The sequence below is a fragment of the Eublepharis macularius genome, chromosome 9, assembly GCF_028583425.1.
Source record: "Eublepharis macularius isolate TG4126 chromosome 9, MPM_Emac_v1.0, whole genome shotgun sequence".
NCBI lineage: Eukaryota > Metazoa > Chordata > Lepidosauria > Squamata > Eublepharidae > Eublepharis > Eublepharis macularius.
Genome location: NC_072798.1, coordinates 23,398,589 through 23,526,145, shown reverse-complemented (window position 1 = coordinate 23,526,145; position 127,557 = coordinate 23,398,589). Strand labels below are relative to the sequence as shown.

Below are 127,557 nucleotides of genomic sequence, written 5' to 3'. Positions count from 1 at the left end.
AAACAGGGACAACATTCAAAAACCTGTGAAAGAACATTTCAGTCTTCCAGGACACTCTGTTGCTGACATGAAAGTCAGCATTCTTCAACAAAGGAACTTCAAAGGCAGATTCCACTGGAAAAATGCTGCATTGGAGTTCTTTAGATGTCATATTATTTAGTGAGGAGCCCAATAGATCTGACAGTTTTCTCAACTTAATTAAATAGCCTGCGTTATCATAGGTCTCAAGGGCGATCACTATTCTTGTGAATGATCACTGTGTTTTGCTCAGGAATGTCATAAACTACACATTTTAATCCCATTTATTACAACTTTTCTTTCTTTCTTTGTGAACAAAAACCATGCTAAGTCACTTCATTTTATCAACGTATTTAGAATATCTCTACCTCAATCCTCAACCAAAATCTGGTTGTCAAGAGTGGCTAACAACGTAATTAAAACAGAACCTTAAAATCATCAGCAAAGCAATAGCACTAAAAACAAGGGAATGCAATCAAAACCACTAAATTGCAAGCAGGATGAAAAAGCACTCACCTGAAGGCTTGGGCAAACCAAGACGTCTATACCCGGTGATGGGTACCAACTCTGGCTCCAGGTGAACATCCAAGGGAAGGGTTCCAAAATGGAAGTACAACAACTGAAAAGCCCTGTTCCTAATAGTTACTTGCCTCACTTCTGAAACAGAAAGGAGGCAGAGGAGAATCTCAGAAGATGATCTCAAAGGATGGACAGAAACATATGAGAGAAGATGATCCTTTAGTATTCTTTGGTATTCTGTACCAGCTGTAGTTTCCAAACAGTCTTCAGAGGCAATCCCATGAGAAGCATATTATAATAATCTAACCTTTATGTGATAAGTGCATAGGTATCTGTAGCCAAATCCTGACTGTCCAAGAAGGGCTGCAGTTGGCATCTCCCTCTGAATATCTGGCTCCAAGGCAATAACCTGCTCCTTCAGAGGAAGAGTGACTCCCTCCACTCCTGAACATCACCTTCTGTAACTGGTCAGCCAAACAGGAACAGAACTGACAGGGTGTGATGCTCCCAACTCCCATATTAGTTAGCTGACCCAGAAAGGCACCACAGTAGATTATATCAAAAGCTGCTGAGAGACTCAGAAGAATTTCCAGGGCCATTGTTCCTCTGTCTCTTCTGGTACACATCATCCATTAGGAGGACCAAGGCAGTTTCTGAACTTAAACTGGATCTGTAGCCAGACTGAAATGGGTCAGTCTCATCCAAAACTGCCTAAAAGGTATCTAGCCAACACTATGTCAAGCACCTTGCCCATCCAAAGGAGACAGCCACCCCAGGATTACAGTTATTCAATTCTTTTGGGTCCAGCAATGGCTTTTTCAAGAGAGGTTCACAAGCACCTCCTTCAAGGAAGTTGGCTCTAATCCCTCCTTTAAATACACATTTATTAATTCCAGTCCCCACATGGTAAGTTCCACTCTGCTTGTTTTAATCAGTGAAGAAGGCTAAGGGTCAAGCTTTGAAAAACTCCTTCAAGCAATTTGTCCACATCCTTGGGCCCTGCTAACTGAAACTCATTAGAGAGTACTCTGATGGCTTTGTACACATACAAAGGTGGCAGAGAAATAGAAATTCTTTGCTGCTATCACTGTCCTGAGTATGCTCTATAATGGGCTTTAACTCCTGCTCAGTCATAATCATGAAGAATTTTCTCCCACCCATGCTCGTCTACGGCCAAAAAGACAAATAAGTGGGTACTAGATCAAATAAAGCCTGAATTCTCCCTAGAAGCTAAAATGACTGAACTGAGGCTATCATACTTTGGTCACATTATGAGAAGACAAGACTCTGGGTCTGGAAAAGTCAATAATGCTAGGAAAGGTGGAAGACGGTAAGAAAAGAGGAAGACCTAAAACAAAATGACTTTAAAAGAAGTCACATCCTCCAGTTTGCAGGTTCTGAGCAAATCTGTTAATGATAGGACATTCTGGAGGTCTTTCATTCATAGGGTCTCCATAGGTCAGAGGCAACTTGACAGCACATAGAACACACATACTCCTCCTGGCTTACTCTAGCTCTTCAGCAATCATGGAGTCAAATTGTCTCAACAGGACCAAACATGGTGCTTGATGCAATAATATCATTGGCCCGGGCCATCTTCTGATTCCAGAGATTCATCAAGGAATCAGCAAGAGTGCTAGCCATCTCAGTAGGAATTCCAAGAGGGCTATCATGGATCCATCAGGATCAACCAGCCAACAGGGTGGAGTGGACCATTTTAATAGGCCCCCACCCCTATGGAGGTTAAAGGGATCATCAGTTTAAACCTCACCAGGTAATGATCAGTCCATGACAGGGGACGAAATATTTTCCCTGTTAGACCATTTTATAGAACTCAAACTAGATTGAGGCTATGACCTGTACTGCACCAGAGTTAAATATATTGGGGCAGCCCCATGGAAATGCTGGGCTACACAGGTGCTTCATGCATCTGAGGAAGTGGGTTCAAGCCGACAAAAGTATGAGCATAGTAAATGTGTTAGTTTTTAAGATGCCACAAAACTGTTTTCTTTTAATTAATTAATGTGATACCTTACCCTCCTCACCTACCCATACCTGGTGTGGTCCATGTATAATAGTGGTTCTCCCCCTCCTCTTCAGCAAAAATGAAGTTCAGAGCACATTGATTGATGGGTAACCTAGTGGAATCCAAAAACAAAAACCATGAGGGGGATAGACAAATCTCATGGGGGAGGGAATGCTACAATTTTGGTGCCACAATGACAAAGGTCCTGTCTGGAGTTGCCACCCATCTAGCCTCAGATGGTGGAGGTACCTAGGATTGCCATGCTGAGCAGGAGAATTGGGAGTGACGTGTGTATGTGTGTGATGTTACTGACATCACTATGGCATTTTTATGTACAACCTGTGAGTGACAATGGGTAGCTCTAGGAATTGCCAGAAACTCTATGGTTGTACCTGGAAGTGACATGCTTTCACAGAGGCTGGCAGTGTTTTTATTTTTCTCCTGCCACAGCTCAGAGCAGCAGCAGGCAATAGCAGTATTCAGCAGGAAGCCCCCTACCATTGCAGGAGGCATGGCAAACCTGGGGCATCTGAAGCAGGGGCTTCAAGGATGACCATAATGGTTGGGTAGGTTTGTATGAGAGTAGATGGTCCTTAGGCAGGTCTCAAGCCTGATAGGGCTATAAAGGTCAACACCAGCACCTTGAATTGAGCCTGGAAGCAGATTGGATGCCAGTGAAGATGGAACAAGACTAGAGCGATATGGCCCCATGACCCACTCCGGACATCAGTATCACTGCAGCATTCTGTACCAACTGCAGTTTCTGGACCCTCTTTAAGGGCATCTCCGCTTGGAACACATTGCAGTAATCTAATCTAGATTTTACCAAGGAAAATACCACAGTGGCAAGATCTTTCTTACTCGGGAAAGGCTGCAGTTGGCACTCTTGGCCACTGCTGCTACCAGTTTATCCATCAGGAAGTCCGGGCCCAGAAGCACTCCCAAATGTGCTCTTTTAAGGGAAATGCAGCTTCATCCAGAACAGGAGAGACCTCAAATCCCAGGCTAGTCCATTAATAGCACCTCCACCTTGTCAGAGTCAAACTTCCCTTTTTTGGCCTTCATTAATCTCAAAACTGCCTCCAGATAAGTTTGCCACCCCACTGGCAGTTCCCTTGAAAGCTGAGATTCAGAGGAAACACCTGGTAGTCTTTATATTACCAATGGTTAAGATAATTTTAATGCGACGTACACAAGGTATGCAATCAATTGAAGTCAAATTGGGTTGCACCCTTGTGTTATGTACAGCCCCTTCACAGGGTTGCTTTCATTCTCTTTCTTGGCTGAATTTTTTGTAACATCCAACCGGAAGAGGAATTTTGGTGAATTTAACAGCTTGCTCAATGTTCCATGTAAACGGAGTTCATCCTAATAAAAAGTATTTCGTGGATTTTGTTATTGTTTTTGGATTTTGTACCTACTAATATGGCCGTTTACAACTTTAACCTATTGGAATATCCAGAATAATTTTTGCAGTCGCTGTGCTAAATTCATTCTTTCCTGTGTTCATGAAGAAGTATACCAAAAGAAATACCAATTTACAACTGCAGGGTTTCAGCTAGTGGGACAACTGGAGATGTTGGTAGGGCCATGAATACAGTAGGAACTTTGATAAGACAAAGGCAAAGATTAGTGAGGGGGACACTCACAGTTGCATTTTCTAATTCCTCTTGGAGAGCCCTATGATGATGCTAGAGCTATTCTTTGTGCTCCTGACAATGCAGGCCTCTGTCACTTTTGTTTCTAGCCAGTGGCTGCAGGACATTTTTGCAAATACAGCAGCATTCCATTTTGGCAGGCCTCCACTATACAGCAAAATAGGAAATGGTCACAAAAGCACCTACCAAGGGTCATCATGCATGGAGGACAACTTTCTTACTCTCTGACATCTGTATGTCAGCCACTATTTTCTGTTGCCAAATCTGCTTCCCTGTCATTTCATTCATCAAGAAGGGCTAGTATCCACTACTACTTGTTTCTGTGGACTTTACAAACAGTTTTTATAAAACTAGATTTGTATCGCATTTTCAGCCTGACTTTGATTCCAAGAAAAATAGGTCATTTTTGGTTAGTTTCAAAAAAACATTTTGGGGATAAATAAGAGTAACAACTAGCAATGTATTGTATGTAAAATATATCACACTCATTATACAAAAACTCTGACACCAAGCTAGTGAAAAATAAGAATTAAGTTAAGCAGGTCACTTAAATGGAAAACAGGCTTGTAGCTCTGGAAAGTCACGAAAATCCATTTGTGGTTGTATAAAGAGTATATGACCAGCAGGACAGAACCTTCTACAGAAACCAACTTCCATGTAAAACACCAGCAATGGATATCAAGAGCTGAATGCCATATAAAGCTGTTAAACCTGTACCACAGATCCTGTAAGCTGATATGTTAATGGTCACATGGTGGCTGCAAACTTGATACACTTTTTAAAAATTGGGAAAAACAGAACATGGCTTCCAGCCTGGGAACATGGCACAGTCTAGTATTGGCTTACCATAAGTTCTAGTCTACACATTAAGCATTAGAAGGTGTGGGGTGGAACAGACCCGCTGATCCATGAGCACTGCCCCGTCTTACCCTCTGGGGGTAACCTGTGACTGTCTAAGTCTCCACCTAGCAGATACCATCCACCTGGTGACCCCCCAACCAATGTTCCCTCTAAGCTTTGCAATGTTGTGAGCTAAAAATCTACTTTGTGAGCCGAAACAACAACTTTTATTTAAGTTTTGAGTGCACCTCTTTTAAAAAAAAATTACAATCAAATTGTTTTGATTACAATCAAAACAATTTAACAATAAAAGCCACTAGGTGAAAGGGACACAAAAATCACAGTATACTTCTGTATAAAAATGGATATGTCCATGCTGATTACAAAGGGGTAGTTGTATTAGTCTGTTGCTACAAAATAAAACAGACATGCAATGGCACCTTAAAGACTAGCACGTTTATTTCAAGATGAACTTTTGTGAGTCAGTGCTTACTTCTTCAGCCTCCTTCTGCGTCAAGGCCAAGTTAAATGATGCCTCCACCATGGTGGCGGCTGAGACGCTACCTCCTCTCCTCCGCTCTCTGGGGCTGAGGGGATCCTAGCAATTTCAGGCTGCATGGGTCAGGCCAGACCTGATCACTCAGCTCTGCTCTGTTCCCCAGTTAGAGAGCCAGCAGTGGCTGGAGGCGCTCTCTGGCATCACCCTGGGGGCCAAACCAGCCACAGCCAGGAAGAGAGGAGAGAAGTGGGATGAGGCTCCATCCCTACTCCATCCCTATAGGGCCCACCTGCAGATGCTGGCTGACTGGGAGGGTGGGGCCGCCTGAGAGTTAGTATCTGTGAGCTACATCTGAGAAGCTGTGAGCAGAGGAGTCAGAATCTGTGAGCGATTGCTCACGTGCTCACATTAGTGGGAATACTGCCCCCAACCCTCAGAGGGACTTCCACTCCTTCTCTCTTGTACCCACTGCCATCACTTGGCTTTTGTGGGAACTGGACCAGGGGAGGGCCAAGGCTTTCTGCTCCACCGTACAGGTTTGCCACTCTGAGTCCTGCCTTGTGCCCAGCCCCTGCTAACCATACTAGGGGTAAGGAAGGATAGGGATGTCAATTTTCATATTGTCTGCTTTACTTGTATTTTCAATGACTAGTTAATCTAAATTAACTGGGAATCAGATTAATTAAAAGTACATATTACTTTTGTAATAATTCCAGAGATGTGATTGTGTTAGTCTGTTGCAGCTAATAAATTTATGCTAGAATAAAAAAACAACAACACAAGAATATTATCTTGAACATACTGCCACACTTTTTTTTTTTACAACTGGTGAGGAAATAAGAGAGCTAAAGGATGTAATTCAAAGAAAAGTAAATGTGTCTAAACTGCAAACCTATATATACAGACCAAGTAGCTAGTTCCATTGAACTCAGTGTGTCTTACTTCTGAGTAAACATGCATAGGCTTTAGCCGCTTGATATGCAGATACTAGCAAGTTATAATGTGTTGTGAAAACCATCTCCTATGGATTTTCCACAGCCACCTATTGTTAAAGGCACAAGAGCGGTCAGACTGTTTTTTACCTTCCTGATCAAACAGCAATCCTAATAGGGTAATTTGTTGTGACTTATGGTCAAGACAGAGTCTCAAGACAGATAAACTTGAACTGAAAAAAGAGTATCAGGATGCATATACCACTGAAATCAAAGAGATCTGAGGTGCACTGTTTTAGAAAGTTCAATTTCTTTCAATGGGCCTTTGGTGGAAAGTTATCTGACTCATTCCCAGTATCCGCATTTAGCTTACGGCAAGTGTAAGAGGCAGGAAAGAACACGAAGACTACTGTAAATCATAGCTGTAGTAATTTCTCACCAAACACGCTTATCAATGGGACATTTCTGCATTTGAAATAATAGATCCAGCACGGTGAGAATTCTGTCACCTCTGTGGACAAGGTTTGCCAGAGCCCCCATAGACTCATGGGGTGATATCACATTAAATAACAGTACCTGTTATTAGTGACAAGGAAATTAATTATGTGCTGAACATAAAATGTAGCCGAGTTGTTAGTGCCACGTTACTGTATCCAATCTCCAGTTTACATGTGTAGCAGGCACAAGCAGGCATAATAGAATTCTCACACCAAGCCAGTACAGATATTTACACTTTTGAAGTAAATAGGCATAGAAGGGTTTAACTCTGTTTAGGCTGACACTGTAAGCGTGTGGGCTAGCTGATGGCCCTCCAACCTGAGATCCTGAGAATGAATTCCAAAACGTAAGTCTCAAGGTGACAGGTAGGGTTACCAACTCCAGCCTGGGAAATCCCTGAAGATTTGGGGGTGATGCCTATGAAGGAGGGATTTGGAGAAGGATTTCACCTAGAATCTATAGTATACCATAAAGTCTACCCTCTGAAGATGCCATAAGTGGTCTCTGTAGTTTGAATTGGAGTTCAGTTCCTGGAGGCCTCACTGGGAGGTTGGCAACTGTAGCCGTATCCCAAGACCCGGCAAGAGGAGAGTGATATAAGCTGCTTTGGCTCCTCATTTGGGAGAAAAGCAACATATAAACAAACAAACAAACTCACATGTTGATAATACATCTGAATAAAATTCCCATTTAATATATGGTCTCAAGACGACACAGAGTTTTAAAAAAACATTTCTTTCCAGAATATTCAAATAATGATGGTAAATATGCAGAGGTCAAACAGTTCCTGGAATTGTTTAATTGTATCCAGGGTAGGCAAAGTTGCTTTGCATCTAAATTAGTCATTTGCCTACTGCTTCTAAAGATGGTGAATATGCAAATTTGCACAGGACTCTCCATTATCAGTCCAAATATCTGTAATATTATTCATATCTGATGGCAAAAGCAAGCATATGTTTTAGTACACTGTACTGCATGCAAGCTCAAGATTTCTTATGGAAAATTGTAAAAGGCTGAATGTTCTAATTTTGTAAAACAGACTTTTTTTTTTATACCTCCCTCCAAATAACAGTTTCTAACATTGTTAACCACCCCTCCATTTCCCCCTCGCAATGACAACACTGTATGTGATGCATGCTAGGGTAAGACTGACCCAAGATCACCCACCAAATTTCCACAGAGCACTGGGGATTCAAACCTGGATCTTCCAGATCATCGTCTGACGCATTAATCACTGCATCATGTTGGCTCTCTACTGTGTTTTGCCCATTAGCATGAGAAATAGTGAACTGTCACATACTTCTAAGGACAATAACTTCAAATGCTTATAACATTTCATGGCAGCAGGCAATCTGCATGCTGCTGACAGTGTAACTGCTGTCTAGTCAAGATAGAAAGAGGAAATCCTACGCAATAAGAATTGTCAATTGTTTTTTAAAAAGTCAAAGAGCAAACGAAGGTCCATGAGACTCAACAGCTCCCAGAAGACCATGTAGGCTGGTTGATAGGCTAGTCTAGGGTTGCGAGTTTATCAGAAAAAAACAGACTTCCCTTTTCTGGTGCCTTTAACAGGTACCTGGGCTACTGAAATCAGCAGGTGAAACATTGCATAATAAGGAGGTAAGCAAAGCATAATCACCAGTTAATTCCAATAGATTTAATAAATGTGCCTTTAAGAGGATAGCAGGGATTGTTACACATTTGGCAAGCCCACTGACTACTAAAATATGTTCTAATGATCTTTTGAGGCTATAAGAAACTACAGCTGGAGCAAAATTAAGCTGAAAACATATTCTTTTTTGAGAAAATTGCACCGCCTCTCATATTTTAAGCATGCTTGGTTCTGGCCTTGACCTGAAAAGCTTCAATAGCCCAGGCTGCTCAAAGCTAATGGGAACTAAGCAGGGTTGGTCATGATCAGTATGTGGATGGGAGACCACCAAGGCAAAAGGGGGTTGCTATGCAGAGAAAGGCAATGGCAAACCACCTCTGCTCATCTTCTGCATGGAATGCCTTCTGGATGGGGTTGTCATGAATTGGTTGTGAATCTGTGGCATGTTCTTCTTCTTATGGTGTTGGTTTTGACCTACCAGCCCAAAGGTCTTAGGACCAACATATGAGAACTGGCATGGCACAGTGGTTAGAGAGACAGACTTAAGACATGAGACAACTGAGTTAAAATCCCTGCCCTGCCACAGAAGCTTGCTGGGTAACCTTGGGCCTATAAATCCAGAGGAGTTAGCCGTGTTAGTCTGTAGTAGCAAAATAGAAAAGAGTCCAGTAGCACCTTTAAGACTAACCAATTTTACTGTAGCATAAGCTTTCGAGAATCACAGTTCTCTTCGTCAGATGCATCTGACAAAGAGAACTGTGATTCTCGAAAGCTTATGCTACAGTAAAGTTGGTTAGTCTTAAAGGTGCTATTGGACTCTTTTCTGTCTTGGGCCTATAACAATCTCTCAGCTTAAGTTCTCTTACAGGGTAGTTGCTGTGAGGATGTGATGAAGAAAGGAAGAACAATGCTTTCAGTCCCCACTAAGGAGAAGAGCTAGATGCTAATTTAAAAAAAAATCATCTTAAGGCACACTTCTGCCTCATATGAGCACACAAGCACTAAGTTATCCGAAGTCAGCTAACCAGAAAGCAACAGCCTGTTTTGTTCTTTTGCCCTTCCAGGGAAATTGTCAGGTGAGCCTTTTCATGGCATGGAAATCAGCACCATCACTTACAAATCCCTATGGCTCAAACTGCTGTTAAAAGCACAGCTGCAGAGACTGCTCAAAGTACCATGTAAGTTTGGAGATAAGGGACCAGAAACTCTACAGCAGTCATTTCAGGGAAGTTTGCTAGCAATGTGAAGGGGAAAAATTGGGGCATGAATATTTTTAATAAATAGATTTTCTGAGGTCCCACAGGTCTCTGACTGATGCACTATTAAAAAGAGTCCATCTGACGAAGAGAACTGTGATTCTCGAAAGCTTATGCTACAATAAAATTGGTTAGTCTTAAAGGTGCTACTGGACTCTTTGTGATTTTGCTACTACGGACTAACACGGCTAACTCCTCTGGATCTGTGACCATGATGCACTATTGTATCTCCTTTGCCAACTCAAAGTTCAGTGGTCTGCTGTGCAAAGCAAAATGGCAAAAGCATTATGTTCAAATCTGTCACAAATCAATTCAGCACTGCAAAAGCACAAAATCACAGTGTTGTATAAATAAAGCAAAGTGCATGGGTTTGTGCAGACAGAATTGTGGACATGTGTAGCTACAATTGACAATCCAATCTTGTGTGTATCAGAAAAAAGCCTCTTTTGAGTTCCATTAGATTTACTGCAAGGTAGATGTAGGTAGGATTGCACTTTAAGCTGTGCAATATGTTGAATGAGTCAGATGCGGGATGAGAAAGGAGTGCTCAGTAGTGACATAAAGAACAAAAACATCTCTGTCAACAGACTCATTTGGCTACATTTAGAGTATAATATGAATGGTCTTCTTGAATATTAAGGACATAAACTGTGCTATTGTATAGCTAAAAGTAAATGAAACAGATCTTATGTGCATTATAACATGGTATGTACGTAAATACTTTCTGGATAATGCAGGATTAAAAAGCGGTGGGGCTTGTGACCGTGCCAGTGAGGGTCTGATGGGGAATAAAGAGGGGCTGTGGCTCAGTGGCAGGACATCTGCTTGACATGCAGAGCGTCCCAGGTTCAGTTATCCCACATCTCCTGTTGAAAGGGTCAAGTAACAGGTGAAAGACTTCTCCCTAAGATGTTGCTAGTCAGAGTAGACAAAGCTGCCTTTGATTAACCAGTGAGACTGTTTGGTATAAAGCAGCTTCGTGCGCTCAAGGAACTATACAACTATAGAGGAATCCAGATAGCTAATATTTAAAATAAGACTTCATGCTTTGATTGGCTGTGAGAAAGACAATAATGATGGCAATTCCAGGGCAAAGTTTGGACATATAACTGTGAACATCATGCAGCCAGAAGGACATGTAGAAGCTCTGAGTAATGATTGTAAACAACAATCACCAAGGGTTCAGATATTCTTGAAGAGCATGGCATATTTTTCATCAAAAGATTTAAGTTTGTGATTCTTAATAAATGTTCTACACATCTCATTGCCCCACAGAATTAGACATCCAAAAGTGAGATTAATCATCTAACAGAGGTAATGAAGGATGCAATTAAAAAGAAATACGAGGAAGAAAAACTCCACAAAAGCGGAAGTTCTATATCCTTCTTTGCTCCCACATGTCCAGTGCATGATCAGGCACGGCCAGAGAACTTCTCCACTAATCTCCCCATAGGGTATGAGAGAAAAGACAGTGTGTGAGAAGGGCTTGGAACAAAAGACCTAGACCACCATCCCAAGCAGGCCTCTCTAGCCCTTCTTGCTTCACATGGTATGCTGCCTAATTGGTACGGATGCAGGTGCTGCAGCAATAGATAGCGCCTTGGTGTCAGTCCCCCATAGGACCGAATGCTATGCAATAAGCCTCAAGCATTTCAGACTTTATTTCAGTGGCACATACTGCTAAGCAAGTAGCACAGGTCATATTATGCAGCTCTTCTAGGGTTACTAACCTCCAGATGGGACATGGGTATCTCCCAGAATTACGTGTGATCCCCACACAACAGAAAAAAGTTGCTCTGGAGAAAATGGCTGCTTTGGAGGGTAGATTTTATGGCATTCCACCTTGCTGAAGCTCCTTCCCTCCCCAAACCTCACCAGTCCCCCAAATATGCCAGAATTTTCCAACCTGCAATCGGCCATCCTTAACTCTTCAAATGCTGAAAAGTTCTCCACTACAGCAGCAAATCCTTTACACTGGAGGACAGTAATGTCAAATGGCCCACCTTCCATCTGACTTTCAAATGTTTGCCCCACGCTTCCTCTGAAGGAGCTCTCAGTGGCACACCTGATTATCATTTCCTTCATTTTATTCTCACAACATTCTCATGAGGTAGGCTAGATGGAGTGGGGTGTACAATTCCAAGAACACTATCCTGGGCATTAGCTCCATTTGTCAACTTGACTAAGATTTTGAATAACCCTGCTTAGGATTGCTCTCTAACTGGCCCAAGGCCACCCACTGAGCCTTGTGGCAGAGTGGGCATTTGAAACTGGGTCTCTTAAATTCTAATGCAACATTTACCACACCACTAGACCGCTCTGGCTCTCTTCAGGGAGGCCTTTCGGCATCAACTTGTACATTGTGCATTGCAAAGGATTCTGGGGCATATTTGAGGGTATCATTCATATGGGGACACTGGCCAGGCCTGCTGTGCCTCATTGTTGCTACTGTGTGAAATAAGACTATGTCTAGCATGCATCCAACACTCTGTGTTGTTGCATACTGCAGGCAAAGATCAGGATGGGACACTTGCCCACCATTACTATGAGTTCTTATTGAGAAACCTGTTACACTTCTGAGAAACATCAGCGTATCTCTTGGAACACAGCACTGTGGGAGAGGTTGCCGCTCCTCCTTTGTTTGTGCAGGGTCCTGGATTAATTTCCAGTGTCTCCTGTTAGGGTCCTATGCTGTCATCCTAAACAGATTTACACCCTTCTGAATCCATCGACTTCAATTGGAAGGGTGTAACTCTGCTTAGTGGGAAAGCCTGTTCTCTGCATGAGACCCTGGAAACTCTGGGTTGGAAAATTCCTGGTGATTTGGGGAGCAGAGCCCAGGGAAGGCAAAATTTGGGAAGGGAGCACTGCAGGTTCTGGAAGAACTCTGGTCCCACTTGGAGGTTGGCAATCCTACTGCCTCCTGTCAGTGGAGACAATACTGAGGTAGATGGACATCATGTTTGTATTGCCCAGTGTAAATGGGCCAGTCCAGATCACTTTAATACCAAAGACCCGTAAGACCCCTCTGCTAGTGGTCCAGCATCCTGTTTCATAAAGAGGCCAACCACTTGCCCTGGTTGGTTATCCAGCTGCCAAGCAGGGTTGCCAGTTTCCAAGTTGGGAAATTCCTGGAGATTTGAGGGTAGAGCCTGAGGAGGGCAGGAGTTGAGGAGAGACAGGGTATAAATGCCAGAGTCCACCCTCCGAAGCAGCCATTTTCTCCAGGGTAATCAATCACTGCCATCTGGAGATCTCCAGGCTGGAAGTTGGCAACTCTACCACCAAGCGTATGTTTTGCCTGAGGAGAATCCACCACCCAATGGACATGAAACAACCACCCCTTAATAGTGCCCCAAACCTGCTCTCCAAGTAGGTTTGCCAACCCCCAAGTGCTGGCTGGAGATCTTGAACTACAATTGATCCCCAGATGACAGAGATCAGTTCTCCTAGGGAGAAAAATGGGTTTTGGACAGTGGACTGACTGTGTGTGTGTGGGTGTGTATGTGGCTATCTCTCAGAATTACAGAAATCAGTCCCTCTGGAGAAAATGGCTGTTTTGGAAGGCAGACGCTGTGGCATTATACCCCACTGGGGTCCCGTCCCTCCCCTCCCCAAGCTCCTTCCTCCCTCCAAATCTCCAGGGATTTCCCAGCCTGGAGCTAGCAACGCTATTTTGTGAGGCATGTACTTGTCTGAGAGGGATCATCATCAATACCACCATCTAGGGCTGCCAATTTTGTGCTGGGAAATTCCTGGAGCTTTAGAGGCGGAACCTGGGGAGGGTGAGGTTCAGGGAGGGAAGGGACTTCAGCTGGGTATAATGCAACAAAGTCCATCCCAAAGAAGCCATTTTCTCCAGGCGAACTGATCTCTGTGGTCTGGAGATCAGTTGTAATTCCTGGAGATCTCCTGGCCCCACCTGGAGGCTGGCAACATCATCATCATCATCTGCGCTTGCTCCTTCTCCCGCTCCACTCAAAGGCTGCCAATAGTTTTGCATTCAAAGCAAAGCGTTCAGCCGGTGCCCCTCCCTCGCAATGCTTCCCCCTCCCCCGTTAACGGTCTGGCGGTCACGTGGGCGGGACCAGAACGCCGGAGAAAAGAAGGCCATGAGGTTGCCGGGAGAAGGATGGGCGGCGGAGTCCGGCAGCCGATTGGAGAGCCGGAGGGCGACCTTGCGCCGTAGCTCCGCCCACCTCCCCTTCTACGGCAGGGGTGGGAGGCTTTATAAAGGGTGAGGCCGCCGCTCGGGCGGGCTCAAGCTTGCTGGGCTGCCGAGGTGAGCGGTGGGCGTGGAGGAGCACTGAGGGGGCGGCGGGCATCCCAGAGCGGCTGTTGGCGCTTTGCCGGCGGGGATGAGGAGGGGAGTGAAGCGGCAGAGGGAGGCAGAGAGAACTCCCGCTAGGTGAAGGATGAATGGGAAGCCGCTTCACTGCTTATTATTGATATATATTATTTATTCTCCTTATAGTTCTGCGCGGATAAGCTCTAACGTTGCCCTTGCCTTGCAGTTCGGGTGATAGTTACGTCGCGGCTTCTTTACTGCGAACTGCAGTGGGTGGGATTATTAAGCGCCCCCCCCCAACATTTCCAGTGATGCAAATTGCCAGTTTTCCCTGGCAAGGGTTTGCCTGGCTTGAGGCAGCAATAATTCTGTCTCTGGATGAGTTCGATTCTATTTGTTTATTTACTTCGTTTATAACAAGAGTGACCACTTGTATACTGCTTGTGTAGGCAGTTTAATGCCCACTCAGAATGGTGAACAAAAGTCGGTGTTAGGATTATTCTCACAGAGGAGTGGCTTACCCAAGGCCTTCTGCTGAGCTCATGACAGTAGTGGGATTTGAACCAGCAGAGTACTGGTCGTTTAATCAGTATGCTGGAGCATACCCTGTCTTTCTCCCCAGTGGGGACTCAAGGTGGCTTACATCAGTCTCCTTCATTTTGTCCTCATGACAACCCTGTGAGGTGAGTTAGGCTGAGAGAGTGTGACTGAGCCAAGGTTACCCAGCTTCCATAGTAGAGTGGGGATTTGAACCCAGGTATCCCATATCCTAGTCTAATGCTCTAACCACTGCACATACTGGTTCTATTCTCTACCCTGTTGTTTCCCTGCAGTTGGGAAAGGAAACGTTTTGCTTAATATTTGGCTGCTTTCTCTGACTGTTCTCCATCATCTTTGAGAGGGTAGATACATATTGAAGGATTATTGGCTGTGGAGCTTGTTCCCTCTTGTGGATTGGTGGTGTGCTAATTCTGTTCTATCTCTGGCTGTTAAAATAAATGCTGATGACATATGCTGCTTCCAGAGGCCCCCTCTATTTTGGATAGCTGCTGATTGTGGTCTTGTCTCTGCTGAATTTGTATATTGGCAGATGCTGAAATTGAGTTTATTGCAAATTCAGAACAATGGACCCCCCTGGGCTTAATAGGGACATTGGGTCCTTCTCTCACTACAGATGCCAATTTTCTGCTTTTCTCACCCCAACTCTATCAAGCTAATTACAGTATTATTACACCTTACACACTTACTTTAAATACCCCTACCACCTTCTGAATGGATAAAACCCTATGTGTATCCATTTTTACATGCTTCCGAAGAAGAGAGCTTTGATTCTTGGAGCTCATACCATGGACATATAGTAAGAAATGGTGTATTGTGCAGAGTTTGTTCTTAAGACTCCTAATTTTGCTTTTTTGAAAGTCTTGGTTGCTGCCTGGCTTGCAGCTGCATAAAACTTAGATGGTAGATCGAGCTTTTTGTTTACTGTGATGCACTACCTGGATGATGTCTGTGAAATGCTTTCATCTGTCTGAAGGGCTATGTAAATGTTAACAAGGATGTGTGCATGCCAGTAGTGTAGTTCTAAAAACTTCTGGTTTTCTTGCTGGCTCCTGCATTGCAGTTGAACCCTGCACAGGACTGTATTTCATATAGGGGCAGAAGTTTGGTGTTTCTTGTTTAGATCTTGGCTTCAAAAGTATCCTTATCTGAAGAATCGAGCTTTGACTCTCCAAGTTTATACTTCAAAAAGTTTATAATTTTAAATTTATAATTCAAAAAGGCTTTTTACTCAGAGAGGAGGGTGGTATTGTAGGGAGGGGGGGTCTCAGATGTTTCGCTAATGAGTTAGGAACCATAGATTTCACCATTAGGTTGCCTTACATATTATCTGTTGCTTTAAATATGTACTCCTATATACTACTCGTGCTTCATGTTGTCTAATGTCAGTCCTGGAATTGGTTATGTTCTGTTTCAGCAATTCTTCAACCCCGTAATGCTATATAGCTATAGCTAATGCTATATCTTTGTAAACTTGTATTCATTTACCCTATGACATTATAACATAATAACATTCGATTTATATACCGCCCTTCAGGACAACTTAATGCCCACTCAGAGCGGTTTACAAAGTGTTATTATTATTGTATATGGAAATGTCCTTGACACTATATGGAAATGCATGCCCTTTTCTTTGCTACTGATTATACTAATCTCACACTGTGTAATCCGCTTTGAGTCCCAGTGAGAAAGGCGGACTATAAATGACATAAATAAATACTCTGAAATCCTTGTTGGTCTCTAATATGCCATGGGATTCAGATTCTGCTGTTCTGTGGAAAGACTAACACAGCTACCTTCCTGAAATTATTCCTATAGAATCATAGAGTTGGAAGGGTCCATACAGACCATCTAGTCCAACCCCCTGCCCAGTGCAGGATCAGCCTAAAGCATCTCTGACAAATATTCTTGTTCTCGAATGTGAAAGCAGTCCTAAAATGTATGCCACAATCATTGTGGTGAGAAGATAGCTAAACCATACACCTGTTTCTTTGCAGCCTTATCCGCTTCAATGGTGCAGCTTTCACAGTCCCCGCTCCGTGGCCCTTCCTCTTGCCATTCTGAGGAACGGGAGGAGAAGAGCATGAAGCCAGCCAAGCAGCAGGTGACCCAGGACTCACCTGGTGATAATAACCCATCTCCTCTGAGCCCCCTGCAGGCAACTTTGAATTCTGCAACTACAGCATCACAAGCTTATGAGACCTACATCGATAATGGGCTTATCTGCCTAAAACACAAGATCAGGAACATTGAAAAAAAGAAGGTATGTTTGTCCTTCTGATATAGCAGAAGTGGCACTTGAGGTATTAATAGATTTACGAAGATGTTCACTTCCTCACCTTCATCCCTCCGTCTGTCCATTTTTTCTTTAAAAATTCTGTAACGTGCTGTGTGCGCTGCTAAATTTAGGATACTTGCTAGTGTTTAAAGTCATTCATATGATAAGCAGTTAGAAATGATAAAGTTTGCATCTATCAAGAGCTTTCTCCATTGTGTCTCCTCAGCTTGGTTTACAATTTTTGTTTGATGTAAAGTGTGGGTCATTTTAAGCTGTGATGCTGAATTTCCATGCAGCGTTACTGTCAGTATGAAGAACTGTGCATACAAGCAAGTAGCTTCATGCTTGGTTAGCCAGTTTCATTTTAATTCTGCAGTCGGTGCCTTTGCAGTCTGGTTGCAGTGGTTACCAGAACTAGGAAGCACAGCTCTTCATGAAAAGCTAACCCTTGATTTGTCTCATAATAGTACCTATATCAGTTTTTAAAAATCTTCAAATTCTTAACAGTGGCTAGCTATTGGTTTTGTGAATTTATTATAGGAAGTTCTGCCATCAAAAAACTTATGTTCTCCTTACATATAAGATGATGTCTGGTCATGTCTCTCTATTGCCCTTTATGCAACTTGGACTGTAGCAGTGCTTGCAGTCTTAAACAATACTCTTTAACTCTTGCTTGAGCTATATTTGAAAATCTTACGTTTGCCTGCCTAAATTAGGCTTGGCACTTTCTCAGAACAGTTTAACTTCAGATTACTAGATTTAATAAATAAAGTGCTTTCCCTCTGCCTAGCAATATCTACACTAGGGGAGCTACATAGCAACAGTTGGTAGTTTCAGAGAAGGTTGGTTATTAATGGCATTCATGTAAGTTAAGTTTGAGCTGCACTTGGAATGTTCTCTTCTGCTACCCGAATCCCTCCCCAACCACTTATAAGAGAAAAGGCCATTCTTACATGAAGCCTAATTCTGTCTTGGCTTAATATATATCCTCAGCTCAAACTAGAAGACTACAAAGATCGCTTGAAAAGGGGGGAGTCTCTCAATCAGGATCAGTTGGTAAGGTTTTTTTTGTATGTGTGTGTTCTTGTACAATGTTGTATCTGACTTAATGTTGCCATTTATATCTCCCCTTTCACGGAGGAGTTCATTGACACAGTTGACCCCTTTTAACTGCAGCATCTGGCCTCATTTTGGGACTGAAGCTGCCTGGGTTGGCTTGCTTGATAACCTTCACAGGGCAGGATTTGTGTCCAGTGGCACATTTGAGACGGACAAGCTTTTTCAGAGTGTAAGGTTTTGAGTCAGAGTTCCCTTCTTCAGACACAAAGAGCTCTGACTTCCGAAAGCTTACCTTCTGAAAATCTTGTTGGTTTCTAAGGTGCCACTGGCCTCGAATCCTGTTGTTCTACTGCTGACCTACATGGCCACCTAAACTATCTTCACAGGGCAGCAGATGGGTGAAGTGCATCCCCATAGGTACTTTCCATACTATCAACTATGGTATCTCTTTGGGCTGTTTGGCCATGATGGTCCTTGGGACACAGTGGCTTCTGCCCTGTGAGACAGACAGGTTTCAGAAGGTAGTGCTGGGAGACTATGAGTCTACAGCAGTAAGCTTTTCATTCCTGCCTCAGTGTCGCAGGAACATCCTGTCTTGCAGGTCAGACTTAGCTCAGGCCCACTTGGGTCTTCATGTCTCTGTCCTCCACACTTAAACACTGAAAAGCAGGATGGAGATTTGTGCTCCCTATCTGGCATAAGTTCCTGTGGTCCTGTGTGAAGCTGGCTTCAGCAGTGAATATTGAAACCAAGTTTAGTGTTGGTTGTGGCTAAAGTTTCTGTAGGTGTAATTAAGTGCAGCGTAAGGTGGGAAACAGTGGGAACATGCAGTATTATAACTCCTTCACTAATCATAGTATGTTTCATGTACCCTGGCCTCTGTTATGAGTTTCCTGCATAATCCAAGAGAGGGGGCTGCTTTATTATATGTTGCATGCAGTTATGGCCTAGTTGGTACTATGCCCTATATGCCACTCCTGGACTTACCAAGCAGGTTAATTACCGTTTCAGTGAGAACAGTAAATGTAATGTGCCTTACTTCATCCTGACTCAGGCTTTTAGCCGTAATGGTGCTTATTTAGGAATAATACTTCACTTCCAGTAACGTTTGTGTTGAGATCACACTTGATTGTCCTCCTCCTATACTGAATTGTTTGATTGTACAAAAATGGATTAAAGCAGCAGGATAGCTAACCATTTTGGCATGTAATATGTGTGAATGGCAGGCTTGAGTAGCTGCACTCATTAACAAAATATTCAGTGCTATGTACAGTAATAGCCGTGGATGAGTTAGTATAAGTCTGTATTTTAGAAAGGTTTCCCCTTGGTCTTTGCTTGTTCTACCTCTGTTTATTTATTTATTAATGTATGTATGCCATTTATAGTTTGCCTTTCTCACTGAGACCCAAGGCGGATTATGTAGTGTGAGATTAGTACAATCAGTAGCAAGGACAAGGGCAGGCATTTCCATACAGTGTCAAGGACATTTCCATATACAATGTCATAGGGCAGATGAATACAAGTTTACAAAGACATAGCATTAGCAAGGATCCAATATGAGGTTGAAGAATTGCTGAAACAGAACATAATCAATTCTAGGACTGACATTAGACAACATGAAGCACAAGTAGTATATAGGAGTACATATTTAAAGCAACAGATAATATGTAAGGCAACCTAACAGTGAAATCTATGGTTCCTAACTCATTAGCGAAACATCCGAGACCCCCTCCGTACAATACCGCCCTCCTATCTGAGTAAAAAGCCTTTTTGAATAATTTGGTTTTGAATTGTTTGCAGAAAGCCAAGAGCGTGGGGGCTCTCCTGACCTCCTCAAACAGTCCATAGGCTTTTCTGTAGGGTAGGAACCTCTGTCATTATATGATCTACACTGAAACAACAGGGTCTAACCGGTCTATAGTTCAAGGAGCAAAGTGCTCATGGCTACTTGGAGGACTTCAAAATTAAAATTCCAAAGTCCAAGAGCAAACTTAAAAACACGGTATGCCTATATGGCCATGGCCTTTCTGATTGACCCCTTCTGGTGCAAATTGTCAGTGGAGACAAGCAACACTTGCAGCTGATAGCATAGATGCATCAACTGAAGTAACTGTGCTAGCAGTGTGGTTTGAAAGTAGTTTTCCCAACTTCCATAGATGTCTCTATGGGCAAGGCTTATTACATACAAACTGACAATGAGAATGTCAGGGTGTTCACTTTCAGCCTTATAGGTGTAGCTTTGGCTGATCCGTTTTCCTTGATGCAGTGCTAAATCAAGAAATTGCTGTGAAGGAAGCAAAATAATTTTAAAACCATATTTAACCAAGGACTTTAAGCTAAGAATTTGCAGACTAATGGGAGCTTCCCTGGCAGGGTAGGATGACATTCTGGTTTTAAGCAAGATGACAGTCTTTGGTATGGCTATACATAGGCCTGTTGGAAACAAGTTGAGATGGGCTACATAAGCCATATCCAGCTTGAGGTGCCTGGGGAAGAGAAGTTAGAGGAACAAGCTGTGTAAAACAAATTGTTCCACCAAATCTTGTATCAATACAATGCTCATATATTAGCTAGGCTTGGGGTGCAGGGTGTACACTGCCCCCACACTTCTGTTCCTTCCCAGACAGCACAATAAGCAAGCAAAGAGCAACATATTAGACATGGATGACCTATTCCATTTTATTCTATAATTGTTTAGGTAGGAATCTTACAATGGGAATGTTGCAGTCAACTTACAGCGTTCTGATTTTTATAAGAACGTTCCATCTGTTAGTTAACTTGGTGGTGAAAACTGCTGTCAAGTCGCAGCCTACTTAGGGCGACCCAGTAAGGTTTTCGAGGCAAGAGATGGACAGAGGTGGTTTGCCATTGTCTATATCTGCATAGCAATCATGAACTTCCTTGATGGTTTCCCATCCAGAGTTGACCCTGCTTAGCTTCTGAAATATGATATCTATAGCGTTCTGATTTTTATAACACTCCCATCTGTCAGAACAGCTAGATTTGAGTCCAGTGGCAACTTAGAAACAACAAGATAAGCTTCTGAGAGTCAAAGCTTCCTTCGTCATCTCTTAACTTATGCAGTGTTAAAACTTTCTGCTAGGACAGTTTTTAATTGTGCTGTCTTTTGCATGCACCTTCTCATAGTTAGCTGTAAGTGTCAGAAACTTTATAGCACTAACTAACTATATCCTGCTTAAGTGGCCTTAACTCACTTAGTAGCTGTTCCTTGGTTTTTAGTGTCTTATGATTATCAGAAGCTGGAAGCAAATGAAAATGTTATGCTGAACGACTTGTGTAACTCCTTGGCTTTTCTTTTTTCTCCTCTGCCTTAAAATGGTGCTGAACAGCCTGCTGGAGGTAGTCTGGGTGCTCAAATCAATATATGTAAACAAACCTTTAATGATATTTGGAACACAGCAAATTTCTTTAGCCTAGTTGGATAGCGAGTAAAAAAGTCTTGACCAAACACAATATCTGTGTCTGTTTACAGGAAGCAGTGGAAAAATATGATGAAGTGATTCATAACTTGGAGTTCGCTAAAGAACTTCAGAAGACATTTTCCGGGCTTAGTCAAGATGTGAGTAAACCTCATTGCTGATCTTGAAATGGGTCAGTGTTGGCTAAAGTGCCACAGTGTGTGAGAGTGGGCGCGGGAGTGATGGGCCGCCTGCTGTTGTCATGACAACTGCTGATACGAGGAGGTCTAGACTTCCCAGGCATGTGGGCAGGGGAAGCTGGTTTTGGATTTGGTCTTCTCTGTAGGATATCCTCTCCTGTGGGAAGTGCTAGGACTTCTGGTGTGGAATTGCTTTACTTCTCTTAAACACATTCTCTTCCATCCCGGCTTGGTGCAACGTACTGTTACTTCTCAGATAGCTGTTGCCTCTGAAAATTATTATGATTAGCTGATCAAAAAGAGGGTGGCTCCAAAAAATTGAGAAAAATATATCATACTACTCTTCCATATAGGAGGAAGTGTTCTTTGAAATCCCCACGTCTCTCTTCCAGAGCTACCTTCCCACTTTTGTCATGTAGTACAGTTCTCCTGTTGATCAAATGTGTGTCCTGAACTTGACTAGTTTGGGCAACTTATTCTTGTGTTGCTGCAGCTGCTGAAAGCACAGAGGAAGGCTCAGAGAAGGGAGAATATAATGAAGCTTGAAGCAGAGAAGAAGAAGCTCCGCACAGTGCTGCAGGTCCAGTACGTGCTGCAGAATTTCACTCAAGAACATGTGCAGAAAGACTTCAGAACTGGCTTGAATGGTGCGATCTACTTGCCTTCTAAAGAACTAGACTACCTCATTAAGTTTGCAAAACTGACATGTCCAGAAAGAAGTGAGACCCTTAGGTAAGTCAAAGGAACCTTGGCTGAACTTTGAAGATGTGTTGTAGCACTTAGGCGTATGGCGGATTGCAAGTAGGGTTTCAGATTACTGAGAGTTATTCTGCTGGCTTCAGACTCAGTGGCTGATTCCGCACATGTTGGATAATGCACTTTCAATGCACTTTATCAATCGTTTGAGGTGGATTTTTTGTTCCACACACAGAAAAATCCGTTCCAAATGATCTATAAAGAGAATTGGAAGTGCATTATCCAACGTGTGCAGAATCAACGTGTGCGGTGGGATATTTTGAATAAGAAGTGCTTGCTGTTGGGACATCCTCCTCACTCCGCGCCGCCGCTGCTGCTGCTTCTCCCTTGTTAATGGTCACTTGCCAGAACGAACAAGCAAGCTCAGACGTTGCTGCTCACCTGCGGACTGAGCAAGCACCAGTAGTGTGGAGGAGCAGGTGCTGTCTGCCTACTTATGCTGTTCCCTTTGCAGAGCGCAGGTGGCAAGGAGGAGCCTGCTTCTCCCCCCACTCCTCAGCAGCCATTTTAGATAAACCAGCCTGATTAGAATTCTGAAAGGTACAAAAAGTATCATAAGCTCAGCCAATGCAATAAAATTTGCTAGAATAATAAACCTGCATCAGTATGCTTAACTAGTGTTCACAGAAACATTAGCATATCAACCTTTCCTTCTGAAAATACTTACCTGTGATAATCATTCCCCTAAAAACATTTTTCACTATTTCTTGTTTTCTAAAGTGTCTGTCCAGCTTGGAATTAGTCTTGCAAATGAACACATTTTATAGTTACAGGCGGTCTGAACTGTTAAACTTTTCAAGATTGGATTTCCAGTCCTCTCTTGTGAATTAAGGGTTGATGTGGTGATAAGAATAGTTACATTGGAGAAGGTGGATCTCTAATAAGTCTGAAAATCTAGAAGTTGACATGCATGTCTGAAATGTAAGTTGATACAGGATGTTATTATTCACTGCTGGAATGCTTCTAGACATTTTTTAGGAGCAAAAATGTTGATGGTACTTTGCCACTGCTGTAACATCAAACCAGCTGCCTAAAATATCTTCTTGACTTGGTCTGAAGTGTTTCAAGAGGCATTGTTTTTGGCTTTTAAGTGTTGAAGACCAAATGGAACAATCATCCCTCTACTTCTGGGACCTACTGGAAGGCAGTGAAAAGATAGTGGTTGGGACAACTTGTAAGTATCTGTCTGCATAAAAGAAACCTTCGTATTTTCTATGGTTTTGTTAATTTGGCATCTATCCTAACCACTCAAACTGCTATATCACATGTTTGTGATGACTACTCTTATTCCATTTAAGAAACTGTTAGCCCTTGGAAGATATATTTCAAGTGTAGTCTTTGCTGTTGTTGACCAATTAAGGCACACCCCGCCTTACTAATTATAGATTTCTCTTCAGGACTAGAAAAGCAATTCCTCTAACAGGTCAAGGAATTTACTCACCTGTGGCTGTAATAGCAAACCATAGGGATGTATTATGTTTGCATACACGTTCCAGCCATAAATGTGCTATAAATATGTAAGTATAAGTAAGTTGCCAGAGCTTTAGGAATAATTTCTTTTCCAATTTTAGCATGTGGTTGAAGTAGTCATTTAATGGTAGGGAGAAAATTGTGGATGTATGGCCTTTGAGCATGAATTGTGTAAGAAACTTGGCCCTCAAATCTATCTGAATTTGGCTTAAAATTTTTTCTTATGAGCACATTGGGCAAAATATCTTCCATAGTCATCTCTTTTTCTCTGTCACATCTGAAAGTATAAATCTCGTCAGGCAGGGATGATGTGGTTACTTCTTCTGTGGGTGTTTGACACACCATTGCCAGTTGCCTTTACTTTTTAAAATTCTGTAAACTCTTTCATGCCCTTCATACTAGTGTATCTTCACATGTATAGCTATTTTTTTAATCTTTATGGCTCTAGCCAAAACATCTAAATTATTTATATCTCAAATCTCTTAGAAAGAGTGTTTGCTTAAACTTTAAGCGTATTAATTTGGATGGCCTTTTCTGTATGCCCTGTGTCAACACGGCATGCCAATTTATTGTTGGTTGCAACCTATTTTAGGGCTTTTCAGACAAATTGTTTCCTAAGTAGCTCTCAGCAATTAAAATTTAATACATACTGGGTTCAGTACATTAAGGAAAATAAGTCATGGATTTCATTCTGAAAGCTAGGTTTAAAAGACGAGATATAAGAGGGAGGACAAAGAGGGAGATCAATTTTTTGGAACAAGAAGATGACTTTGACAGGTGTTTCTATCCACCTGGGGTCACTCTGGTCTTTTCATGCTTGGTAAGGACAATGAAAAGAGGAGAAAAACAACGACGCTGCAAAGCTTTTAATTCATATTTTTATTTAGACACTTTTAATAATTTAATTTATTTTCTTCCAACTTCCTTGGTCCCCCTTTTCTTGTTTGGGTCAAGGTGGAATAACTCCTTAGTGCCACACCTCTGGCTGGCAACACTGTCCTCTTCTCGCCTCTGCTACTGCAGAGCAGCTGGAGTATTCCTGTTTGGGAGATCATCAGTTATGATTGCTTTAACAGCCATTTGAACAAATCTTTACATTCTCCTTAACCACTTAACGTACATAACATTAAATTTTGTTTTCATTTACTTTAGATAAGCACCTGAAGGATCTGTTATCAAAGCTGCTAGAGTCTGGTTACTTTGAAAACATTCCTGTTCCTTGTAATGTACCGGAAAAAGAAGAATTGAAAGAAGAAATGCCTAGAAGACCTGAAAAAATAAGACAGCTGTCAAAACCAGAGTCTGTCAAAGAACTAGGTAGCTTCTAATATTAAGTGATCAGTAGTTGGCCTCATAGTTTTGGAATCTCGCTTGCCTATCACTTTGAGTACCCTGCAACCCACTCCCCACTATTGGTCTTGAATAAATTCCAGACATTCTTCAGTGAATGCTTAGATCTGGTCTAGCTTTCTGTTGGATATACTTGCTTTGCTCAAGACTTTATGGCATGTCTCGACTTCGTAAATACTTAAACTGAAATTACTTTTTTTTTTTAGAACCTCAAATGAATTGTGCTCAGTCCGAGATACAGTCCCAAGAGGTAAGTTACTAAAGGACATGGTTCAAAACTTCTAATGTAAATAGTGTTAGTTAACGCAGGGCAGCTTGTCATCTTGCTGTAGTGACTCAGAAAAAGTGACTTTTCCCCACAAAATTTAGCATTTAGCAATTGCTGATGCAAAGACAATTACTAAATCTGATTTCAAATATTTACAACTTTCAGAGTGGATGCTTTGCTCTTGGTTTTGAGGAAAATGTAGGTTTTTTATGGTTCTTAAACCAAGTAGTCAACCTTTTGCAGGCATAACCATGTTTAATGTTTCCTTGGAAGTAATTATTCCTGGTTGTACCATATGAGCTAGCTAAGAAGTGAAAACCTACATGAGATCAAAGCTCTATAGGAAGTGAGAATGAAACTGTAGCATAAATATAAAACTACGAGTTCTGTAGATCTAACACATCAGACTGGTAAATGGCAAAGTGACATCTGGACTAACTTCCATGTATCAGTGGACAGATTGAATACATGTTGTGAAATGCTTAAATAGTAAGGTTTCTTGTAACATGTGAAAGCGAGTGTTGGATTAAAGCAAGTGTGGGATTAAACTGAAAAAAGGGATTTACCCAGGGAACTTTCACTGAAGCATGGAGAAATGTAAAGGTCTGGACACTTCTGAAGCCATGGAAAACTTTTCTAGTTTTGGTGGGAAAAAAAGAACTTAAGCAATGCGTGTTAAAAACATGAGGTTACTTTACTACGTAATACATGTAATGCTAAGTTTTTGATACATGCAATTGATTTCAATATATGAAACTTAAAAGTGTAAGTGTCTTTATTATACCCCGCTGTTGAATGTAGCAGCTTGCAAGCTCTGCTTAACTTATGGTTGTTGTGGATTTTTGCTTAACTTAATTTTTAGTTTCTATTTTCAGTTTATTCCTGGTTTTCTAACTTACTATCAGTATTATAATGAACAAGGAATGCTTTACTATTGGAATTAAACAATATGTGGATTTCAGCATTGTTGTATAGATAGATTTGTTTAAAGCTTAGAAAATCTCTTAACATTAAATACCTGAACGTAATGCTACTTCTTACATGAAAGTGTCACTGTTCAATAATATGTCACATAGCATAGGTACAGTATCATACAGTATTCAATGGACAGGTATATAAAAAAATATGTATTTCCCTAAACTCTAGCATAATTGGTTCTAGAATCTGTATCTGAAAGATCTGTAGATTCAGATTCTGAACTTCTTTACTTTGAGCATTGTGGATTGCAGAAAATGAAAAATGTTTGTGAAATTGAAAAAAGCCCAGCAGGCATATATACTTGCAAACCTGATGTAGAAAATGGAAGAAACTGAGTCAAAGCTGCTTGGTAAGGTGGGATGTCTTTGAGTATGAGAAAGATCAAGCCTCTGCTCTGCTTCAGATTTCAGCCTCCTAAGGCTGCTTTGGATATATAAAACAAACCTCTGAATGTTGCACACCTCTTAGTTTAGATGCTGCACTCTCCTAATGGTTAATGGATAGGTTTGGACAGTTGCTTCTCATGTGAGCTAAGAAGGAGGAAACTTCCATACATCCATCTGCCTGCTTCTCAAACGCCTAGACAAACTAGATATGTCAATGGGGCGATCCTCAGACAAATCTCCCACTGGCATTTTAAAGATAAAATTTGGATCAGGCACAGGGCTGGTTCAAGGCTGTGGGGAGCCCTGGGCAGAGACTGCCCAGCCCCTGTTTGCCACTGTACCCCCTTCTAGCCTGAGTGGTCCTTCCCACCCATGGACCCGTTACCACCAGCTTTGGAGCCCCTTCCATTTTCTACAGTTCACATCATGTGCACCACAGGCATGCATTGCTCGGTAGGGATGACCAGTGCATGTGGCTGGGAGCACCACCTTTGCCTGGGGTACTGGACACCATGTGCAGCTAGGAGTACTGGTGTTGAGAGGGTTTACAAGCAGGTGAGTAGGGGCAGAAAAGGTGGACCCCACCCAGAAGCCCTGGATCCCAGCAGCTGCCCCACCTCAGGGTATGCTGCCATTGTCCCTGCTTGCCACTTCAGTCTTATCCCCTGGGACTCCAAGAAAAACTCATAATCAGGAAGAAAATTATTTAATCATTACTTTCATGCACTGATCTTGCCCTTGCCCTGGTGGTTTTTGCGAATGCATGGTGGGAAATGTGTTTCGCAGTGGGAGGGGAGTTCTGTTGACGCCTGGACTTCAGAATATGTCTCAGCATTTATACTCATTCATTGTCCAGTGAACAAAGAGGAGAGTGTTAAAATATTGGAATGTTTTAGAAATCAAAATTTATATTCTGTGTTACTATCCAAATAAACTCCACAGCAACTAGCAGCCTTAAATATGCTGATGTATATAGAGGAATAGAGAAGAGCCTTTTCTGACTAATTAAAGCTCAGGCAGAGTACAGTGATGCTAATACTTGAGGTTATAGAGCTTCAGTTGCCCAGTAAACTCTCATTAGTTGTGGCCAGTAATGCTCCTAATTCTATTACAGCCAGCCCTTCCAGCAACAGTAAGTGTGATCTAAAGTGGGGCTGAAATGCATAAATATGACAGCAGAGGGCAGGTAGTGGTAAATCCGTCTGCAAACAAATGAGTGATTCTGGGAGCAAGTTGTATTTTGAAGTGTTACATTAAAATGGCTAGCTGCACATGTATGACTCCTTATTGATGGGTTGCACTTGGCTTCCCAGGGAACTTCTGACATTAAATGCTGCTCTGGCTAGTCTGACTGTAAATTTAGCTCAAATTGTACTAATAATGGGATTTTTGCTAGTGAGCAATTAAGTGTCTCTGGTGTGTATAGTTTCTTAATAGGCGCTACTTGCCTGAAGCTGACTACTCCATCAAGAAGGCTGAAGAACCAAAACCTTGGGAAGTGGAACTCAGTAAAAAGAAAAACCCTTCCCCGTCCTGGGAAACTCTTGTTGATATGGAAGAACAGGAGCAGAAGAAGCAAAACCAAGAATCTCTAAAGCCTCTGGAATCCATAAGGCAGCAGGGGAAGAAGCCAGAACTTTTAAGGCCTTGGGAAATTAAAGAAGATGATCCCAAGCGAGAAGTTCCAAAGCCTTGGTTAGCACTGATTAGGGATCAGCAGGATTCTCCCAAATCTTGGACAAGCAAACTTAAAGAGGAGCCAGAGGAAAAGCAGGAGCTGGGGAAAACTTGGGTTACTCAAACAAGGGAGGAAACTGTACCGAAGTTGGAACCTGTGAAACCTTGGGGTGCATGTGTTAAAGAAGAGGTGGAGCAACAGAAACAGAACCCTCGAAAGCCTTGGGTAGCGCACATCGGAGATGAGATGGAACCAAAAACACAATCCCCAAAGACCTGGGTCACTCCTGAGGGGCCTCAGCAGACACAGCCCCTCAAGGTCTGGGGAGCCACAAATCTTGTGCTAAAGGAGCCGTCCGGGCCCAAACTTGACTTGGAACCCAAAGATGTGAGTGCGTATAAAACCAATAGTATCCTATACAGTGTTGTACATATAGTGGCCTACATAATCAGGTGACTTTCCCAACTGTCCAGCTTTGAACGAGGGGAGATAGTGGCGGCTCCCCTACACAGCCCTCCCTGAAGCATTATCTAGAGAGTGAAGGGCATGCACCTTCAGAATGAAAGTAAGGCTGCAAAGTTAACTGGTTGACTCTGCACGAATAAACCCCAGGACTTCTAGTTATGAGAACCTAGTTCAGGGCCTTATTACCAACTCCATATTTTTAAGAGCTAGCATGGTAGAGTGGCTAAACCTTGCTCGTGGTTTCATTCAGTAGCAGCTCATCAGGGTTTTTTTTCCCTCAGAAGTCCGCTCTGAGGCTAGCTTGGTCATACGGGAAGTGCATTTTGAACAAGAGGACTGTAACCCTTGTAGTCTGATTCATGTAATGTGATGTAGTGGTTAGAGTGTCAAACTAGGATCTGGGAGTCACAGGCTCAGATCCCCACTCAGCCATGAAAGCCTGCTGGGTGGCCTTGGGCCCAGTCACACAGTCTCAGTCTAACCTCCCTCACAGAGTTTCTGTGAGGATAAAATAGAGAGGAGAATGATGGAAGCTGCTTTGTAAGTAAAGTAAGGTTTTGGGATGGATGAGGAGAGTTCAGTGTCACTGGCTAGTCTCCGAAGAGATTTTAGATTTTGAAAAACAAATTGGGGAGCTTCCTGTTAGAAGGTATATCCCCCCCCCCATTCAACCAGGTGCTGCTGTAGTCAAACTGTTTTATGGAGCCACAGCGGAGAAGAGATGAGAAAATGGAGAGGCATTAGACTGCCACAGTACAGAATTGAGAAGTGAGGGGCATTAGCCACTTCTTTAACTAACGTCTTCCAACACCGACTTCTTGCTGATAAACAATACTCAGCTACTTTTGGGGCAATTCTAGTTTCATACACTTGAATGAAAACCTCATCAATAATAGTCAGTTCTCCAAGTCCCAAACATTACATCCCCCACCCACCGGGAAACCTTGATGATTCCCTTGCCATCTAGGACTGGGCAGGCAAGCTGCAGATGTAGTGATATAAAATGGTAGAGGCCAGATCCCTCGGTATGCCTAGTCTCTACATGTTGTCAGTCTCTACATGTAAAACATTTTTTTTTCAATATTTCCCTTAGAGACGAGAACGCAAACAGAAGCCTGAATGCGACATGAACCAAGTGGGTAAAGTAAAATTTCACTGGGTGGTGATGAGGTTGCCCAGAGGAAGCTAATTTGGTGGCACTTCTGCAATTCTCCTTTGGTATATTTGCCTGAAAATTAGTATAGTTTTTTCTCACCGGTGATGGTCTTATCTAGCCAGTAAGCAACGCAAGGGCACAACAGAGTACAAATTCTTGTATTAGCACTTTGGGTAACGTTTGGCTTCCAAGGCTTGCTGGAATCATGTTCTAATGAATGGAATTCTTGTTTTACGTAGGATGGAAAAACAGATGGAGTAAGTGGACAAGGCATTGAAGCTGTAAGGAAAAAAAAGAGCCTTCAGTCAGTTGGGGAATCCTGTAAACTGCCTAGGAGCCTTCCAAGCATCATGCAGGTGTGCTAGTCAGATTCTATCGATGCAATCAATGAATGTTTTAGAACATTCAGTCTAAATTGAAGCCTCTAGAATAGTTTCTGTATGAAAAGTATTCTTGATCCCCCCCCCTCTTTAGAGAGGGCAAGCACTGTTGCAAAAGAGTGTTAATTTCAACTGCCTTTTTGAAGGCTGTAGCACTGTAATGACTAGGACCTAGACATTCATTTCAAATTTTGTTTCCATTTGTTTTCTGGTGGTTTGAACTGTGTTTAAGTTGCTTCCTGTCAAGATGATGGCAGCCTCTTGCCATACCTATACTTGGGAGTGGGGGGGGGGGGGAGCTGGGAGTTGTAATGTTACGTTTATCTGTTGCAGCTGGGACTCTCAACTCTCCCAGGATGTGGCTTCTGTCTGAAGTTATTTGTCCTAAAACTATGCTGGTTCCCAGCAGCTGGGAAAGAACCTTGAACTCGGATGTTTAACGAAGGGGGGGGGGAAGGGTTAGCTTGTGATTGTTACATGCTTATGAAATCTCACTGCGGAGGACGGATTACAGCACCTGGACGGCAGGCACCCCACAAGGATGGACCCCTGAAGTGACATTGGCCAGGAGGGGGAGGGACTTGGAGGAGCGCTGTAGGAGCCTGGTTTTCAGACTGGGTTTGATCACAGGAGTAATGTTTCCAGAATGTGGAGGAAGAAGCGGAGGACATGGAGAGGGGAACGTCAAGAGAGAATGCTGTGGGCGAAGAACAACTCCAGTCTAAGATGGGGGAGCTGAGATGTGATATACACATGTTCATGAGGAATGTACAAGATTTATTACAGGCAGCCTTACAACCAGAGCAGCCGGGGGACCTAGCTGGTCAGCAACTGCCCATCCTTCCCCCCCCCCACAAACAAGCAGCCCCAGTGCTTCCAGATGGACTAGGACCCCCAGGCCAGCAGATTAATTTGCTGGACAGGCAGGTGCCAGTGAGACTGCCTACACAACCCACTCGCCTGAGCCTGGCACCTCTGCCCCAGCAGCTGTGGGGCCAGAGGAAATTAGAACCCCCCTTTGAAGGAGACCAAGAGGAGTTAGGGTACTTCCTCGTGCAAGCGGCCGAGTTCCTGTGAGAGTGGGGAGACACTTTCCCCGATGAAGATTACAGGCTGAGAGGGAGAGGACTGTGCCACTTGACTGAGAAGGAGAGGAGGAGAGGCTGGAACAAGGGTGCTGTTTAAAATGTGGTGGATCTGTCCACTTTGCAGCTGAATGCCCTAGTGGAAAAAAGGTGCCAATGGAAACAGACCCGATGCCCAGGGGCTGGAGTAGGGTTGGACCAAGCCATTCCAAGAGGAGAGGGGCAGCGCAGCCAAGCAGCAAGAAAACAATGGCAGCAGGAGTGAGCACCGAGCCGAAGAACTCTGGGGATGACCTCTCTCCTCCAGCAGTGGAGGAGAGGACGTGAACTGGTAGGAAAAGCCAGGGGCCTGCTGTGAACGGCATCCGCCAGCAGGTCTAGGAGACACAGTGCCGCCTATGGTGAGACCAAAAGGAGCTTTGTTTTTTTATCCCTATCACCAAGACAGAACTCCTATCAGAGTTTGAGCCCTGATTGAGCCCAGAACAGGTTTGGGACTGGATCTGATTAAGCTGTCAGAGCCGCTCCAGTTTGAGCAAATGGATGGGTCCCCAGCTAAAGGAACCCCGTGTACATATGAGACTGAGTTAACTCTGGTGAGGATGGGTGGCCATTGAGAGGAAAAAACTTTTATCCTTAGTCCTACTGCCAAGTTCCCAGTGGTATTGGGCGTCAGATGGTTGTATGACGGCGAACTGCACTCCTGTGCTTTTGTATAAAAAAATTCTGACACTGAAATGCATTGGTCGGTCTGGGATAAAGAGGCAGCTGCTGTAAAACCAGCCCTCTCTACTTAGAGGCATTGATTAGAAAGTGCAAAAGTTCCATGTGTGGTGTGGACAGATCATAGAAACTTGGAGGCTCTATGTACGCCAAGGAAACTAGGGGCGAAACAACTCTGATGGGCTGAGTGTTTCTCTTTAAGTTTCGATTCACCCTCAAACAACTTCCTGGGAAATCAGCTTTCCTTGCAGATGCTCTGTCCCGCCAGCAAGAGGAGGTCATTGACACAATGTTCACCCCCAGCCAGCTGGAAGGAATGGTTGTAACCCACTTTCAGTCTTGCAGGCCTCTCCCGCCCCCTTCTGACTCGTTGGACAGAATGAAAGCAGAGGCTGAAAAGGAGGGGGAGCCAGCTTTACAGGGACTGCTAGTGAAGGGGGAGAATGGCTGCTGGTACCATCAAGGACGTTTATATATTCCTGAAGCACTGTGAGGAGAAATATTAAAAGATATTTTTAAAATGCCATGACGACAAGCTAGCAGGCCATTTCGGGTTTGTCAAAATCCTACACCTAGTGCTACGTCAGTTTTGGTGGAGGGGAATAAGGAAAAACATTTCTCAATATGTATCCACTTGTCAAGTGTGTGTGATGGGGAAAAACCAGGGAGGGGGGCAAACCTCCAGGCTTACTGCAACCTTTGGACACTCCCCCCAGACCCTGGGCTACCATCTCCATGGATTTCATCACCGATCTCCCCCCCTGCCTCCCCCAGCAAAGGGAAGACTGTGATTTGAGTTGAGTGAATTTATTTTCTAAGCAAGCTCATTTTGTTCCTTGCTCTAAAATCCCCACAGCAAAGAAACTAGCCAGCTTGTTTATGCAACATGTTGTGCGTTTTCATTCTTTTCCAACCAAGGTGATATCTGATGGGGCTTTGTTGCCAACTTCTGGTGGGAGCTTCTAAAAGTAACTGGGACTAAATAACAAGGACGTCGAAAAGTAGCAAGGACTAAGCTCCTCCCATCATCCTACTTTGTCTGATGGACAAAGTGAACACACAAATCAGATGTTAGAACAATTTCTGAGATGCTGTATCAACTATCAACAAGACAACTGGGTCAGTTTTCTTCCTTATGCAGAATACTGCTATAACAGTATACATGGTTCTGTTAGAGCCACCGCCTTTAAAGTAACCCAGGGATTTGAAGGAAAACTCATGCCCCTATTGGAATCGAATTCAGAAGGGAAGGGAGGCGAATTACAACAGAGGTGGACTGATATAAAACAATGGGATATTATAAAGCAGATTTTGGAACAGGCTAAAATGGACTATAAAAAGCAAGCAGACAAGAAGATATTACGCCCCCCCCCCTTGGGAGTTGAAGGTGGGATACACTGTATATGTATCTATGAAGAACCTCAAAGGAACCCAGCCAAGTAAAAAGTTGGGGTGGAAATATTTGGGGCCATTCAAAGTAATTCATCTAATTAACAATGGAACTGTAGAACTGGATGTACCTAAAAGCCTGAGGCAGGTACATCCAGTATTCCATTTCAGCCTTGTAAAAAAAGATCCAGGACCTGATCAATGGTACCCTGAAGCAGCAGCCCCACCTCCTATCATGGTGGGAGGACAGCTCCACTTTGAAATTGAACTGATCTTAGACTCTAAATTGAAAAGTGGGATACTGTATATTATCTGTTCCAATGGAAGGATTTTCTCAGAAGCCAAGCTGAGTTGGTTAAATCAACAGACGTTCAAGCCCCTAGACTGCTAAAGAACTTTCACAAGAAATACCCCGAGAAACCAGGAGGGAGCTGATTTTTGAGGGCAGAATGTCAAGGTGATGGCAGCATCTTGCCGTACCTGTACTGGGCAGGAAGCTGGGAGTTGTAATGTTTGTTGCAGCTGGGACTCTCAACTCTCCCAGGATGTGGCTTCTGTCTGAAGTTACTGAAGCTGGGAAAGACCTTTGAATTCAGATGTTTAAGGAAGGCGGGGAAAGGGTGAGCTTGTGAATGTTATATGCTTATGAAATCTGACTGTGCCTCATTCCTGACAATTTTTTGCTCTTGGTAATATCATGATACTAGAAATTTCCAATAAAGCTTTTCTAAACCAGAGAAAACTTTTGGGAAGAGTCTTGTCAGATTCTTACACTACCTTCCTCAGGCTGCATGGATCTAAGAATTCAGTTAAAAATACTATAGAGACATTTTTATTGTCTGGAATAATTTTAAGCAACTTTATGGTGGTTGTTTAGCATTTTGATATTTAGGGAAAGAAAACGAAGTTGTAGACCAAGCATTTACAAAAGTTGATGGTAAAAATACTAGCTTTAAAACTTTGATTGCACTTTGAGTAACCTATCATGCCAGACTTGGCATACTTTGAAAGGGTAGGTAACTTGTATATGTGCTGCTACTGCTGCTAACTGGGGAGGGGCCACAGTTCGGTGGCAGACCGTCTTCTTTGCACGGATTAGGTGGTAGGTGACGCAAAAGACGTTCACTGGAGACCCTATGAAGTTGACCTTCATAGGTTAGTGGACTGATTCTGTGTAAAGCAAATTTATGTGTTATGATTAATATCTTGCAGTTAAAAGCTGTCTGCCACAATCTTATATTTCTATGTCTTAATTGTTGTTTTATGTGTGTTGTAGCAAGATGAACTTTGAGCTTAAGTGGAGGTACTTGAAATTTTAACCGTAAGTGCCAAGTGATCACATCGAATTAGTGTGGGATCTTGGAACTACTTTTGTAAAATACAGGAATTAAAATAGTACTACTAAGACATTCTGGCTTGCAGCTTAAAACAGAGCCTCTGTCTAAGAATCAAAAGAACAATCTGATGTGAGTTGTTCAGTTGAGTTCCATGTGACTTCTGGATTATTATTTATTAATTATTAATATTATTTCTAATCCGCTCTCCCCACGAACAGGATGATTTTTGTCTAGACAAACTAAATCCATGGGGGGTGGGAATCAAGTCCCTCTAGTCTGCTACATAAAACCCTGATGGCAGTTGTTTATGTGTGACTTGGTATTTGTTGCTCCTCTGGCTGAAATTCATCTGGTTGCAGTGATGTGCCTGACGTATCTCGGTGTGTTCACACACGCACCACATGGCTCACCTTGAGCTGTCCCCTTGATTAGTGATCGATTGTACTGCCTGCTGCTGTAAGTAGGGGACCTACTGTGTAATTTTTGCATCATTTAATGTGTCATGTTAAGATGCTTTTCTTCAGTTCTGTTGGCATATTCTTCAATGGCGTCAAATTCTGCTATACAAGTACTATTGCATTGTTCACTGGATGTTCCAGTTGAGATTCTACTAATGTACTCTGTGTAATCTGCCTTGAGTCCTAGTGTGAAAGGCAGGCTGTAAATAATGTAAATAAATGAATTGTGAAGCTGTGGAATTTGTTTGATCCTCTTTTTCAACTGAAACATTGCAAGTCCATCTTTCCTGACGCCCAGGCTGTCTCCTGTATGTTATTGCTTGACCAGCAGGTGAACTTCTTAAATATTAGTGGGGGTATATATGATCAATTGCTGTCAACTAGACTAGACTTAGTGATGAAAAGTATTTAATAGTGTTTGACCCATTGCATCCTATATTTCTTGACATTTTGCATCAATATTCAGTATTCACCGTTAAACTTTTTGTACTGTTACACTCTTATTTTATCTGGGCTTTACTGAAATTGGTCAAAGTGTCCCCTCCCCCATCTAAATAATAAAGAAAGTATTTATCAGCTACACCTGAAACTATGGGTCTAGAAAAGGCATATGGGGGCAATGCCCCCTTAGAACTGTGCCATGCCCCATCTCTGAATGTCTGGCTTTATTTTTTTTTAAGTGGCAAGGGAAGGGAAGCTGCAAGATGGCTGGAGTTTACAGTGCAATCCTAAAAAGAGTTAATTCTGCTTAGGATTGCTCTGTCAGTTAATCATCTGATCTGTTCAGTCACTTCTCCCCCCCCCCCCCGGTCTAATGTCCACATTGACAAGTGAGTACTAGGCAGAAAATTGGAGTACATTTTCTGAAGCTGTCTCCTGAAGTGAATTTGCTCTGGAAATAAATGGGACCATGAAAGGGTGGGCACAAGCAGAATGTTCAGTTTTACTTGGCCTGTTTTTCATCATCAGTTGCAAGCCATCTTGATGCAACTTGCCTGTGTGAAAGAATGTGTGCCCTCTGAGCATATGCAAGATACTACTTACTCATCAGTGAATAACTGTTGTCCATATCCTGTCTTCATCTACCCTGAATATGAGATTAGCTAAAGAGGAGGTGTGATGCTCAGGCAGTCTTAAGCCTTATGATCTCTCATTACAGAAAAGCACCTCACTGCAGGAGGTTGAGGGGGGAGTAGTATCCAGGCCATCTTAAGCACCCCTGCCTCTCAGTACAGAAAAATGAGGTCTGTATCTAAAAATCACTTAGGCAATGTCTGCTCAGATTACCAAGACTACAAATACTTTAGGCATGTGCAGAATGCTTGTCCCTAAGCATGTTATTAAGGGATGAATTTCTAGGTGAGTACGAGTGATTTTCAGGGAGGTAAATCTGAAGTCTTCCATGTTAGTAATGAAAAATGGTATATTGTCGAAGGCTTTCACGGCCGGAGAACGTTAGTTGTTGTAGATTTTCTGGGCTGTATGGCTGTGGTCTTGGCATTGTAGTTCCTGACGTTTCGCCAGCAGTTGTGACTGGCATCTTCAGAGGTGTAGCACCAAAAGACAGAGATCTCTCAATGTCAAGGTGTGGAGAAGATGTTAGCAGGTAATTTATATCTACTCAGGAAGGTTGGTTTGGGCTGATACAGCCCAGAAAATCTACAACTAATGAAGAATGGGTTTGCCATTCTTCAACCTCCCGTTATATAACCCAGGGTTAGGTTAATATGGCATGCTCTTGGGTATATTATATGTTTAAATCAACATGTAGCCATTATTTCAAATTGGTGAGGAAGACCTATAAAAGAGAAGTGGGGTGGTATGGTGACTCCGCAGATTTAAAAGATGGCTCATTGCTGTGCTATGACTTGTTCTCGGTTACTAAATAAACTTAGTTGGGCCTAAAGTGCACATAAATGGGAGAGTCCTCTGTATAAAGGGGGGAGGTGAAATTGAAAGAGTTTAAGAGCCGTGCAGTTGGGAAATGACACGTCCTCCCCGCTCAGTTACCATTCCTGTGTTTTTCGTAGGGTCAGGCACACTTCTGGAATCTGTGTGGGAGTAGCTATACTAGATCAGGTCTATGGACCATCTCATCAGCACCCAGTTCCAGCAATGGCTGGTTGGGTACTGCAGGAAACCCACAAGCAAGGCTTGCCTGCAGACCACACTGCTGCTTTAAAAGCCAAGTGCCTCCTGGTGACCTGAGGTGGCAGGAGTGTGTATTAGTGTTGCTTGGAAAGTAGGTCTTAAATTTCCAGAAATCTTGAAGCCACAGAGAAAATGGATATTTCCAGGTTTTGAGGAATTGCAGTTTTTGTTTTGTTTCTAGATAATGCTCATAATAAAAACTTCTCCTTATTTAACAATTTCTAATTAATGCCTCCTTCTGTTTTCCCAACATACACAAATCAATGTATGTTTAAGCATCTGACCTATAAAGTACTGGGTGAAGACTTTATAGCAGCACATTCTAAAAAGAAGAATGGAATTGTTTTGTTTATCAAACCACACTTAAAGCCTAAATAGATACTGAGTGATGAGCATGAAAGATACATGGTGGTAGAAATTGCCTTACAGGGGACAAAAATGGTGGTGGGTCTACACTCTGAATGAGAATAAAGTTGAATTTTACAAAAAAAATTGGGGAATGTTTAACAGATTTAGCGTATGAAAATTGTTGCCTGATGGGGGACTGGAATGGAGCGATTGACCCAAAGATAGACAGGTCTTCTGAGAAACACATTAAGACTCTCCAGGGTAAATTGCCCAAAGCTTTTTGATTTAATGGACAAAATGGGTTTGATTGATTTGTGCGACAGACAAATGGTAATGCAAGAGTGTATACTTTTCCCCCCAGAATTTTATAAAATGGACCAAGTCGATTTATATATCCCAGTCAGTATGGGTAGTCGTTAATGGGGAATTAACTAAACCATGTGGCATACAAAGAGGTACAAGACAAGGTTGCCCGTTGTCACCCTTGTTATTTATACTGGTGCTTTTAAGTCCTGAACAGGAACATAAGATGAGAGAACTGGAGGTTTAAAGGTGGAACAGGAGATCTACAAGTTAAGTGCCTTTGCAGATGATCTGGTGCTGGTTTTGGAGGACCCCTTAAAGGGACTTAAAACCTTAATGTCAAAACTGAAAGAATTTTGTGTAGTGGCTGGTTTTAAGGTTAATAAGCAGAAGACTAAAGTGTTAACTAAAAATATGAAAATACAGGATCAAAGGAAATTGGAGAGCAAAACAGGGTTTAAAATTGAGAAAAAGGCCAAATACTTGGGTGTTACTCTGTCAAATATGAACTGTATGTTATTCCAAAATAATTATATTAAGACTTGGAACAAAATTAAAAGGGATATGTTAAGATGAGATAACATTCAATTATCGTTGTTGGGAAGAATCGCTACTATTAAAATGAATGTTTTACCAAGAATGTTATTTTATTTCAGACAATTGAAGTATAGACAAATGAGGCACCATTTAAGCAATGGTAGAAGGATATATTGAGATTTATATGGCAAGGCAAAAAACCAAGGGTTAAATGTAAGGTTCTACAGGATGCAAAGGCAAGAGGAGGTTTGGGTCTACCAAATTTGATATTGTGTTTTGCGGCTAGCTGTCTGGTTTGGATGAAGGAATGGATTTTGCTAAAAAAATAGAAAACTGTTGGACCTTGAAGGTCACAACTTAAGATTTGGGTGGCATGGGTATCTATGGTATGACAAGATAAGGTCAATGCAGAGTTTAATCAACATTATGTAAGGTGTGCCATTTTTAGAGTATGGAATAAATACAAACTTCGGTTTTGTTCGAAAATACCTCTCTGGTTATCATTGCAAGAAGCTCATTTTAGAAGGGAAATGGTGAGTCCAACTCAATGGTTAACTTATCATGACCTGTTGGAATTTTCTCAAGGTCAAGTTAAAATTAAATCAAGAGAGGATTTAGCAGCAGAAGGGCATGTTTGCCAATGATTTTATTATATGCAAATCTCGGGTAGATTTAAACTAGACATGACTTTGAGCAATCCAAGACTGAATTTGAAACTGCCCTCTGTACAAATGATGAACAAGTTATTTCTAAAACGTACAAACTTTTGTTGACGTTTGAGATGGAAGAAGAGCAAGTAAAAGAATGTGTGATTAAATGGGTAAACAATAGTGGATATGACATATTAATGGAGCAATAGGAAAATATGTGGACAAGGGGGTTGAAATTTACATTAAGCTCTAGTATTAAGGAAAAATTTTATAAGATAATGTATCATTGGTATATGACTCCTGAAAAATTGGCTAGAATGTACAAGGATGCTTCACATCTATGTTGGAAATGTGCTAAACAAGAAGGGACATTTTATCATATGCAGTGGACATGTAAGAAAACAGAGTTTCTGGTTGCCGATACAATCATAAATCCAGAAGATTTTGAAGATTAAAATCCAGTTGAAACCAGAGACTTTTTTGTTGGGAATGATGGAAAGCCAGTTGAAAAGAAGTTTTGGAACTTTGTTTTTATATTTGATCACAGCAGCAAGAGTACTCTGTGCACAAAAATGGAAAATTCCAACATTGCTTGCGATGGAGGAATGCTGGATAAAAGTTTTGGAGTTTGCGTTAATGGTAAAACTTACTTCACTGATTAGAGAAAAGACATTAGTTACATTTTTGACTGAATAGAAACCATTTTATAGACTTTTTACATGAAATAAATAATGATGACTTGATGACATCTGGATTTATGGATTAAGAATCATGAACAATAGAAAAAAGAGGGCTCTTATATTTAACATAGAATAAGTGAGACTTTGAAAATGATGCTTGCTTGTTGTGTAGAAAATTGGAACTCGTAGTTTAGGTTTTTTTTTTCTTGTTTGGTATTTTATGTTTATATGTATTGATAGTGTGTGTGTGTTTTTAGAATGTTGTTTCTTTATCTTTTATATTTAGTGTTTATAGCTTTTATGTTACTGTTTATAGCTTAAATAAAGAAAAAAAATTCTCCAAAAAAAAGCATCTTGCTGTTGCCACTCAACATTGGCTACTTTCGTAAATATTTTTTAAAAGAAACTAAACTGAACCATTGCTTCGAGTTAAGATGATTCTTAAAGTAGTAATGTTTGGCTATTGTAAGAAAATTTACCGCGAGTATTTTCTTTTCCCTTAAAAAGTGGAAATACCAAATTTCTTCATGGCTTCAAAAGTTGTGGAAATTTTATCTACCTATTTAAGGCCAACTTTGCAAGCACACTCCAAATTCAAACATTAATACACACTTATGAGGAGTTCATAGAGTGAGCATGATCTAGAAACAAAGCAAGAACTGCAACACTTGCTTAGCAGAGGCCACTGTTAGCAGGCACTCCACAAAGAATTGCTTTTTCAAACCATTTCTGACTCTCTGCAAGAGCTAGTATCTGTTCAGAGTCTAACAGATCATAGTATTAAAGATGCAGTCAATAAATCTGGGTATTGACAAACTTTAAATGAATGTCCAAAATTACACGCACAACCAGTTTTAAACAAAATCCTTTCATCAGGTTTCTTTCTAATTGCTTCTGAAAAATCAGTAGCATTTGGATACTTACTTTTGAATGCCCTAAAAGAGTATATGATTTGCAGTCTTTGGCCTCTCCAGTTCAAGAATCTTGGGTAGCAGCTGCAGGACAGAGCTTTTTCTCTCCCCAGGGCCCTGGACAGAACAAAGGTATAGGATCCAATGATCTATAAAAGGCAGCTTCAAGTTGTCATTGCAAGTTTTTCATGGATTGAAGAAAAGTTTGCTTTATTTGCAATATGATTTTCCAAAGAGAGACCAACGTTTTTCACATGCTGTGGAAGAAGAAAGAAGCTGTAGCAAGGGAAGATGATTTGGGGATGGTTCGTGACTGCAGTAAAGAAAAATTGGAAATTTTCGTAACAGGGATGGAGGTTCATTGGTCTCCTAGCTGTCTGCACGTAAGGGAGGCTTTCTGAAGGAATGTTTGGAATGTAGGAAAACAAAGGACTGTATCTCGAGTCTCGATTACTTGTTAGCTCTGTACTTCGGTGCTGATGTGAAAAATAGTATATTGTAGTGGTCTTCTGTGCACTCGAGTAGCTCAAGGAGACTAAAAGTTATACTTGACTTTTCTATGCTGAAATAGTATTTCAGTTTTTCTATTTTGCAAGGAATGCTCTACTCCCCGAGGGTGGTCACAACTAAATCAGCTGTTTGCATTCTAGCTATCAGCAGTGTATATAAACTCTGTGGTGAGATCTGTTAAGAATCTTGCAGTTTTGTAAAGTAGTATTTCCAAAGTATGCTTCTAAGTGTCTGCATTTTTCTAGTTTAAAGCAGTCACTTCAACAGAAGGTTATCTAGTGGAGAGGTTCATGTAGAAAATTGAGTGTTTCAAGGTCTTGACAATAAAATCTGACAGTATTTCACTTGTAGCAGATATTCTGTACCTCCGCCTCAGAATGCTTTGTATTTTACCTGTTCAGATATACAGGTTGATCCATCCGAGTACTATCTGTGGAACATGATCTTGGTAAACGTATCCTGCTGGAAGGCTTGGCCTCCTTAAGTAGTTTGTTCAGTCTTTTCCCTTATTATTTCACTTTTCATTCCATTAGGTGCCAAAGCCTGTACCTCAGCCAGCTACAGAATTCTGCTCTACTTCTAGTCTTCCAAAGGATCCAGTACTAAGAAGGGAAAAACTAAAGGATCTTATGACTCAAATACAAGGGACCTACAACTTCATGCAAGTAAGTTTCCTTTGCTTAACACTGGAAGTGTTTATGAGTTTGGATCTGAACCCTAACTGACCCAAGTGTGAGGCCGAAACTTAGGCCAGTTCCAGCACTTGAAAGGACTATTACGGCTTGCTGAAATTTGCAGTGCACTATCGTTTAGTTTTTCCTTTACTTCTCACATCTGAATAAGTTGTTTATTTTTGTGAGTCTGGAACTTTTTTTGTCTTCAAGGAGTCTCTCTTGGATTTTGATAAACCCTCACAAAGTGCCATTTGTTCATCACAAGCACCTCCAATTGATTCTGCAGCCAATTCTAGTGGTAGGTAATAAGTGGTAACAGGTTCATTCTAGTGTGTGTTTTTGAGTGTGTGTGTTACTCTACAAATCTCTTGTCTGCTGTTCTTGAGGGTAAAATGGCTTAGAGGCACTATACAGAGATTAATTTTAATTGACCAAAAAATTAAGACTACTCTAGCAGTCTTTCACAGGGTAGCTTAGCAATGTTGAATGTAATATAACTTTGATTTTCATAAAGCTTCTAGTTAGTACTATTAGGTTTAAGTAGTATAATTTGAAAAAAACGAATTCTTGATTAATCTGGCTTTGTACTAGAGTAGAACTTAACGACTATGCATAAAAGCTTTTGGAAGTGCCTTTCTCTTTGAATTGTTAGCATTCATTTTAATATTTTGGAACTTAGTTCTGATTTTGGTAGCTAGCTGCATCGAAAGCAAGGACCAATACTGCAATCCTAAGAATGCTTTACTAGGAGTAAGTAACATTAAATAAACTCCAGTAGGATTCTGGTTAGGCCTTCTTAGGATCGGACTGTTCTAAATGCGATGCCTTCTTGTCTGCATGCTTTAATTCATTATTTAAAGACAAACCTTCAATGTTACAGCTTATCAAACAACTCTTAAATTACTTGCAAAATATGATACAGCTCTCTCTGTCTCTCCCCCCTATATTGTAGCTTGTAAAGATCAAAAGCCTTCAAGTCAGAATAACTTCCCTGAGCAATCAGTGCAGGTAAGAGTAAAGCAATTTTGTTTGTCAAGGGCAGTTAACATTTCTTAAGATAGCAAGTAGCAGTATACCTTTAAACTGCTACGAGGCAAGATAGTGATCAGGATCTGAAGAACCACACAGTTATATCCATTTATTTATTGGGTCTTGATTTGCATGTAGCCTGAGTGAGGCTATGAAGCTGACAAAGAGTCTCAAAAGCAGTTTGCTTATAACCAGGGCATGGTCAGTTGAGATTAAGGAAGTAAAATCTTACCAAGGGGCACAAACATTGAGGCTTGTCTAAAGTAAACACAGGCTTTTAGACTTCTGGTCAACATTAACTGTGTAAGAAGACACGAGAGAGAAACTTCAGTTCCCAAGCTGTCTACCAATGCTGAGTCTTAAACCTATATTCTTTACTTTTAGGATGTGATTATGCTTTTTGTCCAGCATGGAAACTCCTCTAGTAAGGAATGCCTTTGGACTGATGCCACATTAACATACAGCTGAAAGCTCAATGTTTTTGTTGTGATTTTTCTGAATTTTTTTAATCAGGAAAAAGTTGTTAAAGTCAGAGTTTATTGCTATGAACAAGTAGGAAAGGGACTCTAAATGTTCATAGTAGCTGCAAATATTTTTAATGCCTTGATACAAGGAACTCTGTATTCTGTGTTTAAGTTGGCGATAAATTTAATCGTCAGGTCCAAACTGAAGCTAGTCCTTCAATCCTTGTAATAGGCCGTCTGAAGGTCAAATGGCAGTAAAGGAAACATAACAATTACATTGTCCCTATAATGTTAAAAAGCAGCTGTATTTACTTGAGTTTCTTTAAGAGGGGTGGACATTTCTACCAATTCATCCTTCAAGAGCTGCCCCCACCCATTTTGCCTCTAAGCTGTTCCTGAGTATCTGTTGACACCTCCAGAAAAAAATTGTGGGGACTCAGTTAGAGGGGGGAATTAACGTAACTTGCCACCATCTCTTCAAGAAAGTGTAGTAATTGCATGATTTTGATTGGATATAGGACAAAACGTAGTTTGGCCCAGAGTTTAAGTCCAGGACTTCTGAAGTGACCTTAACTCAAGTTCCTTCAACTTTATGCTACAGGAACACCCTCTTTAACATCTACCACTCCTGCCTATAGATAAGTTGTGCTGAGAGTACCTGGTCACAAAAAGTGACATTAAGCTGAGAAGCAAACGTTCATATTGTAACCTTTTCAGGACTTAATGCTAGCAGACTTCTCATATCAGCTTTTCAAATTGTCAGGCTGCTGCTTCTCCTGTGACTGTGCATGAATCAAGCACTTCCTTAGCTTCTGACCATACAGTGTCTGGGTCTGGATCGGAAACTGAACTCAGAACACCAGAGGGACCACAGGTAAAGCAAAGCTGTGCCGAGCCTTCCCTTGAGGCTGAATAGATGAAGCTGCCTTCAGATATCAGAGCACTGATTCGTCTTAGCTCAGTGTTGTCTGCTGTGACTGGCAGAGTCTCATAAAAGAGGCCTTTCCCAACAGCTGCTCTTTGATCTCCTTGAACTGGAGATGTGCTCTGCCTGGCCTACAGCTGAGTCCCTTTACCTGCATTACCACTGCAGAAAAAGCATGTTGGTTAGGTCAAGAACATCCTTGTGGTTGGCAGCTTAACTTCTTATTTTTTAACTGCAACATGGTGATACTGATAGCCTTGTGTTTTAAAGGCTTGGGATTTTTCTGCCAACCTGGATGTATTTACATACCCCATGTTTGTAGAAATATCTCCCTTCTCTCTTCATGGCCCTGGTCTGTGGTTTTAAGGAGCTGCAGCTAGGACCATGTTGAGAATTAGATATAATGGTTATGAAGGAATTACAGCCTTCTGCGTGACCATCTTGTTATGGTAAGTTACTTTTTCCATCTCTTTGATGGGGTGGATCATACTCCTATCCTACCGCTCCACTGAACAAAGTTTGAAATCTTCTTCCAACTTAAGTGTTTCTTCATTGTCTTCTGTGCATTCCCACATGAGACTGTGCTTGTGCGGACCTGCTGACACAGCAAGTTTTTAAAGCTAAAATCAGCTAGGGGGACACTCACCTACGCAGTGCGCATGTGCAGTGTTTTCTGCCCAACACGCCACTGGGAGGCAGTGCCCCCTCCATCTTCAGTTCGTTCTTCACCACCAGCTAGGAAGGTTTACGCTTTTTCATCCGCTTCATTCTGAAAGTGAAAGGAGAAAAAGATAAAGTGCGTAAAATGGCTGATAAAGCTTTATTTAAATATTATTCTACTTGCGCTACTAAAATGACCAGAACAGATGGCCATTCTGTCTGTCTGGAGTGCTTAGGGGAAGTGCCTAACATTCAGACTTGCAAACATTGCTGCAAATTCATCCCGAAGGCTTGGGCCAAGAGGGCCACTAGGCTGAAGGCACTCCTCTGGGAGAAAGCGATGAGAGCCTCTGATATTCCGAAGAACTAGTCTAGAGAAGGCTCCTTGGAGGATCACATATCGTATGTGATCAGATTTTAAATGTGTTTATATAAAACGAATTTATCAGCTCAATGGCTCTTTTAAGCATATCTTTTATAATTGGGTTGATCTTAGAGTGTTCTTCCTCTAGTGTTGAGCGTCATGGAATGTAACTGTTGAAACAATTTCAAGAGTTAAATTTTCAACTGGGTATTTTTAACACCTGAGCTGCCAGCTGACAGCCCTCGCTGTACAGTTTGGAAAATTGATATCCATGCTTTCCATTAAATTATGATGTGAGGAAATTGATAGTTTTGGAATAAGAACAAAATGTGTAGTTTTGGATATAGTTGGCAGAGCTGCTATTATAGCTTTTCATGTATCGTGCAGATAATAATTTTTCTGTGGCTGCACTTGCAGATTTGTTTGGGCTGGCTTCATTCATTTAGTTTTTCTTTCAGTGAGATTTTCCAACATACCCCAAAGAAGTGAAAGTAATGGTGGAATATATAGCAATTGCAGTCTCTGCTTACTCGCATTAATAGGTTATAAAGCTGGCGATTTTGGCCTGTTGTCTTTAAGTCATGATATGATTTATGAGTAGATTTTCTCTTAAGTTACTATAGTTCACTTATTCATTAACAAGTTTTTCATCCTGAGATACAGAAACAGTTGATGCAGCGCAACATTAAATCTTGAGATTAAGCTTTACCATGACACCGAAACTGAGCTCCATATGGAAATCTGCTCATGTTAGCTTTTGCACATAAAGATTTAAAGAATAATTTGGATCCAACAAAAACAGGCTAGACATAATCAGCAGCAAATGGTGGAAATAACGAATGCATAGCAAGGTTCAAACTGTACGGAGCAGCTGTTCTGTTCTTTTCTATGTCCAGCTGCAGAAACTGCTGGCATTTGCCAGTAGAGGGTTTAACAACTTAAATTGCTTCCCACCAGAACTCATTGTTTTGTTTCTTCAAGGCACCTATTCCTCTTTCAAGTGAATCACAGATACCACTGACACAGTCGCCAGTACCTCAAGTGGAAGTTTTACAGTCTCCTCCAGCAAGCGGCAGTTCTGTTACCGTCAAAGCTGCTCCCTTTCAGGCTGTGCAGACAGTGAGTAAATCATCTCTCCAAGTAAGCAAATAAAAATTAGGTCGGAGGGCAAAATCTGTCAATTGATGGTTGCTCTCCATGGGCATGTGGTCTATATGACAGGCATCTCTCTCTAGATAGTGTTTTGAAAAAAATGTTGCTGTTGTAAATATACATACTAGAAGTTCTCCGGAGACTAAATCTGTGAATAACCCTTCATGTTTCTGTAAGTGTACAGTAGCTCTACTTTTCTCTGGATCATGTCACTGACGTAGATCTTTATTCTGCAGCTATGACTAAATGCTCAATGAATGGGGAGTTCCACCTTTTTTTTTAAGCCATGCCTGACGTTGATTATGTGTTGCTGGGAGAGTGATGCTATGTACTTAGGCAGTGGGCTTACTGGGAAGGCACAGTTTGTTCTATAGTGTAAGTGGACCCAAGTCAAGGAGAAATCATATTTTTGCTCTGTAAGAAAATTCACTGGCATGACACACTGCAGCCAAAACCTTGTGATCCACAGTAGCTGTGCCTACTTTCTTCACGGTACATTTCTCTACGCTATTACAGGTGTTCAAAGTGAATGCACCTTTACCTCCTCGTAGAGAGCAGGATACGAAAGAGAACTCTCCACATCCTGAAGGATATGTCCAGAACTTCTCTACAGCAAGTACACAGACTCCACTCCAATGTAAATTACAGTCTACTCAAAATACTGAACAAACCACTTTTTCTCAAGAATCCTTGCCAAATGGTAAGGGGATTGTGCATGAATGTTTGCAGATTGGGGGAGTTGGTGATATATAGATCATCTCCATACGGCTTCTCCCTCCTGGGTTCAGTGCTGTTGGGAAGCAGGTTCTCCCCCCCCCCCCCTACACACACACACAACATCATGGTGCATGTGTGCACCTCCTTGAGTTTCCCTGGCTTTTCTCCAATGTTTCTTAAAACTGCTATGTTTTGATGTTTGGGGAAATAGTGCAGTAATGCATGAATGGCTGCTGTGTGGGAGGAAATTTTTTCGTGAGCTTTGTGCTGTCCTTCCAGGCATTTTATTTGTAACTTTTGTTTGATTGGCCAGGTTGGATGGAATCCTCACATTAGTTGGGGGGGAAAACTCCACTTCCACTATTAGGCTAGGCCCACTACCCTGCCTTCTCTTCGCCCTTTCAGCTCTTCCTTTCTCAGCCTACATCTAACATGGCTGAAACCATGAATTTCACTTCTCCAGCCTAGAACCTACCAAGCTTTGCCTGTTGAATCCTGGGAAACTATGTTATCGGAGGGCTGATCTAGATGTGACATTATCCTCGTGGCTGCCCCAAGGACTCTGCTGCCATTCTGAAACAATTTAAAAATGCCGCAAGAGACTGATTGGGCCTGCAGTGTGGCAGGCTGAGGCGCTCTTGTGCTCCCCTGTGCTGTATCAAAGTGCTGAAACCGTCACACCTGCTCCCTTGTGGCTGTTTGAGGATTTGAAAAGGTTTGTGTGTTTGGGAGAACACGAGTGCTACACTGCAGGCCTGATCAAGATCAGCCCTGAGGATGTTGTTATATCTAGTTTGGCCCTCAGCTTCTTCATCACTTCACTATTTGAGGAAAAACTTTCCTTTCTGGAGATTATTTACCTTTGGAAAATTTATACGCTGCCATCTCTAGGGACCTATTTGAGGCACCTCACAAGTAAAAGCAACTTATTTTTCATCAAATTTAGAACAAGCCATTAAAAGCAGCATAAAACCTAAAAGAAGCAGGGATAGACCGTAATGCTGGTCATTTGCATCCCACGTCTGCAGATGGGGAAGGGGGATCATTCCCATCAGATGGCTTCTAGCTGTAGGGGGTTTCAATCTAACCGCAACTGTTTGTCAAAGTATTCTGTGTTACCTCGCATGAACCATCGTACACAAAACAAGCTGCGGTAGTCTCTGTATTTTTCTCTTGGGAGTGCAAAGGAAGACGGGGAGCTGAGAGAAACCACTCCAGCTATTGAAGGGCTTTCCTGTAGGCCTGAAGATTGACGCTAGTTCATTTGTGCTCGTTTAAGCATTGGCTCACTTACTCTTGAATAAACTGTTTTGGCCATCATGTAGACATGGCCTTACTATATCTTAAGTGCAGTTGGAATTGCCTTTACATACAAGCAGCTTGTGTGTGCAGTCAAGGGAAATACCGATGGCTTCCCTGTGTCTTGTAGAATACTGTTTTGGTTATTGAGGGGCGGGGACCTAATCTGTTAATGCAGCAACATATGAAGCAACCCTCTGACTGTCACAGCAGCATTAATGTACAAGTGAGATAATATTTCAGAGAGATGATCTGAATCCTGATGGTCAAAACTGAGGAAGTAACATGGAGAAAATAACTCTCTGCTTCTTTCTGTGGACGGCGAAGTAGACGCCTGTGGTTCTGATACATGTTTGGCATAGCCAAAGTCTGTATTCAGGATAACTGTGTTAAGTGTAACCACTGTTTACATATCTTTCCTCTGCCACTTTCCCTTAAAGAGTACAAGTGTGTGTGGTGGGGGGAGGTAGAGATTCTCTTACGGTGTTTGGGAGAAAATTCTTGGCGTGCAACTCCTTGCAAAACCTTAATAAGAACCTTAAGATGAATTTGATATGATGTGGTAAATCAGGGGAGATATATTTTAAAATGTACTTCTCACATTAAGCAGCTATTTACCATGCTGAAGGAACAGTTCCTGTAAGCAACGGTAGCCTCACCTTTTATGCAGCGCAGACAACAGCTTTCCCCAGACCACCTCAACCATTTGTTACAACGCGTGGGTCAGTCAGAGGCACCCTCCGAGGTACAAGATCAATTTCCAACACTTACCGCTCTCCTAGTGGCTATAAAGGTATGTCCAGCTGCTTTGGGAATTCCTACCTCCTTATAACATCTGTGCTTTAGAAGCTGCAAAACTTAGCAGCAGGAACTTCAGGTGAAGCATGTAGAGTGGCAGCCTCATTGCTTGCATGCTGAAGGATACTTACTAGGTCAGAACGAAATGGATCTTGGGGGAAAAAATCAAAAGTTGCACAGACTTTCCATGCCAGATTCAAATTGGCAACTCTTGGGAACACTTTCAAGTCATGGGTGGAACTTAGTGACGAAACATATAGGAAGGGCATACTGAATGGGGAGGATGTATCAGCACTCCACTGGTTCGAATCACACTGCTGCCATGAGCTCAGAAAGGTGGCCTTGGGTAAGCCTCTCAGCCCCAGCTGCATTGTGGGGATAATAACACTAACTTGTTCACTGCTCTGGGTGGGGCACTAATCTGTCTAGAAGAGCAGTATATAAGCGTTGTTGTTGCTGCTGTTATTGTTAATGAAGAGCAATCTTAAAAGATGCCTGGAGTTAAGGGAGAGTCTTGTTACTGTGTGGGTCTGAAACACTGTCATTTCAGTCATGACATTACTTGTACTAGCTAAATCTCCTCTAGCTATCAAATTTTTGTTACATCCTGGTCATAAATTCACATATCCTAATTACCATGTTTATAGCCTGCCTTTCTCACTGAGACTTAGAACAGATTATGCAACGCAAGCTGGTAACCGTCCACATGAGGAGACGCTTAATAAGCACAGTGTAGGTCAATATGAGAAGATGTAGTGAGTGATGGACTAGGACTAAGATTGCCGAAATCAGAACAGCATAGCGTATTAGGCATGATAAAGAGTGTGGCTATAATGAAGAAAAATTATATAACATCAGTATAGTATCAGCCAGAAGGAAATTCCTGCAGTTTGCCAGCAGACCCCTAAGTGACCAGGGCAAATGATGCCAATATTAAGTCCATGGCTTAAGTTCTTGAAGTTGAAAAGAGTCCAGTAGCACCTTTAAGACTAACCAACTTTACTGTAGCATAAGCTTTCGAGAACAACACTTCTCTTCGTCAGATGCATCTATTTTGCTACTACAGACTAACACGGCTAACTCCTCTGGTTCTTAAAGCTAAAATCTTAATTTGGCGAAATAAAATGACTCTCCTGCTTCATTGTCTGTTCCAGGAGGTTTTGAAGCCTACAGGGGGTCTCCTTCCATGTCTAATGGCAGCTATGGCCAGTTGCAGCTGCCTGGCAGAGATTATCCTGCCGTGCAATATCCTCAGCGGGTAAGGACTTTGCGGGTCATTTCTTGCACATTTACAGTATTTAATATTTGTGTCTTTGGTCCCCGATCAGAAGCCAGAAGCCGGCGTTGATTTGCAAATAATTAGAGATGAGCATTGTTATGCAGTTTGGCTTATTGCTTTTGAAAATGGTGTGCTGTAATAGGTCATTTAGGGACAGATCTTAATGAAAGAGTCTTCGAATTCCGTGTTGAGTGTTTCTTCTCCTGTTGCACCCTAGTTAGGCAAATATCACAGAGATGGTTCTCCCAAATATATTGAGTTGACACCTGGGTGGTTGGGAGCCTTGCCTGTCACCAGGCTTTCAATCTGATGTTAGCAAAACTCGAGTCCTTTGGAGGGTGACTTGGCTTGCGCTGTATTCGGAAGTATACTTTCCAGGTTGGTTTCACAAAAGTTGGCTGTGGTTCTGAGCGCTCATGTTCAAGAGTGTCCACTGGAGTGGGGCTCAACTAAATGAGTGCCCAGAGCTCAGGCAAAGTGTAGATATCTTGCCAGGCAGCAATAGTGTAATAACATAGGAGGCACCTGCCCTCCCATATAGGCATGCTAATAAAACGTTTGTGTGGCTTCTCAGTTCTTTCCTCTCTATTCTGTGAGTGGGGGTAGGATTGGGAGGCTGCATACGTGGGCCTCTGCATCCAGTCAGTGCAATACATTTATTTTGAGCATAGGAAAGGGGGGGATATCAGCCCATGTCATTCTTCCACTTTTGAAAGCTGTTGATTGATGAAATTTCATAACCTAAAGCACATGAGCATCTTGGTGCAAGCAACTTTTTCAGTTGGTTGTACTTGCTGAACAGGAATAAACGTTTGTCTTTCTAGGACGTGAATTACCAACAGAATTATAAGCGAGGCGGCATTCATAGTGGGCGAGCAAACTCGAGAGGTAAGGCTGTTTTGGTAATGCTTTCAAATACAATGCAGTACTGTATTCTGCGTATTGAGATGACAAGGTCTTTGGGCTATATGGCTACATTTGCTCACGCACATTTGTTCACACATGCTACATGTGTCCCTGAGATAAACACACTATTATAGACTATATATTTTTTCAGTTTCTGCTACAGCAGGTGGTCCTAATTCTCAAATGGGGGAGGGCATCCGGGGATGGGAAACTCCCTCTCCTCATTGATAAATGTAGGATTAGCAGCTGATTAAAACTTCCACAGGGGGTGGGGGTATCTCCCTCTTGGTTTTCATCCTTCCTCAACAGAGGTGGCAAGGCTCCCTGAATCTTTCCTGATTTGTGGAAGCTTTTTTTGGAGGAAAATTAAAAGCTAGCTGAGAAACAAATGCAACAAGTGGTTCATAGAAGGATTAAAGGCAGAGCCTATTAAGAAGCTGTGGGAGCCCTGTTGAGGGATGAGGGGTGGGGTGGGAGTCCACAAAGCTGCAGTTGTGCCTTTCTTGGTACGGTTACCCAGAGTTGTTCAGAGGATGCTCACTGCCACCAGCATGCACTCCCCAGTGCAGTAAGAGACTGCCTTTTGGACTCAGCAAGGAGGAGTTGCTTGACTGCTCCCACAAGAAAAAGTCAGGAGCTGCTGTTTGATGCCGGAGCACCCTAGGACTTTATGGCTATTCTGCCAGCGTGCTGAGAGGAAGCCCCGCTAGGCAAGAAGCCTGAATGTGGCTGTTGTGCTAGTGGTTTGCATAAGAGGGAGTTTCCAGCTGAGAGAGAGGCTGAGCGCCCTGCAAGATTGTCAGGGCTGGAGTTGGGTCCATTCTACCACAGGGCATTGCTGTGTCTCTTCCCCACGCCTGTGCCTCCCTTGAAAAGGAAGCACAGGGCTTGTCTAGGCTACAGGGACTTGAGTAAGGCTAATGGAAAATGTAAAGAGAAAAATGTCATTGCCATTCTTCAAATCTAGATTCTTAAGACTATTGTAAGACTCCCTCCGTGGGGGAGGTGCTGCACAACTAATCTTGTGTGGCTTCTATTGCTGGACAGCTTGTCAGTCAGTGTTTGAATAACTCCTTCTGCCTTATGAGGCATTACAAAATAAGTGTTTCTTCTCAAGCTTCCTTTGGTAAGGTATCGCAGCATATTGTGTAGTGGAGGAGGTGGAGTCTAGTCCCTTGGACTGGATTGCTGCTATAGAACATCACCGTCTTATCTGGAAAAGGCAACTTTAGATGTGCATATGAAGGTTCTTTATCAGGGCAACCAGTCCCACCATGGCTATGACTGGCATCTCTGGTTAAGATGCACCTCCTAGCTATATTAAATTGACTTTGGGAATGATGCTCTTCCTGTCCTATTCAGAACAGTTTCACTATCTATTTCAGTTGCCTCTTAAAGCTCTTACATTGGTTGGGATAAATTTCCAAAGCTGAGAAGATGACTCTGGAAAAGTTTGAACTTTGAACTTCTAAATGCCTTATCTCTGCAAGGGGAAGGAAAGGGGCAGTCACCAATAACTTGATGACTTTGATAGGACTTAACGAGAAGGTCCCTTTTCCTGTGTTCTGTTTCACCTTCCCCATAGCCTACTGGACTATGAACAGGAGAGGTAGAAAGTTATTTCTGGAGACTGGTGAATAGTTTCCATAAAACGCACATGGACTCCAGCCATTTCAGTTAATGTGACCAATCTTGTTTTTTTAAGTTTCTGTATCTAATGAGCATAACACCCACCACATACATTGAATAGTCAAGGTATACATCATTTGAGGCAGTGATTCTCTTTAAAATATTAAGGTAATATCAGTTAAGTCATGTTATATAGTAGTACTTTGCACACTTCATAAAAACTTCAAAGCTCCTATGTTTTAGATTACAGGCAAGGAAACAGACAGGAAGAGAATGGTTCAGCAGTTAGAGCTCAAGGTAGAACTCGTGGTAGAGAATACTTCAGAAGAAGGGAATTGAGGAAAGCTGAGAAAAATGGCAAAGAATCACAGTCCGAAAGCAATCTTGTAGACGCCAGGATGCATCAGTTCAGTTAGTGCTAATAGTGCAGTCTAAATATTGGTAAAATGGTTTTCTACACTAAATAAAACAGACATATTTTTAAGATGTGTGTTGTCTTAGTGGTAAGAATATTGCATATATTTAATTTCCTGTACTTTTCGATGACTACAGTGGAAGTGACATGGTGTTTCTAATCTGATATTAATTTGCCAGGGAAAGTTTTGGACTAACATGCATTTCTGAGAGTTGGGTGTTTGTTGATGGTACCTGAAGAGGTTGAACAAGCCGTGTGGTGCCTATCAATCCATAATCAAGGAATGTTGAGTGTTGTATTAATCTAAACAACACAAAAACAACCATTGCAAATGCATCTGAACTTCTGTTATTCTTTCAGTTTAAAGAAACACCTAGAATATGTCAGAACTAAGAGCAGGATTGTAACTAGAAAGGAAGAGCAAAACATCTGGCTGGTGACAACTTATGACCAGAAGTACTTCTTAAAAATATTTGGAATCTCAAAAGTTTGGAAAAGCAAAATTCCTAAAAATATATTATGGTTTCCCCACACAAATGTATTGATCTAAATTAACTCTTGCTCATGATCTTTAACAGCAGGGTGGAGCGATTCTTCTCAGGTGAGCAGCCCAGAACGTGACAATGAGACCTTTAACAGTGGGGACTCTGGGCAGGGTGACTCCCGCAGCATCACTCCTGTCGATATGCCAGTGACGAGCCAAGCAGCCACCATACTACCTGTTCACGTCTACCCCCTTCCGCAGCAGATGAAAGTGGCTTTTTCTGCTGCTAGAACTTCTAACTTGGCTCCTGGAACTCTAGATCAGCCCATAGTGTTTGACCTGCTGTTGAACAACCTTGGTGAAACCTTCGATATCCAACTTGGTAGATTCAATTGTCCAGTGAATGGTACCTATGTCTTCATCTTCCACATGCTGAAATTGGCTGTGAATGTTCCCCTGTATGTGAACCTCATGAAAAACGAAGAGGTTCTCGTATCTGCGTATGCCAATGATGGGGCCCCAGATCATGAGACTGCTAGTAACCATGCAGTCCTTCAGCTTTTTCAAGGAGACCAGATTTGGCTACGCCTTCATAGAGGAGCTATTTATGGAAGTAGTTGGAAATACTCTACCTTCTCAGGATACCTCCTATATCAAGACTGAGTATGGTTTACAATAAAGCTGCTTCAAATAGCTTGGTGGAGGAAGATGAAAGGTGGGAGACTACTTTTTGCACTTCATACTGGTTACTTAGAACACAACTCTAAAACGGGGATATAGTATTCTGTCTTGCAATGTGAGATGGAGTTGGGTCAGCACTAATGTGGCACTTTATCAGTTGTGATGTAGCCTTGATAGTAAAGCTGTGAATGTATGTTTGCACTTATCCTTGAACTGTAATATCAGCTTACTATACTACTCATAATTGGCCTCAAGTGTGGGCTATTCACAATGCCTTGTGCCTAAATAAAAACAATGAATATGCCTTAGTATCCGTGTCTGTGCTAGTATGGTGGCTGTGTATGCAATGCTTGCCCTTAAAAATCCAGATATTAGCAGCCAAGCCAAGAGCTGAGATTAATTTTAAAAGTAGCTTTCCCAAAAGATGCACAAATAACTAAAAGAACATATTCAGTCCAAGATACTTGACCTCAATCCTAAAAAATCTGATCATAAAAACTTTTTTGCCCAGTAACTGGAAGTTCATCTTCGTTCTTCTGTGCCTCCACACATGGGGACTGCGCAGGCGCAGGCCAGCCGCCGGAGAATTTTCTAGAGCTTCCATGGCTCCGAAGGGGCCGTTTGTCGCGCGCCTCAGCGACCGTTTTCCCGCCCAAACGGTCACGTGATCCTCCAGCGACCAACGGCCCCTTCCCTCAGTTCTCTTCTTGCCGCCGCTTGGAGAGAACGTGAGCTTCGTTGCTCTGTGCTTTTTTGTGCTTCGTGCTTTATTCTGACTGATTGCTTGGCTTTTGACTTCGGACTTCGTGACCTCGGTAGCCCCTCTGCCGAACGGCATTCCAGAGCTGGCTCAGTGGCCTCCGCGAGGTCGGGGTCGAAACCGCGTCCCCCGAGTGCCTCGGCGTCGAGAACGGCCTCTCCAGCGCAGGGACCGGTGCGGCCGCCCCGTAGCGCATCTTCCACCAGGTCGGATCCGAGACCGACATCGGAACCGAGGATCCGTCTACCGAGTCCCCGATCGGAACCGACGACCGGGTCGATTCCGGTAAAACCTAAGAGATCGAGGCCGAGGTCCCCTTCGAAGGCGAGGAGCGCGTCGGTTCCGAGGTCTTCTTCGGAACCGGCGAAGAAGAAGAAGAAGACCAAACATCACCGGTCGCCGCATCCCGCTCCCCAGGAAGAGGTCATCGTGCTTCCTCACACGCCTTCCCCTCATCTGGATTCCCCGGAGCCAGAGGACATCTCCGTGCCGGTGCCGGATCCGATGGCCTTCGAGACGGTGCCCGCAGAATTCTCTTCGGGACCGGAGCCGAGCCCGCGCCGTCGGATCCGAACATCGCCTGCTCTTCGGTCGCCGAGGCTGGAACCGAGCCCGTCTCCTCGTCGGAGCCGTCCGTCGCCTGCCCGTCCGTCTCCACCAGCTGCCGGTCGTGAGCGACGTCGGTCTGGGGACAGTGTCCGATCGGTCCGGTCCACTGCGTCCCGACATCGACAGGCCTCCTACCTCCCCTCGCCATACCATTGCCAGTGGGAAGGGGCACCTGCAGGTTTCTCCGTGTCGGAACCGAGGCCTTCGACATCGAGGTCGACGTGGGCTCCCCCTCCGCACCAGGTTCCGGAATCCCAGCTCGGTTCCGATGAGGAGGATGTGGAGAGCTTTGGCGGCTACCAGTCGGAGTCCTGGTCCGAACCATCGCCAGCTGAAGAGCTTGTACCATCTGCGGACTCGCCATTCGAGGACCTCCGTATCTACGCCGACCAGATGGCAAGGATGGCCAAGGCTCTCGAGATGGACATCTCCTCGGCAGTTCCCCAGACCAAGGACAAGCTCCTCAAACGCATTTACGGAGACAACCCGGCATACGTTGGCTTCCCCATGCTCGAGGGTCTTGAGGAAATCGTGGAGAAGGTGTGGCAGGTGCCCTGCGATCAACCTCCAACATCCAAGAGGATTGAGCAGCTCTACAAGATCAAGCAGGGTACCTGGCCGGCGCTGGTGAAACACCCTCCACCTTCCTCCTTGGTCACAGAGGAGTTCAACCCCAGGCGATCGGGTCACTCCTCGGTACCTGCCGATAAGGAGGGCAAGAAACTGGATGCCATGGGCAGGCGCCAATACATTGTTTCTTCCCTAGGTCTGAGGATTGCCAACTATCAGACCATCATGGCAGGGTACCAGCTGTACCTCTGGGAGAAGTTGGCATCCTATACACGAGACCTCCCTCCTGAGCAGAAGGCTGTGGTGTCCCTGCTGCAGACAGAGGCTGTGAGGCTGTCTAAGCAGCAGATGAACGCTGGAAGCCACGCTGCTGACACTGCTGCTAGAGGGATGGCTTCGGCGGTGGTCCTCAGGCGCCACTCCTGGTTGCGGTCTACGGCCCTGTCCCAAGAGGTGCGTTCCAGAGTGGAGAGCATGCCATTTGAGGGGGATTCGCTCTTTTCCAAAGCGACCGACGAGACCCTGAAGAAAAAGAAAGAGGACCGGCAGACGGCGCGGTCTTTGGGTCTGGCTCCAGCGGACAAGCCCTCCTCCAGGTCACGGTACGCTCCCCGATCTGGCCCTTACCATTACCAGGGCAGATACCATCAACAGCGGCCAGGCTACCAGCAGTATCCTGCCTACCAACAGCGGCCTTACCCTCCCGCACAACAGCAGAGGAGGCGTCGGCCCTTCAAGCCTCGTCCGGCACAACAACCGGCCCAGCAGAAGGATCAGCAGGGCACCGGGAGGCAGTACTGACGGGTCACGCCAGCCGTATCCCCGAACTTTTCGGACAGACTTAGTCCACTCCTCTCTGAGTGGGAGTCAATAACATCTGACTCATGGGTCTTAACTATTGTTGAACTGGGATACGGGCTGGAGTTCGTTGAGCTGCCTAGATGCAGATCACCCCTGACAGCTGTCAATAACACTATGGCCGAGCTGGATGCGGAGATCGTGTCGCTCTTGGCCAAGGGTGCTGTGGAAGAATTGCCCTATGAGGACTCTGTGAAGGGATTCTTCTCTAGGTTCTTCCTGGTCCCTAAGAAGGATGGGGGCTTACGTCCCATCTTAGATCTGAGGGGCCTTAATGCCTTCCTCAAGGTGACCAAATTCAAAATGGTAACGTTGGCGGCTGTGATCGCCTTGCTGAAACAGGGGGATTGGTTTGCGGTTCTTGACTTAAAAGACGCATACTTTCACGTGGGCATACGGAAGGAGCACAGGAAGTACCTGAGCTTTGTTTACCGGCAAAGGGTTTTCCGGTATAAGGTGCTCCCCTTTGGCCTGTCCACTGCCCCACGAGTGTTCACTAAATGTGTGGCCCCTGTGGTTTCCTTCCTACGGGAAGAAGGCTGTACCATCTTTCCGTACCTCGATGACTGGCTCATCGTGGCTGAATCAGAGTCTAGGCTGGTGCAGGACATTGGCTTGGTACTTAGCACTTGCCAACGCCTGGGGCTCCTGGTGAACTTGGAGAAATCCAAACTGGTGCCCAACTGCAAGGTGTCCTACATTGGTGCACTGTTAGACTCTGTGGAGGGTAAGGCCCTGCTCCCCTTGGAGAGGGCTCGGTCCCTAAGGGGTCTAGTGTCCATGTTTAAAAGGAACCGGTTCCAGTCTGTGCGCACTATCCAGTGCTTACTAGGGCATATGGCAGCGGCCACCACTGTGGTGCCTTTCGCTAGGCTGCGTATGCGCCCTCTACAGAACTGGTTTGTGCGGAGGTATGATGCTCTACTGCACCCTCCGTCCCTCAAATTCTCTATCCCGAGGGTCATCCTCTCCTCCTTGGACTGGTGGCTGTCTGATGACAACTTGTTTAGAGGGACCCCTTTCGGGTATCAACACCATGACATCACGGTTACCACTGATGCCTCTCTGTTGGGATGGGGGGCTTACTGTGGTGATGTGTCGCTGCAAGATGTCTGGTCTGACAGGGAAAAGACCCTCCATATCAATGTGCTTGAACTAAGGGCCATTCGTTTCGCACTTGTGTCTCTTACAGCACTGCTGAGAAATCGTCAGGTCTTGGTACAGACGGACAACACGACTGCCATGTACTACGTGAATCAGCAGGGGGGCACAGTGTCCATGGCCCTGTGCCGGGAAGCCACACTCACTTGGCAGTGGGCTATCAAGAACGGCGTGTCGCTTCGTGCTATACACGTGGCTGGGTCGGACAATGCCCGGGCAGATGCCCTCAGCAGGGTCCCTTTACTGGAACACGAGTGGGAACTGAACGTAGAGTGCGTTGGGCCGATCTTCCAGATGTGGGGTCATCCAGTGATAGATGTGTTCGCCACTGCGGCGACCACCAAGGCCCACACGTTCTGTTCCAGGGCAGGGAGCGACCCCCTCTCTATTGGGGATGCCTTCCAGTTTACGTGGACGCAGGGCTTGCACTACATGTTTCCTCCATTCCCCTTGATTCCCAGGGTCTTGTGCAAGATAGAGGAGGACGGGACGGACTGCATTCTAGTGGCCCCCTTCTGGCCACGGCAGGTTTGGTTCCCGAAGCTCCTGCGGATGTCCCAACGGACGTATGTGAGTCTGCCCCCTCGGCAAGACCTTCTCCTAAACGGGAGCCTGGTCCACCACGATCCAAGGAAGCTGCATCTAACGGCTTGGCGGATCGTTCCTCCCCGATAGGCTTTACTGACGAGGTACAGAGGGTCCTCCTGAATGCTCGTCGGCCATCCACTAGGCGCGCTTATGCGGCCAAGTGGCGCAGGTTTGAGCTCTGGGCACTTGCCAGAGGAGTGGTGCCTGACAACAGTCCCTTGGGGGTGGTGTTCGAGTATTTGTGCCACTTGCGTGGCCTGGGCTTGAAGGCTTCCTCCCTCAAGGTCCACCTGGCAGCGATATCAGCTGCTCACACCCGAGTTGAGGGTGCTACGGTGTTTTCTCACCCACAATCCCGCCAGTTCCTTAAGGGCATGTACAATCTTTACCCACCTGTGTCAGCGCCAGTGCCTCAGTGGTCGCTGTCCTTGGTGCTCTCACGTCTCATGTTGCCTCCATTTGAACCTATGGCTTCATGCCCCTTGGATATGCTATCCTACAAGGTGGCATTCTTGGTGGCCGTCACATCGGCCAGAAGGGTCAGTGAGCTGTCTGCACTGCGGTCTGACCCTCCCTTTCTTGTATTTCATCCCAACAAGGTGGTCCTGCGTCCCTGCCTTGGGTTCCTGCCCAAGGTGGTGTCCGCCTTCCACCTCTCGCAGGATATCTCACTGCCTGCTTTCTTTCCTCAACCTTCCTCTAAGGGGGAAAAGGCCCTTCATTCCCTAGACTTGAAGAGGGCCCTAGCCTATTACCTGGATAGGACGAAGGGATTCCGCTCCAGTCCTCACCTGTTTGTATGTTTTGGGGCCAAGGACAAGGGTAGCAGGGCTTCCTCACAGACCCTGTCTAGGTGGATTGTGTCGGCCATTAGCAAGGCCTATTCCCTAGCAGGGGTGGCTTGCCCGCTTCATGTCAGAGCCCACTTCACGCGGTCCCAAGCATCCTCTTCGGCACTCCTCAGGGGGGTGCCCCTGGTTAACATTTGTAAAGCAGCCACATGGTCCTCTGCAGACACCTTTGTCAGGCATTACGCCGTTGATGTCAATGCGGAGCAGGATGTATCTGTGGCCAAGGCTGTCTTACACTCCCTCTTTTCCTGAGGGAGTTTTGGTTTGACTTCCTTGACGTACCTGTTGGGTACCCTTGAGTGGAAGTGTGTATATATGTACCTTGGGGGTGTGTATATATGTAAATATTGAGTATTTATGTGTCCTTACACAGTATTTTTACATAGATGTATATATGCATGTCTATTTATTGTTGATCTTGTTTGCTTAATAAAATTGTGTTGGACTTCACCCCCGCCTTCCTTATTGTGTGAAGCTTGGTACACTCCCATGTGTGGAGGCACAGAAGAACGAAGATGAAAACAGGGTTAACATACCTGTAACTTATGTTCATCGAGTTCTTCTGTGCTGACACACAGCCCTCCCTCCTACCCCGCTGTGAACTCCAATGCACAATACTGTGATGGCTGTAACGGATATTGGTGTTTTTAAGGTGTTACGGCTGAAGTGTGTTGGTCAAGCGGCGGCAAGGGAGAACTGAGGGAAGGGGCCGTTGGTCGCTGGAGGATCACGTGACCGTTTGGGCGGGAAAACGGTCGCTGAGGCGCGCGACAAACGGCCCCTTCGGAGCCATGGAAGCTCTAGAAAATTCTCCGGCGGCTGGCCTGCGCCTGCGCAGTCCCCATGTGTGTCAGCACAGAAGAACTCGATGAACATAAGTTACAGGTATGTTAACCCTGTTTATTCCTAGAACTAGTTTTTCTATATTCACCTGATTAATTTGAACCATCTCTTCCCACATTCTAAAATGGGTTTCTACTCCCACCCTGTTTCACTGACAAATGGTATGTAATTAAACTATTCTTGATATTAGTCTCCCTTAGCAGAGGAATCGGATCTTTCTGTGCTTGTCTCTAACTATGCTAAGCTCCTTGGGGATCAATTTCTTCCGGGGCCTTGATACTCCTTGCCTTTCAAGCTCCTGAACCAGCATGTAGCTTTGTAATCTATTGACTTCGCATACTAGCAGTGAATCTAGTAGTACACACATGGGATCTGTGTGTGGGACAGTGTTCCTAATGAAATTCTTCACACTGTAAATTCTTACAGCCAGCTGTCTATCCTGCAGCTAAATGACAAATGGGAAGGTCTACATTCTGTGGGTATTGCTTTAGCAAGTTTTCTGCTTATACACCTGTAAAACCAGTATGTTTCTATTGTTGAATTCTGCTACATGTCATATAGTCAGGTACAGCATGTGAACTGAGGCCAACCTGCGGCTACCAGGTCTGTGTAGGTAGAGAACATCCCATCTTTTCTAATTCTGCAAGACGTGAATTAATACTTAAAGCAGCTCATTGATAAGTCTTTAGTTTGTAGCTTTCTTTAGTAGCATTTGCTTTTGCAGAATCTACCTCTTCCCCTGTTGAAACAAAGGTTCTGACAGAGTTTTGTACTGTGTGCAGCATGTTCATTTTACTGATAGGTAATATTAAGGTTCTCTTTATACTTCCTGTTAGGAAATAAGTAGCTGAAACTGTGCCATGTGCAGAATTGCCTTGAAGGCCTTTTAAATGCTAACTAGGTAGATCCTTGTTGCCACTGTGGAAGAAAGACTGCATCAAGTCTCACTTCATAGTTGGCTTAAAGCTCCTCTGGTTAATGCATCCTGCCCTTGGGAGAACTCAGGTTGGTTCAAATCAACTATTTTCCTCATGGCGAATTTGACTTTAAATCAAGTCTTGCCTGCGACTGTTCTCTCTGCCAGCATGGTTAGGCTCCTCCTCCCCTTATTTGAAAGTAAGGTCCAATCTAGACATGACGGCATCAGTGGATCTGACCTGTGGATGTCACTGCCTTTTTAAAAATGCCATATGGATCCAATTCTGATCAGACCCACAGTGTGGTGAGTTGGGGCACACTTGTTTCTTCCTCCCATGAGCCTTTTCAAATGCTAAAAGCCTGGGCGGGGGCATTGTGGCATTTTGCCCCTTAAAAAGGTGTAGGGGTAATAAAGTGCCTTAGTCTGCCATGCTGGGGCTCAGTTAGGATTGCCCTTCACAGCATTTTAAATCTCCTTAAAATGTCGGTGTTCCCAGGTGAGACTGTAGATGCTATCACGTCTAGTTTTGTCCCTAAGACTTGATTGTTTACAAGTTACGCAGCTTGCATTACTATTTATTTACTATTTATTACTAACTATTTATGCATTACTATTTATGTTCTAGATAACACAAGGGAAAGATTCATCAGGTCCTGCGAACAAGAATTCTTAAAAGGTTGACTCTGTAGCTATCATAAGGTGGTGAGGTTTCATCTAGTAAGGTATTCTGGGCCAGTGGGGATTCAGTGGGGATTCTGAGTGTTCTTACTGTTCTTTTTTGGGGGTGGGGTGGGGAGGGGAATAGTTAGAGCCCAAAAGGGTAATCTTGGTGGGGGGAAAAATCCTAATACCAGAAACACAAAGTGAGGAAGTATACTTTGGGGCCTGAGAATTAAGCCATTTTTTTCCAACTACTTTGAGACACACACTGTTGTATTCATCATGGTGAAGCATTTTTCTTGCAGGCTGTTTGCTCTTCTCCCTTCCTCCTTGCTATGGAAGAATGTGCCTGGAGTGGGTTGTTACTCCCACAAGTAGGCTTTAGCTCATGACAATAGAATGTAATCATGATGCTTGGACTTTCATTCTCCCTCTGAGGCGGAGGACATCTTGGGTGATGCCCACTGTCCAGGCAGGCAGGCAGGAACTAATTTTCTTCCTCTTCCTGTCTGGCATGTGGGGCCCCCTCTCTTCAGTTCTGTTCCTGCCTCCAAGGAGAGCAGTCTACCAGCAGACTAGCTCTGCTGCTTTCTTATTAGGACTTCACTTTCACTTTCCCATTCCTACTCCTTTGCTCTTTCTCTAATCTTATCCTTTGTCTTTCAAACTCTGTTGACTTAAACTTTCATAGTTCCTCCCTATCTCCTTGCTGTCCTCTCCTGTCTCTTATGACTCTCTCTGGCTGACTGAGATGATCACAGCAGCCATTTGGGGGAGCCGCCTACAAGATGGACACCAGGAATTCTGAGGACAGCTTCCTAGATGACAGAGAGAAATGCTCCCTAGTATTCGCATTGAATGCGATGGGGACTGATGAATCCAGTGCTGACATGCCTCCCGCTTGTACATGCTCCTGGCAGCGAGTCAGCACTGACACGCCTCCATGGCTTGTGCGGTCTCCCAGCTACAAGTCGGCCTTAGAGCCACAGAAGCGCTTCAAACGGCCTGTTCCACTGAGTGGGGGCCAGAAGCCACTACATGCTCCTGCACTGCAGCTGCAGTCGGCGCTTTTGTCGGGAAAAGACACCAGGAATTTCCTCAGTTCCAGCGCCATAGTGAATGCACCCATGCCAACCTCCTGGCTGAAGATTCCACAGCAGGCTGTTTCCCTTCGGATCCAGCCCTGCCTTTACAACAGTACTCTCCCCATTGGATGGGTAATGTACAAAGGGCACAAACCTGCTTGTGTCTTTGAACTTTTTAACTTCCTAAAACTAACCATGAGGGAGGAAATATATAACCTCTGCCAAACTGAAACCTCGTTAATAGTGATGAGGCATCTACCTCCTCCTCTCCCTCCAGAGGAGAGGCTGTGGCTCAGTGGCTTCTGCTTTGCATGCAGAAGGATCCAGATTAATTCCCTATTAACTCCAGTTAGAAAGATCAGGTAGGCAATGAGAGAGACCTGTTCCTGAGACCCTGGAGGTCTGCTGCCAGTCTGAGTAGACAATTCTGACCTTGCTGGACCAATGGTCTGAGTCAGAATAAGGCAGCTTGTAATGTTTAACAGGCAGGGCAGGGTGCCTCACTGAGCAAGGGGACCTCCCTTGGAGAGTATCTTTAATGGCAAGGAGAAGGAAGAGGAGATACTCAAGCCAGGACAGTCTGCCCAGCTGTCTGATTCTGAGGACTACCAGTATTTACTACCTAAGACATTCTCAGTCTTAGGGCTGCAGGAATTACCCTTGGGGGAGGAGGATTGTTAGACAGGGAACACCAAATCCAGACCCAGGGAAACAAGAGTCTGTTCCTAGAGAAGGCTCCTCAGAAAAGGTCCTCCCATTTCCAAAATATTCTGGGAGACAGCTCAAGGCTGAGTGGTCTAAACCATCGGCCAATAAGCAATCCCCAAATGTGGTAAAAAATGTACTCACTACATTTCTTCGCTAATGAGATGTTGCAGGTACCTGTGATGAGTGCTTCAATGGCTACACTCCAATCATCTGGGCTCCTGTCAAGAGGACGGGCAAGGATCAGTCAGAGACATCTTAGACAAGAAGAGAGGGGCCATGCTGAAGAGCGCTCACGAGGCCATGGCTATTAAGGCTACAGCAATTGCCTCCAGAGCATCAGGAGTATGGATTGGAAAACTGATCCAACTTCTTTCATACAACAATAGATGCCCCCCCCACACACACACTTTTGAGGGCATATGGAATTTTGAAGGCCAGTACCTTCAGGCAGACACCATCCTGGATGCACTTACCTTTTCTTCCAGGGCTATGGTCTCTGCGGCAGTAACAAGAAGACAAGTAGGCACCCTTGACTAAGAGCAGGGCCAGCAGATTTACACTCTAAAAACATCATCCTGGCTTACCCCTATCAGAGAGACAAGCTATTTGGGGATCCCCTGGGAAAGACTTGAGTTGAGACCCAGGACAAAAGAAAGTGTTGCCAAACAATCTGAGAGGCAGTCCCTTGGTCCTCAGCCATTTTATTCACAACACACTCTACTAAGGTCCAGACAGGACTTCAAGTGACCAACCTGGGGTTAATCTAGACAGCCCTTTAATAAGGGGGTGGGGTCCTTTCGAGAACCTACTTGTAGTATAGTAGTTAAGTAACTGAACTGTGATGCAGTACTCTGCTGGTTCACATCTCACTGTTGCCATGAACTTACCACATGGCTTTGGGTAACCATTCCTCTCAGTCCCAGCTCCCCAGCTGTATTGTGGGGATAATGCTTACTTAGTCCCAAGATCAATCAGACAGTTCTCCACATGTGGAAAGAGATCCAACCTTGATACTAAGATCTCTAAGACAGGACCCACAAGTAGTCCCTGTGAGAGACCAACTACTCTTTTACCATCAAGCCTGGGTCGACACACTGGTGGACATCTGGACCTTAAAAAATAGGCTCACAAGGCTATTCCATACAATTCGAAAGTTACCCAACAGAACATTTTGTCATCTCTCCCTTACGCAAAATCTTAACCCAAAAGGTAATCCAACACCTTCTAAGCATTCAAGCAGCGGAGCTTGTTCCCTACAATGAAAGAGGATGGGGTGGGGGGGGAGGTCTACTCAGTTTTCTTCACAGTCCCTAAAAAGAATGGGGACTGGAGGGCGTTATTAGACCTCAAGTTCTGAATGGAGACTCTGTGCTCAGTCTCAGAGGCCATTCAACCAGAATACATGACATCTACAGATCTCATGGAGGCAAACATCTACCAATTCTGACAGCCCATCAACAATACCTAAGATTGTGCATGGAAAAAGAAAAAAAAAATCAGTTGGCAGTTCTGAGCCATCCCTCTCGGCCTGTCCACCGTGCCAAGAGTGTTCATAAAGCTCCAGATCAACCTCATCGTATGTCTCAGAGAGGTATTCATGTTCACGTGTACCCAGATGATCATCTGATCATATATCAACACAACTATCAACTACCAGGGTACATGACAAAGTTTGTTCCACCCACAAGTAGATGCCCTGGCATCACAGTGGCCATTAGGCTTCCTCTACACATTACCACCCTTACCAGTAATACCCAAACGCCTGAGAAAGATCAAGGAACAGGGAGCGAAGTGCTAGTGGTTGCCCCTTGGTGGCCCTGCAGACTCTGCTTTTCCACACTCCAACAGATGGTGATATCTCCATCTCTCATCCTACCGACCTCTCCGGTCATGTTACAGCAGGGACCGATTTGGCAGTCTCATTTAGACTCACTCTGCTTAACAGTGTGGAAATAGAAGGGAACATCTTCCTAAAATGGGGATATTCCCGGCAGGTGGCTGACACTCTCCTAGCATCCAGAAAACAGTTCACGGTCAGAATTTACAACTCCTCTTGGAAAGCACTGGACATTTTACACAGCCCTGACCAAACATCCATTTGAACTGGTCAAGGACATGTCAGGGTGGCCCCTGTCATACTTTGGGGGGATTGGGGTTCACTGTCGGACTGTAGACCTGATCTTTTGTGCCATGCTTGGAGAGTGCTATTAGGGCCCTGTGTATTAACCCTGCCTGAGAGATGTTACATATTGGATTACCCTTTGCTGTGAGAAGCTACAATGGAATGTGGTTATCAGTGTTGCTAGGGAGATGTTGCCAACTGACCAGAGAAAGACAGGAGTCCTAGTCACAACAACTGTTTTTTTTCCTTTTCCTTTTTTTTAATGTGTAGTTGAGAACTGAGCTTAGCTTAAGGGGGGGAGTAGGGTGGGTGGTGCTTGAAGGGTTTAATCCTTAGCAGGGGGAGGGAACAGTCATTCATGTCAAGAAATGTCTGCGGTGCTGTACTATTAGGTTATCATTAAAGCTTTAACTCATGCATCGTTGGACTCATGCAGTGAAGTTATTTGAGATCTAAGTTGGCAGTCCCTGACAGGACGTTCCCCTGAGAAGGCTGAGAATGAAGACCATCTTATTGTGGTTGTGTCTGCCAGAAGAATCTCAGAACTAAGCACACCATGAGTCAGACCTGAACTCTATCATTCACAACGATTAGGTGATACTTCGTACTGTGCCCCCACCTTTCTTCCAAAAATCTATTCCAAATTCCATAGGTTGCAAGAGATAAGGCTACCATATTTCTACCTGTACCCTAAATATCCTAGAGAGAGGCTCTAACACAACCTAGACATCAGAAGGAAGTTCAAGGCCCATCTGCTCCAAACTGCAAATCAGAAGGTCAGACTTCCTGTTCATCAATATATCTCCCCTCAATTTGGGGAAGAAAATGCCTTCAGCAGCCGCAAAACATACACTATCAAAGCTCTCATCGTAGAGGTTCCTAATAGAATAACAGCTCACTCTGTGAGGAGCGCTGCTACCAATGCAGCATTACACCGGAAAATGTCTGTAGAAGACTACAAGGCAGCAACATGGTCGTTGGTCTCAACCTTGGTGAGATGCTACAAATTAAATCTATATGATTCAATGGACACCGCCTGTGGTAGAAAAGTATTGCAGCGCCTGATCTTGGATGAAGACTACATCCCACCCAGAAAGTGGAAACTGCTTTAGGAACACCCAAGATGTCCTCTGCTTCAGGGAGAACGGACCTTTGGACGTTTACTATGCAGGGTCCTTCTTTGAGGAAAGGAGGACATCTTGCCTTCTTTTGGTCTTCGTCCTCCTCTACCGTGCTGCCTCATTTTTCTACCTCTGGGTTATGCTTTACTTACAGTACCTGTTAACACAATGGGTGTTTTTTCTCCCAGTATTGACAGTTGCTGAGTGATACATTCACTGTTACTGTTTTGTGGAGTCACCTGAACTGAAGGAGAGGGTGTCCCACATGCCAGACAGGAAGAGGAAGAAAATTAGTTCCTGCCTCCCTGATTGGATGGTGGGAATCACTCAAGATGCCCTCCTTTCCTCAGAGGGGAAAGACCCTTCATGGTAAGTGTATTCCCCTAGTTTTGGTAGCTGGGGGGAAGGAGCTGGACTATCTGATCTTCTGGAGTCGCTGATCAAGTCTGTGGGTGGTACCCCTATTAATAGGTCTGGGGTGAGGGAGCAGTTCCAACCCTGCAGTGCAGTGGACGTGTTGGCTGTCCCAACAGAGGGACATGACTCACAGTCAGGACATGTCATGGAGCTTTATCTTTCTATCCTGTCCTTCAAGGAGGTCAAAATGATTGGTTTTCTTCATGTTATCCTCACAACAGCTAGGTGTGAAGTCTTAGACTGGGAAGGTGACTGACCCAACAAGTCTTACAGGGAGCTTAATAGCAGAGTTGAAAGTTGAGTTGTTTTAGTCTGATAGTTACTCTTCTGCACTAACCCTCCAGAGTTGCAGATAGCTCAGTCAAGGAGATTGCCCTCTCCTCGCCTAGTAAGGATGGAAGTACTATGGAAACTACCTTATAGTACCCATAGGCTGTAAGCAATTGTTAGGAGAAGGCACAAGATAGCAAACGGAGAGTCACTGCACAAGCAGAGTCTCAGCTGGTGTCTCTGTTGCAAATGCTGTGCATGGATTGAGAAGGTAAACTAACATTAGGTAAGGCTGAGATAGTGGGCTGCAGAGAGATAATTGGACAGAGCTCCACTAGATCAGGGCCTGGTTCAAATCAGCTTTTAGTTGTCCCATGCATTGTCTTCAGGAGACTTCTTCCAGAGTCTGCTATTCTCTCCCACCCACCCTCACCATCCAACGTACCTATCTAGTGATGGCAGCTGCTGGGCGGGCGAGAGTAGGCGCTGCAGGCCTGCCTGCATTCACTTTATCTAGGGGGTTTATTCCAATAGTATGAGAGCCCACAGATCCCATCACAAGGTAGAGGAGTGGTTTAAGGAAGAAACTAGAAGTTTCCAAGGAAGATTTTTTCCCATACCCCAGTGAAGGCAGTTGGGATCTTAGCATGTGATGATGAACTGCTTAACCCAAAGTTGGTTATTTTCTTCTCGAGCCTTCAGTGGCACAGGAAACTCTATTCCAAGGAGTGGACTAGTGGGATGAAGATCATGCCTATCTGATAAGGTATCTTTGGTTACAGCCAAAATTAAAAAGCCCTTAGCTGATGGTGCCACTTCCTGTACTTGTGGTGTGGGGGCTGTTATCTCCCCTTTTAAAGAAACAAGAGGATAAAACGTACGAACAGTTTCACAGTGCTTCTGCATCTGCTCTCAGAACACTTTCAGCCTTACACCTTTTATCCTTCAGCCAAGAAAGCTACACTGATGGACTCCACTGTATGATTCTCTCATTTGCGAAAAATCCTGTCCATTCTTTCTTGTGTAACTGGATACTGATTGGTAAAAAACAGTGTTTCTATCAAAGTTGATATACTCAAAAGAATTGGACAACACTGGCGGGACACACGTTTCCTTTTATACAAGCAACGATGACTTGTCTTTTGCCATCTAGTTTAAGTACTGTATCTACAAATTTAACTTTGGGGGCTGTGTTCTGGTTTGGGCTCCCAACTGCAGCTGATTACCTCTGTTTCCACACAGTATTACTGCCCGTCTATTTTTTTCTGTGGTTTCCCTTTACTTTCTCAAACCTCTTTTTTATCGGATGTTTCCTGCTGATATGCACCCAAAGCCATTGTGCTTTCTGTGTGGAATATGCGGTGTTTCAAACCACTTTGATGCCATTTTCCTAGCACATTTCCCCCACAACTGCCATTCCCTTTCCTGTACCACTGGGGGCTTAAAAAAATAGTAGTAGGTATAGCACCTTATAATCTGCCTTTCATCTCTGCAACAAAATACCTTTTTAAAAAATGAAAGTTGGGAATTTTGGGGGTGCAATTATAACATGGGGATGCATTATAACATTACAGTGACCTATCTATGCCTGTTAGAAAAAGTGGGAGGAGTGGGGAAATCCACTCTCTGGAAGCCCCATTGCCGCTATGCCAAATTGGCAGCCTCAGTGGCAATAGGAAAACTACAGGGAATTATTGCCATTGGGAAGGTTCCTAGGACAGGGTGGCTTGATAGCACTGTAAGTTCCTTGATTCTCTTGAATTCCTTGTTATAAAAACTGGAGTTGCCATGTATACATGGCATCAACTGTTTGCATCTACTCCTCCCTCCCCTCCCCTCTATATCTGACCAGTTTCTTCTTGCCCTCCATGCATCCGACGAAGAGAACTGTGATTCTCGAAAGCTTATGCTACAATAAAGTTGGTTAGTCTTAAAGGTGCTACTGGACTCTTTCTGATTTTGCTACTACAGATTAACATGGCTAACTCCTCTGGATCAATGGCCATGTATACAGTCATCATTGAGGGGACTGATGTTCAGTTATGCATATTGTAATAGCTAAACTTCCATATCTGAATTCTTAACCTTTGGGCTTAGTGCCATTTTGACACACTGGCTTTTTAAAATCTGTATTTTGTCAACTTTCAAACTTCATCCTTTGTCACTTCTAGTTATATTTGTTTCTGCATACCTCCATCTAAGACATTGTGTTAGGGAAGGGATCCCTCACCCATCAGTGGAAGATGGGAGGAAAGATGGCCTTCATTGTGGGCCGATGCAGAGAAAGAAAGAGCATCTCATCGAAGTACAAAGAAATCTTTTGTTAGGTTTTTGATTGCGTTCGATACCATTTTTGATACAAAAAACACCACTACCTGTCCTTTCCTGTAGCTACAGGGATTACTGCCCTTGTACCCAGTTTTGGATATCCTGGCGCCATTTAGTTTTCTTTATTAGCTTTCACAGTCTTTGTTATGTGATTTTGTTTTTGTCATAACTAGTTGCATTTCACTGAGATCTCATTCCTACTGTGTATCTGGCTTAGAAGAAGGCGTACCCATTTGGGAATCTGCAGCTAAAGAAGGATAGATTGAAATTTCACATCCTTACTATTCAACACTGGCATTCAGCAACAGGAGAAATAAGTGTTAATGTAGATTCTATAAACATGCCATAGCATGAACATGACACTTTGCCTACTGTGCTGTAAGTAACTAGACAGGCTAGAGTAATTTTGTAAGTATTCATCTTGCTCAAAATGTCTTTTGCAAGCATCTTAAACTTTAAAAGGCCCTCATCCCTTTTGTTGCATACTACTGTTGCAGTGGCTGCACTGTCTGAAAAGTGCACGGCCACAAGCCTTCAGCTTCCCCCACCCTTTCTTGTCTTCAGTGGAGAATACATAACTAGCAGTCCTGCTGAGTGCTTCAGACGACCTTTCTTTTGTAAACTCAGCTGAGTATGAAAGCTTGTAAAACATCTGCACAATGGTTTGATGAATAAAAGATAATAATCTTACTGGAGTATTGGCCTCTTTTTTCCCTTGTACTTTGGATAGTTAATACACTCACCACTTGACTAGCTCAGTAGCAGGTGTCTGCTAGCAGACATCAGTGAGACTGTGAACATCACACACAACTTCCATGTAACTTCGAGCACCCAGTGGTTCTGTGGTCCATTCCACTGATTCATCAGATACAACGTGTGAATGAACATGGACAGGGATTTGTAGAAGGAAATTAGTAGAACTGTGGCCTGTTACATGCGTTTAAAAAAAAAGCAGGGAGTCTTGATGAGTGAGGAGCTGTTAGATGTATGCAAAACATGCTGCCCAGCTGTAAATAGCTGCTTTCCAAAATACCATAAAAATGGAAGAACAACCTGAATGAAGCTGCGGCACCTCTTATCAGCTCCATGGCATACGCAAGTTTTCTAGTTGGATAAATATTTCAGCTGAACCTGTATTGTGGACCATGTATGTATGGTTGTGACCTTCACCAAAAATGAACAGAGATAAACAGTAATTTCTGGATCAGATTCTAGAAATGAGCCAATTCATATAAACAAAAGTGCTTGGATGGTGGGACTGAGTCGATCACTGCTGTGTCTAGCCTGTGATACTCAACTGAGGGTGGCAACTTGACTGCATATTTATTCAAAACTCACTTCCACTGTATTATGAAGTGTTTCCCTCTCCTGTAATCTCAGTAGGTAGCCTTAGGCAGTATACAGTTTCTTCACATTTACAATACGGGAATGATCCTGGCTTCCCTTTCAGGGATATTTTAAGGATTTCTGAGAGAATATCCATAAACCACAGGGCAAGTGTGATACTGATATTACTTGAGTCTGATAACATGATCGGACAAATTAACACGAAATCGTTTGAGATGCGTACAATATAAAACTGACCATTCACTGCAGGAATAGGCAATCAACTAAGAAAAGAAAAAGACGTCAGCGTATAGCAGAATTGAAAAACTATAGCTGCAGGATGCCTTTTAGCTGGGTGTTTTGAAAAACGCGTGCTCCGAATCCTGGATGAAGTTTTCTGGAGGCTAACACTTGGTAGGAGCATGAGGGAAAACAAAAAAGGGGGTCTCGTGGCAGTGGTTAATTGTATCAAAAACATCTCGGCAATAATGTATTACCCCGACTTCCTCCTAACACATTTACGTAGAAATAAGTCTCAGAGCGCGGCTCGCTTCCAAGCACGTTTGCTCAGGCGCAGCTGTTTTAAAGGTACCAGAAGACTCCCTTCGAAGGCCATCTTTCCGTAACAAATCATGGCTGCTCGCGCACCAGCAGCAAGGGGCAAGTGCCTCGGTCCCCCGCTCGATAACGCGTCTTCTTTCCGTACAACAACATGGCGCCTGTCGTTATAGCCCCGCTATTGGAAGAGGAGAGAAAACCCGTCGTTGCAGACGTAAAGCAGCCTGTCCGCGCGCGACGCTGTCGCAAGCCGGTGAATGGCTCCTGTGTGGCCGAGGGGCTCGGCGAGGAGGGCGAGCAGCGGCAGCTCCTCTCGGTGGTGAGGCGGCGCCTCCCCACTCCGGACGAGGGCCATGGACCCCAACCGGATCATCCAGGCCCTCAAAGGCACCATCGACCCCAAGCTGCGCCTCGCCGCCGAGCTTGAGCTCAACCAGGTGAGAGCGCAGCCCCTCGCCTGCCCGCCCGCCCGCCGGGGAGAGGCCACTTCCGGATCAGCCCCTTCCCCTCGCAGGCCGTCGGTGGGCGGGAGGGGGTCTTGTGTCCTCCCCCCTCAGGGAGCTCTGCCTGTGGCGCCCCCCCCCCGCCTTTCCAGGCCATGGTGTGGCGAGAGGGCGCCAGGGCTGGAAGGGAAGCCGGCCGCTGCTCCTTACTTGGTTTGGTTAAGATGGGCCGGGGGGGGGCGGGGGGGGAGGACTTTTTTCCTGTTAAGTCTTTTGCAGCAGCTAAAAAAAAATTAACTCCAAAACGAGAATTTAAAGTAGATGTGTCACTATCCGTTGCCTTTTGCATTTCATGGCCTTTACACAGGTGTGATTTTGAGAGAGTGGTTATAAGTTAATATTTGAAAAACAGTGCATTCCAGTATTTGAATTGCTCCATTCAGTGTTCTACATATATGATTAGTATCATGTGATATATTGTGGTTTATATATAGTATGCTTTTCTCATTGTGATACACAGTGCAAGTGATATATAAGAGCTAGGAGATTCACTGAGCAAAGTACAATAATGAACCACAGTTAAGACATTTGGTGAACAGATACAATAAGGTGTGGTAGCAGAAAATTTGAAACCAAGGATAAAGTTCAGCATAGAGATGAAAGCTTTCTGAAAACAACACATAACTAATTTACATGGCATGTTTAGCACCATAATTTTAATATGCACATACACACATCCCATTTTTTTCCTAAAGAAATTCAGCCTCCCTCCCACCCTGCACAGTTCTACAAGCTTGTGCAAGATTTTGTAGAAGCAAGCAAGATTAAAATAGACTAAATAAACAGCCATATGAAGAAGTCGGTTTTCACCTATAAAAGTTTATGCTACAATAAAGGTTTCACAGTACTCCTTTTGGAGTTTTGGCAGTCTGGGTTTTCTTCTCTCTTACTGCCTCAGATTTGTCTCTAATGCCTGTTGCAGCTACTCATTTAAGAAAATCGCTTAAATAAATAATGAAATTTCTATGTGTTGATTGTCCACCCTGTCTCTTTTGCCACTACCTTGCCTCTGGGATCTGAGGTTATAACATGGTGGCTAAGTTAATAATGTGAACACTTACCACTGTGTGATGGACACGACTGGTTCCAGCTCTGCCTCTCTCAGGGAGGTGGGGGAAAGCTGGATCAGTTGGAATCTGTTAAGGTAGTTCGTGGGAGAGGGTTTTGAAGCTGCTGAGGAGAGCATCAGAGAAAAGTGGCTGATGACACCTGTCATATTGTAACCATCCACTGATTTTGAAAGAGTGGAATTATAAGTTAATATCTGAAGAATATTGTATTGTATATTGTATACATACGTTTCAGTGTACATACATGTACATACATACATTCAGTGTTGTACATCTTGTAAATAAAAGTGGTTCTGTTTAACCCGGGCTGACTGGAAGTTGTTGGCTGAGGGGAAGGTCCTAACACACAAACATTGAGCATTCTAGTCATGAGTCATGACCAATTGGCCTGATTAATGAAATGGTGTCAGTGTATATAGGAAATAAACACTGAGTTCCCTTTCCCTGTTGCCCAGGGGTAGTGAATGTGGTAGCTGGCTGCCTGACTGATGAAGCCTTTGGGAAGAGGAGAGAGGGCACTCAGTGTGGATTTGTTTCAAGGCTCTCAAGGTTAGACAAAGTGTGTGTTGTGGCTGCCCTTAACTTCCTGGAAAGCCCCAAACCTGTATAGGGAGGTTTATGGTAGGTGGCAGTGTAAAAGGAGGTCTCAGACTGCTTGTTAACTTGATTGTTATTTACATCCTCATCCTGAGTGTGAAACCAATGGAACGTGTTTCCAGTTAAGTATGTGTAAGAGTGCATCTTTACAGTGCAATTTTGTATACAGTTACTCCAGCCTAAGGTCATTTCCAGTGGGCTTAGATTGCAGTAATGCACTGTTAATGTGGAAAAGTTCCCATAAATTTACTTCCGTGCCATTACTTTGGGATTTTGAATACAAAATGTTTACATTGAATTACAGATCATAGTTGCATGATAAACATAGCAACTAAGCAAGAGTATGTCACCTTTCTTCATCAGGATATAAACCCCAGATGTACAACAATCATAATTCAGATGTGAGTCAACACCAGGATTCCGTAGTGATTGAGTTGGGCAGAAGGTCGTAAAAACATGATGTGTGTAGCGAATGGAAGGTTCATAAACTCTGGGTTATTCTTCTGGTATTCAGTTATATATACATCCCAGCAGGGGTCATTTCGTAGAAAAAGAGCTGGAGGAACTCATTAGCATATGCCATGCCCCTTGCCATCACCGGAAATGTGTCATTAGCACAACTGATTTGCATATGCCACACCCCCTGACATCACCTATCCTGGCTGTTTTGGCCACAATCCTGGCCATTCAGGGCCGAAATTGGGTCCAAAATGGCACAAAGGGGCTGAAAATCGCCAAAAAGGGGCCCAAAATGGTCAGGATCGGGCCGCTGCTGAGCAGAAGAGTGATCCACCATCCATCAGAGGCCCGATCTGGGCCGTTTCAACCCCAATCCAGGATGAAATGGGCCCAAAATGGCCGAGAGTCAGGTGGGCGGGGCCACCTGACATGTGACCTCTTTGGGGAACTGCTGGAACTGTGTTCCTGTGCATTCCCCCCTCGAAATGAGTCCTGCATACCAGTAATATCCAACAACTCCATAAGAAGTTGGTCTGTAGTCTATTGTGGCAAAAAACATCGTTCACAAGTTTCTCAGTGGGAAAAATACGAATACAGAGCAGTACATAGCAAATTGTGTTTGTCTGTTGCAAGCAAGTAGTGTCTCATGGTCCTATTACATCAGCTTTAAAAGACATCAGCTGTTGTATACTAAAAACAGTTCTAACGTTCATTTGGATCTATTTGAGAAAATGAAATAAAAGGTCCTCGGAATGCTTTGCTGAGAAATCTTGTTTCTGTAATTTTGGATGAAGAATATGCTACAGTCCTGAGAAACACATGCTTTTGGAAAGGGGAAACAATGTAATACAGAACATGCAATATAATACATCAAATAATATCTGTCGCTTTCAGCCTTCTTTGAAAAAATACAATGGCAATACCATCCTGCTTTACTTTAGATACTTGTGGATTCACCTTCAATGGGCAGCTCCTAAAGATAGGCAATGTTAGATTGGAATATGATAGAAATTTCACATGAGATGAAACAAGGGATAAAACAACCACCACATTTTGATATAATAAATAAGCAAATGCCAAACTGGATGCTGGAAAACATTATCAGGGCTGAAAAGAAATCCCTGGGTGCCTGTGCTCCTTGAAATTTGATGCTAAGTGGCTTCTAGGAATCTGACCGTTTAACAATGTCTTAGATAGAGCTAGTGCCAAAGGATTTCAAATTAAGCATGATTCTAAAATGGATAACTCTTAAAAGCTAGCCAGACCTGCCTTTCCAAGTCCATTATCTCCCCTCCTCCATTTTTTTTTTTACTTAAGGATAAAATATGGGGGTTGTGTGCCGTTTGCTTTCACTGGAGTCACAAGGAGCAGGAAGCCTGGGTCTGACTGACAGGGCTCCCAGCTTGGACCCCAGTGGCCCCAATTTCATACTCCTTCATAACATGCAAAAATCCTGCTGTTTAATATCAAACCCAAGTTCATGTGTTTCGTTGTTTCATTTTCTTATGATACCAGTTGCCTGCGGGGAGAAAGCAAGTGAAACATTTTGCTGTTTATCACCTCCTCCTGGCCCCTCTTTTGAGACTATGCACATGTCTGCACACAAGCTCCAGGGGACAGCAGGCAGTGCCTGCAAGTGCTGGTCTGGAAGAAAGAAGCCAAAAGAGGGTGTGATTAGAAAAAGCTAATCCTGCTCTTAGTTCGTAAGGCTCCCTTGATGGAATATTTGGTATCTTAACTGTGGCTTTCCTTAACTGTAGCTTTATCATTTGAATAATAAAATATGGTTGCGAAATGGCAACCCATAAGGCACTTTTCCCTGTCTGTTGGCCACTTGGTTTGATCCTTTTTACATTGTCTTTCATTTCAGTTTTCTAGCCACATAGACTTGGAGAGCTTCGTAGACGTGCGTGCAGCATATGCGCAGAGGACAGCAGCTACAGACAGTGGGGTGCTCTCCATGCCTGGCAGGTGCTGATCCATCGGCACCTAGCCTTAGGTTTCTTTCATGTTCATATTTAGATTGCTGTTGCGGAGCAGCTGCTGCTAACCTGAAGAAACCCAGCAACATTCTTTGGCCTTTAATATGTGCCAATCCAATTGTCTTCTGGGAAGATGGAGGGCTGTGGTGGATCCAGATGTGTGATGGCTACTCAATCAGCCATATCAAACCAAAGGCTACCAGCCTGCTGTGGAGAGTGTAGTTAAATTATGACAATTTGTAAGTCAAGGCAAAAGAGTGAGGCTAGCATTATATCCAGTTGTTGTCTCTTGACCCGCTAGACTAGGGTCAAATCTAGTACAAAGGGCTGTTAGCTTGTATTAGGGAAGTTGTTTGAATTGAGTGTGTTTTGACGTTACCAAATTCTGTGTTTATATTAAAAAGAGCACAAACCAGCTAAAGGTTTTTTTTGCCAATTATATTAAGAATTTAAAAATAATAATAGAAGACAGAAAAGAACTTCCTGTCAAAGTTTACAAACTATACAGAATCAAGTAATTACAGGGGAGAAGATTTTTCAAAGCACAGGCATCCAGCTTTTTAAATATAGTAACAGCATTTCCTAATTTCCACCAACTGTAGAAAGCCGAGCATTGAATGTAAGAGGATGTTTATTAAAGCAGCATCTTGCACTTAGGAGATCTGCTGCTGCTAAGGAGTAGATCACTAGTGGAAACACTTTGTTATAATATTTGTACTCCACTCCCTCAAAGTGGTTAACAAAAACAGTATGTATGAACAACTCAACCAGCACAATTAAAACAATAACAATTCCATCTTGCACAACAATAAAAAGAAGCTATAATAATAAAAAGGGTACCCCAAACCCTACCCTATTGGATTTATGGACAGAAAAATGCCTATTGCATCTAACATGGCCAAAGGAAAGTACTTTAAATCCTACTGATTTCATTAGGAAAATATGGTACCTAAAATGTTTAACATTGCAAGGACATCTACCAGGACATTCCATCAAAGACTTAAAGGTCACTGTAGTTCAACAGAAACCGTTCAAAAACAAAATCCAACAGGAGGCTGCTGAACTGGAATTCATATGCAAATTTGACTCTGTCAAGCTGGGACTGAATAGGGACTATGAATGGTTATCACATTACCACAGGTAACAGATTTCCTTTACAGAGGTGGGGTCTGGGGGAGCTCAGTGGCACCTGGCGTGGGCTTTCGGGAACCACAGATCTCTTTGTCAGATGCATCTGGCAGGGAGAGCTGTGGTTATCGAAGGCCCATACTGCATTGGAATTGGATGGTCTAGCTTTGGCTTCTACAAACTAACAGGGCAAACTCCTTTGAAGCCAACTGATACACACACTAAAAGGAGATGTTTACATATACTAGCAAAGGAATGTTTTGATTGCTCCCTCCCCCTCCCCCCCCTAATTGCCTCTTCTCTCTCCTGCTCTTCTGTATTTGACCAGTCTCTGTATCAGGCATCTGACGAAGAGAACTGTGATTCTCGAAAGCTACAATAAAATTGGTTAGTCTTAAAGGTGCTACTGGACTCTTTTTAACATTGCAAGAGTGCATCTTATTTGGAGGAAGGTGTTCCATATTCACGGCGATAGTGTTATACTTACATTTTTACAACATATGCTACTTTACTGATTAACATTTGGTATGATTTTCAGTCCTACAAGATCATCAACTTTGCTCCTAGCCTGCTGCAAATAATTGTTTCTGATCAAGTGGAATTCCCAGTGCGACAGGCAGGTGAGTAAAAGTTCTACCACAGTTTGCTTCTGCATGTTGTACTAAAGGCTGTGTGACGCTTCAGTTGCAGAGATGCGTATGCAAAGGGAGCCTCTTCTTGTTGTAATTATTGCGCTAAGTTTCAAGTGGTTATTTCCGAAATTGGGGCTTCCATTGCAGATCATGCTGGCACTTTCTTTAAAACTTAGCCAACTTTTTAAGCAATCTTCTTTATGCTTCTCAGTCAGAACTTTTTTTATTTGTTGTTTTCTGTAACTCAGCTGCAATTTATCTGAAGAACATGGTTACACAGTACTGGCCAGATCGGGAGCCACCACCTGGAGAAGTGATATTTCCATTCAACATCCATGAAAATGATCGGCAGCAGATTCGGGATAATATTGTGGAAGGAATTATTCGTTCTCCAGACTTAGTGAGGTATGTTAGGCTCAGGGATGTACCGTAGCAGACTCACGAGGGTTTAGTCTGCATAATTTTATGAAAATTGAGGTTTTTCGGGAAGTGAAAAAAATTCTTAGAGAGAGAGAGAGAGAGATACTAGGCTGGCAGCAGACAAGGAGTGAAAACGCTGTAAGTTTGCCTTGAGTGAGGGGAGTCAGTAAGATGAAGGAATGTCATATGAGGCTGAGTGTGGCAGGCCCCGTCTCCTGACGGTTGGAAACTCTGTTCAGCTAATGGAAATGGGAACTTTTGAAATGTTTCACTTCTCAACTTCAGCAAAGCAAGATTAATTTCAAGTCCAGGTTCCACTTCAAATTAGTAGCTTTCTGTGAAAGCAAAACTACAAAATAATACTAAGTTCTGATTCCTTCCTTAGATATTGCCCCCACACGTCCAACATTTTCTAGGCAACCAGCTGGGCTAGAATCATTTAATGAGACAAACAAAAGCCTGGATCCCACTTTTGCTTGGTGAAATAGCAGAGAAGTGGGAGGTGACAGTGGCTACCTGGATCAGAGAGACCATTTTATAACTAGAGAGGCAAAGGGGGAAGCTAAATGACAGCAAGAATGAGGAACTGGCATGGGTGAAATAGGAAGGATTATGGAAAGAGATCTAAAAGAATCAGAGTCAATTCTGAAATATGCAATAATTCTTAATTGGAGGCTTCCAGGAGATGGCCATGATAGTCTATGCATATGTCTGCGTGGGGAACTGCACAGAGGATGAAGTGAGCTCTGATTCCCAAAAACTCATGCTGGAATAAGTGTTGTTAGTCTCTGAGGCGTCACTAGGGTCCCATTGTATTTTGCTGCTACAGCCTAACGCTGCTAACCCATCTGGAATTACACCGAGGAAGGCAAAAGAGAAAAGAGTAGAAAATATTATGTCTCTCTTGGCCCTCTTTGCAAGAGCAAGAAAGGTTTGTTTCCGAGATGAGGATACGGAAATAGGAATTTAAATGGCTCTCTTACCAGAGTGTTAATTTGAGATTATCTGTTCCCAGTGTGGAGGCTATATATAATGGTGGGAATCAAGTTGTACCTGCCAGTTGTCCACACTTGGGTGTCATGTTTTCAGAGGGCCTGTCTGAACTTCCATATCCATATTCCACATAGAACCTTGAAACGTTAATATTTGGGCCACACATGGGTCTGATATGTGCATATATGTGTACATATGTAAAGGATAGAGTAGTCTCATTTCTCACCGCACACAATTTCTTCTTTGCTCACTGTCCAGTTATCCATCATGGAAGATGATGGTCTGAAAGGCCCTTTTCCATAATCCTTTCCCATCCATTGGAAGCTCGTTATTATTTCCTTGCCTCTCAAGTTATAAAATGAAGTTTCTCTGCTCAAGTAGTTTTTGTATCTTCCATTGCTTTCGCTAAAGCATAGGATCTTTACTAGCTTTTCTGTTTTGTTTATGTGTGTTTAAGTTTACATCTTGATTCTTCTGTGGTGGTTAATCTCTATTTTGTTAATCCATGTATTTGACTCCAGATCCTTTCCCTGATATTCATTCTTGCTGGTTGCTTGAAAACATTTTGTTAAGGAACAAATTTCACTTCATCTTAAAGCATTTGCCACCTATCCTGTTTACCCGAACCTTCTGTTGACTGTTCTCTTTCCCCAACCGTTCAGGGCCCAGCTGACCATGTGCCTCCGTGCTATAATCAAGCATGATTTCCCGGGTCATTGGACAGCCGTGGTAGACAAGATAGGCTACTACTTGCAGTCTCCCAACAGTGGGAGCTGGCTTGGGAGTCTGCTGTGCCTCTACCAGCTAGTGAAGACCTATGAGTAAGTACATTGGCGAAGAGGAACTTTCTTGATGGGGATTGGAGGGAGGTCCTGATTCTTTACACTGACAGCTTTCCTATTCTCAAAGCGGAGAGGGAGAGTAAACCATCTGTTCAGTCAGGAAAGAATATCTGTGAAGCCAGAAAGCTGTTAATGCTTCTAAGCTGATGCATAGAAGTGTGGCCAGTTTTTTCCATCAAAATCCAAAATGCTAAAGAGCACACGCTAAATACACTATTGTAAAAATCTAATACACACACATTTTGTAGAATATGTAAAATGTGAATGATATATATTTAAACATTAGATCATGTATATATAGTAAAATGTGATGCATACATGTACACAAAACCATAACACAGCAGATCACTGAACAGAGAACAGTACATACTGTGTCCTGCTTTGAAATGTCTTCATCAGAGAAATACAAAATTAAAATAAGATGAAATTTCTGTATCTTGGTCTCCAGTCTCATTATAATCAGCACAGCTGCTGAATATTCTGGTTTACTCCCAGAAAACATGAACGTTAAACATTTGAAAACATTGTGTATTATCCTTAGTGTAATAGAAAGTGCTCTTACAGCGCTGGGAATGGAGACTCCTTACAAAGGCTGAGAGAATAATAATAACAATAACAACATTCGATTTATGTACCGTCCTCCAGGTCAACTTAACGCTCACTCAGAGTAGTTTACAAAGTATGTTTTTATCCTCGCAACAATCATCCTGTGAGGTGGGTGGGGATGAGAGAGCTCTGAGAGAACTGTGACTGGGTCACCCAGCTGACTACAAGCAGAGAAAAAGGGAATCAAACCCGGTTCTCCAGATTAGAGTCCTGCTGCTCTTAACCACTGCATCAGACTGGCTCAGGGCTTCATTGGCCAATGAATGAGGGAGAATGCATTGGCTCTAAGGTGCCTCCAGCTGACGTTCACACAAATTGTTTGATGATTTAGAGGGTTTTTTGTACTGTATGGCCCTGAAAGCTCTAGTCTGTGCTCCAAAAAGCCCTTCCTTTGTTCTGGATCTGGCGATTAAAGGGTTTTTGTATTATGGGCTGTTATGAAGAACTGCAGGCAGAAGTTGCTCCTCAGACAGAATCATAACAAGAATACAGCTTTGCTTGCCAACTGTTTCTGGCTCTGGCTGCTTCTGCAGGTACAAGAAAGCTGAGGAGCGAGATCCCCTCATTGCCGCTATGCAGATTTTCTTGCCTCGGATTCAACAACAGATGATCCAGCTCCTTCCGGACAACTCCCATTACTCGGTGCTCCTTCAAAAGCAGATCTTAAAAATCTTCTATGCACTTGTCCAGGTATAAGCCTTTGCCCCCAAAACAATGTAAATTATGGGGAAAAGGCAGGGGGAAATCCCTCCTCGACCTCTGTCCTGCAGGTGTCGGAATTAGCAGTGATGCAAAACTTAGATCTCTGTTCAGAGAGAAGACAATAAGTTTGTTTGTTGTTGAATGGAAACCCCTTATTGACTTTTTATACTTAAATAGATAGTAACAAATCGATGACTTGTAGGTTTTTGGACTAAGGAATTCGGGCATTACAAAAAAGAGAGCTTTTATTGTTAAGTAAGAGGTCATTTGAAAATACTAATATTTGTTACAGAGAAAATCGGAAGCCTTTTAGTTTATATAGTTTTTTTCTTTCTATGTATATTCTTTGTTCTGTTTGTATAGCCTGTTATTGTGTGTTTGCTAGCTGATTTTTATTTGGCTATTTTTTGTGTAATTGTATTTTTCTGTTTAATTTTGTTTTTTGTTTTATTATATAAAACCCTTACTAAACCTCTGTCCTGCATTATCTAATTGGAAGCAATAGCTTGATTTCATTGTTGCTAGTTTTAAAAAAATCTGCTTAAGCTTGTAGCCATAGGCGCACACTTAATAGTACTTGAGCAAAGAAAACAGTTGACGTGGCTACATTGTAAAACAATGCCGTTTGATAAGCATATCGGGAATGGCCATTTTTTATTTTTCAACTAACATTGTAATAGTAAATAGTAACAAAAAACTCTCTGAAACTTGCCCTGAAGAAAGTGCAGGCAGTGTTTTCTGGAAGTTGAGAGATCTTTGCTGGTTCTGTATCAAACCAACATCTTTCCTTCTCCCCTCTCCTCCTCCTTTTCCCAGTATGCACTGCCACTGCAGCTGGTGAATAACCAAACTATGACTCAGTGGATGGAGATTTTCAGGACAGTCATCGACAGAAACGTGCCTGCTGTAAGGTTTACTCTTTTGGTCAATGTGAACTTCTTTGTTAAATTGGGGATGTTTAGTACAAGGAGTGTGCTGGCTTTTCTGTTGCAGGGGTAGTACTCCACCATAGAGAGCATTCCTCCGGTACTAGATGTGCTTCCTTTCATGCAAGCCCAGTGTATTTCCTTGAGCTGAAAGTGCCTAGTGCCAGCGGAAGGTGCTATGCAGCAGAGAACCTCTTTTGCAATGGACTGTGAGAGGAGCAAATGGAAGCAAGGCTTAAGATCTACGCATCATAAACAGATGCTTGTTTTCTTGAAAACTTTCAAAGCTTTTCTTAAAAACATTTGAAAATTAAGACTCCAGAGTCTCTGCGGGCAGGGTTCTAGCTGTTACAGGTAAAGGAACAGAAATTGCTCAAACGCCCGTAGGTTTTCTTCCATCTCGGCCAACTGCTTTGTTGCCAAGACCAGTTTGGTGCCTAAATTTAGATGGGAAAGCTGCATTCTCCAACACGAGGTGCTGAGGTCAGTTGCTGGAACTGGGAAAGTAAAAGCCAAAATCTGATGTGCTTCTTGTACTTATACCAAGACTAGTTGGTCTGGGGTCCTTTGTACTGCCTGCCCTTGCATACCTCTTTCCTTTGGGGGCCTCCCAAAGTTTCTGAAGCACCCACAGTCAGGTCATTGGGCCAAGTCCCAGCCTCAGGTTCCTGGCTCAGGCACTGGCTGATGAGGATATACCAGATAAGCTTCTGTGTTGTGCAGAATAGTAGGCCAGAGATATGCTTGCTTTGCTATCCAAAAAGATAGACTGCAAAACCTGCATGCCTGGGTAGTCCACAAAGTAGGAGCTGTGCTGAATACACTTGTTGGTGAAATTCTGAGGACTTTCTTCCAAGAGCTCTTGCTTGCACAGAAAAATAATTTTTGAACTCTTATGCTTTCTCAAGGTGTGCTTGTAACAGAGAAAGCTTCTTGAAACCAAAGCCAGAGAAATAGAAGTAGTCCTCGTGGTTTTCAGGAAGATGAATGAAAGCTAATCACAATCGGGATAACCTTGTCGTTTTGACAGAATGTCAACTAGTTTCTCTCCCTAAATAGTGTGGCTTTTTTACACAATTATTGAAAGATTATTATATTGATTAAAATGTATGTCCTATGTTTTTATAAAAATATGATGAATAAGAATTTTTTAAAGACAGGTTTTGGTACAACATTTGGTTTGTTACCAACTTGGATTGCAAAGATGAGAATCCCTTGTTACACTGTGGCCATTTCCACACACGTTGAATAATGCACTTTCAATGCACTTTAGCAATCCTTTGGAAGTGGATTTTTTGTTCCACACATGGAAAATCAGTTTCAAATGTTCACTAAAGAGTATTGAAAGTGGATTATCCAACGTGTGTGGAAGCAGCCACTGTTTAATATTAACTTTTCTATGTGTTTGCATGCTGGCTGAAAATTGATTTTAATCAGGAAACTCTGCAAATTGATGAAGATGACAGACCGGAATTGGTGTGGTGGAAATGTAAGAAGTGGGCTTTGCGGATTGTGGCCCGCCTTTTTGAAAGGTAATATGCTGAAAACGAAAAATGGCCTCTCTGAATTCTGTTTTAATCGTTTCCATTTATACTTTTTCATATATCTAACAACAAATTCTCCCTCTTTCAGTTTCTCTCTTTCTTTCCTCACTTCCAGCATCTTTGCTCAGAAACCCGTATTTCTGTTCCAAAGAAAGTGAGAAAGGGAAAAAGGAGGGGGGCGTTGACTGCAGTGGCAAACTGCGTGTGTTCTTTGCCATGCTTCTATTTATATATTTTGAGGAAGAACAGCCTAGTTTTATTTCTCCTTTTACTACTTTGTCTCTCAGCGCGAGGCCAGGTTAGCTAGGCACTCTTGGCTTTTGCCCCATCATTCCTGTATGGTGGTCTGTCTTGGTTTTGCTGCCCGTCTGGTACTGGCCGGCCTCAAGCCGGGTGATCGACAGTACATAGTTGCTGAGCTGTTTTCAGCTTAGCAGGTCCCAAGGATACCACCCTTCTGTTTCAGAAGCCGCCTCCTCTCAGTGATAAATCAGGCACAGAGAGCTGTTCTCACCGCTGACAAAAGGATGATTCTGTGTTTGATCCCTGCTGGTGTGTTTCTTGCTCTCCCTTGCCCTTAGCCGCCGCTGCTGCATCCAGCCATGACAGCATTGCTCACACTCGTAAAGTGTGTGTGATGCTTTAGTACCGAGCATTATAACAACCCTGAATGTTAGGGCAGTAGTGTGACCCCCATATTGCAGAGGGGGGAGGGGAATGAAAATGTGTGTCCCTGATGAGGTTGTCGTGGAGGCAAGAGCCAAACGGGAGATTTCTTGGTTCAGATCTCATGTTCTTAAACCATGACTCAAGAGTAGTTCTCCCCAGGCTCTTCCATGATACGTGCTAGATCCCAGCATGAGACTTTTATCTCTGCCAATCACAGAGGAATGTCTTTAATAGCCTTTCTCCAATGCTTCATTCAGGCCAGGTTTTAGAGAGGCAGCTTTTGCCTAAAATGTCTGTCTTCTCACTCAGCCTCATTCAGAAAAACAGGGCATTTTATGTGTGGGTTTAGCAGCCCTCTTGTCCATAAATTCAGCAGTGTCTCTTGAGAGCTTTAAGAGGAAGCTGGCTTAGGGTAACGCCGAGGAATAATTCAGTGGTACAGACACTAGAGCGCAGGTCCAAAAAGAGTATTTTTGTATGCAGTAATAAGTACATTACTGAAGGAGTTTTTCTTTTTACAGACATACATTTTGGTTTAAACGTTTACACAGTTGATCTCTGTCTTCTTAAAGGTATGGCAGTCCTGGGAATGTAACAAAAGAATATTTTGAATTTTCCGAGTTCTTCTTGAAAACCTATGCTGTTGGAATCCAACAGGTAAAAAATTTTTTGTATATTTTGTGCAGGAGTATGATGGCTCCCCAGTAAGCACTAGAAATTGCCCTTTATGCATCCTCTGTCTTGGTTGGTCATTCCCCTTCCTTGGCTGGTGTGTGTGTGTGTGTCCTGATGTGTTTTGCACGTAGCTTAATCTCTGACCTCCCACCTTGATCAACTTCCATTTGATCAGGGTGGGAATTCAGAGATTGCAGTTCTGCAGATCCTCTGATAAAGCTACGTGTGAAACGCGTTTGGATCTATAATTACAAATAAAATAAAATATTTCTCCCAGTGCACCTTGGGTTTTTTTTTGTCTCTTCCTGGATGTTGCACTGGTGTGACGCCATGTGCTGTTTTTGTCATAACCACAACTTCTCTTGCCTTTGGATTGGCAATGGTGTGTGTATGTGTGTGGGTGTTCATGCAGTAGGTTTTGTCCTAAAGCTTCCAATTGCTGTTTCCTAGTTTAGCTGCTTGTATGTGTCAAACAGCTAATATTATCTATGGGTCATTTTGCTTATGGGTCATCTGGGATTGCATGTTCAAGGTATCTGGCATTGGAAAACTTGGTATCAAGAGGTTTTTCTCCTCTGATCAGAAGCAATTTCCCATTAATCCAACTATATATCTTTAAGCTTTGACATGTCCCACCACATATTTTCAGTGGGATGAAAGCAACTCTTTGTAATTGGTATCTTACAATTTCTATCTAGTTATTTTATCATATCAACTTGTGAGCTAGTTATTGCAGTGAAATGTAATCTACCATTTTTTTGGTCATTGTAAGTGATCGGGCCTGTTGGTCTTGAGTAAATCTCAGCATGCCTAAGGTCAGAACTCAGATGTTAAACTGGCAGAGCGTTGAGTAGCTGTTCTTCTGCTTTAAGGCATTATGGACCTGTTACCATGTTCTCATTACAAGAAGGTTCCTTTAATGCTATCTAATGTTTGTTCTGCCCCCCCCCCCCCCGCTTTAGGTACTCCTAAAAATCTTGGACCAATACAGACAGAAAGAATATGTTGCGCCGCGAGTCCTTCAGCAAACTTTAAACTATCTGAACCAAGGCGTCCATCACTGCATAACCTGGAAGCAGATGAAACCACATATGCAGGTCAGCGCAAAAGCAGTAATTAGAAGTAGTATGCAGCTCCAGAGGTTTGAGCTAGGACTTTCTGGAATTCGGGAAACATTTCCCCTTGCTAAAACGAAAAGAAGCTCAGTCTGATAGAAATAAGAAATAACCACTCGTCTATTATTTTGGAGGCTTTGTCAAACATTTCTATGCCAAGTAAACAAAGTTTGTCACATAAGAGTTGCATCATAGTTATTGATTCTGCAGCAGTTATTTGTGTTAAAATGTATCTACAGCCAATTTTAAAGGAATTTCCGTGTCTGTTATCTTCTGCATGCAAATAGATCAAGTAATGCGGTTTGTTATGTAAATTCACCCCTTAGCGATCAATTCACCTAGCACCTTTTATTGCTATATTATCATGAATAGACAATACGTGGGTTGCTGATTTCTGAAAAATGAAAAAAATCCCCATTCCTGACCCCCCACTTCAACCATGTGTACCGGGTACTGCTGTGTAATGTCAAACTCTACTGGATCAATAATTATGGGTGGCAGCGGCGAGGCCCCGTCTTTCAAATGCCCCGGCCATTAAGGACTTCATAGGTCAGAAACAGCGTTGTGCCTAGAAACCACTGAAAGGTTATTAGCTTAAAACGTTCTTCTGTTTCAGGATTTCTCATGATGCTCTTGTTGGAGTAGCTTGTCCCTGAATTACTTGCAGTGGAATAATTGTTTGAATGCTTTTTGTGCTCTGGTTTTATAAGACTCTCTGTGAAGAAGTGATCTTCGCTCTGATGTGTTATAAAGATGAGGATGAAGAGCTCTGGCAAGAGGACCCCTATGAGTACATACGCATGAAATTTGGTAAATAACTGCAGAAGTTCTTAATGTTGTGTCATTTTCTTCCTTATAATTCACAGTAACAGCAGCAACAGGCAACCCACTCTCTTGAGCTGGCTCTGTTTTTTACATGATCCATGGCCATGTGATTTCTCCTTGTGTCTAGCTGTTTTCTGACCACTCAGATAAGATATATAAGGTGGGAGGAAATTACGACTTGCTGACTTCCCCATGACAGAGTCATAATGTGAACATGAGAAGTAATTACCTTGAGCCCTTCCTGTATAAGGATTTGTACACAAACGCTATGTCAGCTGTTATATGAAAGGCAGGGAAAGTGGGATTGTGTCTATTGGCCCTGCCCCTATGTGTGTGTGTGTACGTGCCCTCAAGTCTCAATCAACTTATGGCGACCCCAGAAAGGGGTAGTCAGGGCAAGCAAGAAGCAGTGGTGGTTTGCTGGTGCCTTCCTCTTCAGTCTTCCTTGGTGGCACCCATCCAGGTACTGACCCTGCTTAGCTTCTGAGATCTGATGAGATCGGGCTGCACCATGCCACCTTCCCTCCCTACCACTACATGCATTCAACTTACTTACAAGAGTCGACATGTGTACAGTTTATGGGTGTAGAGTCTTGCAGAAGTTATGTTGAATGCATGTGGGATCCTGGCCAGTAGGTATGATCCCACGCAGCCCTAAGCACATGCAATGTGTATTCAGTCCTAATGTCTCTACCACACCAATGATGAGAAACTTCTTTACAGAACTGGTAATGCAGGTAAAGGAATACATGGCCAAGCCCTTGAATTTCCAGATTGTGGTCCAAGAAGTTTGTTTGTTTGCTTTTTAAATACAAGCTAGAAATCTACTTGCTGTTTAGTCCTCCTTGTACAGTAAATATCAAGGTGTTTTCCTTGCTAATTTATCCAGTGACAAATTTATTTTGAAACTTTGATAGATGTGTTTGAGGATTATGCATCCCCTACAACAGCAGCTCAGATTCTTCTGTATACGGCAGCAAAGAAGCGAAAAGAGGTATTTCAGTCTCATTCTTTCAGATTGCACTGAAAAAATTCAAAGGTTCAAATAGCTTTGCCCCTGTGTTCCTCAAAGGCAGTCATGCTGCTAATGTTTGTTGTCTTCCATTTTTTAAAATTATTACTACATTTTCATCCTCGCTCTCATGATCTGTCCCACAGCTTTGTGTGGTAGATGGGGCTGAAAGATTATTCAGTGAGATTTGCGACTGAGTAGGGGTTTGACCCCAGTGTCTGTAATTCTAGCCACTGTGCCACACTGATTCCCCAGTGTTTCAGTGCTTAGTTACGCTTAACTGAGGCGGGTGGGAGGAATTGTTCAAGCAGTTTGCAATATTTCAGAAGTTCATCAACAAAATGAGGTAACTAAATCTAAGGTTTAAAGAAACAGTTTACAAAATCAATTTACGTGAAGCCAGGAAATTAATAATAATAAGTAATAAAAACATTCGATTTATATACCGCCCTTCAGGACAACTTAATGCTCACTCAGAGCGGTTTACAAAGTATGTCATTATTATCCCCACAACAAAACCCCCTGTGAGGTGGGTGGGGCTGAGAGCTCCAGAGATCTTTGACTAGCCCAAGGTCACCCAGCTGGCTTCTAGCGGAGGAGTGGGGAATCAAACGCGGCTCTCCAGATTAGAGTCCCGCACTCTTAACCACTACACCAAACTGGCTCTCATATATATATATATATATATATAGAGAGAGAGAGAGAGAGAGAGAGAGAGACGGTTCGGTGTTGTGTGTGTATGTGATAGAAAGTCAGGGTGTGTGGGGTCTTTGTATAGAAAGTAATTTATTGATTGGCAACTTAAGGAGTCAGAACTGGAAAATTTGATCCTTTTCCAGTATTTTAGAACTGCAATGTGTACCCGCGCCCTACGGGAGGGGAGTCCTGTTTCAGCCCTCATCAGGGCGGCAGGAGCGCCTTTGGGTAAAGCCAAAATCTGTCTCAAGAATTGGTTTTGAATTACCTCAAGACTGGTTAGAATGTCTTCCTTCCAACCCCACACTTCAGCTCCATATAGGAGGTGAGGGACTACCATGCTCTTAAATAATTTGAGTGCTGGAACTTGTTTGTTGCTTCCCAGGTCCAATGTTCCTAAGGTTCCTAATTGCTTTGTTATAATCTGACAAAGGCTTTCTAGGGCAATGCTTGATTGCTGATGTAAATTGTACACCTGTAATAGAATATTCACTTTTTTTGTGTATTTGGGCGCATGGATCAAAGTTTTACGAAGTGTATTCTTAAACAAAGCAGTCATGCTGTTCTAGTTTTGATAGTAATTCTTGGTGAGTTTTCTGGCCCAAATCATCTTTGTTTTCATGCCACCACTTTAGGTGTTACCCAAAATGATGGCATTTTGCTATCAGATCCTCACTGAACCCAGCGTTGACCCAAGGAAGAAAGACGGGGCATTGCATGTGATAGGATCTCTAGCAGACATTCTGTTGAAGGTAATAGGATGAAAATATACAAAAAATGTAATGGAGGAACTCAGAATGTACTTAAGTATTTCTGATAGAAGATCTGTCTTCTGTATTCTGCACAGCAGGGCTTGATAAGTATTCCAGAATCCTCATCAACATACATATTCTCGCATTCCATTTTTGTGCTTCCTTTAGTCCTGGGTGTGTTGTAGGAGTACACTTGTGAAGGGACCCTCCAGCACCTTATGAATGGATTCTTGCAGGTCTGCAAACTTAATCCCACAGTAGCTCAGTAACTTGGGAATCACAGGCTGTCTGGCAGGGAAGAGTCAGCCTGTGCACCATCACCCAGGTCTTTCCAACATACGAAATTGCAGAGAACCAGGCAGACTAATGAAGACACGTCTCTTAACAATGACAGTAGGTTGGGAGGCACATCCTGTCCCTATACAAGCTTTCGAGTTAGGCTTCTTTGCTGAGCTTAGCAAAGGCCCTTACTCCTGGAGTGGTGAGAGACTTGCTTCATCTCTTTATTGCCCCACCTTCAGCCACGTAAGAGCCAGGCCTGACTGTGAACGCATCAGGATGGCTTCTCATATTACATGTTTAGGCTATGCAGTATAATATATGAGCCAGTCCTGATGCATATGCCAAAGGGATCTTAAATCTTTGTCCTTCTTATGATTGTATATAGCTGTAAAACCTTCAGTAATGAATATTAGTATTTATTTCTACCCTGCCTTTGTCCCTAATAGGGATCCAAGGCGGCTTACATCATTCTCTGCTGCTCCATTTTATCCCACAACAACTCTGTGAGGTGGATTAGGCTGAGAGTAAGTGGCCCAAGGCCACCCAGCAAACTTTCAGAGCAGAGTAGGGATTTGAATCTGGTTTTCCTAGATCATAGCCCAAAACTCTAACCACTACACAACACTGTCTCTACAGCAAATGCATTTTCTGATCATGTGTATGTTCCAGCCACAAGTTCCCGGGTGTGGTAAGAATCAACCTAAAAACTGAGAACACCTGTTCTTACATGGCTTGGGATTGTGTTATCACATAAATCTGGAATATTGGGGGGGGGGGGGGTTGTCCTGTTGAACATCTGGGCCTGTCTGCATTTCACTGGACTTGTATGGTATCAGAATATTTTCTAAAAATATACTTAAATTCAAGGCTGCTTTGAACAATTCTAGAACAATGCTTGGTAGAATTGTTCTAGAGCAGTTATTCTGACAAGTATGAATTGTTGTACCACAAAATGGAGATTTACTTTTTGTTGTTGTTTTTGTGTTGTTAACTCCACCAGAAGAGTATATTCAAGGATCAAATGGAGCTGATGCTACAAAATCACGTCTTTCCGTTGTTCTTGTCCAACCTTGGGTATTTAAGAGCAAGAGTAAGTGCACAGAGTGCAAGCATCATTCTATGGTGATTTGTTTTTACATTGAACATTAGTAAAGAGCATCTGTTTCATATTATTGCAAAAATATCTAGAACAGGGCCTTTTGGCCTCTCTTCTACAAATTCACTTCTAAGGGAGGCTTGTTAGCCCGTCTCTCTTCTAGCTTTTAGAATATCGTTTGAGACCTGATTCCTTTTAGATGGTATTTGAAGTCATCTACTGAGATACTATCCATATACAACTGTTGTACATGACCCTTTTTGCTGTGATTTTAGTTTTTATACTTGCTTTTTACAGCTGCGTTTCTAAGGGTCTTACGTTTTTGAAGAGATCCTTCACAGAACAGCACTTGACATAGCACAAAGAGCAGTAGCTGGAAAGACAAATAAGTAACCTCAAGTCCATTCCAGTCTTTTTAAAAAATATATTTTAGACTCCGACTTTAAGTGAGATTTTAATCAGTTTAGTGTATATGGACTTTTGCTCTGTATTCAAAGTCAAGAGATGGGGATATGAATGTAATAAACTGAGAGTACTAGAATCTATAAAGCACAGCAAAATCCAGTAGATAACAATTGTAGGTCGTCAAAAAAAATATCCAGTGACGGCAACAGGGTCATGCCTTGATGAGGACCAACCATCACAAGGTAGTGAACAAGTTTTCAGGGTCACGAGTGCTTTTCTTCAGGTTGGATATTTAACCCACCCCCAAAAGAAACCGCCAAGCACAAGGGTAGGGGGAGGAAAAGATTCTGCGCCGTTTTATATTTTGTGATCTGCCCTTGTGCCTTCGTGAGAAAAGCGAACTATAGATAAATAAAAAATAAATCTCCGGCTGGCAGTTTGCTGTAGTGGCTGATCTGCTTTCTTCTCGGGTTGTTGCAGTCTTGCTGGACTCTTCATTCGTTCAGCACATTGAAATTCCACAACGAACTCAACCTGAGGAATGCTGTTGAGCTGGCAAAGAAGAGCCTGATTGATGACAAAGAAATGCCCGTCAAAGTAGAGGCTGCCATAGCATTGCAGTCATTAATAAGCCACCAGGAACAAGGTTTGCTTTCCGTTTCTCAGCTGTTTCCCTGCTCTGCATTGGCTTGGCTTTTCCCAGCAGACTCAGTTTAGATACCTGCTTCTGACCTTGGAGTTGCTGGTGGTCTTCCCTTCTTTTCTTCCTCATTTTATCTTCGTTATTCTGTTAACTTCTTTTTGAACTAGGTTTACTGTTCTGTTTGCCACCTTCATCCTTCATATATTTGCCCGCTGTCTGTGAAATGTGCTTCCCCTGTCAGATGCACTGCCCCTTCTCTTCTCATTCTTTTTAAACATGAAAACTCACTTTTTTTGTACTTCACCTTTTGTGCCTTAAGTGCCTTGTAGTTTTCTTTACTGTGGTGATGGTTAAGCATGCAAATAGGTATGAGGTGAGACCAGGGATTGGTGTAATGGCCACTAGTGCCCACTAATGGTATCTGATGCCTTACTAAAGCAGAGCTGTTTTCCTATATAGCTTTTATGAAGAAGGAACTTGGGGGTGTTGCAGATGTGTGTGGAAGGTTGTCAGTTTCCCAACAGTTTCCTTTTTGTCGTTCTCAACTTCTGTATTGTGCTAACCTATAATGTGCTAGCAAAGTGATTCAGGAAGATGAAGCAGACAGACCAGTTTGCAGAGATGTGGGACACTATTTTGCAACTGTGCTTAAAAAGGGGTCTTGTGTTTTTTCCTGAGGTCCCTGCATCTTGCTTCTGACACACAAACATCCTGCCTCCCTTTTCTTCTGTTTTTAAACAAATATGCTTGTGGTCATTTTAGCAAAAGAATACGTTAAGCCCTACATTCGACCAGTTATGCAGGAGCTGCTGCTTGTAGTTCGGGAGACCGAGAACGATGACCTCACCAACGTCATCCAGAAGCTGATTTGCGAATACAGCCAGGAAGTCGCATCCATTGCTGTGGAAATGACGCAGCACCTGGTAAGATTTCTGGCGCAGGTGTTCTGATTTTATTTGAATGAATGTCTTTATTAAGGAGAGCTGCTGCTTCTGGTCACGCTCAAGCATGATGAGATCTTGGGAGCTGCGTTCAGGTATAGATAGCCGTTTTGAACATAGCATAGCATAACATTTTTTCTAGTTCTGTGTTTCGACTAACTGTTACGACCTTTTCTTTCTCTTGGGTAGATTTGGTCTTTAAGCCTTTTATTCTTGCCCCCTCTTGGTAGATTGCTGCCACCAGGAATTAAATTCCAGAATAACTTAAATCTCTCCTTTTAGTAACGTGTCCAAGGGTCAGGCTTTTTCGTGGCCCTGAGGATAAGAATGGGATATAGAAATGACAGATACTCTCGGATATAAAAAAAACAAAGTAAACTTTTATTTTTATAAGAAGCGTATCGGTTTTGTATTATTTCTAAAACTTGATGGTTTCAAAAGAGTAGTTCTCAATTCTTAAAGATACTTTACTTAATCCCAGTCACATAGATTTTCTCTCAGGCTTCACACAGTTTGCCTGCTTTTGATATTAATTTCTCTCTCCGTTACAAGTAAGACCTTTTCTCAGGCGCACACAGTTTGCCTGCTTTTCTCCAGCTGAATGTACTTTCACAAACACACAGTTCAGGCTTCCACACAGGTTATATTTCTCTCAGACAACATAAGCAAGCTCAGGCTGCACACAGCTTGTCTCTCTTGCCCTAACTGAATCTTTTCTCTCCACTCTCAGTCTCAAACTGCATTCACTCCGCCCACACTCTCAGTCATCAACCAGTCATATCACTCACTCACCCCTCTCTTTCACCTCTACTGTTCATCTATACCACACCAAGCATTTAAAGACACACACATGCATTTACTTAAAATCATAACCGTTGCAAGAAAGTACCTAGCAAAGACACCCACCCCTTTGTGACCATAAATGTGATCGTGCATGTTCTGAATGGTACAGCTCTTAATTCACCCGGAGGATTATACCATTAATTTTAAAAAGTAACCATAAATGATACAAGAAGGGGAAGAAAGCTCCAACAGGTTTCTCATAAAAACTTTGAAAATACTTTAAAATAAATTATAATTGGCCCTTAAAGTCCTTTCAGAAATTGCAAAGAGCACTCAGCTGTGATTCAGGAGGTAGAGGGCGTGCAGAAACTCCCAAGTTCAATCCCTGACACCTCCAGCTACAAGAATCTGGAGTATCAGCTATTGAGAGAGACCACTCTCTGAGACCCTGGAGAGTACTAAGCGAAATGGCCCAAAGCCTCCCTTGCTGTATGTCTCTGTGCTCTTTCCCCTGGCTTATCCACTTCCTTCTAGACCTTACGAGCTGTGACGGCAGCCTCTTCATCTCTTCTCTTGCTTTCAGTTGGCTAAGGCTCATGGACAGCAAAGCCACCTATTCCATTAATTTCTTTCTTAAACGTCTCCTCCCCCCGTTTAAAGAGAAAACTGCACTAAAATATGGGGGAGGAGTTGGCTTGGGGCTCACGCGACTGCATTTTTTCTTACTCATCCCCTCATTACATTGCCATTATTACATTGTCCTCTGTCCACTTGTAGGCTTTAGATGGTAATCTTTTGGGAGCAGGGATTGGATTCAGGTATAAAGCACCCTGTCTGTTGGCAATGGCAGTATAAGGGGTTTGTAGATCACACGGTCAGGATACAAATTGCTTCTCTGATTTTTTCTTTTTCTTTAGGCAGAGATATTTGGCAAAGTCCTTCAGAGTGAAGAATATGAAGAAATGGAGGATAAAACTGTCATGGCAATGGGAATCCTGCACACCATCGACACCATCCTGACCGTTGTGCAGGACCACAAAGAGGTTGGCTTTTGCCATCGTTCGGAAGCAGTGCCGTCCAGTGGGCTCCTCCAAGGGATATCTTTGCATCGCAGGAGAGCTGCGCCTGGCCTGTGCATAGCCTTCCGCTGGTGGCAATTCAAAACATTTTAAGGAAAGCTTTACAGATAGTTTTTTTGTTCTTGCTTTAGGGGAAACATTCATTTAAACAACAGCATCAAGTTACCCTAGCGTGTGAATTTCATACAAATGGCCTCGTTTGTTTCATTTCTTCCAGATCACTCAGCAGTTGGAGAGCATTTGCTTGCAGATCATTGGTCTCGTCCTGCAGAAGCACGTAATAGGTATCGTTTTAAAAGCCGGCTTTCGAGAATTTACAACTAGGCGGTGTTTGTGTTTAGCTTTTGGGTATGGCAGGGGATGACATGTATTGCGTTTTTTTAAAATTAACGTGAGGAGCAGCACAGCTTCTTGTCCTCTGCTCTGGCTTCAGATTGGAGCTTAAGAAGAAAGCTGTTGTGCATTAATTTTTAAAAAAAATTCTGTCTTTTTATTTTAACACTGCAGAAAGTGCTATGTTAATACTGTGTTCTGTTGAATACAGGGAAAATATGAGGCCTAGTTAGGGAAAAACTGCCAGTCCAGTTTTCCATAGTCAATTTGTCATTCTCTAGAGAGGCGAAAGTAAAATTTGGATCAGTTCAGAGAGTGTCTTTGCCACAAACTTCCTTGATGATCTTAAGCCCATTAGCATCAGTCACTTCGAAAATGAACAATAACTTACAAGAGCAATTGTTCATTGCCAAGAACAATAGTAGCTCTCAGGAAAATTGCTGAGAAAAGTGGTGTTACCTTCCTCCCAGCCCCCAAACAAGCAGTAATTTGGTGTGGCCTGTAGAGCTGCTGTGGTTTCCCGTGTGTCTAAAGGAGCCTGTGCCTTCCCAACTGCTTCAGAGGAGCTGGACAGGCTTTTAATAGTTTAAAGAGGTCAGAGTCGCAGTGACCAGCTTGGCAGAATCTAATGGCTCCCCACCCCACCCCACCCGTGGGCTTCCCTCATGCTTTTCTTCCTACTGAATGTTGGCCGTAAGCCAGCTGTCTCACAACTGGTTTCTCGGGGATTCTGCACGACTCCCTCTATAACGTTAAAACTTCTCAAGGTCTGCTTCAAGCGGACAGCCTCGGAATTCACAGATGCTTTTGGGGCTAGGGCTGTGGCAGTGCAGTTACTGGCCGTTATGGCTATTTAGCGTTTTGTGGCATCTTGTGCAGAAACTCCTGTCTCAGGGCTTAATTTTCTGCATGTCCACAAAGGGCAGCTTTTACGTAAGCCTTGAATCAAATGTGTTCAAAGCACATGACCTGGCTATTACAATATTGATAACAATCTTAAAAGGGAAGATCATGAAGCACAATGGAAGACGTAAAATGGCTGCATTAAACAATTAAGAATAATATAAATCTATGAAATTTGCAAGGCTTGGTTTCCAGGACTCCTTGATCTTTGTTTTCTTCTCTCCAGAGTTCTATGAAGAAATCCTTTCTCTGGCATACAGCTTGACCTGCCATCTGATTTCACCTCAAATGTGGCAGCTTCTGGGTGTCTTATATGAAGTGTTTCAGCAGGATTGCTTTGAGTACTTTGCAGGTAATGAGCTACGTAGTGGGTTCTGAAGGGGAACTGATGGATGTTATAATAACCTCAGAGGCTGTGAAGCCTTAGATTCATGCACGCAACTTGACGCAAGACTAATGTTGGCTAGCAGTAGTTTGGAAAGCTGTGATGGAGTATATCAGTTGTCAGAATGTCACAGCTATTTCAGCTGAGCAAAAACAAGCTTAATTCACTCTTTGGCGCCAGAAGTTTAGAGCTGAATGAACACGGAATAGCTATTTTCAGGATTTGTCTGGCTAGGGAGAAAAAAAATTAAATTTCAGTGCCTAGACAATCCAGATTATGAGACTTGAAAGGGAGTGTGTGTGTTCTGTTATTCTACACACTTGTTCCATTGCTTGTAGTCATGGAGGTGGGCGATGACGTCCCTCCTCCTCCACCACCAAGAAACTTAATCAGTCGTTCGCCTCCGCAAAGATTGCCCACACAGTTTTGGCATGCCAAGGGCCAGATGCTTGTTTTTTCTTTTAAGTGAAAACTATGATTCTCGGGCAGCTGAATTCTGTGTCCAGTTGCCCATTGCAGTCCATGCATATGTAAACATGGCCCAGTCTATATCAGGCAAATTTCTCTGCTCCTTTTAAAACGTTAGCAGAGCATGACATGAGGAACAGTGCCCTTATCACGTGGTAGGTTGGTGTAAAACAAAGGTTCACTGCATGGAGAGAGCCATTTAAAGAGCCTCCATTGTACGCACTGGTCTTTTCATTCTCTATGGTAACCGTTGCTCACCTTCATACTGTGCATTGGTGAAATGCTGCTGTTCTTTTCTTGGGAGAACTTGGCCCCAGTAAGTTAACAGTTATAATAAGTATTCTATACAAAATAAAATCATACCATTTACTGTGAATAGGTTGTCTTGAAGGGCGGTATATAAATTGAATGTTGTTGTTATTATTATTTCTTAACCTTAATTTTTCAAAGGTGAGAAAGTGCAGAGTGGTGAATTGAGTGTTGGAATTGGACCACAGAGAACCCCATGTTCAAATTCCCATTCAGACATGAAGGTTATTGGAAGGTCTTGGACAAAGTCAGTGTATCAAACCCTAACCTGTCTTGCAGGATTGTTGTAAGGATAAAATAGGTTAACTCCATGTACACTCACCTGAATTCCTGAAAGAAAGCCCAGGCTCCTTCCATACAGAGACGATCTCTGGGTAGATTACATTAACTGCTGCAAATGCAGAGACATTTGAAGAGGCAATGGAATATCCACCCAGCAGTCTATCCTGCACTTTCCCTGCTTCAGACCATTGTGACCACTGTTTTCTCCCCCTCCATTGGAGGGCTTTTTTTAAAAAAATCAGGAATTGCTAGATCACTATAGCATTATATACTTTCACAGATTTTGAGTCTTAAAAATGTACCTCTATAGTCATTTTCCTTGTAAAGCTGTAAAGGGAAAGGTACTGGATGCACATTTTCCCTTGTAACTCTGGAATGAAAGGGGCTAGGGACTTCTTTTTTTTTAAAAAAAAGATGAAAGCTAGGAGTCAGTGCATTGTTTCAATAAACGACTAAAATACTGTAGTGATCTAGCAGTTCCCTTCCTTTTTTAAGCCTTTAAAAATGACCTCCATGTATAGGTGGGGAAACAGCAGCCAAGGGGTCTGAGGGAAGGAACATAGCACAGATGTGGGCAGAACCTGCAAAAACACACACCTTTCTTTCCATACAACATTCAAAGGCCCTTTGCATGTAATCTTCCCCAAAAGATCATACCAAACAAGATTTGGGAAAGATCACAGAAACGTCGCCCGGGGAGGGGAGGGGGGGTGCCTTTGTGGACTTCAGAGGTCTGTGCTACAGAGCTGCTCTGCAATCACAAATGAACTTGGTTGGTGACTTTTTAAAAAAAAAACATTGATCCTTGTTAAAATTTCCTTTTTTCAAAATTTCCTTTTTTGCTTGTCTTTATCTAGATATGATGCCTCTTCTGCACAACTACATCACTGTTGACACTGATACTTTATTGTCGAATCCCAAAAACTTAGAGATAATTTATGCTATGTGTAAAAAGGTGAGTGCGTGCATTTTCTTACTATCCATATCAACTAAATTCCCCAAATTAACATAAATGTAAAACTGAAAGTTATCTCTGGATGTAACTTGACACCACTGTCAGTTGTGCATGTAACAGCTCAGTGTAGAAAGCTTCCCAGCTCCTACTGGACTTGAGTGTATGTGTGTCCATATTTGGATATCAACACAAATTCAAATTGAAAATAAATCCGGTTAGTGTGTTTTGCTTCTTTTTCTTGTTACATCCCATTTCTGGGGAGAAAGGAGGGTAGAGTAAAAAGGATGACATTTTTTCTCAGCTTTTGCACTTCTTCTCCACACCCAACCCAGGGTTTGTTGATACCAATTAAAGAGATTCATCTGTGGGAGCGGCTTTCTCCGTGGGCCTCTGGGTCTGGATCAAGAGTTCAGTGGGATGTACACCCAAGATGTGTGCAGGGGTAATTGTCACCAAGGGGTCCCTCGTCTCGGATCTCTGCTGGTGAAACAAAACGCGATGGGGGTCAGGAAACCCCTGCACTCCAGAGTAGGGAACTGCCACCAATTTCCTCTGGCTTACCCTAAGCTCCGAGACTGAGGAAATAAAATCTCAAGCTATACCAAGGTGTTAACTTGGAAGTCAGCTCTGCAAGCTGAGCCACTTGCCTGCTGAGTTCCAGCAAAACACTGGGCCAGTTGGCCAAGGTACTGGTTTCAGATTGAAGGCCAAAACAGAGAAACATCACACAGGATTCAAGAATGATTGGTTTATTAAAATTGTGTATAAAAGATTATATAAAGTGTGCAAGACATAATAGTTAAAATAATAAAGGCTAGTTAAACTAAAAAAAACCCCATACCTGGTAGGGTCCTCTGCCAGCTATACAAGATGCTACCTTGCAAAGAATGTGCTGCAGTCAGTGACAAAGTTCCAGACACGACAATGGCCAAGGGCCATACGGAAACTCCATTTGGATCCTATATTGCCGAGTAACATGGGCAGACCTTAGGAACCAATCAGGGCCTTGCTAGGAGACGTGGTTATGGCTCTGTGCAGCTCAGTCACAACAACCATCAGAGCAGTTGTCCCAAATGGGGTTCTGATAAGCTTAATGAAGCGGAAGGCAGGGGATGAACCTCCCTTCGGCCACTTGGCCTTGGTTCCTGTATGATCCCACTTGCACCTGTGTTCTGCAAAACATGTCTTGGTCTCTGCTTCTCTTTAGGTTCACGCAGAATCCTTCTTTGGGCCTAGCCAGGCAGCTTACCTTAGCATATACCTTGGCCCAGAAGCAAGCCTGGTTCCTGATAGTAACAAACATACAATTCAGCCTATTGAGGGCTGAATTCGGATTCACATATAGACGGTTGACCATGATATGGAGGACGCTGGTCCTGTTTTGTTATGTTTTGTTGTTTAAATCTCAGGGGCTTTCACTGGAGAGCCAGTGTAGTGTAATGGTGGGAGTGCCAGACTAGGATCTGGGAGACCAGGTTGGAATTTCCACTCTGCCACTGATGCTCACTGGGTGACCTTGGGCCAGTCACACATTCTCTCAGCCTAATTTATCTCACAAGGGGAGAGAGGCTATGGAGATAACGTGGACAAAGGGAGAGCGATGATGTAAGCCACTGTGAGTCCCCATTGGGGAGAAAAGCAAGGTAGTTGAATAGACGTAAAACGAACTCCACGAGGTCGCCATTCACACACCTTTTAAGGAAACCTTTGAACCTCCTCGCTGTTCAGATTCTTCCCATGTAATTAGCGTTCCCTTTTTTTGTTTGCTCTTATTATCCAGTTACTTTGGGTCACCCGGTGGGCCTATTTAAAGAAAAGGCCAGACTTCAAATGTTATGCAGATTCCATGGAATGGTTTACCTTTGCCAGTAGAGTTTGCCTGGTGTGTTTGGGGCGGGGGCAGTTTCTCCTCGCCAAATCTATGCGAGAAGCATTGCCAGTCTTTCTGCCAAGCTGGAAACAAAATTGCTGGTCTAAATTATTCTTGGTTTTGTTGCCAGGTGTTAACGGGCGATGCAGGTGAAGATGCAGAATGCCATGCTGCCAAGCTCTTGGAGATCATCGTTCTGCAGTGCAAAGGAAGGGGCATTGACCAGGTAACCGGCATCACTCTTCTGTCTATCGAAAAGGCACGACTGAACTGCTGAAGATCTATAAAAGTGGGATGGGCTTGTGTTCAGACTTCTTAATTTTTTAAATATGATTTGCCTGATAAAGAAACTGTGCTTTCTTTTTAGTTCAAATGTCTTTAGAAGGTATCGTGGTTAGAGGGCTGGTCGAAGCTCTGGGGGGCCCAGGTTTGAAATTCCACTCTGCCCATGGAAGCTCGCTGGGTGACCTTGAGCTGGTCACATGTGCTTAACTTAACCTACTTCACAGGGTTGTTGTGGGTGTAAAATAAATGAGTGGAGAACAATACCAGCTGCTTTGGGTCCCCATTGGGGAGGAAGGTGGAGTGAAATGAAGTGAATAAAAATTTCCCCAAGTAGCCTGGAACCTGTGCTGTGAGGAAGGCCCCTCCCCTTTCTGCAGGTTCACTTCCTTCAGCCATCTGGATGGATTCACTAAACTGAAGCACGCAGGCACCTGCTCTCTATTTGTAGTGGTAAAGAAGACGGTATTGAACACATGGGGTGCAAGGATGAACTAGAGATCCTTTGTAGTCCCTTAAAGGTCTGTGGTGCCACTTTAGTATTGCATTCTTATTTTGCGGGCTTTTCCTGGGCAGAGCCCGTAGAGCCTCCTTCCCCCAAACTTCCTGTTCCTTGCCATCCAGGACACTGTGGAAGGCTGACAGTCAGAGCAACTGGATGTTACGCTTTTGTTGATACACCCCAAGATTGCATTCGCCTATTTTGCTGCTGCATCACACTGACTGCACATATTTAACCTCCCATTCACCTGTACCCCAAGATCTTGTTCACACACACTGCTGCCCAGTAGTGTATCCCCTATCCAGTATGCATACTTTACATTTTTGTTCCCCAGGTGGAGAACCTGGCACTTACCCATGTTAAATCGCATCTTATTCAAATCTACCCACCTTCCCGGGGTGTTCGGATGTTGTTGAATTCTATCCCTGTCATCAAGGGTGTTGGCTCCTCTTCCCAGTTTGGTGTTATCTGCAAATTGAATGAGTAATCCCTTCAACCCTCATCCAGATCATTTATAAAAATATTTTAAAGCACTGGACCCAGAACTGAGCCTTGTGGCACTCCACTGGACACCTCCCTCCAATCAGATATAACGCCATTGACAACTACTCTTTGGGTTCAGTTATCCAACCAGTTACCTATCCTGCTGGCTTCTGATTGCGGGACAGGAGGGAAGCAGCCATGATTTTGGGAACTTGGTCATAGTGGGATGTGGATGAAGTCTAGGGAATGGAGGCGCTTAACTGTGGAGGGTAGAAAAGGAACTCAAGCTTGCGGGAGCTGGAGGGGAGCAACTAGAACCTTCCCCTTCAAAGCATCCTTCATCCATCAAACTGGCAGGCTATTGGCTGGTGAGAAAGATTTTGTTTACCTGATGCACCCACCAGGTGGCACTGGGTGTTTTACTGCAAAATGATTCCGTAAGAGATGGTTGAGAGCCAATTATAAAAACATCTTAAATAGGGAAGACAGTAGCCTTCATGCATTTTTAAGAGGTGAGAAGGGAAGAACTGATAAGGAGAACTGGAGGCAACGAGCTGGAAGACTTATAAAGTGATAGCAGGTTCCTGAAGAGCAGGCAGGGTCTGAGAGCAGCAGATAGCACAACCGGATGGAGATTCCTGAAGCAGATCTTAAGCAGATTCTTAATTTCATGCACCCTTCTATAATCAGCCAGTGAAAAGGGTGAAAGGTAGGTGGTGTGAAAACTCTCAATCCTCCTAGGTCTGTTAGATCCATTTAGTATAAACTGCAAATCTCGAGCCCAAGATTTGTGTGGTTAAATGGGGTTAGTGGAGAAGCCAGCCTCCTTCCTTCCTTCCTTCCTGAGCCCTCTACTTGTCTGTCCCCCAATCTCACCATCATCATGCATCTTTTCCGCTCCTGCAGCCAGGGCAAAGTGTGTGTCCCTTGCCTTTTTTCTCTGCTTCTGCCACTTCCTTCTAGCCTTATATTTCTCAGCCTGCTTGGGCCTTTCCCTTTTAGGACGTAAATACACGGTAGGGAAGCTGAAGTTCCCAGTCCTGGCTGGGTGACCTTAGGGAAGCCACATACTCACAACCTAACTTCCCTCACAGGGCTTCTATGAGGAAAAAATGGGGAGAAGAGAAACATCTGTGGTGCCCTGAAGTCCTCAGAGGAAGGGTGGAATAAACATGTAGGAGTTATTTTTTGTTTGAGGAGAATAAACTCTTTTGAATTGCAAATGGAAGTTTGTTAAGAAGTGAAAAAGGATGGAGTATAGACAAGTCTGTTTAAGGAACCAAAGGTGCTATCTGGCTGGAAGCCCCTGAGAGAGAGAATGGTAATTGATGTCTGCATACTTGAGACTGAATCTTTAAAGCCAGGATATTTCTTTGAAACTCTCTGTGTGTTTTCCCCCCTCCCCTTTCCCTGTGCTTTCTATCTCCAGTGTATCCCACTCTTTGTAGAAGCTGTTCTAGAGCGTTTAACGCGAGGGGTTAAAACGAGTGAGCTTCGCACAATGTGCCTGCAGGTTGCCATAGCTGCCCTTTACTACAACCCCGAACTCCTTTTGCACACTCTAGAAAACATCCGATTTCCTCACAACCCTGAGCCCATCACTGCGCAGTTTATAAACCAATGGATGAATGACACGGACTGTTTTCTTGGGTAAGCATTCATGATTTCTTGGTAAGCTGCTCTTCTTAACCTTGCCCTGAGTGGCAATGAGGAAGGAACTGGTAAAATGCAAAAATCTTTGCAGAGGGGAAGCCTCTGTTTTCTCTGTTTTCTCCCACAACCTCAATAGAAGAAAATGTATTATAAAGGTTCTTTTCACAACAACGAGAGAAAATAATTTTGAATTTTGTTGCCACTGCCCATCAGTCACATTATATGCTTTACCCTAAGCCTACTCCCCTTGAGAAAGGTGGACTATAAATGAAAATAAAATAAATGTATCCAAATGAATGCCAAACAAAATTCCTCTTATATAAATACCTGTATAGGGGGAAAATGGATCTCATTTTCATTATTTGTTGACTCAAATAAAAAAAACCGAGGGATGTCATTATCTTTCTTCAATCGATATTGAAGATTGTTATGAAAAAGCTTTTTAAAAAGAGAGCAATCTATACCACCAGGCTTGGAAAGAAATCCATAGAAGTTACCTGTCCACAGAATTTTTTATTAGCCTGCTTCCCAGCCTGCAGTTGAGGTGGCCAGTAGAGGCCTGGTGATGGCATTTAGAAAAGCAAAAGTGCCACCTCTTCCAATTTACAAAAAATTCTCTGCCTGGTCACCTGGAGATTATTCCAGCTTGCCACAGGTGAGTAGCTGCTTACAGGACTGGTGCACCTACATGGTTTATGGGGAGCATCATGTTCAACAGGCTGGGATTTTGGACTTGAAACAGCACTAGTGGCCTTGGTCTTTGCTTATGGTTAGATAGGGCATTGCTACTGATATTGTTAGAAAGACCACTAGCGTTTGATACTTTGGTTAAATTTTGATGGCTAGCCTGAAATCAGGATTTGAGGGGAAAAAAGACTGCCCTCCACTGGTTTCAATCAGTTCATGTTGGCAGGAAACACAGTTGCCGTTGGAGAAGCCGGTATGCTGATGACACCCCCAGCTGTAGATCTCATTGTTCAAGTCCCCAGAGGTCGCTGTGAGGGCAGCTGTGGTCTTGAGTCTACGGTCAAGTGGCCGAGGATAAATCAGTTATAATCTTCAGTCCAGACAAGACGAAGGTGATGCAGGTTGGGCAGGCAGACGAGTGTTTAGCTGGGGTTGATTCCCCAGACTTACATGGGGATAAGCTTTCCGTAGTAGATCAAGTGAAGAGCTTGGAGGTGCTTATGGATCCGGCCTTGTTCATGGATACGCAAGTTGATGTTGTCGCTAGAAATACCTTCTTCCAATTATGTCTGGCTCATGAGCAAACCGCTTATCTAGATTCTGCTGACTCATTTACCCTGATCCGTGCAACTGTAAACCTCCTGAATGGACTACTGTAATGCGCTGTACATGGCGCTGCCTTTGAAGATGTCTCAGAAGCTCCATTTGTTACTAGACGGGATAGCAACAAGGCTTCTGTCTTGGGACACACTTGAAACACACAACTTCAGGGCTGCATCAACTGCACTTGCTACCAGTTTCTTTCGGGCCCAATGCAAAGTGCTTCTTATTACCTTTAAAGCCCTTCATGGCCTTTATACTTATCCAGCCACATCTCCCAGTATACTTCCCTTCACCAGTTAGATTCTTCAGAAGCTGCCTGCTTAAGGTGCCTCTCTTCCAACTCCCTGGACCGCTACAGCAAGATCACAGCTCTTTTTCTTGGTGGGCCCAGCCCTTTGGAATGGCTTCCCAGAGCGGGGAAGGGCACCTAGGCTTGCTACCTTTAGGAAGGCGGTCTTATTCCAGATTGCATCTGGTAGAGAATTAAATTGTTCAAGCAGATTTGGCTGTGTTCATTTTACTCCTGTATGTTTTAGAAACAGAAACACAGAGCTGGAATGGTCATCTAGTCCAGTCTCCTGCACAATGCACCTCCCCCAGTGACCCCCGCTCAATGCCCAGAGGAAGGCAAAAACCCTCCAGGATCCCTGGCCAATCTGGCCTGGAGGAAAATTCCTTCCTGACCCCACAGAGGCGATCGATTGGCATTACCCTGGGCACATAAAAAAAGGCCATGAGAGCCGAGCGTTGGCTCATCCCTTCACACCCTCCCTCTCCTGATCTGTGTACATTCATATTAAGAAGTAGTGTGTTTTAAATCTTGAGTGCTTTTAGGTTTATAACTTCTGTGTGTTAATCTGTGTTTTAATTTTATTAATTGGGCTGTTACAGTTTATGTCCTTGCCACTTGGTTGCTGCGTTGTTTGCTGCCTCGAGCCCAAGGAGATAAGGTGGGAGAGAAATGTTTAAATACATAAAAATACAAGACTTCGCTGCCCACCCCGTGCATTTGGCTAATGTGTGTCCTGAGAGGCCGTGCATGTGGTATAAGGAGCTTCTGGTGTTCCCATGTACAGCTATGCTGTGACTAAGGACTTTCTCCATTCTGTGCACAGTAACATTTAAATAGGGTCATAGGTATATAAAATAAGAAATTTCTGGTCATGTTTGAAGGTATAATGTGCTGAACTTGCTCTATTTTTAAAAAGATGGTTACTGTAAAGGGCCATAGACAGTAGGCTGTTTCTTGGCTGCTATCTAGGAAGAAGGGTTTAATGAGAAGAAGAAACCATTAATTACTGCTGCGGTCTTGACTGCTGGTAATATTTCCTCTTGTCTCAGAGTTGGTGTTACATAACTGCAAAGCATTACAGCATGTCGTAAATGTAGTTTTAACATGACATTTACTGCTCTGGTGCGTGTGCAGTAAAATGACTTCATTGCACGCTGTGGTGGTGGAGGGGAGAATATCCAGCTTTCCAGAGTTCATCAACTGCAGAATGCAAATCTCTATATTCTTTTCGAAATGAAAAGGCTTTTTGGTGAATTGGTTTTAAAATTAAGGATGCAGAGGGAAAGAGTTCCGTTTTCGTTTTCTTCTTAGGGTATTTGTACCATGATTTATTGATGGGTGGGGGGGTTGGAATAAGGGGTCAAGCGTGGACAGCATGTTCAGGACGAAGATCCTGTCTTTGCCACTGTATTCAGATTTTTTATAAGGATTAGACAGTTTTCCCCAAAACCCTGAAAAGGTGGGGTCCCCAGGACTTTAGCAAACGTTTTTGGACCGTGCAAAAGAACTGAAGATCCCTCCTCAGCAGGCAGCTGTGTCCAGTGGCACAACCTGCCCCTTCTTCTCTTGTGTTTTCTGTGTTCCATGCCGCTGCCACCTCTTCTGCTGTCCGGGGACATTTGTCCCGGCTGGTGCTGGCATTATCAGTGCCTCACACAAGCTTTATCTAGGGTGAGCATGATATGGCACTGTTTGAGAACGGGGGCTCTACTTTTGCTTTTTGAGGTGGAGGGAGGCAGCCTTCCATTCCTGATGAAAGCCAGGTGTGATGGCAAGTGTTGGGTCACAGGAGGATGACAGTGGAAGTGATGGACACTGGGGGAACCATAGTGACTGGGGCAGCAGACCTTGCTAGGCGCCCCAGTCCCAAACCCAGCCCAGCGTGGAAATGGCAAGAGCTGGTGTACTCCTGCAAATAGTGAGTTGAGCCTAGAACTGGCGTGTGCCATCTCAGCTTACTGGCTGGCCTTATGTGCTGCCATCTTTCCTCAATTTTCTATTTGTAAAATGGGATGCTTAATGGGTTTCTATTGGGGGGGGGGGAGAAAGACCAGGAAAGCTTTGTAAAGTACTTTTGCATTCCAAATCACGTATGAGTGATAGTTGTAATAACAATTAAAGAAGAAGTTGTATTAGTCACTTCAGCCTGAAGGGGTACTGTAATACAGGATTTGCTATCCATTCTGCTGATTTGCTAATCTCAGGAATTGGACTCTTTGGGTAAGCATATTGTTTACCCATAGGATGTTTGAGCTAGTACTCGGGCACAAGGTTAAATGTGTGTTCTTTTATGACTAGCATCTTTTTTGGATCTGCTGTGATGGCTCTGCATAGTGGATAGAATTACTGTAGGTGATTTTATGCTTTGTTATTGCTATTGGGAATGCTGTGCTTTCTACTAGATGTAGGAAGAAACAGGGTGGGAGCTCAAGCATGGGTTGTACGGGCCCTGTGGGATTTTGACTTTTTACTTTGCATGGCTGACTTCTGTTTCTTATCCCAAACGTCTTTTGAAGCCCCTCTTTAATTTTAAAAGTAGCTTGTCATGTGGCATGGAGGCAGTGCTGATGGAGAAGGCCTGGTGGAAAAGCACCTTGGGGTTTTCTTTGGATCCTAGGATGGTGCAGAATAGTTTAGTTTTGAATAGGCACAAAGGAGTGCAGAATCATGCCTTTTCATTGATTGCTTTGGGGGATTTTGTGCTTCTCTGTAAAAGAAGTTTCAGTAATTAACAGTGGGCTTTGGCAACCCATGCATAAGTGGACTACATTGTTTCACAGCATAATTATAGGCCATTTTAGTCTTATTCCTTTTGTTTACACAATCTGTGTCCTGCTTCTAGTTCAAAGTTCAAATTGGCACACAACAGCAACAAAAATGATGAAGATTTCTGAAGAAGAGCAATAAAACTAGAATTTAAAATGTCAAAACCACAGTACCAAAAACAAGCAAATAAATAGTGGAACAACTAAAATTTTAAAAGGACAGCTTTTTAATTCCAAAAGGATTTTCAAAAGGATAGCTGTTTCCCCTTTCCTACAGAACTGTGGTGGAGAGGGAGTCAGATGAACTGTCCACAATAGGGTTTCTAAAGCTCTGGGACATCCACCCAGAAGGCAAAGGCCAGTCTTGCCTCTAAGTAAGTTGCTACGTGGAAGACGGCCTTCCCACCAGGTTTTAAATTACGCAGAGTTCGTTATGAGAGCAAAATCTTTCTGAAATGGGCAGGCTCCAGGCCTTCTTATTCCTGTGCCCAGGTTAAGTTGTGTGTGCCTCAGGAAGAACAGTGTAGCCCTTCGACATAGGGTTGTTCTCCCTCAACACTGCTCAGACGCGTAATTTGTACTTTCGTGTCTCTTTTGCCCACACTGTGTGTCTAAAAGCATCCAAAGTTTGGGCCAGTTCATACAGTGGTGTGGCTGTTGAAGAACCGCATGGAACAAGGTAGTCCACAGGAGAGGGTATATGCATACGTTCCTTTGGTGTCGTGGAAACCAACCATGACAGAGCAGTTTGTGGTGGCAACCATGCATTTACTAAAGTAGCATATGAAGTGTCCTCTGTTCACATGCAACACTCAAATGGGATTCAGGGGTCCTGGCGTGCTCCTGATATTTTTTACTTTACTTCTGTTTCTTGAGTTATCTCTTATTCCTTCAAGAAAAATCATCCTAAAATCGAGACAATCCTTGGCATGCTATTTCAAGCCCAGAAAACTGTTGCTTCACTGTGTCCGCTGTGAGCCCTTGAAGTTTTTTCAGCTGTCGTTCTATCATGTCTTTCACCAAAAAATATTTTTTGAGTTACTTATTCTTATGTGTTCGAAAATGTATTTCCCCCCCTGCTGAATCCCATTGTGAGTTACATGAAGGGCCTTCTGAACAATACTTTTTTTAAAAAAAAGGTTTGCAGCGTCTTTCCAATTTAATCTTAGTTGCAACATTAATTTAATGCGTCACTGAGGCACCCTTTTGATCATTAATGGTCCTGTTCAATAAAAGCAACATCCTGAGTCTTTCATTTAAACATTTCCCCGCTCCTCTGCTTCCACTCTCCAATAATTCAGTGTTTATTGTTCCCGTTTGCTAGGGTCCTTCTGCCAATTTCAGGGTTTTTTTTCAAGCCAATTCAAATTCATTTCTCCATCAGATTTATAGTTAGTCTCATGTCATTATAATTCAGCAGAGGGCAGGACATTACCTCATTAGTTAACTGGATGTGATTATTTAGCCGTAGACTTCTTAAAAATTGTTCTCTGAAACAGCATCCTTAAAAAAGAAAAAGCTGTTAGAAAGTAACTGGCGATGCAAGTTAATAAGTCAACATTTCGGCCCCAAAGACAGAAAATGGGTGTATTTAAGAAGTAAAAATGAAAGCTGCAATTCTTCAGTGCTTTGTCTTAGTGATCTCCTACATATGTCCTTCAAGATACTTTGAAAATCTTACTTCATCAAATAATATCTGTTTACTTCATCACTATTCAAAATCGCACGTCATGGCTAGTTTCCCTCACTGTTGGTCAAAAGTACAAAAGACAATTCTTAGTCCCTTCTATGTTCCTTCATCCTAAAAAGCTGTGCCCTCTTCTATACATAGTCCTATATAATCCTCTTCTGTATATAGACGATGTGCATGTTCCTGTGGTCTGCCTATCTTTATCTTATTTTATTTATAATATTTATATGCTACTTTTCCTCCCAAATAAGGCCCCCAAGGCAGCAAACATCAGACAGAACAACATTTAAAATGTATATATAATACAATAAAAACATATAAGATATACAAACAGACAAACACCCACATAACCAGGAAGGAGGGCCAATAAAAGTTTGGTGGTATGCCAAGCAAAATAAAAAAATCTTCATTAGTTGGTGCAAGACCATGGCAGCCATTGACAAGCGAACGTCCCTGAGGAGGGAATTACAAAACTTTGATGCCATGACTGAGAAGGCCCTTCCTGGGTTGCCACCTGTCTAGCCTCAGATGATGGGGGCACCTGAAGCAAGGCCATCAAATATGACAGGTGTAGATGGATAGGTTTGTATGGGAGTAGGCGGTCCTTAAGGTATGCTGGTCCCAAGCTGTATAGGGCTTTAAAGGTCAACGCCAGCACCTTGAATCCAGAAACAAATTGGGAGCCAATGTAGATAGAACAAGACTGGATATGATCCTATGATCCCCTCCGGTCAACACTCTGGTCGCAGCATTCTGTACCAATTGCAGCTTGCAGACAGTCTTCAAGGGCGCCCCACATAGAGTGAATTGCAGTAATCTAATTAGATGTTACCAGGACATGGACCGCAGAGGCAAGATCTTTCCCGCCCTGGAAGGGCCCTAGTTACTGCTATTTTTAATAGTTTGGACCTTTGCGTGTTGTGACTTTTGAAGGCTTCATTGCAATTGGGAGAGTGGGCTGCAGAAAGCAACTCAGCAAGCTGTATGTTGGTAGTTCCAAATATTATTGTTATGGGGCTCATTGCCAAGGGTCCAAGTTCTCCTAAAGGGCTAACAGGCACCAAACTGCCTTCTAGCACTGAATGTAATTTTTCTGCATTCTCTTGGACCTAACATTGTGGCCAGTTGAGAATTGAGCAGGAAGGGTGTGGAGGGAGGAGATGGAAAGCAGGGAGAAAGCGGAGTTTGTTCTCTACTTAGAAATGCTAATGAGTAGAGCTGCTTTTGACTGTAAAGTAGATCCTTGTATTCCTGGAAAACCTTCTATCACCGCCCAACACCTTCCCTTCCTTCCCTACAAGCACTATGCCACCTGACTTTAATTTCTTCATCAGTAACGTATATGTTCTGGGTTGTGTGATTCTGCTGCAGTCTTTTTTGTTGGCCGTGCCATCTTGAAAACATAGGATAACAAAGCAAAGAACTGCTACCTGCTTCCCGTTGGAGTTCAGAGCAGTTCAGGGCCAGTCATAGCCAATAGACAGTTGGGGCAGCTGTCCCAGGCCCTGTGCTGGGGGCTCTCAACCACCCATGACCACATCCCTCTGATGAAGGGGGAAGAAGACGAGGATCATGAGGCACGAATGGCAGAATGCTGCCATTTGTGCCTGCTGGCTTGCAACAGCAGCTTCCATCCGCCTTGCATGGGACAAGGGCCGGCCCTTGCTTGGTCCTGGAGATGGGAAACAGTGGGGGGGGGGGGCTGTAAATCTGGGGGCCCATTCTGGACTCTTGCCTTCAGCCCCAAAATTAATAAACATGATAGGAGTCTGAAGTGAGTTCCACCAGGGCTCCCACCTGCTGATGTTAGTGTGCTGAGGAAAAAAGAGAGATGGGAGCTGGGGGACAACCCAGTGAAAGAAGGGTAACTGAAAAAGTTGAAACAAAAAACTGTAAAGTATTGCTCCATACATAGTACAAATAAATAAGGAACTGGTAAAAATGTAATGAGATAATAAATAATACAAAAATGCAGTTAAAAACTGTAACAGTGTGGTTCAACATATTAGTACCATACCATTGTACAGTTTTCAAATACCCAGGTATTATTGTACATTTATCACCATATGTGCACTAACCCGCAATCACACCTGAGTGCTGACCCACAACCCTCCAGAGACCAGGCAGGCAGAATGCGATACGAGTTATTTATGAGACTGAAAGTTCTCCCTCTCTCAAAGGCCAGGCTTTCCAATCTCCATTTCGTTTCTGGGGTGTACACAAAAGACATGAATTCTAGATTTCAGCTTAAAAAATAAAGAATGTCTCCACAAAGCATGGGGCACTCTCATTCAGTCAACAAGCAATAAAACAAAAAATTCTTACTGTTGTGAAATACTAAAATCTGTCTATTTAAAACTTAAGAGTTAACTGTCTAAGCATCTCTAAGTATTTTCCATGGTTGCATATCTCACACATCCATCACGAAATGAGCCATCTCTCTTGCAGTTGGTTGGTTCAGCACAACGGCATGCTGAGGATGATAAACTAACATGCAGCTTGTGCCTTCCATCTTCTATCTGCTATTAGGGTTGCCAGGTCCAGGCTGGGAAATTCCTGAAGATTTTGGGGGTGGAGCCTGGAGAAGGTGGGATTTTTGGGGGGGAGGGGCCTCAGAATGGTATAATGCCAAAGAGTCCACCCTCTAAAACAGCCATTTTTTCCACGGGAACTGATCTCTGTCACCTGGAGATCAGTTACAATTCTGGGAGATCTCCAGCCACCACCTGGAGGCTGGCAAGCCTATCTGCTATCCTTTGAGGGGACTGAGAAGCCATCTTTTCACTGAATCACCCAGCAACACAGGGACCAATCTGGGCTAAGCCATTAATTGGCGTTATAGCTGTAAGAAATATAGGGAGTTAAGTACAGAGCCCTCTTGAGAACAATCTCTTCAAGGTTGACTCTCTAGGGAACTTAAAAACCGTTCCACGGGTGTTCCCAATCAGCTCTGGCAAACACATTCCTGTGCTAGGCCACAAATCCTTGCAACAGTTACAGCTTGAACCTAAGTTCAGCCATTTTCTTCCAGAGACCTAGTCCCAGGCTAGCAACTCCAATCCAATATGGATAGAACCGAATGTGTTTTGGCCTAAGGCCTTCCTCAGTGGTATAATCTCATGTGATGCATACTATAAATATGAGTATCAAATACAAGGTGCCTGACCAAGGTGGACATAAAGACATTATAAACAATTGTGGAATGAATACATTCCAGTCCTCTTATAGACAAAAATTTAATCCAGTGTGGGCAACTCATAGAAATGATACATTTGTTGGTCAGGAACATTCAAACAAAGGTATGTTGGTGCCCTGCCAGATGCAGTTTTTCCATCTTCAGCTCCTGATTTCCCCACCACCACGAAGAGAAACTTCTGCGTTTGGTACTCTACATGAGCACGCTATCTGTTCTTTTTTTTACAAATGTTAATATCAGCCTCCTTTTTAAAAATGCCCAAGGCAGTGTACTGAAAATTAAAATTGAAACCAATCTAAAATCATCCAGCATAAAAAATTAAATTCAATAAAAATACAAACGATGGCAGCATTTTAAAAAGCCTCAGAGAATAGAAATGGATTGGTCAAGTGCAGACATTTCAGCAACAATGCTGCCTGGCAAGGTGCTTTAGAGGAGTCTGTTCCACAGGTGCGGTGCCACCCCTGAGAGCGCCATGCTCCTCCGAGGGCTTGCAGATCGTGCTTCATGAGTGGGCGGAACTCGAGCGGGGCCTCCCTGGTTCATTTGTTGGTCATTTCTTGGGGTTGACTGATTCCAGCCGGCTCTCTTCGTTTGCGTCTTTAGACTTCATGACCGGAAGATGTGCATCATAGGACTGAGCATCCTGCTGGGACTCCCCAGCCGCCCCCCCGCAGTAGATGCAGTGGTCGCCCAGATCGTCCCGTCGGTGCTCTTGCTGTTCCTGGGCCTCAAACAAGTCTGTGCCACCCGGCAGCATACTGAGCATGAAGAGCAGGCTAAAGCCGAGAAGAACGATACGGAAGATAATGGTAAAAAAAAAAAAAGATGTGCGTTGAAGGAAATGGGTGTTGGAGGGCAGAGGTCTGCGGTGGTCCGCAGCAGTCTGCTGAGTCTTCTTCTCTGCTAATTATTTATTGCTAGCAAACTGCTTGTAATTATGACATGTCATGTGCGTACAGAGGGAGGGCTGTGTTTGGCATACTTAAAGGACTGAATGCTCCCACGTGAGCCTGCCAGTCAGCTAAGCACACCACCCTGCTCTCTGGGCCTCTGCCTTCTGGAATGAGGTCTGTGATCACCAAAGACAAGGTTTTCTTCACTGAGGCACCCCATCTGTAGAATTCCCTCAGAAATGCACCTGGTACCAGGCTACCCTACAATTAGTTGAATGGAGGGGAATAAATATCGCAAGGAACCTTGAAGGATGAATGCAAAGACCACATCATGCTCCTTCCCCCTTGCAGGATATCTGATCCGTGCAAGACCGGTGCCCCAAAGATTGTCCTCACAGCAGCAGTGCCCCCAAATGCTGCTTTATTTTTCCTTCACTGATGAATGGCTACCGTTCATTTATGGGGCAAAGTAAAAGGGAAATACTGGGGCTGTTAAATCTGCTCTCTCCCCCACTCCTTTGTGCTCATGTCAAGGGCTGGAATGCAGAGTCTTGTTGATCCTCCTTAATTACAAATATATTGTCATTTTCTTGGTCACTTTCACCCAGCTTGTTAACTGAAGGGTACCAATTGCCTTCTGTGCTTTTGGAGGATGCCACTAGTTTAGAAGCAGAAATAAACTACCCAGCAGCTCAGAAAATCAGTCTGTTTTTGTCCCAAGAAATAGTAGTTTCTCGCTAACATGAATGTACTGGAGAACTGTTAATTGGGAGATCCTTTAAAAATGCTCAATATACTTACTTACAGAAGAGATACAAAGTGATGAAGAGGAGGCAAATGAAGTAAGCCAGGAAATGCAGGAGAACCATGCTGGGAGTGGTGGTGATGTTGGAGATGAAGATGACGACGACGACGATGATGACTGGGACGATGATGCATTGGAAGAAACTGCTTTAGAAGGTTTCAGTACCCCGATTGACCTGGAAGGGGGCGTGGATGAATATCAGTTTTTTGCACAAGCGCTCTTAGGTATGCATGTACTTAAACGGCGTAGATAGGAAAGAAAAACCCTTAAATGTTTTTAGCCTCTGCCTTCTCCAAGATTGCTGCTTCTGTGCAGGTTTCTTTGTTGCCTTAGGGGAAAGTTGCCAGACGTTCCACAAACTGACCTAGCCTGCTGTTCATCCCCCCCACCCCCCAAAATGTTTTTCTGTCTCTGTCCTGCAAGAATATTCTGATTGAACTGAAGAGAGAGAAACCACCAAAGCAAAAAAATACCTTTGCTGAGTTTTTGCCCCCCAAAGCCTTAAATAAACCCTTTCTTCAGGCTGTTTGACCCCCTGCAAAGGACCATAAATCTGTGATTTAACTAACGTAGTCTGATCTCTCCTTCGCCTTCTCAGAGGTTACAGTTAAGAGAGTCATAGAGAACTGCTAGAGCATGTGCTTTGTGTGTCAATTCCGGTCTACAGTTTTTAAAGGTTTCGGATAGCAGGGCTAGGACAGACATCTCTTGAAAATGGGTTTTGTATGGTTATGTTTTAAGTTAATGTGGAATACATTTATTATTAAATTTAAAAAAAAATTGAGAGAGCTGCTGCCAGTCAAAGCAGACTGTATTATATTTTGGGCCTAAGCGGTTCCAAATCCCAGAGGCAGCTGGTGTGGTGTAGTGAGCCCAGTCCTCACGGTGCCATGGAAGCTCACTGGCGAATAGGGTTATTGTGAGAATAAAATGAAGGAGAAGAGAACAGCGTGAGCGGCTTTGAGCCCCACTGGGGAGAAAGGCGGGGTATAAATCAAGCAAGAAAATGAATAAATCCCTGCTTGGCTGTGGGGTCACTGGTTCATTTTGGGCAAGTCTCCATGTTTCTCAATTTAACCTACGTCATGGGGTTGTCTTAAAATTTAGACTTTGTATGTTATCCTGGGCTTCGTGGAATAAGGGCTGAACAGAAGCGATAAATAAGCAGACACTTATCTAAGTGGAGATTTTAAAACCAGTTGTCATCGAAGATAAACTGTCAATCAGGCTGTGGGCACAGGAACATGTTTACTACACAGACCCAATGAGTGAATAGTCCCCACTCTTTATAAAAGGGTTTTGGTTGGTTATGTATCCAGCTTGTGGCTTTTTTTGAAGGTCTTAAAAGAAGGCCGTTTGTTCTGTGTTGACAGCCGTACAGAGCCGAGATGCAGCCTGGTACCATTTGCTGACAGCTCCACTCAGCAACGATCAGAAGACGCAGCTGCAGGAGATCTGTGCATTAGCCGAACACCGGAGGAGTTCCACAGGTCAGTCTGCTGTCTGGAACAGGCGGCAAGGATGAGCATAGAAAGCAAAGACACATTCTACCTGCGTATAGAGCAGGGATTCTCAAATCTTGAATACGTGCTCCTCTGAGCTACTTGTGCTTTTAATGTCAGCCCTAGAATTGCTCATGTTCTGTTTCAGCATTTCTTCAACTCTGTATTGGATTCTTACTAATGCTATGTCTTTGTAAAATTGTGTTTATTTACCTTATGACCGTGTTTATGGAAATGTCCTTGAAACTGACTGTACTAATCTCACGCTGTGTAATCCACCTTGAGTCTCAGTGAGAAAGGCAGACTATAAATGATATAAATAAATAAAATAAATAAATAGTCGTAGCAAGCATGGCCACTGTTTGCCACTCCTCCCCGCGCTTCCCCTCAGTGCCCTCCCACTCTGGCCTCCAGGCCACTGTGAAGTGCCCACTTGCCACCGGGAAGGGGCCTGCTGAATCAGTTTTCTAGAGCCCATTGTATTTTTTCACACACCGGGCGTTGTTGCTAGTTAATTATATATAGATTATTTCTACTTATGATACACCTGTTACCAATTTTCCATACAAGCTAGTGTACGGAAAAGACTTTTAGAAGGAACAATGGGGAGATTCTGGAACCCTGAAAATTCTGATGAGGTCAATAGCTTTCCCTCTTAATTTGAATGTGTGACGGGGATGTGGTATGGGTATGGGTAGAAGAAATCAGTATCACTGAATATAAACCTGCAAGGTTTCAGTTTTTTTTTTTTTAGGCATACCTTTGAAGGTGGTAAATAAGGTCAATTAGTAGTACATAAATACATACTTGATGTCTGTTAACATACTTCTGCATTTCTTTTAATTTCTAGAATCAAAGAGGATAGAACAGCAGATGGGCTACACATTTGACAACAAAGGACTGGCCTCTTCATTTAACTTTGGCAGTGTTCCAGGCAGCAACTGAAAGGGGCTGAAAATGCCAAAAAGACACTCTGCAGAATAGTTCAGTATTGCATTTTATTATAAAACGTTTGTGACGTGAATAGGCAAGGGAAGGTAATTGGGTGCTGTGGAAGATTTCCCCTTTGGGAAAGGCAGTTGTTGACCCTCTTCCCCCCTCATTAGGACATTCTTTCTAACCAGCTACTGTAATGTATAAATTCTTGTGGTATTTTTATAAGTTGTTGGACTGAAAAGAAAGTATCTGCCCCCAGCTCATCCCACTAAGGAAACGGGGAATCGGTCATACGGAATCGGATTGAGTTATGCTTCTCAGGTTTCTGCCATGTGGAATTGAAGGGGTCTTCTGGATTAACTGTGCCTTCTCTTGGATATGGATTGCCTGAACAAAAGAATTTTGGGGTGCATTGTATTTTTTTTCTTTTAAAGGATGGACATTTGTAGGCGCAATTCAGACCTTGCTTTCCATGTTCTTCCATTATCTTCCTCTGGTGATGATTGTGTAGCTGTGTATCATCAGTCACAAGCCTCACATCGTTGGCTACAAAATCTTTCTGCTTCTCTAGCTGTCTGTATTGAACATAATGTCCACACTATCAGGAATGCCCCTTGGATTCATAACACTTTTCAGTGAACAACTTGAATAACAACTCCTTCACTTTGGCCCTCAATATTGACCATGCCATAGGAGTCCTTTAAAGCAGTCGGTTTCCAGCATTCTTTCCATTTCAACTTGCCTGCCATGGAACTTGTCTTACGTTGCAGAAGATTCTAGCGTGTGCATGCAAAAAAGTCGGGCCTGTTGAGTTTCATCATTATGTTTGCAAGCTCATACTATGCTCTAGAATTATGCCTTCAGGCCGCCGTTGTTGGAGAAGATCCAAAGTTGTAGGTCATCTGTCTGTCTGCTGAATCTGTGTCTGCTGTTACTGACCTTCTCTTTGAAGAAATCTGAAGGTTCCTTTGAAAACAAGTTTGAAAAACCACTGCCTTAATGGAAATGAAGGCTTTGTGAAGCTTCAGAAATCAAGTTTGTAGAAGTCGCAGTTACGCTTCGAGTTGAGCAGATTCAGATCTCCAACTATTATCAGTGCTGGTATCTATTTCTTGATGTGCCAGTAATCAAACCATGGGCTTTTGAAGTGGTTGTTGACTTCATAGTTACATGTCTTTGGACAGAATTGGATTCTATGTTAGGATCCTATGAAGCCCTTTTGCTTAAGTTGCATCACTATCCTATTTTCAGCCATCTCAGTGGTAAAAAATGTAGGCTATAAATAAGTGGTGATAAATCTAGCTCCAGTATCCAGCTACTGAGCGATGAGCAGAACTGTAGAATGACAGTAGCTAGAATAAAATGACTTACCTTGCATAAAGCCTGGGTGGGTCCTAATGATTGGAGGGGGTGGCAAAGTTGGCAACTGATTAAGTTCCTGGGCCACTGGTTGCCCTGGTCTGTCCGTCTGCTCCATAGCCTGTTATCTGTCACAGATCCTAACGGCAGATGCTCCTGTGTTTCTCCAATAGTTGCTCTTTTTAATGAAGCATAATATTTTAGCCTTATCAGTTTTCCAGACACATTTGAAGACTGCATCTCATGAGCTATTTTGCATTTATGTACAGCTGCTTATAGAAAATACAGGAATGCTGTCAATTGTGAAGACTGTGTTTATTTCAAGTGTGGTTTTCTGTTTTAAATATGCAGGAGTGGCAAGCAGCTAAGGATCACACTTCCACATCAGTGTGTTTTAGAAGGTGGGCAAAGTTGTGTTCAGAATACTCATGCCGCCTTCTGTAAGGTTTTGGGGGTTTTCCTGTCTTGGACTCAGTTCTCTAGAACCAAATAGCCTTTTGGATGCAGGCTGATGCTCTGAGGAGCTTCAGTGAAAACTCCTCTAGTTCTCTGGTCTGCTATAACTCAGGGTGCAGTCTTAAGGTCGCTTTCCTGGGAGTAAGCCCCATTGAATAAAATGGAACTTACTTCTGAGTCGACCTTCTTAGGATTGCTCCCTTAGTAATTAACAGTGTCTTTACCAAGATTTCAACAGAGCAAAGATATAAGCCTTGCACCTTGAGGAAGAAACTAAAACGCACTGGTTTTGGAGCTGAACAACCTGAAGGTGATGCTTATCAGGTAGGGATGTGCTGACATCTTTTTTAAAAAATAGCTCCTGCCTTTAATGCATGTCATTGGTCATTTACAACTGCACATTTCTCTGACTTAAGAAGAAAAATATAGTTCTGTTAATAGTTCAGTTCTGAGGTGTCCTTTTTCCCAAATTCAGCCTCAGTTGAACATCTCTTTAATCATAGATGAGACTTGTTTGCCTTCCCAAACCATCAAATATGGATGATTTAATATTGCACATTTTGCAGACGAAAAGGGTCTCTTGTCACAAAGCGCTGAGCTGCCTCGAAAAGCTCCACATTCGGAAATAGGCAGAACATCTCAGATCAATAAGAAGTGGGGTTTGCTGTCAAAACTGGCTCCTGGATTCTGCAGTGAAGCGCGCACGGGGGTGGAGCGGGGGCGGGGAGGCTGAGATGGTTTTGTAATTGCAACCTAAAGGGCATTTTGCACATAATGTCAGGGGCAGGCTTGGGGTGGCCTCAGATGGTGCACTGAATGGGCAGCTGTAGACGGGTCCAGCTCTCTGCTGAAGTGTTCCAGTTGCATACCCATGTTTGCAAGTCAAGGGGCTATGGCGTTCACACTCTGAATTCGAGGTATGCTTCTGTAAAAACCATAATGTGTGACTCAGCCTGGATTCGAATATTTGCTTTCTCCCTAGTCTTTACCTAGGATAGTGAATTTGTGTCTCCGTTTGTCGCTATCTCTGCCCTTCCTACGCCAAAGAGAGTCTCCGCAAATGCTTTAGGACATCATAGTTGCTGATCTGGAATCTGCGTGGTTTCACATTTGGTTTTGTGAAGAGGCTTTTTTTAGATGGTGTGTGAAAACTAGAATTGAGACCCTGCTGCCCCGTCCCTCCCCCAAGTTCATTTTTGTTTAAAAATATCAACAAAACTAGAATAATATCATTTCTGTTGTATGTGTACATGAAAAGAATCTTCCACTGAAATAATTCAAGCTTTTATTAGCATTAAAGCTTCCTCTGAGTGCAGCTGACTCTAAGATTTTTTCCCCATTTATGTTTAAACATTTAAACATTTTAAACTTTAGCTTGGGTAAAAGATCAGAAATTTTCTTCCAGGATTGTGCCCAGATCTGCTCTAAATCAACAAGAAAGTAACCAAAAAGTGTGCCGTTTGTCTTGATGTCACTTCCCTATTACATTTAAGTCACTGTACAGTTTCTCAAGCCAATCTGTGAATGCTGCAGAATCATGATGAGCGACCGCCTTTCCCTGGGCGGCATCTCTTAAGTGAGAGCTTAAAACCTTTGAATGTTTGTTCCCCAAATCCTCCATGCTTATAGAATTCTAGCACATGGTGGAGAAGGATTCTAGATTAGATTTCTCCCTCGTGTGTTTGTTTACTGTGGGAAGGGAGGCTGTGGGGCAGGGTGCAATCTCCAAGTCATGGCAGTGTCAAGGGAAAACTATTTCATGTGCAAACATACAACTGAGAAATACACAGGTGCTTTCAAGAAGCAGCTCACTAATATCTTTCCCCATGCTGGAAACAGATACATTTCCAAACCTTTCTGGCTTCTGTGGTGGCTTTCATAGTGTCACCTGGAAGAGCACTTCTTGCATTTTAAGCATTAATGAGGAAATAGTCTTTGGTAGCTCTTGGAATTTCAAAAGACTTACTGGCAATTTGTGTATTGGCTGTGCACGTTGGCCATCACAGACAGCACACTTTAGACAGAACTTGTACATTGCTACACATCACCTCAAATGTAAAGTAGAATTGATTCACCCAGTCTGCTGCTGGTAATCAATTGTGCATTATCAAGTGAAGAGAAACCAATTGGCATACATGCAGGGGTGAACAAGCCCTTGATTCAGTAATAGAGACTGATCTAGATAACTGATTCCAACTTCTGTGGAACATAACTTCTATGAACACTTTCCATTCTTGCAAATGAAGTAGAGCTTGTGCTGTTGAATTTATCGGAACTGTACACATCTAGGTAACCTTCAGTGGTCCCTTCCGCCAAATTTTCAAAGTCCCAAAGAGGGAGTAGTCACCAAATGACATCTCTGTCTCTGCCCACCCCCCCACCCCCAGCTTTCTTTTTTGGACATTAGAAAAACTATCATAGGCTATTGAAACCAAATAAATTGGCCATTAAAACATCTAACATTTATGAAGGGGAGCAAAAGTCGAGAGACGGTTTTTGGACTTGTATGCTTGAGCAAGCATTGATTTTTTTTTATAAAAAAACACCTGCAAATGTACAGCAAGCCAGTTATTGACAAGATGTCTGAAATTGTGTGTAAGTGTTCTGTTCTTGAAATATAAAGAACAAACTTCATGCTGCCTTCTGCCGTGTAGAAGCTGCTCCAGTGCGTCTTCTTCCCCCAGCAGCCGGCCAGCTTTAATTGCTCCAGATCACAGAAGGGGGGCCTCTGGCCTGTTTTCCCCCCACTGCAGAGTTCCCCTCCCAGAGAACGAGCCAACACTCATGCGAGAAGGAGCCATAGTCTTTGTTCTTTCCATGTAAGCATGCAGGAAAGGAGCTACTGCTGTGGCTTCTTGGCCGTGCAGGTAACAGAAGAAAGTCACTTACTACACAATTGCTTTTTCCTTGAGTCAGTACAGTCATTCATGATTTAGACTTAATCTCCCAAGGAGTCAGACAGAGTGTGGTGCATCCCTTATCTTTAAAAGCTCTTTGTGAAATGAACCAGGAGGAGTTTTTAAGATTACAAAAAAAGAGCATTAAATCAGAATTTTAGACTCAGGTCTCAAGTGCCTAACCAAAACACTCTAATCATTGTACCCCGTTGCCATGCTGCTGAAGGTGGAGTGTTCATATCTGATTCTGACGTCTCCAGGACACAGGAGTTCTGTGAGTTCTGAGAATGGAGTGTTGTTGTTTTCGTTTTAAAAATCAGACCCACAGGGGCCCAGTTTGGATCCGGACTTGGGGTATGAGAAGAAGAGGAGGGGTTAATGAAGCTTTCTTCCACACATAATTTTCCTGACTTGAAGTAGCAGCTACCTGGGGGCATTTCAGGACAGAAAAATGCTGTAGGGAAGAAGCTGAACCCCTTCCTCTTGCTGAGCAGACCTGAGCAGAGTTCCAGAGGAGTTAGCCGTGTTAGTCTGCAGTAGCAAAATAGCAGAGTCCAGTAGCACCTTTAAGTAACATGCATCTGACGAGAGCTGTGGCTCTCGAAAGCTTATGCTACAATAAAGTTGGTTAGTCTTAAAGGTGCTACTGGACTCTTTGCTACTGAGCAGAGTTGTAGGTCTTTGTGGGGCCTGATATTTAGAGGGGGAAAACCACTAGGAGTTCATGAAATTGAGGCTTTAATAGGACTTTAGGGGTTGCCCTAAGGCATAACTGTGTAATGGAATGCTTATCTACATCTCCTTACGGTTTCCTGCTGTTCAGTGTAAAGATTTTATCTTTAAACTCTGAGCAGCGTACAGTCCTTGGAGTGAGACCTGAACACAGCTATCAGTCGTTTAAGAGGGACTGCTTGTCAGTACAAAATAATTGATAGGGTTCTTCTTGCAGTACACTTCCCATCAAGACACAAGGATTCCTCTTAAGAGTTTAATTATTTCTTTTATTAAAATAAACTCTAGTCTTTTTAATAAAGCAAGATATTAAATTATAAATGCTTATTAAGATAAAATTTACAAAGGTGGAACTGATAAAGGCAACAAAATTAAGTCTCCTAATATTTCTCAATTAAATCAAAGTTTAAATCAAACAGATTTGCTATGAAAAGCATTGAAGTTCCCATAACATACATCACAAGAATAAGTTTCTCACCTAGATCTTCATGGAAATTTCTTTCAGCAAAACCCCTGATCTGCTATCTGGGTTAGCATTTTTATATGTTATCTTATGGAGAAATATAACATCCTTTTCATGTGATAGCATAGATAAACTATGATTGGTTTAAGATTTAATTAATCATTCTATTTTCAATCATGTGACATTCTACCGAGCCAAAAAGTGACAGTATGTCCAGCTGCAAGATATAAACAGTAAAGATGACAGGAAAAGTTAAGTGAGCAGATCATTATTGGTCCATTCTAACAATTAGAGAACATTTATCTGCAACTGTCCACTATTTTTAATTGGCTGCCAAAGGTGAAAGAGCACCTATGTAGTTACGCAGCATGCTAGAAAAAACTACAATAAAGTTCATACAGAGTTCAGTAGAATACACGGGTATCACTAAGTATAGTATGTTCTAATCCATATTTCCGTGACAACCGAGCTTTGATAAAGGGTTTAATCCCCTTCTTAGCCATTTGGTCAACCCCCCATGTAGGATCTTGCAGCCACAGAGCAATGGTTGAATGATCACAGTGACCGAATGGTCTGTCTGAATGGGTCGTCTGCGTCATCTGCTCCAGGGCTGTCTTGCGACCTCCCATTGTGCAGAGTCCTCCAGCAGTTCAGCTAATCCATGACACTTGTATACAGGGTCTACTTTAATTGCACAATCTTGTGTGTGTGTTACTTAAAAGAATCACCCTAAGAGTCATTCTCTCTCCCCTTTTTGTTGCTTTTTACATTGAAATGCTACTCAAAAGTGAACTCGAGGGGTATTTTTTCCCTTGGTGTCTTCTAATCATATAGAATAAAACAGGAGTCCAGTGATACTTTCAAGATGAACAAAATCTATTCCAGTCTAAGCTTTTGTGAGTCAGAGCTTTCTTCATCAGATGTATTGGAGAGTAAATCATTCAAGCCAGTCTGTATACACAACACTCGACTCTTCGTTTTATCCTACCACTACAGACTAACACGGCCACCCATTTGGAATTATCTTCTAATTGTTTCCATTTGTTGGAGCTTTACACATAATGTGTTGGATTTAGTGGGGTGGTAGTCCCTTCTATCTTTTGGATTTTGTTTTTTGCTTCTAAATGAACAAGCTGTATCTGTGTGGCAGTTCATTGGAGTCAAAGCAATAATTAAAGCTTATGAATGAGGCTGTCTGAATGGAAGTCTCTTTTTTGCAGTAGAGTCAAGCTTTCTTTTTTTCTCTGGAAACTCCTATTTTTGCCTTGACAGAAGGACTTTTCCAAGAGGCTCTTGGCTGGCAGGTCAGGCAACGAGTAAAATCCCAAATGTCATCTTGCTAACTGCGCTATTTTTTCAGGTGATGAGCCAGCCCTTCGTGAGACTCGCAAAATGGCACAAATGTCTCTGTTTTCTAACAGTGTCAAATAGTGTTAAAATGGAAGCGTGGGGAGGAATGCTCAGATAGAACAATGTGGCATCAGGGCTGTGTCCCTTCTTGTACCTTGGCCCCATATTTCTTGTATCTATTTAGGCAATTTGTCACACTGCTTTTCTCTTCAGTGGGGACCCAAAGTGGCTTACAAAAGGACCTAAATAGAATTTAAATAAACAAACTACACTTTTAAACACAGAAAAGAAGCCCAAAGCTACATTCAAGAAGGTCTGAATCCTGTGGGGCAGTTCATACAGCCCTAGAGCAAGATGGGACTCCCCAGCTGTGCGTGCCATCGGCACTGAAAATTGCAAGGTGGACCACAATGGACCTAGCTTTATCTGCTGGCTTGTGCTCGGCAGTTGCTTAAGCTACGATTAGTCCCACGGAGCTAAATGGGCACCTGTTCAATGCTTGCAAGCATGACAGACTGCAGCCCTGAACCGTGAAGTGCTGGCCGCCAACCTCACAGTTACACCAGACAAAGATCTTCACTATCTTTATTTACACCAGAAGGCTACAGAACTCGGAGGGAAATCTTGCTTTTTTGCTGCACAAGTCTTGCCACACGTTTGGAGGCTTCATGCACAAACTATTTTGGCCTTTGGGCTTACATTCTAGAACAGGCTTTTCTCTTACTATTCAGTTATGCTGTAGTTATTTTTAGTTCTCAGATTTTGAATGCTCACCTGCCAGAACTTGGTTCCTGCTACATACCTGCTACCAGGGTTCATCATCTGCTCAAAGCAGACAAGGCACATGACCATAGGAAACTAAGTCATCACCTAAGGATCAAAAAAAGCTTTTAAGAAAGTATCTACAAGCCCAGCTGTTTTGGAGACCAGGGAACTGTTACTAGAGGAAAGGGTACAGCCCTGCCCTTTCATGTTTTTTTCTCTAGTTTAAATCACCTGCAAATCATCTTTAAAGGACCCCAAGAAGTGAGCTACAGCGGGGCAGGGGGTGGATTTAATGTGAGAAAGGCATGGGAAGAAAGGCTTAATCTTTGCCCAGCACCAAAGCCACATTTCAAGGTGCCCCTCACAGTTACTTCTAAGACCACCCCACAATCTAGGCTGGTTGGCCTTGCATGGGTAAAGATGGTGCTCCCTTCTGCACTGCCCTCCGGCCGCCAACATCATGCAACATCGTCCAACTAGGCTCCGTAGTTATTGGCAGAAGTACGCTCATGGCATACAAAGCAGCGGGAGTTTTTGTCAACCTGCCAGCTGCACAACATCTGGTTGAGTGGCTCTCTCTTCACTTTCTACAAGTATGAAAGCTTGGGTGTGCCTAAGCCTGTTGGGATGAGCCAAAGGGCAACAGCCAAAGGGGTCTTTGCCTACAGCTTGCAGTCTAGGTCATGGTGTGCATTATCTTCTAATTGTTTCCATTTGTTGGAGCTTTACACATAATGTGTTGGATTTAGTGGGGTGGGAATACCCCCTATTTATTTATTTATTTATTTGGTTGTCATTTATAGTCTGCCTTTCTCACTGAGACTCAAGGCGGATTACATAGTGTGAAATTACTACAATCAGTATCAAGGACATTTCCATACAGTATCAAGGACATTTCCATAAACAATGTCATAGGATTTTACAAAGACATAGCATTAGCAAGGATCCAATACAGGGTTGAAGAATGGCTGAAACAGAACATAATCAGTTCTAGGACTGACATTAGATAACATGAAGCACAGGTAGTATATAGGAGTACATATTCAAAGCAACAAGTAATATGCGAGGCAACATAGTGGTGAAGTCTGTGGTCCCTAACTCATTAGCAAAGCATCTGAGACTCCCTCCCTACAATACTTCCCTCCCTCCTTTTTGAATAATTCGGTTTTACATCGTTTGTGGAAAGCCAGGAGAGTGGGTGCTCTCCTGACCTCCTCAGGCAAGCTGTTCTACAGAGTAGGGGCCACCACAGAGAAAGCCCGTGTATGGGCTGCTGTTGATTTCGCCCATGTGCAGGTTGGCACCTGCAAGAAACCCTGTTCAGATGAGCGAAGCTGCCGTGGAGGGACATAGGGAGGGAAGCGGCCCCAAAGGTATGTTGGGCCAAGGCCGTGAAGAGCTTTGTATGTAATAGCCAATACCTTGAACTGAGCACGGTAACTAATCAGTAGCCAATGGAGTGACTGCAGGATGGGAGAGATGTTCATGCTCCTGCTCACTCC

The 127,557-nt window shown here is 43.3% G+C and overlaps 2 protein-coding genes across 2 annotated transcripts; both read left to right on the top strand.

Moving 5' to 3' along the window:
• Positions 1-16,772: 16,772 nt before the first annotated feature.
• Positions 16,773-55,087, top strand: CAPRIN2 (caprin family member 2). Its single transcript, XM_054988599.1, has 19 exons — positions 16,773-16,967; positions 17,976-18,038; positions 21,535-21,621; positions 22,154-22,392; positions 23,508-23,590; positions 25,039-25,203; positions 25,443-25,486; positions 28,295-28,933; positions 30,407-30,523; positions 42,163-42,294; positions 42,514-42,601; positions 43,256-43,311; positions 44,560-44,670; positions 46,727-46,864; positions 47,414-47,597; positions 49,521-49,706; positions 50,866-50,969; positions 51,815-51,878; positions 54,519-55,087. Exons 1-19 carry the CDS (start codon positions 16,788-16,790, stop codon positions 55,085-55,087), a joined length of 3,249 nt encoding a protein of 1,082 aa, XP_054844574.1. The 5' UTR covers positions 16,773-16,787.
• Positions 55,088-73,100: 18,013 nt separating this feature from the next.
• On the top strand, positions 73,101-119,692 carry IPO8 (importin 8). The gene is made up of 25 exons (XM_054988406.1): positions 73,101-73,296; positions 79,137-79,218; positions 79,479-79,635; positions 81,306-81,464; positions 82,625-82,781; positions 83,610-83,699; positions 85,157-85,251; positions 86,505-86,589; positions 87,570-87,704; positions 88,433-88,532; positions 89,465-89,541; positions 90,891-91,007; positions 92,290-92,379; positions 93,271-93,436; positions 94,196-94,356; positions 96,075-96,200; positions 96,454-96,520; positions 97,699-97,824; positions 99,774-99,871; positions 101,872-101,967; positions 104,438-104,658; positions 114,501-114,706; positions 115,598-115,819; positions 116,969-117,085; positions 117,948-119,692. Exons 1-25 carry the CDS (start codon positions 73,213-73,215, stop codon positions 118,040-118,042), a joined length of 3,129 nt encoding a protein of 1,042 aa, XP_054844381.1. The 5' UTR covers positions 73,101-73,212; the 3' UTR covers positions 118,043-119,692.
• The last annotated feature ends 7,865 nt before the right edge of the window (positions 119,693-127,557 follow it).

What these genes read in the sequence shown, in the direction of transcription:
- IPO8 (XM_054988406.1), top strand. Translation starts at nt 73,213, where the DNA reads ATGGACCCCAACCGGATCATCCAGGCCCTCAAAGGCACCATCGACCCC. An exon ending in TTGCTTTGAGTACTTTGCAG is followed by an intron (nt 97,825 to 99,773) that starts GTAATGAGCTAC and finishes GTCTTTATCTAG; the next exon opens with ATATGATGCCTCTTCTGCAC. An exon ending in TTTATGCTATGTGTAAAAAG is followed by an intron (nt 99,872 to 101,871) that starts GTGAGTGCGTGC and finishes TTTTGTTGCCAG; the next exon opens with GTGTTAACGGGCGATGCAGG.
- CAPRIN2 (XM_054988599.1), top strand. Translation starts at nt 16,788, where the DNA reads ATGAAGCCAGCCAAGCAGCAGGTGACCCAGGACTCACCTGGTGATAAT. An exon ending in CTCTCCTAGTGGCTATAAAG is followed by an intron (nt 49,707 to 50,865) that starts GTATGTCCAGCT and finishes TGTCTGTTCCAG; the next exon opens with GAGGTTTTGAAGCCTACAGG. An exon ending in TGGGCGAGCAAACTCGAGAG is followed by an intron (nt 51,879 to 54,518) that starts GTAAGGCTGTTT and finishes GATCTTTAACAG; the next exon opens with CAGGGTGGAGCGATTCTTCT.